Genomic DNA, 143,560 nt, shown 5'->3' with positions numbered 1-143,560 from the left:
CCGCGGGCGGGCGGCGTCCACGTGGCCTCCGTGCGTACCGCCCGCGAGGCATCAATGGATGCTGAACAGCGCGACAGCGCGCCGCAGCTTTGGCATTAATTCCCCCCACGGGAACCGAGGCGATGAGGACGACGAAGCGGCGAGAAGCGTCGTGTCACTGACTCGGCGGGCCCGCGGTTAGTCCGCGCCAAAACCGTTTCGCCCGGCGCCCCCGAGGGCCCCCCAGCGCGCCGGGTTCGACTTCCGCTGGCGCCAAATCCGGCCCGAACCGGCGAAAAATGTGCTTCTGGGGGCGCAGCTGGGCCGATTTTTGGGAGCCGGCGCGAAAAAAATCGCCTGAGAAGGGTGTGTTGTGGGCGCGGCTGGAGATGCTCTTAGTAACCTGGCCTTGAGGACTACATGTCTACCAAGCCGAGGCAAGAAACATAATAAGACTCAAAATACACTAAAGAAGTTTTCATGATGTCCAACACAACAGAGAGCAACTAATTAACGAGCACTTCTTGAGGAGGCGCCCAACGATTACTTGAGGGTGGGCTTTGGCGCGCTCTCAGTCACCGCCACGTGTCGTGTTCGGTGTGTTCCCTCCGGACTTTATTTTTTCTATTTTCCCGCCCACATTTTCGAATTTTTTGATGGTTTACTTCCGGTTTTTTCGGGTTTTCGGTTTTCTACGGGTTTTCCCTAGCTTTTCGACAAAAGAAAATTCAACAAAAGAAAGACGACGCAGCAAGCGGATACCATCTTTTTTGAACAGCTTTTTTTCTTTTTTGATAAAGCGCGATTCTATTATCTCAACATGTAGCATCAAGTGGACACAACGCATCACGAGTAACACCCGGGCTCTGCATAGCTAAGATGCACACAACCAAATCCACAGCCCATGTTCATAGCTGGCATCCCACTTTTATCAATGTTCTCTGATCAATTCATTTCTTCTGTACACTAATGAATGAACAAATAATTTTGGTTCTCGCCGAGTCAGACTAATAATCCACCTACGATTGCTTGCCTTCAATTTTGCAGACAAACTCTTCTTGTACCACCTCATCAAATGAGCTGATCCAGTTTGATCCACCCGAGCTAAGCTTCCCTTGCCCCCCGAACAAGGCTTCACTCTGCTCGGTTAATATAGTCAACATTACAGATTACTACATTGGTTTCAATATTTGCCGTTTGAAGGAGTTGTCTGGGTGCTACGAGACAGAGACACGTCGAGAGATTCTGGCACCACGGTCCACTCAAAGAATGCTTGTAAAATGGGTACCCAATGAAGAGGACATTAAGTGCAAAAAAAGCATACTTTTGTGGAACATGATTGTGGCTCAAGGTGTCGAATCCTGCAGCTTGAAGGGTCACTGCAGTGCTAAAGACAACAAGGAGTTGCCCTTCATTTTTAACAATAATAACGTGAGTGCCCTTTTTTTTTTTACTCGTGTATAAGTTTTGTCTCTCTGATCCCGCCTAATAAAAATAAAGGAGCTTAAGTAGTACTCCCTCCGTCCTTCAAATAGTATACTTCTAACTTTGTTGGAAGGTCAAACTATCTCAATGTTTGACCAAGTTTGTGCCAAAAAATATCAATGTATGTGAAACCAAATAAGTATATGATGAAAATATATTTATTACGAATCTAATGCTATTAGTTTGATGTCATAAATGTTGGTGCATTATTGTATAAATACAGTCAAACATAAAAAGTTTGACTTTTCAATAATGTTGGAAGTACACTCTTTAAAAGACGGAGGGAGTAACTGGAATCATGAGTTGTGTCCATTTTCTGCAGATAAGTAGCCCTGCAGGTACCTCAACCTCAGGAGACGAGGTGATCCGATTGGACCATCCTGCACGGCTCGTCTTTCCGCGAAACCACACAGGCTTGTCCACAATTAACATTGTCAACCTCACCGATTACTATGTTGGTTTTCATCTGTTTATTATGCCTGGAAGAGATGAGGCCGTGACCTACCATCTGGTTACTGAAGTAGGAATTTTAGCACCACGGTCTGATCAAAGACTCGTCGTAGCAAGGCTAATAAATGAAAAGGAAACACAAGATACACAGTACAACGACGACAAGCTCTTTATATGGAATGCCATTGTCAGTGAAGGCGTCAAAGTCAGCGACCTCGATTTCCAAGGAACGACGACAAGCTCTTTATATGGAATGCCATTGTCTCTGGAGATAGAGCTGAGCATGGAGTTGCCCTTAATTCTTACTAAGGTAAGTTAATTCCCTAACTACAGAAACACATTGCTCTTACTCTTTTTTTTTCTTTTCCTACTTGTACCACCATTGCTCGTAGATGGATTGGCGTTTCCGAGATGGATGTTAGAGAGTCTCGCCCGCTGCCTCATCCTTATTTTATATGCTGATGTACTTTACGCGACAAGATGACAACATGTCTCTCAAACACCTAAACTAGACACTCTCAACTGTTAAAACTAGACAAGATATGCGCCCGTCGAGACCACTCCAAATTGTTTTCCGCGCTGAGTGCGAGTGTTGGATGAACCAAATACTAAAAGTTCTCTGCCTGAATGTTTCTCAGGCACCAACTAATCCACTGCTATATGTGTTCCATTTTGCAGACAAGCTCAACCGAGTTGGTTCAGTTTGATCCTCCCGAGCTCAGCTTTCCCCTGTTGCCAAACCAGATAGTGTTGTCGTCAACTAACATAGTCAATATTACAGATCAGTACATCGGTTTCGGTGTATGCACCAAGGAAAGCAATTCAGCATGGTACAACGCAAATCCGTCGCAAGGAATTTTGCCACCACTGTCCACACAAGTAATCCTGGTAAAGAGGATAGCAAAGGGAAAGGAACCAGAAGACACTGAGTGCAAAGGCAAGTTTTTGGTGTGGAGCGGCATTGTAACTGAAGATCCGAAAGCCAGAGATATTGATAACATGTCCGAGACAAAGTGTACCAAGTTGCCCATTGTTCTTACACAGGTGAGTTCTCTACATGTAATGAATATGTCTTATTTTTTTTTCCTTTTTGTTTTTCTTCTCGGACACATTGAAAGACCTAAATATCCCCATCAATGTCCTCAGGTGCTGACCTTTGGAGCTCCCATACCTTTTACTTTTTCTATTGCTACTGAGCTTCATATGGCTCAACTAGAACACTTTTGAGCATACTTATTTTGATTAGCCTCCACTTCTAAAAATATGAATCGCGACAAACAGAAATAGAACACTAGTAGATTCATGAAGGATAAGAAGAGCCATATGTAGTTTTGAAGAATATTGAACCAAATGTGCTGCCAATGACAACAACTACTTGCTTACTACCACCTCCGTTTCTGAAACGAAGGCCTATAAGTTTTCTAAAATATCAAATAATGTAAAGTCTGACCAAGTTTTCAGAAAAAAAAAACAATCAGCAACTATATCCCACTAAAATATATGTCATGATGTATTGTACATATACCGAAAAAGGCTTTCGCCCCGCTTTATATATAAAGTACCGATCACAACAAGCACCTAGTACAAGCACACACCACCACAACACGCGCAAACACCCAGGGCAGGATACATAGGCGCTGAGCGCAGCAACACCACCCCTAGCACTACCACCACGAACAGATGAAGCTACATATGACAGACCATGTGCTCCAAGGCGGCACCTTTAGGAAGGGTACGACACTGGAGTGCCGCCACCGCTTGATCCAAGGATCCGAGTTTCCCCTGGAGCCGCATGATGGGCAATGAGAGCCGCGACGACGCCTTCAAAAAGGGAACGATCTCCGCCGCCGCCGGTCCGTCCGAAGATAGAGCAGGTTTTCACCTCGGCCAACACTTACTGCCACCAAACACCACACCCCGGCAACCATGCCGCCCACATGGCCATGATGATCGGGCAGCACCAAGGCACGGGCTTTCCCCAAGAGCACCGCGCAACCACCACCAGGGCCGCCGCCCCGACATCCAAGACCTAGACACCACCTCACCGGAGACCCGCCACAACCCCAACAAAAGAGACGAGCGGAAAGGTCCCACCTTTCGCACCCGTGGGCGACCCCAGCGTCGAGACCCGATAGGTCGGACAGAGCTGGCATCAACCGGCCCGTCCTGCGGTCCCGTGCGCGAGACGAGCTTGGTCCTGCAGCACCAAAAAGGGGACGAGGTCAGTCCTGCTGCACCGTGCGCGAGACAAGCTTAGTCCTGCTGCATCGTGTGCGAGACGAGCTTGGTCCTGCAACACTGGGCGCGAGACGAGCGGTAGACCGCAGCTAGGAGAGGACCAGCCCATTGATGGGAGCAACGCCCGGGCGACGAGGAGATGGGGCGAAGGCTGAGACGGTCCGAACACAGACAAGCAGACGCCGGAGAAGCCGGCCGCCACCGCGGGCAGATTCGTCGAACCACCGTGAAGCCGCCACGACACCGGGAGAGCACCACCGTCGGACCTCCCCACGGCACGGCCCATGGCCGGAGCAGTGGTCACACCCGACCGCTACCCTACCCGCGTCGCCTGGCGAGCTCCAAGCGCCGTAGCCGCCGGGCACGCACCACCGAATCCACGCGCAACCGGCCGGCCCCCAACGCTAGATCCGGACGGATCTAGCAAGAGACCGGCCGCGCGCACACACCCCCCGCGTCTCTATGCCCTGGCCAGGTCCAGCCGGTGTCCAGCCACCCCACTGGAGAGGATGAACCCCGGCTGCAGCACCACCACCTTGGAGGGGCCGCCGATCACCCCTGCAGCCGCCAACCGCCACCACCTGCCGGATCTAGGCAGGGGGCGCCAGATCCGCCGCCAGCACGCCTCCGGGCCTCCAAAACCCCACGAGCCGAGGTGGAGGGGGGAGGAGGAGAGGAGGCGACGCCGACAGGTCACCAGGGAGCGAGGCGGAGGAGGGAAGCCAGAGCAGAGGCAAGCCGGCGCCCGACGCCACCGAGCAGGGGATGCCGTCCCGCGATGTCCGCCACCCGCGCGAGGGAGAGAGCCACCCCGCCGCCGCCTGCGCCATGCGGCCTTTGGCCGGCGACGCCACCGGCGGCGGCGAGGGAGGGGGGATTGGGCAAAGGGACGGGGGCGGCAGCACTAGGTTTCCCTCCCAAGGGCGCCCGCGGGAGCGCCTCGGGAGTGGAGGGGAGGTATTGTACATATTAATGTGTTCTTTCTAAAAACAAAGTAAAACGTTAAATTGTTTGACTTTTAAAATTTTATCGGCCTTATTTCAGGAACATGGGTAGTAGTTTCTTGAATAGAATAGCATATGCTTAGTGTTTGACTGTATTTTCCGCAAACCTGGGTACATATATACAACTGTTATGCTATGTTTTGAAAAGGGGACCGAACGTGTTTTGAAAATGGGACCGAACGCTGTCCATTGCGCCAACTGATGCACAAGCCATTTTATTAAATTTTCCCCTTGTAATCAATCTCTCGCATTGTGTTCTCTAATTGCATATTTTACCCTTCCGAATTTATACATGCTATGTTGTGTTGAACAGACAAGTTCATCTATCTCAGAGGAGTTGATCCAGTTTGATCCACCAGAACTTCACTTTCCCACTTTGCCAAAAAAGAAGGTGTTGTCCTCAATTAAGATAGTGAACCTTACAGATTACAATGTTGGTTTCAAGACATACAGCAGGCCAACAAATAGGGCATGGTACCACACAGAGCCACCGGGAGGAATCCTGCCACCACGATCCACACAAAAACTTATGGTAACAAGAGAAGAAAAGAAAGATGCATTAAAATATAAGCAGTTCAATGAAAAGTACTTTGTGTGGACTGGCATTTTATCTGAAGGTGTCAAAGACAGCGAACCTAGTGATTACACGGATGAACAAGAGAGCAAAGAGGTGCCCATTGTTCTCGACAAGGTTAGTTAACTATTTTTCTTGAGGGGAAATTCATGATTATTTACTCTATTTATTATAAAAAAACTGATAGAGTGCATCTTTGCTTTCCCATGGTTTTTTATTTTGAAATGAAAGGGACCCACTAAAATTTGGTAAATTATCAAACATTTGTCAATTTTTTTGATCAAACATGATTAAATTTAGTTCAAACAAAAACTACAAGAGAAAAAAGGAGAAAGAATATGGAAACAACTCTACATATCCATCCCTAATACATCAACCAGACCCACCCCTATGAGGATGCTACTCTTGCAATCAATGTTTCGCAACCAGCTGCCAAAATATTTGCAACACAACGAAGGTGGATAAAGGCACCTGGTTGGCTGGCTATATAGAACACACAAACTTTTACTAGTAAAAGTAAATGTTGAATATTGTTGTCATGATTACATAACCAACACTTTGTAATATTTTGGCATAAAGAAACTAACATAGGTGCTTCTCGGATGTTAGATCATAACAGGTGTTGCGGATCTCATTAAATAAACAGCATATGGTTGCCAACATGACATTTCTCTATAATTTCAGTTTAAACTTGTAGAATTGCGACATCACGTAAATTCTTATAGTTACTTCATGCATATTTCTAATTAGCTGTATAGAAATTCTAAATTTCAAAAGGCAATGTTTTTTCTTGTCGATACCATCATGAACTAACAACGCTTATATCTTTTTCCAACTCTAGTGATCTACTTCAAAGCCTACAAATAAACTAGGCTACATGGCATCACAATCTGTTTTCTAACTCTGATGTAGACTAATGAGTTCTATTTAATAGCTATTGCACGATTTAGAACTGTATTTTGATTACACATTGCCTAATATTGCAATAGTAACTTTTCAATATTGTATTGACATAGATTTAGTTTTGAGGATATTTTAAACAAGGCAAAAGATTTTCCATTTCACTACTTAAGAAGAAGAGACTGGCTTGGTTAATTAGCGGAAGACTAGAAGAAAACCGATACAACGCCCATATGGCCTGGTTCCTGACCCGGCACGCACGCACGCACGCACGCCGTTGAGAACAAAACATCATAAACATAGCACATTGCCATCATTGTCATCATTTCTCCTCAAGCAAACATCTCTGACTCCACCACAAGCAATCATCGAGAAAGCAGACATGGCAAAGGTCGCGCGAAGTCATGGAGATCGAAGTCAAGCAATCAGCCACATGCAATTTAGGCAATGCAGCTCCGATTATGAGAAAAGCTACGGATGGAGATATGCAAGGCTGGTGCTGCGGTACATCACCGACCAGACCACCTGTCGCATGTCACCATCACTACACGGACTTTTCTGCAACAAAAACAACCCGAGACAATCTAGCAGACATGCTGAAGAGCCAACAACCATGGTCTTCTCGCGGCCATAACATCGCTCGAATTCCTGGTCTTCACCCGGATCTGACTCACTGATCCTCGAGCCCACACATCGGCCAAACCACTTGCAACCTACTTCAGATCCGGACAGATCATTCCATCGGACATGTCCACCTGCCAACCCCTTCACCAGATCTAAGATAGAAATTTACCCCCGTCAAGTTGGTTCAGTAGTAAAACCCAACACCAACCCCAACCTAACCCCCACAACACGTCATAAGTCAAAATCCATACCCTTAACTATTCAAACTAGACTATATTTCCAATGAATATTTAGTGACCGCGCCTGTATTTGGTAGACAGGAAGGAAACTCATAATGTGAGTATCATAAATCATGAATAGTAGTATATGTTACTCCCTCCATTTCATAATATAGTGCGCTCGTGCTTTTCAAGATTTAAGTTTGACCATAAAATTAACCAACGTGGGCGACTGCGGTGGGAGCAAAAATTATACCATTGAATTCGTATTCGAAAGAAGTTGCAATGGTATAGTTTTTGCTCCCGCAGCAGTCGTCCATGTTGGTTAAATTTTTGGTCAAATTTAAATCTCAGAAAGAGCGGATGCATTATATTATGGAATGGAGAGAGTACTATATTCATAATGAATGGCATCTAAACATGGTGACCCACTTGTGATTTCTGATTAAGCTTTAATTTCATACTACTACCGTCTCCCCCCCTCCCTCCCATAATTATGGGAGGAGGCGGGGCTAAGTAGTCAAATGATCACTGAATCCATCTCTCTGTGACGATTGATGCGCTACAAACCCACTGGTGATATTTTGTTGCTGATGGTGACAAACTTCTAGTCCATCTTTATATATTCGAGAGGTGAAGATTTTTTTCTCATTGCGTGAAAGTCGTGTTTATTTCGCAGATAAGCTCATTAACCTCAGATGAGCTGATCCAGTTGGATCCCGCGGAGCTCTGCATACCCCACTTGCCAAACAAGCAAATTAAGTTCATAGTAAATGTAGGCAACACTACATATTTCTACGTTGCTTTCAATGTATATGTCATCAGCAGGAATGCAACGCGGGACAAGGAATCAATATCGAAAGGAATCCTGGAACCACGATCCACTAATAGACAAATGCTACATTGGACAATTGATGAGACGGATGATATCTTTGTGTGGAGCCGTGTTGTGACTGAAGGTGTCGAAAGCATAGACATCACCGGTTACATGGTTGAGGAAGAGAGTAAGAAACTGCCCTTTATTATTGTTAATAAGGTGAGTTCCTAATTACACAAAATTTATTTTCTTGTTTGGTAAATGATGATCTATTTAAATGAGTAAAACCAAACTGATGATGATTTTGTTTCTTGGCATGGCAGGCAAGCCCGACATGTAGCTCAAAGGAGCTGATCCAGTTTGACCCGCTTGAGCTCAGCCTCCCCTTGATGCCAAACAAGCCCTTGGTTTTTTCAGTTAATGTAGTCAACAGTACAGACTACTATGTTGGTTTTCGTACACATAACCTAGAAACAAATGTGGCCCTGTACTACCCATATCGTTGCGGTGCAGTTATGCCACCAGGGTCCACTCAAAGGCTCGTTGTAAAAAGGGTACCAAAGAAAAAGGAAGACATGCAATGCCAAGACGATAAGTTCCTTGTATGGAGTTGCTTAGTGAGTGAAGGTACCAAAGCCATCGACCTTTATGACTGGCCCAAATACGAAGGGGGTAAGGAGTTGCCAATTGTTTATACTAACATGGTAAGTTCCATAATAATTATGCAATGAATGAATGTGTTCAAAGCTCAAAGAGCGTGCGTTGGTTAACTTCTTTTTTTCATTTGTTAGCTTTGCAACATTTTTTTGTCCTGCTACCTCCATTTTTTTGAAATATAAAACAAAACATTTGTCCTGCTACTCGCACACAATTCGGCTTGTCTTATATCTTTTTTGTCTTCATTAAAATCCTCAGACTTGTTGAATTGAAACAGCTGCATTGTTCCCCTTCTTTTTTGCAGACAAGCAGCTTATGCAACTCAGATGAGTTGATTCAGTTTGATCCTCCACATCTCCAGTTCACATTCCTTTCCAACATGAGGGCGTCCATGTTGCGCTTGCTTAAAATAGTCAATGTTACAGATCACACTGTCGGTTTCAATACATTGTCTCGTAAAGAAAATTCCGCGTCGTACAGAATAGAACCGCATGCAGGGATCCTGTCACCACAGTCCACCAAAGTAATCAAGGTAAGAAGGACCCTAAAGGAATATGAAACGGAAGACATGCAATGCACAGACAAGCTTTTTGTGTGGAATGGTTGTGACTCAAGGTGTCAACGTTAGCGATGTCCAATTTCTCGGGGGGGATGAAGATAAAGAGTTGCCCATTGTTCTAACAAAGGTGAGTTTCTAATTAACTTGTCAGCCTTAAGTGTCCACTTACCCCTGTCAGTTTCAATAACCCATCCCCTTGGGAATCGCCAATAGTAGTACGTATAATTGTTGGGATTTACTGTCTTGGCCCTAAACCTTGGTGCAGACAGATATAACTATTACGGTAATCCACACAACTAATAACTATGGGCTTCCTATATATGTTGACAGCATGGAGAAAGCAGTTCAAGGTAGAATCGGCAGCATGGTCGAATCTCTTGGACGTAAAGGCTTGACAAGGTAATTAATGCATGCTTCTTTCTAATTACTACTACTTTTTACTCGGCTTTAAGAACATTGCTTGTGGCTTTAGTTAGTCTGAGCATTTTGCTAAAACTCTTGAACTGTGTTGCCGGTCTTCATGCTGTATGGTTTTGGGTTGGTTTCCTTTTTGTTTTTATTTTCAAAACGGAGGCATAAGATTTGCCACCCTCGCAAAATGATTGGGCACCCGTGGTCACCCAATGTTTTGCCTTGGCATGCCTCGCTGCGTCGCGAGTAGCCTGGGACTGCCTTGGATCATCTCGCTTTGTCCATCGTGATTGGGGGAGCACCCTGGTGCAGGAGAGTAGTGGGGAGCAGGCGTGGAGAGGTTTTCTTGGGACTGACGGCGAGAAGAGCACAGACGGCCACATCCGCGATCTTTAGGGAGCGGCGGAGCCTGGATGAGTAGAAGCTCCAGGGGACGGTCCGCTGCATCACTCGAGGAGCCGGAGCCTACCATGATCGCCGGTGCAACAAAGGGAGGGACCTACACAGTATCATCAGCACGACGGCGGCCACCTCAGACACGGTCGTGGTCCCGAGCCTGCACCTGTCGTGGCGCGCGTGAGAGATGTGGTTAGCATCACGCCTTGCCTTTGCATGATGGCCAGATGGGAAACAACGTCGCCTGGGGTGGCGCAACTCCAAGTATCGGAAGCTAGCAGAGATTTTATAGCCAGGCCAGACCAGTGGAGGAGGAAGGAGCTCCCAGCGCGCCATCAGATGGGCCTCGAGTTGAATGCACAGGATTGTGAATAAAAATATGGAGTTGCTATTCTGGGAGAAGCTGGGGAGGGGGGCAATTCTGGGAGAATCGACCAAAAAAAATATGGATGGATTCCACGGGATGGGGGAGGACGACCGGTGACACCACAAGGCCGACGCCGTCTCCGCCGGGTGTCTGAGTTGTTGGATAATCATGGTGGTTGGCGTATGGACGGTATTCATGACACGTTCCTTCCGGTGGATGCAGAAGAGATTGCCAAAATTCGAACTTCACCTCGTATGCGTAAGGATCTTCTTGCGTGGGGACCGGAGTGGAATGGTTGCTTCACAGTACGGAGTGCTTACCGACTTGCTCTGGAGGACCATCTTCGATCCTCTTCAGTCACGGCGAGCAGGGCACCGGATGGGCGACGATCCATCTGGGCTTCTATATGGAGGTGCCCTGCTCCTCCTAAGGTTCGCACCTTCACTTGGCGTTTGATCACAAATTGTCTACCTACATGGGTTAATAAAAAACGACGCAGTTTGGAAGTATTTGACCACTGCCCCCTCTGCGCGATGGAGCCGGTGGACACGTTTCATGCATTTTGCAGATGTCCTAGAGCGGTGGCATTTTGGCAAGTGATGGCAGAACAGTGGCGGATTCCCCTGCCAGCGTCGTTTCAACGGACGAGCCCTGAGTGGCTTGCCCAAACGCTTTGCGACCTGCAGGACACGGAGAGATTGGAGCTCATGATGACATTATGGCATTGCTGGCACGTTCGCAATGAGATAAAACACCATAAGCAGCCGCCCCCGGTTGAAGCATCCAAGAGGTATCTTCTAAGCTACGTGGACTCACTAATTGGTGTGCAGAACAACCCAGGTGTTGATCCAGTTAAAGGAAAGCAAGTTGTGGATGTGGTGACTCCCAACAAGCCATTACCGCATGCTCATCCCATCAATGGTGCCCCACCCAGGTGGTATCCTCCGGCTCAAGGATGGGCAAAATTGAACGTTGACGGGTCGTTCTGTGCCACATCAGGAACTGCGGGGGCGGGCATGATTCTGCGCGGCTCCACCGGTGACATCATTTTCTCATCCTGTAGAGAGTTGCACACATGTACATAACCGTTGGAGGCTGAGCTCTCAGCTTGCATGGAGGGCATCAACCTCGCCCTGCAATGGACGGAGATGCCGATAGAAATAGAGACGGACTGCCTTGTCGCTCTTAACATGATTAATGGCCCGGACAAGGACCAGTCTCGCTATACCATGTTGGTTGATCAAATTCAAAGGCTTTTGAGGGAAGGGAGGATGTTCAAGCTATCTCATGTTCGTAGGGAACAGAATGGTGCAAGCCATTATCTGGCCTCCTTTGGACGGACAGAAGGTCACACTATGGTGTGGTTGGGTTCGGGACTAGGAGACGTCCTTGATTTTGTAAGAATGACTTATGTCCTAATTGATGAAATAAAATCTTCCTTTCACCCAAAAAAAAAAAGAACTGACCCTAACTCACTCACCTTTGTTTTTTTTAAAGCCTCCCATGATTTTTAAGGGTGAGGGAGTTAAATGTGAGATAATATCTCATATCTAGTTGTGACATAGACAGACCAATTTTAAGGATACTAGTCCATGCCAAAAAACTGTCGAAATTTTTGTATTGTTTTCTCTACTGGTCTTTCCTCCAATAGATGCTCGGGAGTCAATTTACTGGTTTTCGTTTGCTTGCTGTAGCACCACTGAAAAAATAGCGCGCCATAGCGTTGCTAATAGCACGCTATAATAGGACTGACAAATCTCCATTTTTTTGCTGTGATGCGCGAGTACAATGTTGTTTTAGGATTCTTTCTGGTGAGTTCCATTTTTCTAAAAGTGTGCTCTACATGGACCATGTATGTGCCTGTTGAAACTGACAATTCATAGTACAGTTTGCTTTATACTAATCACTTTTTTGTATTTGTGCAAACAGGGGTGCTCAACTTGATTTCAACGGGAACTGCACAAAATGTTCATGAATACATCGAATCATTCATTTCCACCACAAGAAAGGAGGTGCCCTTAAGTTCAAGGCGTTGCAACATATAAGGGCGAAATCATACAAACTGCGCGAATTTGGTTGATTTTGGTGGAACTGCACAAAAAGAACAGCTGGTTTATTTAGCACGAGGTGCCGTGTCAATGTCCGAACTCATGGCAAACCCTGCCCATTCCACAATCGTAGGCATTTGATATTTTGGAATGGGACAACCTTGTCAAATTTTGCTCATTGATTTTAGCAAGATATGAGTTTGATATTTTCGAATGGGACGCCCTTTGCTGTCAGCAGCGGCGAGCAATTTTTTCTTTATTCTTTAGTTGTGAAGTAAATATTGCCTCTGACATGTGAGTCGCTGAGATGCAAAATCATCGATTGTTTTGAATGTTCTCTATGAATTGCCAGGCCTGTGTGTTTGATTGCAATGTACAGAAACGCTAAAAAGCTGCTCAAACTCTTTGTACTCCTTCTGTTCCTTTTTACTTCGCACATTGTGAAAGTGCATACTTTTTTGTATAAGATTGGTCAAAGTAGAGGTACTTTGACTGCAGACAAAACTTGTATGCAGACTAGAAAGGACCGGAGGGAGTACATGTGAAACTGCTACAAACGTGGTGATCACCCTGGGAATAATGCTAGTACGTATTGTTTTGCATGTTCATCCAATGCCAGTGATACAGGAATTCGAACTAATCGAAATAAATTCATTCATACACGGTCGGATTTCATATAAACATGCCTGATTTCATTACATTTCATACATTCTTCAACTAAAAAGGGGTGTTTGTGGCCGCATGCATCTCCCAGATGCAGAGACCGGGGCCATCCTCCTTTTCTAAAAAAAACTAAAAAAGGGTGCGCTAGAGGTATAATTAATTAACCGAAGCTACCCACCTGTGTCCCGTTGAGCCGAACAGAAGCTTCAGTGACTTAACTGCAGGTGCAATTGCGTAACTGACATGTGGCCTGTTGGGCCCACGTGTCAGTCAGCCAACTGCACCAGCAGTTAAGTACAAGCAGCGTTCTTCTCCAGCGCAGCTCTCCGACTCCACGTCGCCGCCAAGAAGCTAACCGGCCATCAATGGTCAACCCGCCTAGCTTGGCTTCAACCGGAGGGTAGCAGCGGTGGCCTTACTTGGACCCGAGTAGCGGCGACCTACCGTGTTCTACTCTTCCTTGTTTTCTGTGTGGCGTGGCCTCGTTGGCAGCGGGGCGGGGCCTCGGCGAAGCCGGCGATGTCCTCTGTCTCGTTGCCGGCGGGCGGCGCCTCAGCGGAGCGGTGGAAATCCTCCCCCACGTTGCCGGCAGGGTGGGGCCTCGGCTGAGCCGGCAATGTCCTCTGCCTCGTTGTTGGCGGGGCGGGGCCTCGGCGGAGCCGGCGGTGTCCTATGCCTCGTTGTTGGCGCCGCGGGGCCTCGGCAGAGTAGGGCGTCGTCGACGCCAACGGAGCGGGGACTCTTCGGAGCCGGCATTGTCCTCTGCCTCGTCCCTGGTCTCGCCAAATAGCGCCTCACCCGCTTCATCGCCCTCTTTGCTAGCCTCTTTGTAGGCGGCCGCAGCCTCCGCCACCCGCATGCGGTACTGCCAGCGCTCGAGGCGGCCCTTGTGGGGAGAGCGGTACGAGTCGAGCAGCGCCTCCTGCTCCACCCGCTCCGCGGCGATCTGCTCCTCCGCCTGCAGGTGCTCCTGGAGGAGATGGTGGTTGTAGGCGGCGTCGGCCTGCGCCTCCCGAAACTGCTCCTCACGCATCTGCCTCACCCTGTCCATATGTTGGGTACGGGCCTCGCCGATGGTCATGGTGCAATGCACCGGCGAGCATGGCGCGAAGGAGGGGGTTGGCGCCGGATCGTCGACTACCATGTTCTCCATTGGGACGTCGTCGTCCTCTGGCTGCCTGCCGGCTTGTGGTCCGTCGTCCGCCTGTCCCAAAGAGCGCTGGAGCGCGAGGAAGCCATGGTGGGCAGTAGTGGTGTGGACAGGAGAAAGGGAACGGATGCGGATGACTGCAGCTATGGCCGGCGCAGCAGTTTATATAGCAATGGTGGGCGGGCGGAGGGACGGATGTGTGGCGCCGGAGTAGCCGCCTCGGCAACCGCGTATCATTAATGTGTGCGGCAGATGGACGGACGGAAGGCACTTGTGTCGTTTGATGGCGGAGCAATCGCCTGCACCGGTCGGAAAGCGCGTGCGGGCGAGGAGATGACTTTACTTGGATAGGATGACAATGGGGACCCACCAGGTCCATAGCCTCACGTACGCAAGTGCCTCCTTATTATATATATAACTATAATTTATTTTGTTTCCTCCTGGTTTCCTGACATCACGGTCCCACATCATTGTCAACCTATGTACTCCCTCCTTTCCGGTTTATAGGGCTTATCTAAAAAATTTAGTTTTTCCATTTTATAAGGCTCAATTTGGTTTGTTTCCATCACATGTTCAGATTCCAAGGTGCATTAAATCATTGCATGCAAGTATTAAAAGAAAATTGACCAATGCATGTACTTTATGCATGCATGCATTGCAATTAATGCATTGATAAACATAATTTTTTGAGGATAACAAGAGCATTAATTAGGTGCTTGTGCAAAACTACAAAAAGTATTCCACCACTCGCCATCTACCTTGATTGGTGAGATTTTTGAATTGAGCATTATAAACCGGAAAGGAGGGAGTAGTCAATAAACGAGGGAATTGCAAAAGAAGCGGCCGACAGCAGTATTTGTGTTTTTGAGGTGTGAGCACTGCAGAGTTTTTTGATGTTTACCCCAGATATTAATTTTTGTCCTTTGAACAATAACGAAAACATAGCTGCAGGTATTAACTGGGCGGGCTGTGGCCCGTCTAGCCCAGGCCAGATATCCAGCCTAGATATTAATTTTTTTCAAGCTAAAAATGGCTAGCCCAGCTATATTTTTTTTTGAGGAATACCCAGACAAGGTCAAGTTGTTATTCTCCGCCCCGCTGGGCTGCAAATCTTTCCTAGGAGGGATGCATTAGGCTTAACAAGAAAATGTGCTTTAAGAAACAATAAATGGGATGTAATTATAAAAACTGGGTAGTAACTATAAAAAATGCACCAAACAATGATTACTTTATAAAATATTATTTTTGGAATATTGAAAATTTTAATTTCATTAATGGTTGCGAGCGCAATGTTTTGTTGGATTTTTACGTAATATAAATTTATATTGAAATTGTATTTAATCTGACTAGAAATTTTGGGATAAAAATATTCGGATCCCATCAAAATGTGGAAAATTTTATTGAATTTTGTTTTGAATGGCTGGTTGAAATGGGCTGTACTTTTAACAAACTGTAAATGGGCTGTAGTAAATTCAATTAGAATTCAAAAATGGGCTACACATTCTTACAAATCTCAAATGGGCTATAAGTTCTCTGCCACACACTTCTGGCCTTACTAAGTTGACGCGTCCCCTAAAAAAACAGAGTTGACGCGTATGCAAGGCTTTGTCAACTTATAGTCAACACACGATTCTAGCAGCAGTAGCCGTTGGATGTCCATCCAACGGATGCCGTGCTTCTTCTTCAATCTCGGATATTCTAGCTTCACCCGCCCAAAAAATGATTCCTCCCCCTGACATCTGGGGTGCACCGTTTCAGAAGCTGACCTGTGGGGCTACTAAGTTGACGTACCAAGGCTTTGTCAACTTAGTCAATATAAACGATTCTAGCTGCAGTGACCGTCCAATGTCCATCCAACGGCCATCGTGCTTCTTCAACCTCTGGTCTTCTTGCTCCAGCCACCCAAAGCAACGCCGGTTGTGCCGCCTGCTCCTGCCTCCCGTGACCGGTTGTGCTGCCGCGGAGGGCTCACTGCCCCCTACTACTCCCACCGCTGGCCAGGCCATCCCTCCACTCACCCACACCCCCTGTTATTCTGCGGCGACGGCAGCGCAGCCGAACCAGTGAACCCTCGTACTTCTCTCCGCGTGTGCATCCACTGCCGCGTCTTCCCCGACAACGCGTCGTCCCCTTCCTAGGCCTCGCCGTCGTCCACCGCCGTGGTGCTCTCAGCGTGGCGTGGTCAACGTGGCCAAGGAACGACTTCCATCGGACATGGACTGTACGTGGAGAGGCTGACAGCTGGGTCCACGGCAGCCGCAACGAAGTGCCTCCTTATTATGCGCAAAATAATTATTCCTCCACCTGACAGCGGGGACCCATCGTACGGGCCACCGTATTTCGTGAAAAAATGATTTGCCCCTGACTGCTGGGACCCACGAGCTACATCTTCGCAAGCAAGGAAGTGCGTCTGAGAAAAAAAATGATTCGCCCCCCTGACTGCTGGGACCCACCAGCTACATCTTCGCACGCAAGGAAGTGCGTCCAGAAAAAAACGATTCGCCCCCCGACTGCTGGGACCCACCAGCTACACCTTCGCACGCAAGGAAGTGCTCCGGGCAAAAAACGATTCGCCTCCCTGACTGCTGGGACCCAGCAGCTACACCTTCGCACGCAAGGAAGTGCGTCCGGGCAAAAATAAACGATTCGCCCCCCTGACTGCTGGGACCCAGCACCTACACCTTCGCACGCAAGGAAGTGCGTTCGGGCAAAAAAACAAAACGATTCGCCCCCCTGACTGCTGGGATCCACCAGCTAGATCTTCGCAGGCAAGGAAAAGTGCCTGACAGTTGGGACCCACCTGGTCGAAGCGTACGTAGCGTTGTCATCCTGGTCACGAACGTGTACGTACATACTGGTTGATGTAGAGGCGCGCACGTGTCGTAGTAGAGGCGCGCACGTAGCATGTACACGTACGTACAGCGGCCAGGGTGCAAGAAAGAAAATACAGCCACGTATGTGTACATACGGGCGGGGTCTCGAACGCCTAGTCGCGCATACGTACGGCGAGGGCTGATCGGGAGGCAACGGAACGCGTGGGAGCCAACCCGCTTGGACGGAACAGGCGATGGAAACGAGGTCTGGCGTACCGCAGAACGGAGGAAACAACCTTGTGTTCGACCGGCCACGTTCGGAACGGGGTCCTGTTGATCGGGAGGGGTGTGGCGTACCGCAAAACGGAGGAAACGGACCTCCTACGGTCGAAACGGGGGTCCTGTTGATCGGGAGGGGTGTGGCGTACCGCAAAACGGAGGAAACGGACCTCCTACGGTCGAAACGGGGGTCCTGTTCATCGGGAGGGGTGTGGCGTACCACAAAACGGAGGAAACGGACCTCCTACGGTCGATACGGGGCTCCTGTTCATCGGGAGGGGTGTGGCCTACCGCAAAACGGGACTCCACGGGATACTGTTCATCTCCACCGTCGACCTCCTCCAGCCTCCACGGGCTCCTGTTCATCCAGCCTCCACCGCGTGCTACTCCACCGGCTACTGTTCAACCACACCTCCACCAGCTACTGTTCATCCAGCCCTCCAGCGTCTACTGTTCATCCAACCCTCCACACCACGGGGTCCTGTTCAACCACCCCTCCACGGCCACCCCTCCACCGTCTACTGTTCATCCAGCCCTCCACACCACGGGGTCCTGTTCATCCAGAGACAACGCCACCGCTCACTGCTCATCCAACCCCCCCCCCCCCCCCCCCCCCGCAACGCTCACTGTTCATCCAATCGATCGGCTTCAGTTAGTAGCGGTTGCGAAGGAATCGCTCCATCGGGTTCAGTTAACAGCCATCGATCGATCGCTCGGCTTCAGTAACGCGTAACCTGCAGTACAATCGCTCGGTTCAGTTAGAGCCCAACACCTCGCTCGGGTTCAGTTAGAGCCAACGCATCGCACACACGTGCGTACGTGTACGAGAGAAACGCGCATCGCTCGGCCCCTGACCTCCCACCGTAACCGGCAACTCCCTGAAATTTTCCTACCCCTCGCTTCTACCACGGCTTTTTCCGTCATGGACGGCCCAAAGAATGTCATGCAACTGCGTCTCCGGCCCGCCCAGGACGAAAACCCCATTTTCTGTCATGATTTTTCATCATAGAAGTAGGAGCCCACCACATCTATGATGATACCGGGTTCTGTCACAATTATCGTCATAGAAGTGTCATATGTATGACAGAAAAAAAATTCATTCGGTCCAAAATGTCACGGATGTGTCTTTTTTTTATAGTGGAGGCACCAAGCAAGCATAATGCCACACACGGCTTCCTACTCATCGCATCATTGGGCAGAGGACTTCTGCCAAATTCTTGTAATAGAACATACACTAAATTATCATTGACCATGAAGAGGTGACATTTTATGCCATCACATCACATTCATCAATAAGAACATTTATGCGTTGGTAGCACCTTCTAACAACTTTTGCCTCTATATCTCCTGTTCCCTTACCTTCACGTAGCTTTGCCTTAGGTGAACAACTCTCTTGCAATGAATATCGTTATTTGTCTTGAGACATAACAATTAGCCAAACATAAGGAAAATATTGATTTGTCACCTTGATCAGTAAGGTATTTCATGAAGCGTTATTGGATTCATATATACTGAATTGCACATACAAAAAAATAGCACAAGATGTACGCATCTCTTTTTAACATATTTTTAAGTGTCAAAGAAAAGAATCAAGGAAGATAAATGCAATGTCTGACCGAGAAAAACTATATAGTCCTACATAGCAAAACATGCGCGTGTGTTGCAACGGAAGAAAAAAAACACCCCTTATACATACACACCCGACAACATCAGCAAATCCCTAGAAATTCACGATGCCCCATGACAAACAACATGACAAGTTGTTTTGTGCAAAAAAAAGAGATGGGATGATTTTTAAAGTGTACTCAAAGTGTTCCTGCAAAAAATGTACTCAAAGTGTTTCCAATTTATTAGATGACAGAAATAATAGGCATTTCTAAAATACCCCATATGAAGAAGATATTTTTTATTTTTTGCACGGCATATGAAAAAGATATTAATTAAGATTGCATACTAAACAAAATTATAGAAATGATTAGCACGCAAGACATTTTTGAAATCTACATTTTTTGAAGATTTTTTATATAAAATATTAAATTTGGAGTTAAGGTTTGAAAGTTATGAAATTTTGAAAGGCATTACAACCTGCCCGAAAAAAATAAAAAAAGAGAGGTGAAAAGGAAAAGGGAGAGTTTAAATTTGAAGTTAGGGTTTGAAAGTTATGAAATTTTGAAAGGCATTGCAATCTGCCCGAAAAAAACAAAAAAATGAGAGGTGAGTTAGGGTTTGAAAGTTATGAATTTTTGAAAGGCATTGCAATCTGCCCCAAAGAAACGAGAGGTGTAAAGGAAAAGGGGAAGTAAGCCAGGTTCGAACCAGGGTCTCCAGTGTGGAAGCATGAAGCTACAACCACCATGCTGCCCATGCGTTTGTTAGTTAAAAGGGAGTCATTAGAGCATCTCTAGCAGACCCCGCAAAATCCCGACCCGCATAAGACTTTTGCAGTTCGTGGAAAAGGGTATATGCAGGCCGACGCGGGCGTGGACAGACTCAGACCCCGTACAATCAATCCGTAAAAAAAAATATTCTCCGAATATACTGAATATATGCAGGTCGTCCTCTTCCTCGCGTCAATCCAGCGGATAGGCGGACGAGAGAAAATGTGAGGCGAACGCGGCGAGGACGGAGACCAGGGTGGCCGGGGCGAGCGCGGCATGGGCGGAGGCCAGGGCGGCCGAGGCGAGCGCGGCGCGTGCAGAGGCCAGGGCTGCCGGGCAGGCGCAATCGGCGGCTGGACCGAAGGAGCTAGCTAGCTAGCTCCGTTCGAGAGCCGCGGAGCCACAGGCGAGCACGGCGGCCGGGACGGAGGGCCGGCCGGCTATCGGACGGCCGGCTGGCGAGCGCGGTGGCCGGGGCGGACGGCCGCGGTGGCCAGGAGGCGGACGGGCGCGGCGGCCGGGCGAGCTTCATGGCGTTGGCGGGAACAAAGATTCCTCAACCGCCAACGTTGACCGGTATGCAGGGCCCTGGGAAAGTTGCCCTCAAAATTGCATATATGAGGGTTTCGCGTTTGCGTTTGCAGGGGCCCTTAAAAATTTTGAAGGGTCGGACGATTTTAAGGGGTTTGTTCGGGCTTGTTTTTTTGACTGGAACTGCAAAAAACAGTTATTTTGCGGGTTTGACCACTTATACGGGGTCTGCTAGAGATGCTCTTATAGAACCAAAAGCGACGGCCACTTGTGAAGAAGAAGAAAACGAATCGTTTCTCGCAACAACAACGTGCGGGGTATCATCTAGTACATAAAAATATGGGAGATTTTCTCCCTGCTGATCTTGGACCAAAAATTTGTCCTTTTTTGCAGCGTATATCATAACGTATTTTTTAACGAACAACCACATATAGTTAGAGGACATGCATATGTACTCCCTCCGTTTTTAGTTTCTTCATGTATGAGCTTTGGTCAAAGTCAAGCTCGGCAAAATTTGACAAGTTTATAGTAAAAAATATTAACATATACAACAACAAATCAACATCATTAGATTCATTGTTGAATGTACTTTTCTAAGCATGTGCCTAGAATAGCGCAGTCGACTGAGACTTAACGAAGTGTCGATAGAGTGACATCGGCGTAGTAGTGGTGTTACGAGCGGCACGATTAGATGCTGCAGCTGGCTGGGAAAAATGTTGCAAGCATTGCTGCAAGCAAATACAATGGACGCTACAGGCATTGTGACTAAATGTTGCAAGCATCATCAACGTCCGATGTTGCGACCGGCGGGACGACGCGCTACAATCGTCAAGGGCACATGGTGTGTCCAATGAGGCAGCATGCTACAACCTAGCAAGACGGATGCTGCAACCGGCGGGAAGATATGCTGCAAATGGTATGGCAAAAATGATGCGTGGTCTGTGTGGATGGTGCACTGCTCAGCACGAATCTCCATGCAGAGATCTAACGGCTATGCCTTGAAAACGCAAAACATTTGGCAGATACTAATCATTGTGGCGGGTAAACATTGCTTGAGCCGTGTCGAGGTATATATATCGTCCGATTATCTTCAGCAGATCAGGTCAGATCAGACTATTGGAACAACTGGCGGGAGCATGATTTCAATATGACCCGATGGTCAGGCCTCCACGGACCCAAAATTTGGCCACGACTGACACGCCGATGTGATAGGAGTGGACGCACGTAGACTTCCACAGGAGAAACAAAAAGAAAGAAATGAATGGAACGTATCGTTGGTTTGCACTTGCATGCACTGTTGTCCGTTGAATCACTACACGGTACCTGTAGCGGTCAAATTCGACGCCGTCCGTCCGCTGGCACGCGAACGCTGGAGCGAGTGGTCGCTCAAATTTCGAAACATTCCGCGCGATGGACAACGAAACCTTGCAAAAGGATTTGTAAACTCACCTCGTCCCGGTCCCAACGCAAAGCATGGAAGCAAAGCAAAGCAAAGGAGCAAACGGCGCGACACGCCGCGCAGCGCCCAAAGATTCCGAACGGAGGAGCGAGCCTCGTATCCCCCACCCTCACTGTCTCACACTCACAACGAGAAAGGAAGAAAGGAAGAAAGAGCGTCCCTTTCGGTCTCCTCACTCGCACTGTCCTTTTCCTCTGCACGCTCCCTCCCGGCGCCAAAGCGGCCGGCCTCCATCAATCATCACCACCACCTCCCCGTGCCGCATTTAATGCCCGCGCCAACCTCTGCTGCCGCCATTGCTGCCCCCCCGCTCGTCTCAGCGTGAAGCAGTGTACTAGCTCAGAGCCTCAGACCTCAGACCCGTCCATTCCATTACTCCTGCCACCGAACTACCGGTCGTTGTAGTCGAGTGTAGTAGCTGTGACCTTGTGAGTGGGGCAGGGAGACAGTGGCTAGGAGGAGCAGAGAGCTAGCTAGCTAGGAGGAGAATGGCGCGCAATGGCGGCGTCCCCGCTCCCTCTCTCGCCCTCGCTGCCGCCGCCGTCTGCCTCCTCTGCTGCCTCGCCGCCGGCGCCTCCGCGGCCTACTCCGTGCCGGCCGACCCCAGGGTAATATAACTAGCTCTGCTTCCGTCTCTCTCCCGTCTTTCTCGCTCGCAGGAAGCAGCAATGGCTGAGCTGCTCCTCCGTAAACTTTTTTTTCTCGCAGCGGCAACCTTCGCCTGGCCCTGGAGGCGGAGGCTACTACCACGGCCCTGCACCTGCGGCGTCCCCGCGCCACCACCACCACCGTCAGCACGGCGTCTCGCCGGCACCGGCGCCGCACCACGCTCCGTCACCGACCGCGGGGTCAGACGGCCTGCCAACGTCTCGCCCGCCGGCCCCGGTCTACACGCGCGCCCCGGAGCCGCAGGCGACCACCACGCCGCACTTCGGGTTCCCGCTGGAGCCGACGGTGGGCGTCACCGCGGGCGGCCCGTCCGGAGCACTGCCGAAAAAGGGGGCCGGCAGCGAGGGGTACCCGTTCATCGGCAGCAACCCCACGGTGCCGCTGCCCACCGGCGTCACCGACACCGCCACCGTGCGCCCGCTCCCGGACACGACCCGCGCCGACGACAACGCCAAGGTACGTACGTACAAACCGCCGGCGGGCCGGCAACGGTCCTGCCCTTTTTCCGTGATGCGACGTGACATTTGTCACTGTGTAGGCGCTCATGGCCGCTTTTCGTGCAGGTGGCCGGGCGTGCCGCCGAGCCCGTGCGAGCCGGGGCCGCCATGATTGGCGTCCTGATGGCCGTCCTCTCCACTGTTGCCCTGTTGCTGTCCTCCTGGAGCTAGCTGAAATCATTGTCCTTCGCTTTGCCGCCGTGTCAACTCTTACATGTGTTGTACTACCGGTGGTAGTACCTGTCTTTTGAGTGACTGTAAATATGAGTGAGTGTGGATCATCATTTCATCCGCCTAGTGCAAAAACTTTGGGATCCATTCAGAAATGTGCACTCATTTGTCCTCTGCTTTTTTGTTTTGGAAATGTGTGAGCCATCCGTTCAGTTATAGACGAGAAAATGCTACTAGGGAGTTAGTCCATGTCTCTAAGAAATGGCAGTGGCAAGCAGCTTGAACGCAGCAGCAAACGCAACTCGCAACCTGACCAAACTTATGCATTATTTACAGAGAATCACACATGAGAACTAGTTGTTCAACACACTTTTTGGACACTGACGTGGTGTTTATGACAGTTACTACGTCTCAGGATCATAGCAGAGAAAATGGATGTAGACACGTGTGGTTCCGGTACTGGTGGTCGAGCTCGACGCCGCTACCCTAGGGAGCTGAGCTTGGTTATTACAGGATTGTGCAGCAGGAGTTGGTTTTCTTGGCCTGCTTGTAGAACATCTGCAGATGGGCAACTGGAAACAGTCAGCACGATATGCATCGTAAGTGAACCAATTGATCGACCCATGAGGCTATGAGCATAACTTTCTGAATCTACGTACAGTGCTACATAAATCTGGGGAGAAACTCTCCTGCCTGTTGTATTAGGGGCCTAACGTTACTAGGTTCGCTTGCTTGCATGGATCAATCAATTAGCATACCAGGATGACCCAATGAGAAAAAAAAAACATACATCCCTACCTGTGAAGCGACGCTTAGATCAGAACTCTTCTCTACCAGGCTATCCAATCGTTCGCCCCTTTGCAGCACGCTGTCGATGGTCTTGTGCTGCAATCACCCAAATTATGGATAAACAGATGGGTGGGAAACATAACATCCAACTACATAAATACTCCGTCCGTCCGAAAAAGCTTGTCCCTTAAATGAATGTATCTAGCATCAAGTTAGTGCTAGATACATCAATTTAAGAGACAAGTTTGGGAGAAGTTTTTTTGGACGGAAGGAGTAGCATACATCCTGAAATGTTCGGATTCTTGCACAAAAAGAGAAAACACCTGGACTCATTGTTCACAGCGACATTATCCAAACTGTCGTGCAATAAAAATGAATTCCTATGGGTTCAACTTTGGATTGTTTGTTTAAGCAAGTGCTGTGAGAATAGCTAGTAAATCTACATGGTACACATTTGATATGGTAAAAGTTGATTTAAACAGCCAGGACGAGCAGGGCTTCAAAATTTCTGCCCTGATAAAAAAAATTCCAACCTATGCGAGTACTTATGTCCAACTGTCCATGTAAATCGAATTCCATGAATACGCCTAGCTTGTTAATTATGTACCATGTATATGTGCACATGCTTACTCATGGTGCAATGGCACTGAGTCTGAACTGAACACAAAGCAGATATACATAATGCAGTCTTTGCTGAATAGTGAACACAACTGAACAATATAAGCATTCGCGCACATCCATAAACAATATATTCAGAACATAGGCAATAAGTTAAAGGAGGAATACAATTAGGTTCACAGGGATAGCATACTTACAAGAATAATCTTGGTTTCATCTAAGTCTCTCTGGATCTTCAGCAGCTTGTCGGCCTCTGCAGGATCCTACAGCAAAAAATAATCGGAAGGCAAACAGATCAATTTACTGACAAAACAAGGCTCGTCTAAGCAGTAAAACCATGCTTGAGGTAGGTATTTTAAATTTGCAGAAATACCCAGAAAACACGAGGCCAAAAAAGAGGCAAAAACTATGCATGGATCTTGTTTGAACCCACTCCATGGACAAAGCTACTGGCTACAGTTTAAAACAGATGTTGTTTTAGGCTTTTGGTAAGTTCATTTTGGTTGCATGAACATGATGATTGTTTATTGGTAGTGCTTATTGGCACTGATGTTAGAGAGATGATTGTATAATTATTAGGAACAACTCATGTCAATAATCGAAGCACAAACTCTTTATACTACATGTATGGACTACAGAGCCAAAATGACAAGTAATTTGTTGAGAACATGAGCCCCCAATGGACAACTACCCTACAGGAAAGACCAACCGGACGGGTGAGATTTGACTATTATATCTGGAAGAGATAATGCTCTATCGGACACACGCAATTCATTAATTGTAAGTGGATATGATGTTATCCCTTTTCTAGGGACAGACTTGACCAACCCATAAGAGACAATCTCGGAAGTTCAGGAAAACTTATCTCCAATACACAAAATATGTGCAGAAGTAAATAACCCAACTAGCAAGAAACTGATTATTATTATCTATAACTTTCAGCTACCACTGCACCGGGGCCAGGCTCCATACGAACAGCAAATGGGACACTATTAAGTCATAAGACAACAAATTTGGACAGGGGGAAATATAATGGCTATGAATGTCAGTCAAAGTGTTAAGTTCATAACAATGGGTTGCAGATAATTTATATGATTTGCTTGCTCTATAAGTTGCATTATGTTTAAGCATCACATTCACCTAGATGCAAGAAGCAACTATCGTCAAAATTGGAGATTATGAACTAAGAATTCCAAGAAACTCATTCAGCTGACAGAGATGTGCGTTTACAACTTTACATACTCAAAAGCAACAACCGAAAGAGCTACTTATTCAAGCAGTGATAGAGAAACATTTAGAGATGGTCAAATTGCATTCGAACAAATCTGGACTGGAAGTGTAATGATTCTGAATGTGAAATTCATAAGAATTGGCGTGCAAACAATGTATATGATTTTCTTGCTTCTGTCAGTTGCAATATATTTCAGGGTGCCTAGATGCAGAGCCTGCTATCGTCACTATCCACAGCCAAATAAGAAATTAATGGTTATGAACTCAGAATTCCAAGGCGCCTGCCCAGCTGACAGATGTGCATTTACATCTTCGAAAGCCACAACCCGACAGAGCGCTACGTACTTACTCAGGCAGCGACAGAAAAACATTGGAGATGATCAAATGAGTGGACCTGATATTTAGTCAAGGAGTCGTCGAGATATTGCCAATGCTGGGCGGCCTTGTCTTCCGCTGTCCTCCACGACTCTCCGAAACTCCTCAGGTACTCCTCAAGAACCTGCGAGACTCCGAAGGAATGACCTATGTGAGCGAGACCAACGTCGTGGACACGACAATGAGATTTAGTATTACTACAGGCAAACAATGGGAAAAGCAGTCATTTTGGGAACAGATGGGCAGGCGAGGAGCGCGTTGGAGATTTGCAGGTGGGGCGGCGGCACCTTGCTGAGGAGGGAGAAGGCGCTCCGGACGGGGTAGTGGTCGTCGGTGAAGGCGACGGCGCAGAGGCCGCCCTGGTTGTAGCAATGCACCTTGTACTCTGCAGGCGGCAGGGGCAGGGGAGGCGGAGGGCGTCAGACCAGATTCAGACCAGATTCGAGTGGCGGAGAGGGGGGTGGTCACCTTGGTGCTGGACGGTCTGGCGGGTGCCGGCGCGGGTGCGGAGCGCGACGGTGCGGGCGACGAAGACGATGAACTCGCGCGCGGCCGGCCGCTGGAAGAAGCCGAAGCGGGTCACGTCCGACGCGTTCGCCAGCACCGCTGCCTGCTGCAGCTCACCGCCGCCGCCCCCTCCCGCCGTCGAGGACGACGAGGAGGAGGCGTCCCCCGGGGACCGGAGCACCAGCAGCGCCGTGATCTTCATCGGGGCGGCGCGGGGCGAGATGGGATGCGAGGGTCCGGAGGCCGGCTAGTTGGCGAAGGAAGGGACGACAGATCAAACCGCCGTCGCCGGCACGCCGGTGCCGGTGCGTGCCGCGTCGGCGAATGCGATGCGATTTGGGGGGGAGGGACCGTCGACGTGGGCCGTCTCCCGTGTTTTGTTTCTTGTTTTTATTTTTATTCTCCTCTGGTTTGGTTTATGCGATGCATTGTTTATTTATTTATTTTTTGTTGTTGCCTTTGTTCTTCAGGAACTTGGATCCACCATACACATACCGAAATCCATGCCTTCGGGAGCAAACACAATCCTGATAAAGATTTGGAAAGAAAAGTTAATAGATTTATTCGTTACCAAAGCCGAAGTCGGTAGAAGTACTACTAGTATTATGGAAAGAATTCAGACGTCGGGGTGCTAGTGCTAGGCCCAGGACCAAACAAACCGAAATTTTGCCGTGCATATGGTGGGCAAAAGCATTTCCTATATAGCGCGACATGCCCGCGAACAAGGGTGGTGGGTCATATGTCCCCGTGTTCTCGCCCCAACGTTTGCACTGGAACTCTTTTGATGATTTAATCATGGCAGAAGTTATCAGGGTTGCAATGGCGGGCACCTGTTGATATATTTTTCTTCATGGTTTCTGTAGACAAAAAATCAATCAAAACATGTAGCACGCATATAGGGCTCAGTTAAGTAACTTTATATGGGTTATGCAAACTTGGAGCTTGGGCAATTGGGAGTGGAGAAACAACAAAACCACCACCACCACCATGCCATGGTTATCGCATGCCGCGTCGGCAAATATGATGCAAGCGATTTGGTTGGGGGGAGGGAGAGAGAGGAAGAAAGGATGAACAGTTGACATGGACCATCTCATAAGTCTCCCATCTTCCCCGAACAAAAAAGAGCCTCCCATCTTATTTTTCAAGCTTTATTTTGTTTTAAAGAGAGTTTTACATAGTACCGGATAGGGGTATTGTGCAATGCACTGCAGTACTCTGGCTGTTAATCAGCAAAGTGCCATTATTCGTAGGGTATGTACCAGATGTCGAGATGGAAATATATGATATTTGTGCCTGGAGCATCAAGATTTCTCTTTGATTTATTCTCTAATGTTTTTTGTTTATGTGGTGTGACGGGTGATTCATTGCCTTTGATGCCAAACCCCATTCCTTATCGTGTATCTTATTCCATCTTAATGAGAGTGACCTACATCATCTCTTCTAAGAAATAATCTATTATGTCAATATTTTTAATACTCCCTTCGTTTCTAAATATAAGTTTTTTTAGAGATTTCACTATGGACTACATACGGGGCAAAATGAGTGAATCTACACTCTAAAATATGTCTATATACATCCGTAGTTTGTAGTGGAATCTCTAAAAAGACTTACATTTAGGAACGGAGGGAGTACAAAACATGTCCACATTCTATTATTTTTATATAACCATTTATTACATTTTGGACTATTTTTCTAAGTTGTAGGTATACCTCGTAACTATTTTGTACTTACTTTTCAGAAATTTCATAGTTTTTTTAGGAATTTCGTAATTTGTAAATATTATATTTGTGAGTCGATCCGATGATCCCAACTAAAGGTTTCTATTCTAGTTTCTCTACATCTGATAGTTGGTTTCCTCGATAGAAGAAAATGCTACTCATTTTTTAGGGATTTTGAAGCCGACATCTAGAATACTATTGTGGAAAAGCCGAGACCTCTTGGCCAGGGTAAAATTAATCATGGTTAAAGTTATCAAGGCTACTTGACAGACATCCACGTGCAATAAAACCATAAATCACCTCTCTTTCTCTCTTACAAACCAATCAAACAAAGACTCATGTTGGGTAGAAAAAAAGCACAAATATAGGGCTTAGTTTATTCAATATCATTAGCATTGCATAACTACAAAGATGTCACGAATATAGATAGTACATCAACACAAATGGATAACAAGTGGCGACATGTACATTTTATTAAAGCTAGATCAATCATGTGTGCCCCTCAAATTAACTCCATATTGTAAGGTGCTGTTCCCGGTCCTTGTTGTGCAGACTACAAAGGCAATTTTCTTGCCCTATGTTCTTTGCAACACATACTATGTTAAACACTTTGCCTTCATGCCAGCAGCTCCGCTTGGTGGCAAGCTCTTCAATGAAGTCATCGAGCTTCTCCACACCGACGTTTGGCATCACTACCATATGTGCGATGATGCCCTCATAGCCGAGCTGCCACTTGTGCACAAAACTCTCGTCTTGTGGCCTCTCGAAGACCACCGCGCAACTCAACTCGTTTAAGGATGCACTGACTCCCATCTCCTTGAGAAGGTTGGCAAGGTAATGAGCATTTCTCAAGCACTTTTGAACTTCCTTGCGGATGCCTCTATAACCCTTCTTGTTCAACCTGTACCATAGGAACATTGGCGCACGCCCATTGCAGCTCCCCATGATTGTCGCGTCTCTGGATGATAGGTATTCAATATCAGTAAAGTACTTCTACGTGCTCAAGCCTGTTTAGTATCACGCCACATGGTACTGGGCATCCCATGAACTTGTGGTCAGAGACACTAACGCTTCCAACGGGCTTTGTGGATGTCACCTTTGGAGCCTAGATAAAAGTAGGGGCAAAGGTAATTAGTTAAACCGATGTTCAGTATTCACGAGATTTGTAGAAATTGTCGTGACAAGTTTATTGCTTGAAAGTTAACATGTCCTACTTGTTTTATAAATGGCATCATAAGACCAGCCAGAGCACCATCACAGTGGATATAAACCGGTCTCCAAACCCACATTCCTCAAGAATACTTATGATCCTGTCAAGATATCAATTGCTCCCTTCACAGTTGTCCCTACAAGGAAAGAAAAAGGTCAATATCAATCAGACGAGTCTTTACAAAGAGAATATGAACAATTCGGCGCATGTCTCTCTCTAGTTGGTGAAGTTAAGATGGTAACCAATATTCACATTGACAATGACGGGTCTCCCTGGTTTCTCCAGCAGCTTTGCTCTGAAATCCGTGCAATTCATCTCTCCGGTGACCCCGAGTGTCGATCTTGACGCTCTCAACCCTATACATCCGAGCTGACTTGAAGACAGAGTAATGTGATTCGCGAGACGCGTATATAATTCCATCAAGAAAAAGTTCTCTCCTGTGAGAATAGAGTATTTAACCAAAAATACCACTTTACGATTTTGTCCCGAAAACTATCACTTTTTTATTAATCCGTGGTAAAAAACTACCAAGTGTGAAAACTGCTCGCTTTGTCTGGGTTAAACCCGAATCTGACAGCCCGACCCCACACATAAGCGGGCTAAAAATGCAATCGGGTCCCTAGTTTTTCTTAAAAAAAGTCCAGGCCCTCGCCGCCGCCGCCGCCGCTCTCCGGCTCCCTCCGCCGCCTCGCCAAGCTCCTCCGCCAGGCCCCCTCCACTACTAGGAAAAGGCCTACTAATGGCGCACCTAATTTGGCCATTAATGGCGCATTAGTGGTGCGCCATTAGTATATCTTACTAATGGCGCACCACTGGTGCGCCATTAGTATCTGGTATACTAATGGCGCACCTCAGATGCGCCATTAGTATATACAACAGTGCGCCATTGGTATGCCTCCCAGGGGGCCATGTATACCCAGGTGCTTTGGCATACTAATGGTGCACAACAACAAGATGCGCCATTAGTAACTTCGGCATACTAATGGCGCACTGTTTAATGATGCGCCATTAGTATCCTTTGGCATACTAATGGCGCACTGTCATGTGATGCGCCATTAGTATGAATATTAGGTTTTTTTATTTTTTTATTTTCTGTTTTTTGCACAGGTTACAAAATGTATAATTGGACAAAATATAGACAACACACATCAACAACAGATTCATCGAATACAATAGAAGATTAGTCTCTGAATACAATTCATCATATTAGTCTCCGAATACAATTCATCATATTAGTCTCCGAATTAAAAAGACCGAACAAAGATAGAACATTATATTACAAGTCTCGAGACCGCGAGTAGCGAGTTTGTCTTCACATTACAAGTCGATATCGATCATCTAAACTACCATCACATAGAAGAGAGCTGCGGTCATCACGATGAGCATCATCACGATGAAACTCGTCTTCATCTGGTTCCTCCAACGCTCCCTCCCCTCTCCCGCTAGATAGCGGGCGTATCTAGATTCGGCCTCGGCCCTAGTGGTGTACCCTTTGTAACTGTTACCGCTGAATCAGTGAACCTGTCTCCGACACTCCTCCCAGTCGTCGTAGACTCCGGAAACCTTACCCTTGTACACGACATACCACGTCATCGCTATGCACTAGCCAAACGAAACGTTAGTACCAATTCACAGACAATACATAAGCAATATATAAGTATGCAACAGAACGATCGGAAGAGAAAAGCAAGACATTAATAGCATCGATTACATCTAAGTTGAACGACTCTCGAAACCAAAGAGACATACTACAAGTTCATTAAAGTTTAATTACAACATGAGCTAATCGATGTTTCAGAACTAGACACAGCATCACTGCTTTCGACTCGACTCAAGGGACCGGAGCGTGGATGAAGCCGCCGTCTATTGTGGGAGTCATGAAATAACGGGCGTTGTCAGCCTGCATTTGTAGCATTGTATCGATGTCACTGTTGGACGATTGATTTCTGAGGTAGAACTGCCCCGAGGTACGAAGGAGATCTTGATGGATGATTTCCGCAAACTCCGACTGGATGCGAAAGAATTCTTGTCTGATGTCCGCGTCCTAGATTGCCGACACGCTCGCGGCCCAATCTTTGAGTTTACTCGATAGCAGAAGTTGATGATGGTCCCGTACGATCGCCCGCATGTGATGGATGGCGTAGTAGGCACCCTTCTGACCGCCAGGCGGCTGCTTGACGCAGCAGAACGTCGTATTGTGGGAGAACACGTGCTTGCCGTACTTACGAATAGGCCTGGTGAAGGTGCCTCCATATTTGGCGTAGCCGGGGAGAACATCATCAAGAACCATCTTGACATTTGTGTAGTCTACGTTCGACTGACGGTCCGGATCGAAATACGTGGCCATGGAATATTTGGGGCTTAGGAGGATGAGCGTGCAATGTGTGTCACTGCAGAAAACACGGAATGTTAAAAGAAAAACGATCGAAATCTAAGAATTCATATGTTACGGGCCGGTTGAGGGGAGGACTTACTCGGGAAAGTAAGGCACGAGGAAGTTATCCTTATCTCGGTTTGCCAGAATGACGCCTTCGAGGTAAGAACTCGCGACTTGCCGGTCGCCAGCGCTGCCCAAGATCTTGGCACGCATGTAGAAGGGGTCGACTATCACGATGTCCGGGGTCTTGTCGCGAATGATCCGCATCTCCATACTCAGTGAAAATAGCCGAACGAAGGTGTAGTGCAGCGGATGAAGGTTAAACATAGCAAAGATGTCATCAAACCGCAGGACGATCTTACCCCCGATGTCGCCATCCACAAAGCCCTTGCCCTCTAGCATCTTGGCCACGAAAACCGGGTATGCCACATCCTTCTCTCTGAGATGCCGCTTCTCCAAAGAAAGAACACTGTCGTGCAGACTCCGCATAGCACCGGTTGCAGCATTGAGCATATTTGGCGGTAGCATCGCCCTACCCGCCACATGCACCCTCCTCGAGATATCCTTAGGTGAAGGTGGCCCGTCCTGAGCACGGATCGTACTCGGTGCCGGCTGGCTCGCACCCTTGTTAGTCTTTCTTTTGCGTGCCTTCTTCTTCTCCTGTAATGGGACCGAGTTCTGCTCACAGACCGCCTTCTTGAGTGTGTTGGGGCTGATAATATTTCGCACCATGCCTATCTGAGGCTCGATGAAGTCGGCAGCTGGAGGCGTCTCCTGAGAGCTGAACGCCAGACGACGCCTGTTGCAACTTGGCTTCTCCGCGGTACCAGCTAGATCACGCACGTCTTTTATTGGGTTGGGTTCTTGAGAAGGAGGCCCCATGAAGTCGCCATCGTACCCATGATCGGCAAAGTACTGATCGACATTGGCAAATGTATCGTCGTCGTCGTCGTTCTGATCATGTGCCATATGCATGTTTGGATCCAGTGGCATAGGGATGTCCGGCACCGTTGTGGCGGTCTTGCCATGGGGCCGACTTGGCGCCGGCACGACTGGCGGTGTTGTCTTTGGGGTGGTGTCCCCCGCCCCCAAACGAATCTGGCTCTTCGGCCAAAGCATGGGCCAGCTCAGCCAGGCGCTGAGGGTCATCACATCATCATCGTCGGCCCCGACGGGTCGATTCGGAGGTAACAACTCGTCACAGCCTGCCAGCACCCGAACCAGTTCAACCCTAAACAAGTTGGGTGGCATCTGGGTACCGTGGAACAAGGGGTTGCCCGGTTGAACGATTTTTCCCTTGGCGACATCGACCAACTCGTTGTTCACGAAGTGCAGGAGAGTGCACGGAACGTCGGCGGCGCCCTGTGAAAACATGTAGGGCGTCAGGGATGCCCAGTCAAAGGCAACGAGATGAAGTCCTCGGCCGAGAGAGGCTTAATTAGTTACCATGATGATGGCATCGAGCTCGGCTAATGTCGAGGCACCGCCAACGGCGGGTGTGCAGTTGACGAAGGGGCCACTTGCTGCAGAGGTGCCGGCCGGCGTACACCCCGGGTGCATTAAGCTCCCGTGCCGGCGTCCGAGACACCAATGCCGCCTCCGCCGGAGACACCAATGGCCCCGCCATCGCATTCTGCGAGTTGCTGGCCGTGAAGCTAGGAATCGGGGGCGGCCCCTGTGTGCCGCCCGCAATCCACGCACTCAACCCCTCGATCAAGGTAGGCACAATGGTGGTGATCATCGCTCCGAGTTGTTGTTGCACTTGCTCTTGGACAATCTCCGGAATCCGCGCCACCTGTGCCTTGAGTTCTTGAACCTCGCGCGCCTGGCTTTCCGAGCTGGTCTTTTTCTCCTTTCGCCCACCACTGTTATAGTATGACGACCATTTTGTCGACAAGCCTTTGCCGGCCACACGACCAGCTGACGTCGGCTTACTGAGCTTATCCTTGTTCTTCATTGCATTCAACGCCCTATTTAGATTGGTGTCCCAAGGGTTGCTCCTAGTCGACCCCGCGCTACTGCTTTCAGTCGCCTGCGGAAGGAATGTGAACCATTTAGAAATTTGGCTTCATTAATTAGAATGCAACCATATGGAGCTATTTACGCGGGGGTGTATTCCTTACCAGAACAAGCTCAAGCGCCCTGGTCTTCGGATCCGTGGTAAGCTCCTTTGTTTTCGGGTCCTTCTTGTACCGGGCCCTGACAAAGTTCCTGGTCTGCTTGTCACCGTATTTATCGAAGAGGGGCGGTAGGCCTTGCTCGGCACGGTCCGCCTCCTCCTTGTCCCATATAGGCTCCGCCACTCTGTAACCGCCGGGACCGAGTGTGTGTTCCCCTAAGTTCAGCTCCCGCATTTCTTTCCCCCACTGACTTGATTAGGAGTTTGCGGTGCTCGAGCAATTGATCTTGAAGTCGTTGTAGTCATCTTCGGTGATCGAAGGATTTTTCTCCTTGATCTTCTCATAACTCTCACCTTTCTCGATCATTCTCTTCACATTGCTTTTCCAAGTAGACAGGGCCTTGCTCATCTTCGTGAGGGAAGCATTGTTCACTTTATTCCCTTTGATGCTTGTGTTTTCAAATTCAGCGGGGAACTTGTATCGTTCGTGCAGCTTCGTGAAGAGGAGGTTGCGCAAATTCCCTCGGTCAGGATGCCTCAGGTTCTCGGTGTTGATCGAGACGGTGCTCCGGAGAATGCACCCGAGCTGAAGCGAGTACCCCTTGACTATTCGTTCGGGTGCTGTTGGATTCCCGTCGGAGTCCACTTCAGTAACTTCCTCCTTGAGGGTGCGGAGCACGGTCGGGCGCCGGTCCTTCCGTTGCCTCTTCTGTTGGCTGCCATCTGTGCGTGCGCCGCCATCATCAGTGGTGGCATCCTCGGCGGCACCATCAGTGGTGGCATCAGTGGGGTCATCCTCGGCGGTACCATCAGTGGTCTCAGGATCGGTGGGGAAGGCGGCATCCTCATACAAGTGAGGTTGTTCCTCCATCTCCTGGGACAGCTCCCAGAATGCCTTGCCGCCCGAACCCTCGGCCTCATTGTTGTTGGCCATGTTTCTCTCTAAATAGGAACAAAGTTTGGTCAAAAAGTTGGTTATTGTCAAGGAACTAGATCATGGTCTCATCATTTAGGGTTTGTCGACACCGAGGCATCCTAAAAGCTAAGCTTTTATCATTGAGGGTTTTTCGACGCCGAGGCACCCTAAAAGCCTAAGCTTTCATCATTAGTCACAAGTACCCCGGCCCATGCATTGGTCACAAGTACCCCATATGTCCTATTTTTAGCAAAGTCATGCTAAAATTCACGGAAAATTTCAGCATGACCTTTGCTGAAAATAGGACATATGGAGTACCCGAATTTGCTGGAACGGAAGTTAATCGACATTCCAGCAAACTCAAGGGCCTCTCGGGTGGACAAGGCAAAAAAGGCCTCCATCACAACATGGAAAATACATTGGCATGTGAAGAGGAGCACATCTCTAGGTGATGTGAAGAGGAGCACATCTCTAAGGCCTTCGAGTGATGGAGGCAAAAAAGGCCTCCATCACAACATGAAAAACTTATAGATAAATAGGTGCTTATGAATATACAAGTTATAAATAATTTATTCAAGCAATTCTCTAGGTGAGTAAGACACAAGGAAAACACTATGAACAAAGTAAAAGAACTCATCTCATAATCATACAGTAAAACTGCATCTACCTAACAGAGGCATTTTGAAAGCATAGAAGATGACTGCCCTTTTCTGCTGAGTGAAGATAATCAATAGGATTTATAAATACACTCAATACTTTTAAATGTACATCATATCGATGATTCATTCAAGTAATCCACTATACTGACAATTCACGCTACCATGAAGAACAACAGTCTTGACACTATTTCATCAAAGGAACAACACATTTAATTTCTTGAAATACTTATACTTGGTACAAAACAAATGGACTTAAATCAGAGCATCCTATGGGTAAATGCAGCTCTATATTTGTGGGTGTTTTGCTACAGACCATCACGAAACATAAAACAGTAGACAACTATTGTACCAGCGATATTACAACAATGGCCTATCCACAACCAATATAGAGATGGTACCGAATAAATCAGGGCATAACAAGGAATATTATAATTAACCATGGCAAAAAAACATTTACTGTAGTATCAAGATTGTGCATGAGTGCATGACCATATATGCTATATCAAGAAAGCAATCATATAAAGCTATCAGGGATATCATAGTACAGGGTGCAAGTAAACCATAGTGACCAATTAACGGCTGGTGCATGCGGCATGCCTATAGCCTTGTCATGCACGCGAACATCCTCTAGCTGCTAGGATATGTTGTTGAGTAATCTTGTATCTCTGGCCACATGGAATCGATCGGCTAGCTAACTTAGACTGCTGTGTATAACTTTGCTCAGTAACTTAGACTAGTTGAGTACTGTTGAAAAATGACAGGTTAAACTGACCTCAAAGTCTGCTGACAAAATCAATACCAACTGATTGATCGCGGCCGGCCAGTTTATAATCAACGGGAACTATAAGATTTAAAAGAAAACCAATTAAATAGGTAGTCGATAAGTCGAACTATAAGATTTATACCGTCTGAATGCACCAACAAACCTCCCTTTTACTCCCTCCGTGTATCAAAATATAAGACGCTTATGATAGTGTCTTATATTTTGATGCAGACCAGACGGAGTATTATCCATGGCCTATTTAATTTAGCTCACTGCTGCCATGTGCTAATTACTTAACTTTTTGGTTTTAATCATGTTGGTGTTCCTTCAATCACCATCCCCCCATTCTGACATGCTTTCAACTTCACCATATACTAACTGCACTATTGCTGTTGGCCTGTTGCTGCTCTATCTTATCTATGCAATTTTAACCTTTGTTTGTATTCCCCATCCACATCGTTATCTGACTTGTATGGCATTTGCACTGGACACACGCATCACTGTGAATTTGTAGTTTTCACTTTAAAGTTTTGGACCTTGGCCTTGATTCCTAGATAGGTGGTCACCGTCGATCCTAGCTCTTTCACCCTTTCTGTCATTTATTTATTTATTTCTACTTCATATCAAAGACTTGCTTCATTTTCAACTGTGTATATGTTGTAATCACATCTCTAGGCTACAGATACACCATCTGTATCATTTCATTTCACCTATCCATGAGTGGGGAACAAGTGTATGTTCAGGTTATAAACACCCTTTATCCAAAAAGATTCTTCCAAAACTGCCTACTGAATTAGCTCACACACTGCTGCCAATTAATCAACTCTCTGATTTTAATCATGTTTGTGTTCCTTCCATGACCCCAATCCTCGTTTCAACACCACCAAACTAACTGCACTATTGCTATCTATTGCTGCTAATTCAGAACAAATTCAGTGACAGAGGAGGAGTATTCAGACGGTACCTTGGGTGGGCAGAGAACGAGCTCCGGGGAGGTGGTCGGGGAGGAGCTCCGGGAGGGAGAGGTCGAGGGCGGCGTCGCGGAGGTCGGAGAGGTCGTTGAAGGCGCTGGCGGCGACGGCGCCGGTGAGCCCCGGCAGCGAGAGCGCGGCCGCGCGACGGGCCCACGCTGCGGCGCCCTCGTCCGACGGCGGAGGCGGAGGACGTGGAGGCAGAGCGGCCTTGGGCTTGGGCTGGGCGGAGAGGCGCCGGAGGAGGAGCGGGGCGGGCGTCGAGGCGTCGAGGCGGCGTCGGGGCGGCGGGGCAGCGGCGTCGAGGCGGCGGGGCAGCGGCGTCGGGGCGGCGTCGAGGCGACGGGGCAGCGGCGTCGGGAGAGGAGAGGGGAAGGGGATCGAGGGCGAGGGCGAGGGAGAGAGAGGGGATAGGTTTGGGCCGGGGAGGAAGTATGGATGGGCGGCACAATACTAATGGCGCACCACACCTCGGTGCGCCATAAGTACATCCATACTAATGGCGCACCTCGCCCTGGTGCGCCATTAGTATTTTTTTTGATTTCTGCTCGAGCCAACAGGTTATCTTCCACCTGACCTGATCCACATCAAGCTCCCTCTACTAGCTCGACTGGTCAGCAGCCAGTTCTCACACCAGGAGGTCCTGGGTTCGATTCCCAGGCTCCACAATTTTTTTATGCATTTAAAATGCTGTTTGATACTTATTTGTGTTTAAATATGTTCAAACTTGTTTAAATCATAACAGTAATATTTTTTATAAGACAGTAATAATTTTTTTAAAAATATCATCAAACAGTAATGCCGGTGGAGCGGGGGAGGGTGCGGGGGGTGCGGGGGGTCGGCGGCGGCGGTTGAGTAGGGGAGGGGTGCGGGGGGTCGGCGGCGGCGGTTGAGTAGGGGAATCGAGGGTGCGGGGGGTCGGCGGCGGCGGCCGGTGGACCGGGGGGTGCTCGGCGGCGAGGGGGACCGGATCTGGCGAGGTGGGATAGCGATCGAGATGGAGGGGGATCGAGATCGAGTGTCCATGAAATTTAAAAATATTCATGATAGTTCAAAAAGTGCCCATGAAATACAATCGAGAAATGAAGGCTACGATTTAAATACAATCGATCTTAGCTAGCTATCTGTTCACAATCTTCTTGCCCTTCTTTTTTGCAAATGGAGTTCTTCTGTGGAACGGACGTCCTTTAGGTAGGGTGGTCCTGCTTCTTCTTGTGGTGTATGCTGCTACTTCATCATCGTCGTCATGTTCGATCCTCGGGTCGCCGTACTTGTCGAAGTCTTGCTCATTGGCTACTCCATCCATTCCGATGATCTTCCTTTTGCCTCTCCTCACGACAACACGACTGGGCTTTGACGGGTCGGTAATGAAGAAGCATTGGTCAACTTGGGAAGCCAGTACCCATGGCTCATTTTTCGCGGTGACGTTTGCGCCCGCGGTCTTGGATTTGGCTTCGGGTATAACCATGGTGGTGAAATACCGGTCTTCTTTTAGGACGCTCTTCGCCCATCTGACACGGAACATCGGGACCTTCTCTCCAGCGTAGCTCAGCTCCCAGATCTCCTCGATCCTTCCGTAGTATCTGTCCTTGTCATTACCGGTGTAGGATTCCATCGTTACCCCGGAGTTCTGATAACCATCGCTCTTCATGTCCTTGGCCTCGGTGTAGAATGTGTAGCCGTTGATATCGTACGCCTCATAGGTCATCAGGTTGTGCTCGGCGCCCTGTGACAAGGCGAATATGAGTTGTTCTTCCGCGGAAGAATCCTCATGTAAAGGGTACGACAGAAGCTTCTGCTTGAACCAACGCGTGAAACATGAGTTGTGCTCTTTGATTATATCTCCGTCCGTCCTCTGTTGGCCTCGGTCATTGTACGTCTTCTTAATAAAGGTTTTGTGCTCTACCACCCAAGGATCGACCACGTCTATGTGTTGTAGCGCGACTAGGTTTGCTCTTTCAAAGTCGGCGAGTCGACCCTCTAAGTCGACATGCATTTCGCGGCGACCCTCACGGTGACCCCATCCAGCGAGCCTGCCGAGGTGCCTGTTGACGGGCAGACCAACGGGGTTCTCAATGCCTAGATAATTCGTGCAGTAGGAGATGCACTCTTCGGTCAGAAAGCCCCTGGCTATACTTCCCTCTGGACGTGACATGTTGCGAACGTATCCTTTGATGACACCATTCATCCTTTCGAACGGCATCATGCTGTGCAGGAACGTCGGCCCAAGTTGGATGATATCCTCCACTATATGGACCAGCAGATGCACCATAACGTCGAAGAATGCGGGCGGGAAGTACATCTCAAGCTCGCATAGTATCACCACGATCTCTTCCTGTAGCCTTCTGAGTTGCCTCACGCCAATCGACTTCCGAGAGATGACGTCGAAAAAGTTGCATAGGCCAAATAGCGTTTCACGGACGTGCGCGTCCATGATCCCATGGATTGCAACTGGAAGTATCTGCGTCATCAGCACGTGACAGTCGTGAGACTTCATCCCACTGAACTTCTGCTTCGCTGGGTCTAGGTATCTGCTTATCTTCCCCGCGTAACCGTAAGGAAGTTTTACTCCTAGGAGGCAGGTGAAAAACTGCTCGATCTCCTCCTGACTTAGAGTGAAGCACGCGGGAGGGTAGTCATTTCCGGTCTTCTTGGCCTTTTTGCCTTTGCGACGACTTACTGTGTCCTGCTTCGCCTCATCATCATCATCATCATCATCATCATCATCATCATCATCATCATCATCATCATTAGCGTGAAGCTCCTGCCTGATGCCCATTGATTTCAAGTTTGCCCTTGCTTTCGGCCCATCTTTGGTCCTCTCTGGCATGTTGAGCAGGGTACCAAGCAGACTCTCGCACACGTTCTTCGTGATATGCATGACATCAAGGCTGTGAGGCACACGGTGGATCTTCCAGTACGGCAAGTCCCAGAAAACAGACCTCGTTTTCCATACCTTCAGCAGCGGCTCTGGCGCCTTTCGCTTCTTTCCCGGCTCTGGCGCCTTTTGCTTCTTTCCCGGCAGTGGGCAGTCTTTCCAATTTTTCAACAGCTTGTCTATTTCCTCGCCGCTCCTCGTACACGGGCGTTTTCGGGGTTCGGTTTCACCATCGAACAGATCCTTGCGTTTCCTCCACGGGTCATCGTCGCGAAGCCACCTTCGATGTCCCATGAACACGGTTTTCGAAGACCCGGGATCTCTATCTAGCTGGCGATACGTTGTGTCATCCATGCACCTTACGCATCCAGAAAATCCGTGGACTACCTGCCCCGCGAGATATCCGTAACCGAGATAGTCGTGCACCGTCGTGAGCAGTGCGGCTCTCATAGGGAAATATTCTTTCTCTGCGGCGTCCCACGTATTGGCTGGCGTTTTCCACAGCGTGTCAAGCTCCTCTTTCAGCAGCCCCAGATACAGATTGATGTCGTTCCCTGGTTGTTTCGGCCCTTCAATTAGCATACTCATGTGAATGTACTTCCTCTTCATGCACAACCAGGGGGGAAGGTTGTACATCCACACAAACACAGGCCAGGTGCTATGTGTGCTTCTCTGGCTGCCAAACGGATTGACTCCATCGGTGCTCGCGCCCAGCACGATGTTCCTTGGATCCTTCCCAAATTCTGGGTCTTCGAAGTTCAACACTTGCCACTGGCTCGCATCCTTAGGGTGACTCAGCATCTTGTCTTTTTTATCTATCTCCGGATCATTTGCGTCATCTTCTCGCTTCTTCTCCTCCCTATCCGCGTGCCAACGCAGGAGCTTTGCTACCTTAGGGTCCGCGAAATACCGCTGCAGACGAGGAGTGATCGGAAAGTACCACACCACTTTTCGAGGAGCTTTCTTCCTCTTCTTGTATCGAGTGACGCCGCAAACCGGACATATGGTAGACTCCGCGTGCTCGTCCCGATAAATGATGCAATTGTTCATGCACACATGGTATTTCACGTGCGGTAAATCCAGAGGACACACGATTTTCTTAGCCTCCTCCAAACTGGTCGGGCACTTGTTCCCCTTGGGAAGACGTTCGTGCCAGAATGACATGTTCTCGTCGAAGCATGCGTCGGTCATTTTGTGTTTTACCTTCATCTCCAGAGCCATGAGCGTTACTTTCAGGCGGGTATCCTCGGGCCTGCATCCTTCATACAATGGAGTAACCGCGTCTAACTCAAGTTGATCCATCTTGGCTTTCTCTCGGGCGGCAGCTCTTGCGTTATCCGTCTGCTTGAGAAGCAGCTCTTGAATATGAGGGTCCTGCACCCAGCCCATCGATGGTCCAGCGTCGTCTGCTCCGCCGCCATCATCATCTTCATGATCATGCCCGTCGTCTGCTCCGGCATCTTCCTCATCATCATGTCCTGCATCTTCTACATGATGACTGTGTACAGCATCACCGTCGTGATCATCTCCTGGGGATTCTTCGTCTTCTCGCCCGCCCGAGCCGCGGTGGTTGTCTTGCTGCCCTTCCTCATTTCTTGCCCGGCCCCCATGGACGACTTCGTAGTCATCTTCATCACCTTGCCACCGATAGCCATCCATGAAACCACGCAAGAGCAGGTGGTCCCGCACCTGCCCGGAATCCGGGTCCGCAATAAGGCTCTTCAGCTTGCATCTTCGACACGGACATCTTATCTCCGTCTCGTTCTTTTGAAGCATCTCGGCCTTCGCGGACCTCAAAAACCTATTCACGATGCCTTCGGTCATCGTGCGGACCATGGTCGCCTGCGGGGTAGAGCAAAACGATATTTTAGAACCAAGAAAAAATTTGGCATGACTTTCCCTAAAAATAGGACCAAAAAGAATGCTTAATGCCAAAATTCTCGCCGAAATGGAAATGAATCAACATTCCGGCAAAATATTGGCAACTATCGCATTTCAAATACCGGTACAGCTCCAAACACAAACACATATGCAACACCACAAACATATGCAACACCACGAACATACATAGATCTAGCTAGGCCATAAAAAGTGCATGTGCACATTGTTGTAGGGAGAACAACATAAATATAGCTTCCCCCCTTACTTACCTATCAAAACAAGGTAATTTAACCAGTTAATTTGAATGAATCTATGGTGGCAATGAGGTGAAAAAGAGGAGGCACCCGAGACAAGGAGGAGGTAGAGAGAATGAAGTGGGGAGAAAGTGAGTGTGGGTAGGAGAGAGGCTGTCCAAAATATCTTATTATTGCCCACTTACTAATGGCGCACCAACTCTAAGTGCGCCATTAGTAATCCGCGTTACTAATGGCGCACCTTCTGGTGGTGCGCCATTAGTAGTTTTGCAAAAAAAAACATACTAATGGCGCACTGTTCCACAGTAAACTAGTAATGGCGCACGGCGGAACAGTGCGCCATTAGTAGTTTTGCAAGAAAAGGAATAAAAAATATAATAAAAAAAACAACATTAGTGACGCACTTTCCGACAGGTGCGCCATTACTAGTTACAACTAGTAATGGCACACTAAATCTGGATGCGCCATTAGTATGTTTGGACAGGCGCACTAGTTAAAAAAAATTGATACTAATGGCGCACCTTGGGCAGGGTGCGCCATTAGTAGTTTCAACTCTAATGGCGTATCAGAAGGTGGTGCGCCATTAGTATATACTAATGGCGCACCGCTTGTCTGGTGCGCCATTAGTGTCAATCCCATCTATAGCCCTTTTTCTAGTAGTGCTCGGTCCCGCACCGCCTCGCGCCCAAGCTCGAGCGGGAGGACCGCCAGGACGACGAGGAGACCAGCGGGTCTCCCCTGTACCGTGACTGGCCGCCGGTGCCCAAGCGGCGGAGGACGGCCGTCTCGCTGTCGCCGCTGAGCTCCTCTGCGGAGCATCACCCCGGCGCTCCACACGTCCACCTTCTCGCCGTACTCCCTCCCGGCCACCACCTCGGGCGCCACGTAGTACGGCGTGCCGACGAGCCCGGTCATCGGCCGCCCGTCCCCGGACCACTCCGCGGAACCGAAGTCGGCGAGCCTGAGCGCGCCGGTGGCGGCGTCGAAGAGGAGGTTGTCGGGCTTGACGTCGCGGTGCGCGATCCCGCGGCGGTGGCACGCGGCGAGCGCGGACGCTGCGCGGCCAGCCCCGCCGCCTCACGCTCGGGGAGGCGGCCGCCACGGGCGGAGAGGAGCGAGAGGAGGTCCCCGCCGGCGCAGAGGTCGACGACGAGATGCACGGCGTCCGCGTCGTCGAAGGCGGCGTGGAGCGCGACCGGGTGCAGGCTGCAGGGACTGGATTGCATTTTTGAGGAAAAACTAGGGACCCGATTGCATTTTTAGCTCGCTTATGTGTGGGGTCGGGCAGTCAGATTCGGTTTTAACCCAGGCAAAGCGAGGAATTTTCACACTTGGTAGTTTTTTGTCACGGATTAATAAAAAAGTGGTAGTTTTCAGGACAAAATCGTAAAATGGTAGTTTTCTGTCACGTTTCCACGAATTGTGGTAGTTTTTGGTTAAATACTCGTGAGAATACATACACCCCATCAATCAATTGATTCCCTAAAACCGAAAGGAAAACTTTTTCCTCGTTAAATTTATGTGTTCCAAATGAGTCTTATATAAATAGATACTCACCCTACTAGAAGGCCGTGCAGATTCCCCTCGGTTCCGCAATTGGTAATGTAGCCCCAATACTGATCTTGTTGGAGCTCCCAAAGGCTGGCAAACCAGTCGAGTACGGCGACCTCAAACTACCTTGAGTGCACACTGTAGTTGCTCTCATGAAAGGGTCGCCCAGGTTTTTGATGGAGAAGCTCTGGAACTGAGCCATCACGCTGAAGTCGAAATCCAGGTTTTAAGGGTACCCTGCGGAAGGAAAAAAAAACAGCAAATGTTTGCGTGAGAAAAATATAGTCATGGTTGCATTGTATATGGGTAACCTACAAATGCATAAGATCAAACACTGCATAAGTTATATAAGTTCTATTTTTGCTGAACTAGCTCCAGCACCTCGAACCCTTCCACACGCATGCGTGCCGGCGCCAGCACCACCCCAAGCTGCAAATTAGTCGGGCCAGTAACGACGCAACACCAACACCGTTCGGCCCTACCGCCGCCGCCGCCGCCTCTCCGCCTGCATCACCGCCGCTGCCCTTCTTCTCTACCATCCTTATTAGGCCTCTTTTGGTTCATAGGATAGGATTATCACAGGAATAGGAATCTTGTAGGAAATGAGATGACATATATCTCAAATCCTATGAGTAGGAATAGGAAACAAGATGTCATTTGGTTGACACCAAAGGAATTTTTCCATTGAGTCTAGACTCTTTTTTATTTTCCTATGAAATGTGGAGGATAGGAACCAATCCTATGTAGGAATAGGAATCCATTCCTATGAACCAAAGGGCTCTAAAGGAAAAAATCCTATAAAAATCCTATCCTCTAGAATTCCTATAAAATTTCTCTAAACCAATCTGTCGGGACTCGGGACCTGGAACCTACGTACACTACTGTGCTCGTTTGAGTGTGCGTGTGAAGGATTGGACAGGCGTAGGTGGGATTTTATAGGCGAATGAAGGAGCTCACGTGAAACGCGGGTGCCGATGCGAATGCGATCGATCGAGAATATGAATATATCTCATCGCAACGATCGCGCGGGCACGATGAGGTGCGCTGGCGCTGGCGCTGGCGCTGCCCCCTCGGGGGCGGATTGAGCCGCGCCGGCGTCTCTCGTGGCTCGTCGGTACAGTGATGCTTGCACATGCGCGCCAGCCCGGGGTGTCGCCGTCGCCGTCTCCCCGTCGATCGCTTCTATCCACACCCACCTGTCCTGTGCGCGGGCGCGCCGCGTGGTCCTGGAGCTGCCGGATGGAGGCTTGCATATATTGCTAGGGTAGGGTGACGATAACCGGTGAGCACACTACGTACCTGCAACGACGCAAGCTTTGCACCGTCATGCATGCACAATGGTTACATAATCTGAGTCTAAACAGCGAATCAATCTATGGTTGGATGGTTAGAGAGACTGTGGTATCCTCAGCCAATCAAGATTTAAATCCTGATGCTCACATTTATTTCTGGATTATTGAGCGCTTTGCTTCTGTAGATGCAGTGGATCTAGACTCTTCTGATTTTAGTGATAGATTGTTAAAACTCATGGTTCAGCAGGGCAGTTTGTATATTAAGGTCACTGGACTAATTGGGACTGATTTTTTGAATCATGGTTCAAGAAAGTGATTTTGTCTTCCCAAGACCTTGTTCCGTTTCATGGGATCTCAAGGGGTTTGAAGGGGATTGGAAGGGATCAAGTCTTCAACAAGTCAAATTCCACCTCAATCCCCTGAAATGCTCTTCAATCCCCTTGTGGTGGGGCTTAACCGAATAAGCCTTAAGTGGGTTTTGAGTAAATGACAATATAACCTAAGGACGACACATGTAAAGCGGGTTTTGAGTAAATAATAAATTAGTTAGTCCAAAAGGTTGTAAGCAAAGCCGATCGGCGACACCCCTCGCCTCCACCGTCTCAGGAGCTCAGGTTATTTCTAGAACCCACTCTAGAACATGTCCCGGAATCTCTGTCTCCCGCTGGCACCGTCACCGGTTTGCCTCGTCTCCAGTGGCCCTAGGGCCATGAAGGCGTGGTGGACCCATCCCTTGCCGGTGAGAAGGATCTTCCTCCGTTTTTAGGTATTTGTGTGAATTCATTAAACGATCACCGCAGAGACTTTTTTCAAGAAAGAAAAGGTTATTCGTTTTTTTAAACTAAAACTTGTACAAGAAAGAAAAGTTCATTCTTCTTTTGAAACTAAGAGTTGGCTCTATAAACTAAACACGGATGCTTCCTTTCATGAGAATAGAACGGGGGTTGTCGGTGCTGTACTTCGCAACCACCGAGGGGAAGGTGTGGCTGGTACTGCGAGCTACCTAAGAACTATTCTTAATGCTGCCTCGGCGGAGGCCATTGCAATGTTAAAAGGGATTGAGATGGTCGAGAGTTTAGGGTGCACGCAGGTCACTGTCAAATCTGATCCTTTGGAATTGATCAACGCATACAATGGTGAAGCCGACATCTTCAGCCCCTATACTGCAACGTTAGCGGATTGTTTTGCAAAGGTATCGCTGATTGACGGAATTTCATTTACACACCACCCGCGAGAAGCGAATAATGTTGCCCATCAATTGGCAAAAAATTCTTATGATCGTAAGTTAGATTTAATTTGGGATGGTGGTCCACCCTCGTTCTTGTTGCCCTTTGGACTACATGGTGTAATTCTTTTGATATGAGCAATAAACTTTGAGGGTTTAAAAAAAGACTTGTACAAGAAAGAAAATTCATTGAGAAATCACTTTTTTTTTGCAACAAAAGCAACGCCCGCGGTATGTATTGGCGATTTTCGAACACTCATAGGAAAGCTTGTATATAAACATATATGAACAACAAACCACAGCTACTAAAACAGAAAAGAAAAAAGAAGCAACTGAGCAACCGAGCAACCTTAAGGTGCCAACTCCGCTACATCAATCAGCCATTGCCAGAGCTCATCTAGCAGATAAGTCGCCAACGGAGGCTTTCAAATCGTTTTTTAGTTCTGAAACATTTTTAATTCAACAACATTCTTGAACATTTTTTAATGCATGAATACTTTCTCAAATGGGTGAATATTCCTTAAATTCAACAACATCATTGGAATTTTTGCGGTATTTAAAAAAAATACATGAACAATTTTTAAATTTGTGAATACTTTTAAATTCACATTTTCTTCAACTTGCGAATATTTTTTAAATCATGAGCTTTTTTCAAATTCACCAACATTTTTGAAACTTGAGAGTTTTCTTAAAGTTTATTAAAAGAAATTTAAATTCACAAGCATTCATTAAAATTCATGTATCGCGAACATTCTTTAATTTTGTAAACAGTCTTTGAAGTCACAAAATATTTTATGTATTAATGAAAAGAATTTGCCAACATTTTTTTATTTCGTGAACCTTTTCATATTCTTGGCAATTCTTCAAAATGTGTGAACATTTTTATATTAACTAAAAAATTAATTTACTTTTTTCGAATGAAAAAAAATGAAATTTTATATTCGTGATTTTTGGATAATCATGAGTTTTTCTCAAATTGTTGAACATTTTAAAAAATTTGAAAATTTCTAAAATTCATGATATTTCTAAGTTTCATAAAAATTAAATTGAAAGGAAAAATTAGAAAGAATAACAACAGAAAAACTAAAAAAATAAACCTAAAACGTGAGCGCGAGCAGTGTGTCATTAATGTTTGATCGCTTAGCCCAGTGCAGCGCTGTGAATAGGTGCTCCGTCCCAGATTATTATTCAACTATATACGGACGAGATAAAAAGATAACTTGTGCTCAGCTTCTTAAACGTCGTGTCTATTTATACTAAACTTTTTTATTTCGTTATAATGTACAACTTTTATTTTATTATTATTCCATTACACTAAGAGAACTGATAACTATTGTCGTTCCTAAATACGAGGATACAATATTATTTCTTATACTATTTTTTATTATCCCTAAACCAAACTTTTAGTAAAATTATACTATATTTCCAATAATATTTTTAATTTCGTATATAATGCATTGATTCTTCTAAATAATTCATTCACATACACATACACACGTGCACACGCATAAAGTTTATTTAATTCGGAGCTACGGCCTAGAAAATATGAGCAAAACAAGTTAAGCATGACATTGATGCAAAATGCACCCAAAACATCAAGTAAACACCTCAAAACATGGATGCAACATGATAATATAAAACTACATGCAAAATCAAGCAAGTTTCATATAGAGCACACTCAAAACGGAGCAACGGTTCAACACATACACTCCACACATGATATAACAACAATCTGTCCAAAACAGCAACTAGGCATCTTACAAGCATCAAAATAATATTCTACTGCACTCCAACATGAGAACAAAAGGCATGTACATGATGTACAGGTAAAACATAACAAAACATGAACACTGAGCTATCTCCAGAAATCACTAGAACATGCTCAAAAAGACATGGCAAGATTGCAAATAATAACAGTTTCAGACTTTGCAGAAATAACATCAGGTTGCAATGTTTAGAGCTATCAAACAACATGTTACAAGAACTTAACATGGCAAACAAAGGCATGGCATAATACTACTAAATGCATAGAACAAAAGTCCTTTACTGACCATGAGCCAAAAAGGATCAGAAGATATGATGGCACCCATGTAAACATGGCAAATGATATGACAGATTCAAACATGGCAGGAACAACGATAAATAGGCATGTTGGTGAGCCTGTACCACTCACCACAGAGTAATACATGGCATGACAAGGTGACTAACAGTAAGAAGACATGTTTATAAAGCTAAGCATGGCAAGAACAAGTTCATAGGGTGCATGGATCACTAGCAAAGCTCATGGCAAAATTGAAATTAATGTTAACAGGCTGACAAACATTATTTAGCAACTTGAGAGCAAGATTAAAACAAGCTACAGCAAGCTATAAATGCAACCAGGGGCATGGATGGATAGATCATGACATGTATAACAAAACATCCTTAATGTACATCTCCAAATTATGCATAGAATGACTTGTAGCAGCAGATTTACATAGCAACAAAATATAACAGAAACAGCCGAACAAAACAGCAACAGCAAGTTCCCTATTTAACAAGCTCTATTTACTCACTACAAGACTCACAAAAATACATGGATGACACCCCTGTAAAGATGACATGATGTAGTTTAAAATATATGTAGACATCAACCTCATAGGATGCACACATCAAATGCAATAAAAATGACAAATCACCAAGTTATAACAGTCTCAGCATATTAACATCATATAGCAGTATTGCAACGATGATCCAAGCATCAAGATGAACTCAAACAAGCATGGCACAATGGAATGAAATGTAGCATCTCATGATGAACATTTCAATATATTACACGCACAAAAACGGAGCAGTATGCAAAGAGATATGGCATGTCAAACCTAGCATCAGAATGTGAAAAACTACGGGGACTTGGTGGAATTTTACCCTCGCAGAAACTGGATCTCGGGGTTCCGGGACGGAGAGAAGCGGGACGGGGGTGCGACGTTTGGAAGGGCTCCTGGTGGATCTCATCCCGATCCAGGGGCGATGGATCCGGTGGCTCCGGCGAGAACTCCGGCGAGGGCGACGGCCGGAGTTGGGGGGCGCGGGACGCCGGCGAGGGGCGGTGCGACGGCGCGCTCGGCGAGGCGGCAGCAGCGGAGGGCGGAGGACTCCGATGGCGGGGCGGCGAAGGTCGGAGGCGGGGAGACGCACGGCGAGGCGGGGCTCTGCGGGCGCGGGGCGTGGCCGGGCGGCGCGGGGCGGCGCGCTCCGGCGAGCCCGAGGCCGGAGCTGGAGGCGAGACGGCGCGGGCTGGAGGAGAAGGCCGCGGGGCGGCGGAATTCCCCGGCGAGGGCGAGCGGCGACGGAGGAGGTGACGTGGCGCGACGCCATTGGATGGAGGGACGTGGCCGGCGGACATGTCCGGCGCGGACGGACGTGTCCGGCGGCGCGAGGAGGAAGACTGCTAGGGTTAGGGTGGAATTCATCCGCGAAAGATGGAGGGGAGGATCTATTTATATATTCTGGGAGCTAGGAGAGTCCAAATGGGGCACGGTTTTCGGCCACGCGATCGCGATCGAACGACCGAGAGCGTGGAGGGGGTTAGGATGGGTTTTGGGCCAGTTTGGAGGGGTATTGGGCTGCAACACAAAGAGGGCTTTATAGTTACCCGGTTAACCGTAGGAGTATCAAACGACCTCCAAATGACACGAAACTTGACAGACGGTCTACCAGTGGTGTACCAAGGCCACTTGGCAAGCCTCGGTCCATTCCGAGAACATTTAACACCCACTCACAACAAGAGACAAAAAGGGGAACGCCGGAGGACATAGGAGTGTCGGATCGCAAAACGGACAACGGGGAAAATGCTCGGATGCAAGAAACGAACACTTATGCAATGCAATGCACATGATGAACATGATAAAATGTAACACGCAAGCAAATGACATGGCAATAACAGCGAATAACTAGCAGACATCTGGCTCATCGAATCCGGGGCGTTACAATAGCCTGCTACTGTTCAAGGCGAGTACAGAAGGGGCAGAAGTGGAGTCAAACCTGTTGGACACATACTGCAATGCATCGGGGCAACGAGTAAATATTGAGAAGTCATCCATCTTCTTTAGCAAAGGCTGTCCGCAGTTGATACGGGATGGGATCAAAAATACTTTGCATGTTTATGATGAGCAACTAACTGATAGGTATCTTGGGATGCCAACGGATGTCGGACAGGCAAAGAATGGTACTTTCAAGTATCTAAAGGACAGGGTGTGGGAGAAAATTAAAGGTTGGATGGAAAAACTTTTGTCATATGCGGGGAAGGAGGTGTTGATCAAGGCAGTGGCTCAGGCAATACCCGTATATTCTATGTCTTGTTTCAGGCTCCCTAGAGGTATTTGTGAAAGTATCAAGTCGCTGATCAGGCAATTCTGGTGGGGGAGTAAAAGATGGAAAGGAAACCATGCTGAATATCTTGGGATGTTTGCACTAAACCGAAGTATTTGGGAGGACTCGGCTTTCGAGATATTGATCTCTTTAACCTCTCTTTACTGGCCAGACAAGCTTGGCGGATTATACACACTCCCTCTACTTTAAGTGCCAAGATTCTGAAAGCCAAGTATTACCCTGCCTCCTCTTTTCTTGAGACCGAACTAGGAAGTAGGCCATCACAAATATGGAGATCTATTGTAGAAGGGAGAGGAGCTCTGGAGCAAGGTTTGATTCGGAGGATCGGTACAGGAGAAGAGACCGGTATCTGGGACCAAAACGGGCTCCCCCGATCGGGCCTAATGAGACCTATTGCGTGTTTGGCGGTGGATAGACCAACACTTGTTGCTGAACTTATTGACTCAACCTCGGCCAAGTGGAAGGAGGATAAAGTTCGTGCGACTTTTCTGCCAGTTGATGCAAATGTGATACTCAAGATCCCATTGTGTACTAGAAGAGTTGATGACTTTTGGGCTTGGGGAGAGGACGAACGAGGCATTATTTCAGTAAGGTCAGTCTACAAATTCTTGTTGAAAATGAAACTACAAGGTGAAGCACTACTACAACCGGTTGGGGGACACTCAAATGAGGCAGATGAAGAGGCAGCTTGGACGTCCATGTGGCATATTAAAGTTCCATCTAAAATTAAGGTATTTCTATGGACACTTTGCCATGAAACAATTCCAACAGTCGGTGTGCTACACCACCGAAAAATGTCCACTACAAGTGTGTGCGCTTTTTGTTCTGCGCAATATGACTGGAAGCATGCACTAGTGGACTGTGTGATGGCCAGGAGTGTGTGGTTGCTCTGCTCAGAGGAGACTGTGGAGGCAATGTTGGGTTATCTTTCGTTGGATGCAAAAAAACTGGATTTTTACATTGCATGAATCTTTGCCTCAAGGGGAATTTATACGGATGGTGGTGACACTCTGGGCAGTTTGGCAAGCAAGAAGGAGAACAATACATGAAGAGATTTTTGATAGCCCTTTCACTACTAACTCTTTCATACTCTCCTTTTTGAGGGACTTGGAGATGATCGACAGAGGAGCTGGCAGTGCTACGAAGCGAGCTAGCTTGGGGCAACACTCATGGTTGCCTCCGCCGGAGGGGCATGCAAAGATGAATGTGGATGCAGCAGTGTCCGTGCAAGGGGAGTTTGGAGCAGCGGGAGCAGTGTGCCGAGACTAACAAGGATGTTTTTTGGGTGCTTCGATCTTAAAACTTGAGTTCATCACGGATGTAAGCACACTAGAAGCAATAGCAGTAAGGGAAGGCCAATCGTTGGCTGAGGATCTATATGAGAACTCCATTCAAATAGCAACAGATTGCAAGAGGGTGGTTGAAGATGTCCAGAAGAACTCGGCGGCTAGTTACGGCGCTATTGTGCATGAAATAATACTTCGTGCAAACGCTTTCTCTTCATGTAAAGTAGTTCATGAGTTCAGGAGCTCGAAATTCGAGGCTCACAATCTCGCTAGATATGCTTTGTCTTTAAATTTTGGTCGTTATGTATGGCTAGGCCAACCAGGAAACCTTGAGTTTATTCCTGTAAACATTGTGGGCTATGAATAAAAGCATGCGAGATTGTCTCAAATATAATGTTTCCTACAAGCAGTGGTAGTTACCACCACTTGCGTTTTGTATATTGTATGTAGTATCTATCGAAACCGAGAGTATGTACGTGTAGTATGTAGTATATAACAATGATTAGGTAGTATATATACTAATTTTTACGTAGTATGTACCATTTTTTGAGTATGCTCTTTTTTACGTACAAATATGTACGTATTTTACAAATATAACAAAAACTATGGACTCATATACAATTTTTTCATGTAACTTGCTTTAAAATATCTTAGATATAGTATATAAATATATTTAAAACAATAAAATTGTATATATAGTACCATATGGTAATATATGAGACATGTGGGGTAACTACCACCGGGTGGTAGGATGGATTTTCCCTATATATATATATATATATATATATATATATATATATATATATATATATATATATAATAATCTCTTCCTAATAATAAAGCACGGATTGGGTCTCCGGGTTCACCGTCGTGATGTTTTTCCGAAAACCTCCCTTTGATTTTTAATAATTGATCCCGTAGTCCACACGTGGAAAAAACGTTTTGGATTTCTGCCCCACGCGTGGACACGCTTGACAAAAAAAAACCCACCCCGAGTCAATCGACCACACCTCGCACCCCCATCTGGATCCGCCGCCTCCCCACCGCCGGCCCGCATCGTCCGTCGCGCCCTCCTCCCCGTGTCTCCGAGTCCTCCGCGTGCAGCTTGCCGACGCCGAGGCCCAGGCCGCCGCGCTCCGGGATCGCGCCGGCCGTCTCGAGCGCGTGCCGCCGACTGCGACGGGCTGCTCGGCACACTCCGCGCCGCCACGGGCAACAGGTGGTAGGACGAGGAGAGGGTGGTGGAGACAGCGGAGGAGCTGGTAGGAGGAGGAGGAGAGGAAGGTGGAGGCGGCAGAGGAGCCAGTAGGAGTACGAGAGGGAGGTGGAGGCGGCGGAGGAGGGGACGGGGATGACGGGGACAGATCGGACTACACACCGGAGGACGAGGGCTTCACACCGCCTACCGATTCCTTCTTCCTCGCGTCCCGGTTACATGGCCGTCGCTGCAGTCGCCCAACATCGACCACCTTGCCCCGATTAGCTCTTGGATACGCGGACGACCGGATGTGCTCCAGCGCGGCCGCCTATGGGCTTCTCCCACGGTTCGTGCTTTCCTTATGGTCATGGAGCTATCTCTTATTAAATCTGATTGTATCCCTGTTTGTGGTGATTGGGTTGGTGTAGATGAATCGACAACTAAGCTCGGGGACGTGATATGGTGCTCGGTGTAGGTGGCCATGGTGGTCCTGAAGCTGGCTTAGATAAGCGATGGGGTCAGTGTTGTGCTCCTCCCGTTCTCATTAACCAAATAGTGCAGACTGTGGCTGCATGACTGGTGTATATATCCACTTGGATGACCAAAATAAAACTGATGGCAAGAACTAGATATAGTGCTAAGTTATAGTTCGTCAACAGATCCATATTAGTTCACAGATTCTCACAACAAATCTGCACATTCAGAATGACCACCAAAATCCAGCAGTACAATTAACTAGATTGGAAGAATTTATTTGATCAATATGTGCACATGAAACAATAAATTAACCCGCGTGAACTATATTTGAGTTAAGAAAAAACTGTTCGATATTCTTTTTGTGCTGCAGATCGAGCGGCGGCGCTCCCTATCTGATCGGGAGCAGGACGACGACGGCGAGCACATGGCGGACGAGAGGAGCAGGAGGGGAGGCGCGGAGGCAGGGCCATATGCGTCGGACGCGCGCGTTCGTCCGCAGTCAACGCGGACACAGCGGCCGTCCATGGCGGCTTGGGTCGATGTAGGAGGACGAGGGGAGGAGCTCGCGAGGCCCGGCACCGGTAATGGAGCGGAGGCGGCTGGATCTGGCGATTCTAGAGGGGCTGGCGACGAGCGGCTCCATGGGCGGCGACCTGCGGGGTTCAAGCGGCGGCTGAAGGTTTGTCAGATATACTTCCATTTTATGCACGGGTTGATCCCTCCCCTGGATACTGTCAAGGTTTGCATTTCAATGGAGCATTGCATCATTTTGCTTTAATTATTTATACTGCCTAAATGGTACAAGTTGAGTGTAGGTATGAGCGATCTGGTTTCCCCTTTTGTTGTTCTATACGAGGATGATCCAGATGCCTTTTGGTGTTTTGAGATGCTACTGAGAAGGATGGTAATTTGTATCTATGTCAAACCATACTGGCATATGTTAGTTGGTATTTTTGCATGACTTAATGCATGATATAAATTCTGTTGCATCTCAGCGTGAAAATTTCCATCTCGAGGGACCGACAGGAGTTATGAAGCGGTTGGAAGCATTGTGGAAGATCATGAAATTGACAGATACGGAACTAATAAACTGGTAAGGATCAAACAGGCAAATGGAGTCCTAATTTTCTATTGGAAGTTCACATGACATGGTTCTATGTTTGAGGCTTCAACAGACTGCGTATGCCTCAAGATTTGAGGTGTGAGTGTGCGACTTGATTTTCTGTGTTGTTACAGTTAATCGGTAATGGATAAATCAAATTTTGTTATGTAGATTGGTAAAACTAATTAAGTTATTTTTTTCTTATTTATGGGTTATAATTTATTACTCCAAAAGCAGATTTGTGTATGTTAAATAGATTTTCATAGGGATATATGACTAGAAGTGTGGATTTTGTCAATTTTCAGAGGGAAATAAGCAACAGAATAGACATAAAAACATGGCTGCTTTGGGAAATTTTGGATGTTACCCATGCTCATGCATGATGGTAGTTGTTGCGAAGATCATCTTATCTATCCATCATGAATCATCTCAGCACAACAAATTATCTATTTAGTTCATCACAAACACCAGTATCACGGGGATAATGGAGGTAAATCAAAGCTCAATGCTGAACCCTTGGTACATCCTCCATGTTATGTTAGGACAAGAAAACAACCCAAGGGGCACCAAACCATTTATGCTCCGCTAGCTTCAGATTTTTTGTTTTTGCATAATTAAGATGACAAGTTTGCAGACATACGATACTAGCTAGCTAATTTTAATCCCATTACAATGTTATAGATAGCTTCATTACAAAATATATGGTCTGATTTTATATTATAGAGTGTGTGTATGAGAACTGATTCAGAGTATGTTGGTCATTTGCGTTCTCAAGCTTTTTGTTGTATGATTTCTATGGGAGAGAATGATACACGAGCCAGTAATAATAATAATACAACTAAAGTTTGTGAACATATCATTACAAAATGGTTGGCTAGATAATGTACACATTCTACTATATATGATCATTTTCTTTGTAGCTATACACTTATTTAGAATACTGTACAATTTTATCTATAGATCATTTTGTTAGGAATGATAGTAAAACAAGGAATGTTTTTCTACTTGTTGATCTTATATCCCCTATCCACCCCGTTTCACTCATGTTCCCACTTTCAAAGAACTGTGGGGTCTTGAACATGTTTTGATGTTTATTGGGGGCATTTGGATTTTTTTTCTCCCGTTGCAACGCACGGGCAATGTGTGCTAGTCTCTCCCTAATAATAAAGCACGGATTAGGTCTCCGGGTTCACCGTCACAATACGCTTTCTTCTCATGTCGTAATACGCTTTTACAATTCGTGTAGACAAAATCAAAATCCCAGGTGGTACTATTCCGAGAGGTCTAACAGTCGAGCTTTGGCTGAAACCTCGCGTACGTAATCGGGCCGGCCCATAACCAGGAAACGAGAACATGAAAATAGCACGAAAAACAAAACCACACTTGATGGGTTCGAGCTCGCGACCTCACGCTAGGTAGCAGGGACGCCAACCACATGAGCTAGCTGTTGATAATGCTCAAATTGCAGCGCCCGAATTAAAGTAGTTTAGCGACAGGTCTATTTATTTTTCTTAAATACTTTCAACAATTCTTGGAAATAAGTGTGGACGATTTTCCTTAAAATATTTGAATATGAATAGATTTTTAAAATCGTGGATAAATATCGAAAATTCAAACAAAATTTTGAAACTTGAACAAATTTTGCAATTCCAAACGTTTATTTATTTTTGATATACGTTGTATTTTTAGAAGAATATACATTGAACATTTTTACATAAATTTTACAATTTTACATACAAATTGAACATTTTTCTCCCGTTGCAACGCACGGGTCTTTTTGCTAGTAATAATAAAGCACGGATTGGGTCTCCGGGTTCACCGTCACAATGCGCTTCTTTCCGTGATTTTATGCTTTCAGTTTAAATTTTAAACATATTCGAGGTGATACTAAATTTTGATACTTGCGACTTCCGTAGCTTGGGCTGTGGCCCAACTAATCTAGCCAACATAAATAAAGGGCCTGGCAAAAATATTAGATGCTACCTGGAATTGAACTCACGACCTCATCTTCGCGTAGCTATTGCCGGAACCAACTGAGTTGGCTCAGTGCTTTGCTAAGAAGAAAAGTTTGTTTCATATATTATTATTCCCACCTCGCGTCCTTAAATTCAATCCTACTAATTTATATAGGCCTTTCAGTGCCCCTGTTATCAAGGAGCTGTCTCGGAATCAATAAGCAAAGGCTGAGAAAAGGAAGCAAAGAAAGCAAGTCATACATGCATGCACGTTGGGCCTTGAAGGAGATTAACAGAAATAAGGAAGTGTAAATCCAGTCTCCGGTAGGCTAGCTTGCAGATGTGCAGATGGAGGACATGAATGGAGATAGGACGGCTCCAAGCGAGCACAGGCGCGACGCAGGGACAGCGGCTTCTGCTCGATCCCGTCAAGCTGCTCGACCAGGACGGCGAGGAGTCAGCAGACAAAGGAGCGGAGGAAGGAGGAGAAGGTGGGGGTGACGCGTTGATCCGTAGCGCACCGATCTAAACGGCAGGGCGCTCGGGCGTGAGGGCCGGACAGGAGGTGCTCGGGCACTGGCTGCGCTGCTCGGTTGTAGAGAAAGCTAGAGCAAGGAAGAAGCTTGCAGGTTGTAACGTGGCTGCTCGGCTATGTTCATTTTTTTAGAGAATAGGGTAGAGCTTTGAAACGCGGCCTCACTACAATGACGAGGCGTATGGGGTCTCTGGCCAGCGGCGGTTTACTCGAGACAATAGAGAAAATAGTTCTTTTTCTGTTCAAAGTGAAGGGAGAGAGAAAACATAGAAAAATAAATCTGTTGCAGGGAGCTTGAAATTGATGAACAGAAGAGATGTATGCGTGCGGTTCTGGTCTCTCAACGTGTGTGTCTTTTTTAAAGAAAGAGCCTATCCGATGTCTACGTGAAATGCTTGTATTTGGATCAAGTCCAAATTATGCAAAAAAACAAGAAAGAGAATGGAATATAACCTTGCAAACCAAACAACCAATCTTCTCCAAAAAAATTAACATAGCAAAAAAGGCTTCATTCGAATATTTTAAAAAAATCTCTATAAAAAATTCACATTCAATGCACCACTACTCTTTCATATGATGATAGTGCGAAGCTGAAGGAAGTGCCATCGAAGTACATGAATGCGGCTTCACAATAAAAAATTAATTGTGGATGCCAAAAACCTTACCATCATCGATGAGAGAACGATGTTGCGAACATTAAAAGTGCCAACATGAATAAGTGACTCACTATAAAAGTGCGATGATTTTTTTTCTTAAAGCATGGTATGCATTTCTTTTATACCTCGACATGCGATGGGTATTTGGTGGAGACCTCAACTTTCTTCCCCGTTGCAACTCACGGGCATATGTGCTATCATGAATAAACGAAAATCTATATTTAAAACAGATCATAAAATTGGCGTTGATCCCTGGTGGCTAATGGTGTACAGATAAAGGGAGACCTGAATTGGGTCGAAGTTGGATTATATCCGTCATGCAGCGGTGGTGGGCTAGCAAAAGCAAAATTCATAACAACATAGAGGAGGTGATGCTTCTAAATTCATAACACTGCAGTTCCTAGACTTATTTTAGCAGTTTTTTTATCATTAGTGGTATCCAGAACGTCGAGGACGTGAATGTTTGGGCTACACCTTCCCAGGTTGCTATCATAGGATTGTGGCGATCTCACCATGGTTAAATTCTTACTCCAAGGAGTTGTCGACCATTATCCGAAGACATATGATGTATTTGTATATACTGTAAACCGATGAGGTAGGAGACGAGAAGCGGCTCACAGTTTCACAATCGACATGCCCGACTAGCTCGTCGTCACACTCATGAAACACATATGCATGGGTGATGGCATGCCAAGGTGTCCACCTAAGCCCATGCCTCTACGAAGAAGCCTGACTCGTTGCACCCACTTGCGTTATAGTCCGCAACGAACGAAACTGACTCCAGCTCTGGTGCTTGTTCTATGGTAAAGCATATGCGTTCCGCCAAAGAAAAAAATTCCAATTAATTTTGGTGATAAACACTATTTTTTTTCCCGTTGCAACGCACGGGCATTTTTGCATATATTTATACTACTATATAGTGTACGAGTTTTGAATAGGAGCGGACAATCAATCCTAACCGTTTATGTCCTAGATCCAACGGCTGAAAATAGTGGGATTCGCATTGAACAGTGCATGGTTGTTGCATCTATCATGTTCTAGAATGAACCGCCTGATACTTCTCAAGAGATGTGGCCCAAACTACTTCCTCTTTGGGCCAGACATGTTGTAGCTTGAGGTTGGCAGCGAGTTGAGCCTAAAAAATGGTTTTGAGGGAGAAACATAAAGTAAAGTTAAATTCATTTTTAATTCCTTTCTTTATTAACATTTTTTGCAGGATTCTTTATTATCAAATTGTGGGGATTGCATATATTAATTCATACTTTCTTTATAATATATTTAATTTAGCATCTATAAATCAAGAATTTTTTGCTTTGAATCAATCAGTAAGTCTATGTTTTTCCCTACCAAAACTCACCCCATAAAGTTAAAACGTGCATTGCACGTGCATACATACTAGTATATATATCTGTCGTCCGTCAAATAATTACCCTCCAATGCATGTGCAATCTTTCCCTATTAATAAAGCGCTTATCGCTTCTGGTCGTACGTCGTCAGTGATTTTGCAGAAAAGCCCCTTTATTTGTGAAAATTCAACCCGCAGTCCTATCTTAAGTGGATATCTGAGAAAACATTTTGTTTTTGCACAAAACACCCTGGCGTTCAGAGTATTCAACGCGCGGTCTGAGCAGATTTGTAAAGAAAAAAAAACACAACCACACACGCACGGGCTCACCTCCTCCCTCTCGCCCATGAAGTCGTCGCCGCCGCCGCCGCCCACGCCGGCCGCTTTCGGCGAGCTCCAGCGCCGCACAGCACGCCCCCGAGCCCCCCAAGCTCCGCGCCTCCCTCCCCTCCGTCCAGATTCTCCGCTCCCGGCCTCTACTGCCCGCTCGCAACCACACCCCCGTGGCTAGGGTTTCGGGCAGTGCTTCGCCGGCGCGTCTCCGGCGGCCCCAGGTTCATCCCTCCTTCCCTTTCTTGGCCGGGATCCTCCACCCCTACATCTCACCTTCTCTTCATATCCTCTGTTGCAGATGCAGATGGAGCACGCCATGGGATTTCCCCATCCACCACGCTCGCTGCCGTCAAGGGCAGGAAGGAACCCTAGCCAGCAGCACCTCCTCACCTCGGATGACGCCTCTGCTGCACCAAGATAGGGCAAGCAATCCCCATTTGCTCTCTATCTCTCCCATTAGCACAAGTCCATTTTTTTAACAAAATTCTGCTACTGCGCCAAATAGTCCATGAACAGATATATTTTTTATTTGTGAACTGATATCCTTCAAAACATAAATAGTGTATATATGTGCTATTTTCATTTTTGTTCCCTTCTCATTTTTGTGCTTTTATTTGCAAGCTCATAAAATAGTTACAGTAAAAATGCCAGTGTGTGCGAGGTCACTATTGACAAGTCATTGTAGTGCTACTACTGCATTAATCTTAGCTGTGAAGCTATGGTCTGTTCTTTGGTACAACAATGAAATGTTAATATGTTATTCTCCTTTTATGCTTTGTGTCAGTGCACTGTGGTATGACGCCAACACTTATTTGGCACCTACATTGCATCGACAATTTGTCAGCTTAAAGTTTGTACCATCGAGAATTTTCACGCTTTACACCTGCAGCTATATCGCTATACGATAAATATGTTTTGGTGTCTAAAATGGTCTTGGTACTGAACCTGACTGATAATGTATTTGGTGTATCTTTTCTGTAGAATTAGTACCAGAGTTCTATTTGTATTATTAATAGTGTAGAGCTGATAATTAGACCATAGAGTCGCTGTTGATTTGGTTTATTCCTTGGCAGATCATTTAAGTACTTTATCTTATTACAAAAACTGAACGAAAATATAGCAGCAATACATTTCATGACATAGTGTTATCCGTGCAAGAAAATTGCTTGATTGATTATTAATAAATGTAAGCAATCTATCATGTAGGTTTTGTTCGATCCTACACTTAAAGAAAATCATACTGAAGATCTGAGCTTAAGTGTTCCAACAGCTGAAGCACCAGCTCAAGATGAAAGAATCTCTTAATATGATTGTAGATCCATTCCCGTAAAGTGCAGTTAGAATATGGAATCCACCTCGAACTCGGTTTAAAAAACAGAAAGCATATGGAATTTTGCTCTATCAGGTAGCAATTTGGTTGTTCAATCCATCCATAGTTACATTTGAAGATATATTGTTGAATTTCCTTATTTTGTGAATACAAGTCTGAACTTTTAGGACATCTGGCACATGAGTTTGAACCATCCAATTATAGTGCTACTAATTTTGGGTCACTACATCATGCAATACTACGGATGCTGTTCAACATGGCAAAGTTGGATTTTTTTATTCTTTTTTCAGATTAGAATCACTTTAGCAATGCCATATAGATAATACAAGATGTGGCAAAGTGTTGCATTCAATAGAGATTACAGTGATAAATTGGTGAAATTAGTTTGCTCTCTGATCTCTGTTAGCTTTAACTCGCTAGGAAGCCATGTAGTCCTATTTTTAGTACTAGGAGGAGAAAGTATATTAAATCTATGCCATCCAGGGAATTGATCTCTGTTGTGCTGGGGCAAACTAAACCAGAGCAAGCACTTACTCAAGGCAAGGAGCAGTGCTCGTACTTGCTCATGGTTGAGGTAGATTCAGGTTAAATTTTATGTGTTGATTCCCTTCTCTTTCACATGTCTGGGTCTTTGTGCCTGATCAAGCTGTTCTTTGACAAGTATTATCTTTTGAGTGATGCCATGTTGGTAATAAAATACTATATAACTCACATTTCTTATATGTTCCTTTTTCATTTTTGTCCTTTCATTTGAAAGCTCATATGGTCAATTTTGGAGGCAACTACATGTATATACTGCTGATGTTACATGTAAACAAATTCGATGCTTTCATGCATATGACCATGCACATCACCGAACCCTTTCGATTCTATTGCAAGGTCAAATAGTTTTTCGTGTTCTAACTCTTTGGGATAGTCTGCAGTTATTTGGTTCATCGTCGCGCCTCAAGTTTCCAACAGCGCCGTGGCTGTACACCGTCGACTTCGCCGGAAATCCGTCTGCACATACTCTACTGTCCGCCGAAACTTTGTCTGACCTGAGGTACATACTACAGTGTCATCAATTTGTATCTGTCATCAACTACTTATTTCTTAAGTATGTATGTCGTCAACTATACTACTTATTAAAAGGGAGAAAGAGATGATATGTTAGAGATAGATGAAACAATAGCCCTGTGAAACAGAGGATTCTGCTTTCTATGTGAGTATCTTGGTGCATTCTTGTTTCTGTATAAAATGCAGAGGTCATGAGCAGAGAGAGATGTGCACATCGCCGAACCCTTTCTATTCTATTGCAAGGTCAAATAGTTTTTCGTGTTCTAACTCTCTGGGATAATCTGCAGTTATTTGGCTCATGGTCACGCCTCAAGTTTCCGACAGCGCCGTGGCTGTACACCGCCGACTTTGCCGGAAATCTGTCTGCACATACTCTACTATCCGCTGAAACTTCGTCTGACCTGAGGTACATACTACAGTGTCATCGATTTGTATCTGTCATTAACTACTTACTTCTTAAGTCTGTATAGCATCAACTATACTACTTACTAAAAGGGAGAAAGAGAGGATATGTTAGAGCTAGATGAAACAATAGTACTGTGAAAGAGAGGATTCTGCTCTCTATGTGAGTATCTTGGCGCCTGCTTGTTTCTAAATAAAATGCAGAGATCATGAATGAATTAAAACATGCTCTCTGATGTTTTCAGTTCAAGTAGTATCAGTTGTATACTTGTATACACCCCATTTGAAAAATAGTATGTATATGCTCCTTGCAAACTACTACGTGTTATTTAAACGTTTTACATAAGACTGTCCGTCCAGATACAATAACTAATTAGTATTTTAATAACTTGAATTGCATGGCTTGATCGCTCTGCTTGGGTCTTCTCTTATGTCTGAGTGCACCATGTACGGTTTAAATAAGTCTTCTAACTGTTTGGGCTAATTTGGGTTCTGTTTTGATTTGAGCTGATGGGGATGAGATGTGACCCCGCTGCTGGGCGTCGCAAATGCCACTGCTCCAATGTGTGCCCCAGCTTCGGTGATGCACGGGCGAGGCAACACGATTTGGAGCAGTGACCCTCCTTCCAAGAAATCAAGTTTTTTCGTTCAGATTTTAGAGCTCGAGTTTCAGCTTAGTTCAAGGATAGAAAAGCATAGTCCTTATGGATTCAACAAGGAAGACCATTAGCCGCCACCTTTTTAGAATTGGATGGTGTGGTGCACCTTCATCCTTCTGTCCAATTTCTTAGCTTATTTGCTTTAACTGTACTACAGTTATATAGCAGGATAAGGATCCAATCTTGTAATGCCTCTCCATTTGCACCATCGTCAAAAGTTGCACATGAGTTGATTCAGACTTTCAGAATTCATAGAACACCTAGAGTTAATCGGCCTGAAGGTATATCATATCCTAAGGGAAGGGGACCCGGTTCAGATTTGTCACTACTCTGTGCTGTTGGATAGCCATGGTATGTACTCCCTCCGTAAACTAATATAAGAGCATTTAGATTACTAATTTAGTGATCTAAACACTCTTATATTAGTTTACGGAGGGAGTATTAGTTTTGTTTTACCACAGTTTGATTCTTGGGAGTTGGGATATTAGGTGTATACATTACTTTTCTTATGAATTTGTTCTCTTTTAGTGCACTATCTATCTATCTAATCTATCTATCGAACTTTGCAAAGAAATAGATGGCGACGGCTCAGCTGCGTCGTGGTGAATGGCGAAGCTTCTCAAATGGACGGAAGAGAGGTGGTGACGCGCGGCTGGAAGACGTACATATTTAAGGAAATACGATTCATAAGGTTTCATATTAACAAAAAATGATGGTCTTTGTAGAGTAATATGAACATTTTGTTGATTCGGGGACAACTTTATTCTCCAATACGAATCTGTAAGAAAAGATATGACATACATTTGTGCAAATTGATAATGTAAGCTCATCTCGAAACTTTATTCTTTTTTCAAGTTTGATTTACTTGGTCGTGCTAACTTCCATTCTGTCAAAACAGGGCTTTTCTGAAGTTTGAAAAAACAGGATATGTAGGAAATGAAATGGTGTCTCATAATTCATTGGATGTAGACCAGTAGGGTCAATTACAAATTGTTGGCTGTAAATGACTTTCAGTTTCTAGCTTTCATAAAATTTAGACATGTACTCTTTAACAGTATGTTGTGGTTGATGGTGGTCCTATGTGCTGGTTCAAATGATCATGTTGGATAATATTACTTTTACTAGCAGTTGCAGTGCTCTTATTATTTTATTTCCACAAATATCACCATGTTTTGCTATTGATGTAATGCTATATTCCTTGACTGAAATCAAACCCTTTCGTTGCTACTGTGGTGCTTTTATTATTGTTATATTCCAGAAAGTTGCAGTTTATTTGCTCTAAAACTACTCTATGGATGATAGTTTATGCTGCTGATCACTGCATGATTCTAATCAAACGGTCTGTTGCAGTTTGATTCTATGCATGGATGGCTCGATCTCACTGTCGTCCAAAGATCTTCTTATGGGTGTTGTGTGCATATATTCAATAATGGTTTAAGTTTCAATTAAAATCGTTAACTGGACTTCCATGATTGCGGTGGCGTATTATTCAGCAAAACATAGTATTGTCGCCTTTTAATGTTTTCATTCACATCCATGGTCATATGTGCTGCTTGGACGAAACAATTGGTCAACTCTGACCGCAGCTAGTAGGCGGCACCAAACAGAGACTGCTCGCCCCGCCTCTCCCCCTCCCAGCCCCATGGGGAACTCTCCATTACGGCGCACCATGAGAGGAAGGGATAGGCCCATCTCGATATAGGAGGTAGACACGACGTGGCGGCGGCGCAGAGCACTTTGACAAGGGAGACTTAAGAATGGGTAACGATAAGGAAGATGAGTTCGTGCGTCCATATTTTAATAAAAGTTAACGTCAAGTGCTTTGTTTGGGCCAAGCCCAAATAGTTAAAAAAAAATCTTCCCAATTAAACAACCATACGTAAAAATTGCCTAACAAAGATGCTATAAAAATATCTGTAATTTTTTAACACAATAAAAATAGCTTTAAAATGTTCACGGTTTTACATATGTTCACACTATCTTTGTTTAAAAAAATATGTTCGCATTTTCTACAAAACTTAAAAATTCCCAAAAAAGTTCCATTTTTTACTAAAACAAAGTCCATCTAGAAATGTACAACCAAAAACAAAAGATTCTTTTCATAAAAAACATCTATTAAAAAAAATCTTTTTCCCGTAAAAAATATTCTTTTTTAGAGAAATGTTCAAATTTTCATAAAAGCGTTAACTATTCTTAAAAAGTGTTCCAATTTTTATGAAAATGTTAAATTTTATTAAAATAAGGATTTTTCACGGTTAACCTTATTATGAACATTTATTAAAATTAAATATAAAAAAGATGCACAATGGTGCATGAAGCTGGTGGTGCCTTTTTTTGCCCGGTGCAATGCACGGGTATTTGTACTAGTACTAATAAAGCAAATTGGGTTTCTGTCGTCCGTCATTATAATTACCCTCCAAATTGGTAAAAATTACCCACCAATGCCACCCGTAAGTGGGAAAACGATTCAGTTTTTCGGACAAAAATCGCCGCCCCCTTGGTTGTTTTATAGGGCCGCGACAGTTTGAATTCATGGAACTATGGGTGGCCGAGTGGTTGTGAGATCGCTCCTCCAGCGGTGAGACTAGGGTTTGATCCCCACCTTCCACATCTTTTTTATCTTTCTTTTCTCACGCATTTTTTTCATTTTACTTTTTTGTCTTTTCTTTTCGCATTCTGTTTTCTTTCTTCTTTCTTCTTTAAATTAATTCGGGATTTCAATATTCCAAAGTTGTGACTTTAAAAAAAATCTTTGAGAAACCATAAAAACTACAGATTCAAAAAATGTTGGTGGTTTTGCTAAAATGTTCACAAAATTATAAAAAAATCACAATTTGAAAAAAATGGTTGGAAAAGAAAATCATGTTCATCATTTTGAAAAAATGACTGTGTATTGAAAACATATTCAGGAATCTGAAAAAAATTCCATGACATTTTAGAAAATGTTCACAAAAAAATTGTTTTTTAAAATTTTCTCCAATTTAAAAAAAGTTCATCGACTCAAAAAATGTTTATTGAGTCAATTTAATGAATTCGAAACTGGTTCATGCATTTAGTTTTTTGTAAACAAAACTAATGTTCATGATTCTTTTGAGAAAATAAAAAATTTAAAAAGAAAATGTTTGTTGATTCCGAAAACTGTTCACTGATCAAAAGTATTTTATGTCTAGGATTTAATTAGTTTTTTGGAAGTCTTCATATGTCTTGGCGTTGGGAGTAGTTCGTGGTCAACGAGATTTGATTTTAAAATTTCAAACATTCCCTTGCGCAACATAATGACAAGTGTGGCATGCACTGACAAACTCATAGCCTTGGGATTTACCACGTCGAATGCATTGTGATCATGTGGACATCGCGACCATCATCGGCTAGGGTGAGAAAAAAATGGCAACATGGTGAGCCACTGTGTTAGAATAGAGTACGCTCATATATCAGGATACTGAGTCATACTCATTTGGTTAGCCATAATTTTTTGTCTTCCGTTGCAACGCATGGGCATATTTGCTAGTGAAACCTACGTGCCTATGTAGCTAGCACCATATATGCAACAACGTAGTACTTTCCTCGTGTTCCTCAATCAAAAAAATAAAAAAGACGTAGTACTCCCCTCGTGTCGATCCCATCTGCGTATCCGCTCCTTCCCTCTAAAAGGAAATCGATCTCGCCGCCATGGAGGGGTCCAGGTGGCCGGACCTCCCAACAGACCTGCTCCGCGACATCTCTGGCCGTCTTCCCGACGCCGCCGACTTTTTCCGTTTCCAAGCCGTCTGCAAGCCATGGCGTGACTCATCAACTCCCGGCCAGTCCTCCCCGCCATGGCTCCTCGCCGTGCCGCACAAAGACTTCGTCCCGCTCAAGTTCTGGTCTGCATTCTCCAACTTCTGCTACGACACCCCGCCGTCCGCAGCCAGGGCCGAGAAGAGGATCTGGTTATCCACCGCCGACCCCCGCACCATCCGGTACCTCACCATCGAACACCTCCGCCCTAGCATCCACGGCCCTCTCACCGGAACTGTCACCCATCTGCCTCTCTTGCCGCTTGCGTTCTATGTTGAAGCCCAGTGGGAGGACAAGAGCCTCCACGGTGGGGTTTATGGCGACGGTGCCATCTTTCTATATAGCGCAGTCTCAACCTTTGACGGAGACGGATTCAGTGCCAGGTTCATGGCGGCGCTCCTGCGCCTGGGCGATGCTGAGTGGACTTTCGTGAAGAGGACCCTTGAGAATTTGAGGAGACCCGGAGGGTTCTGTGCAGCGTACCACGGTGGCAGGATCTTGTTCACAGTTGAGGCTAGCATCTGGCATGATGCCACGCCAGACAGCAGCGATGATGTGGGCGACTTGCTCAGGCGAGTTCCAAAGCCGCAGATGTTGTTGCAGGACAGCTACATCCTGGAGTCCCGCAGGGAGCTTTTATTGGCCTCCATCCAAATCAAGATCATGCTCCATACGAATAACAATGGGAGCGGCGGGATGGCTCGATCTCACCCACACTGTATGACCGTGCACGCCCTAGAGAAGGTGGGCTCGGCGCCGGAGAAGACACGATGGGTGAGAAAGCATGGCCGTAGCTTGGCAGACCGCGTGCTGTTTTTGGGGTCACCCAACAGTTTTGCCGTAGACGCCTCTGTGCTAGGCGACCACAATGGCGGCTGCGCCTACTTTGTCTACCACTCTCATGATGCCTCCCCGCATGAGAAATACGGCGTGTTTAGGTACAACCTCATAATGAACAAGGTTGAGTTCATTAAACAGCTACCTCAAGGTTGGAGAGAGAAGAAGTGCACCTGGCTCGTGCCCTGGTATGCCATGGCCCCAACTAAGGTAAACACGTACGTAATATAACCCTCCATTCATTCTATTGTTACTTAAAGCCAATATAACAAGGAAGAGCTAAGCGTCCGGGCTATGTGTAAGCATCTCTAGTAGCGTTATGAAATGACAATAATTCAACATTGATCTTGCTCTATCAGGAACTCACTGAGATGTCACCGGAGACAGCAGGAGAATGCTAGTCCAACACGCATCATTCAGATGCATAGGGAGGCATTACGAGCCTTGTGTGATGCGATTCTTCTTCTACAACCGCTTCCCGGAAAGTGTATATTGCGATTCTGAACAGGCTATAGATGCTCTCAACAGCCTTGTTTTGGATGGTTGCAATCTCTATATATCTTCGTGAGAAGGACTGTTTGGCGACGATATATATAGAGCAGCAGAGCTACATACAGTTGGATCCTCATGGCTGTGGTTACAGTGAATTAGATTTTGTAGTCCTGATTTTGATCGCCTAGAGCACACCAACGCCTTTGTTATTTGATTAGGGCACACATACTAGACACCAAAGCTATGCTTATTATTGAAGTCGACTACCTGACTGAGGAGAGTGAAAAAAATACATAATTTCCATGTATGCAGATGGGAGGACATAGATATGCCACACAACAGGCGAAGGTTTGCAAAAAAAAAAGAGAGGACAAAATAGATCCACTTTGCTTATCTTTCCTTAATCTCTCCCTAATAATAAAGCATGGATTGGGTCTCCGGGTTCACCGTCGCGGATTTTTTTATAAAAAGGTCCCTGTGGTCTTTATGAATTAAACCCGCCGTCCCTGTTTTATCTGAAAAAACGTTTCGTCTTTTTTCTAAAAAAAACACTGTTTAGCACGCCTAAGCCTCAGCCCGCCGCCGTCGCCCACGCAACGTTGCTCCTCCGCTCGCTTCCTCCCCGCCGGTGACGACATGATGTCTTCCAAACCCGAGAAAGCGCCGCCCGCCCCCGAAGCGGGCGTCCCCGCAGACACCGTCAGCAATAAGCAACGGAAGAGGGACGCCAGGAAGGCCGAGAAGGCGGCCAAGTACGCGCAGGCGCAGCAGAAGCCCGCCGCCAAGGACCCCTCGCCGGAGCATGAGAAGAAGAAGCAGAAGCCCGACGCCGAGGACGACCCCTCGACGGCCAACTACGGCGACGTCCTCCCCGGGGAGATCCTCCCTACGGCAGTCCCCGATGAACCGTAGGCGGAGATCGGCCGCCTCGACAAGGCCGCCGCCGGCTGCTCCGTGCTGGTCCGCGTGACGCCCAGGCAGTCTACCGTGGGTCCAAGACCAAGAATGTGGCCTTCCTGGAGCGGCGGCAGGGGATGAGGAGCACCATGGCCGTGCAAAACGTGCTCGCCGGCAGCGCCCAGATGGAGCCCTTCGCCTTGTCCCTCCCCAAGGAGTCGATCGTCGTCGTGGAGGGCGCCGTCGCCCTCCTCGGCAAGCCCCTCAGATACACCACAGTGCGAGAGGTTTCTTTCTGCCGTAGCTGATCTTTGTCTGTCTGTTATTTTCTGATCCCCGTTTGATGGCTGGCAGGTGGAGAACTGGAGATTCAGGTGAGGAAGCTCTACTGCATCACCAGGGCCGACCCGAGGCTACCGATCAGCGCGCAGGATGCCGGCTGGAGTGCGGAGGAGTTTGCAAAAGCTGAAGCAGTATGTCAACCGCCTGTACAATCTGCATTTGCTTGCCTCCTCTTTGAATGCATGAAGGAGGAGGACACAGTTTTGTTGTTGCTCCAATTCTCCGATGATGATGATATCTGGGTTCAGCTGATGGGATCTTGTTGTTTTGCAGAAGGGAGTGCCACTTCCCTGCGTTGGTCAGGACACGCTTAGACTATCGAGTTATTGAGCCGGGAACACCGGCATGTCAAGCCGTTTTCCGTATACAACATCAAGTTGAAAACGTTGGTATTTGTTCTTGCTTTTAGGACTGCTGCTATCAGTGATATATTCATGAATTGAGTTTGCAGAACTAAACATACCATGTTATGTAGTAATATGTTGTGTAGCTTAGATAAAATATTCTACTTGGACACTGAATTAAACGTATCTGATCTGGTGACCCCTTTGAGTCGTTGGGCCAAAGCGTGGCATTGGCTGGGCTGCTGCGTGGGGATTTCAGTGATACTTTTGGGTGGTCGTTTAGGTGGAGTGTGCATGAGCAGGCACCATAGCAGCACTTAGTGCTGGACTGTCATTGCATTTGGTCGTAATGATGTGGATAGGCTCTTGCCTCTTCTTCTATAATATAGGAATAATATGATACACATCCTTGTGCGTGTTCTAGAGAAAAAACTTTAGCCTCAGCCTGTAATTATTTCGCACCCGCAAAAAAAGCCTTTATTCAGCACCGTGCTGGTCTTTTAAGTTGTTTCTAGACACTGATCGATCCAGTGATCTTAATGTTATGCCTGCAATCTGATTACACTAATGATTGGATTGAGTTTTAACTTTATCATTCGGTGTTGAATATGTATTTGTCAAGCCAATGCATATGCTTTTACAAAAGCTGTTTTATGAAGGCTGCACGGATTTATTTTTTATGCATTTCTGCAGCATTTGATGCTTTTTTTTTGTGCTGGTTAGTAAATATTTACCATTGTTGGATACTACAAAAATTCAGAGAATATTTGTCCTCAAAAGATATTGGGATCCACACTCCAAAGCTGATTTCAGGGTCAAGTGAAGGTGGAGCAGCAGTATTCAAACTTGAATATAAGAATGTCAAGTGTGCTTGTTTAGCACAATCCCCTCAGCTGCACAAGCAGCTGGCTATCTGTGGTGGGTTCCGTCGTGTCTTAGAGGTTGGGGATGTGTTTAGAGCTGAAGATTCCAACACACATAGGCATCTGTGTGAGTTTGTTGGTTTGGACGCTGAAATGGAGATTATGAGGCACTACTTTGAGGTGAGCAGGTTTGGTAGAGTGCTCTTCATTTACAAACACTTTTTTTTTGCGGAAATCTTCATTTACAAACACGACAATGGCTGAACTTGTTTCTTCAAACAGATTTGCGATATTGTGGATGGATTATTTGTAGAATTGTTGAGACACTTGAATGAAAATTGGAAGACGGAACTCGAGGCAATTAATATGCAGTATCCATTTGAACCAGTGAAGGTAAAATATTTGTTGCTTCTTATTGCTTGGTGGTTCCAGTAATGTTACAATATCTGAGTTTTGTAGCTGAAATGGCGACTCACATTGTGTTTATTCCTGCAGTACCTAGAGGGTATCTTGAGGCTCAGTTACGAGGAAGGAATACAATTGTTGAAGGTACAAACATGTAGCTATTTCATTACCACCCTGATGTTTTGCTCTCATCATTTGAATTTTATACTGTTCTCGTGCAGTATATAACTGCTATTTTAACTCTACTGTACACAGCCTGATGTATGACATCATAATAAGAAAAGAAAAAGAATTAAGCATTGGTGATTTATTTGCTTGGCAGGAAGTTGGAACAGAAATTGAGCCTATGGCTGACCTTAACAGTAATTGTACCTAATTTTGTGCGTACGTTGCCATGCTTGGGGGGGACACAGTGCAATCCATCGGACCCGTTGCAACGCACGGGCTCTTTTGCTAGTATATATATATATATATATATATATATATATATATATATATATAATAATAATAATAATAATAATAAAGCATGGATTGAGTCTCCGGGTTCACCGTCATGGTGTTTTTGCAGGGAAGTCCCTACTATTTTCTAGTAATTAATCCGCGGTACTAATTAAGTGGTCAAGGGTGAAAAAACGTTTCGTTCGTGGGCTCCCGAGCAGCGACCCCCGAGCTCCAGATCGGGAGGGGAGCTGAGCTCCCGATCGGGAGCCCCTCGCCGCCCCGCCGCCTTCGCCACCGGCCTCGCCACCGGCCGCCAGATACCATCGCCGGACCTCCACGCCTCGCGTCCCTCTCCCTGCTCTCCCTCTTCTCCGTTTCCTTCCCCTCTGTTTCTCCCTCTCACGCAAGGACTGCCTCTCCCCTTCTTCTACAGGAGCAGCCATGGCCAACGACTAACGCCGCCTCGCCCGTATCCGGCCGGAATCGACCTCCTGCAGCCAGATCCGCGCCATCCCGACCTCGCCGGCCTTCCTCCCCGTCTCATCGCGATCCATCACCGGGCTCGAAGACAATCCCATTATCTAGCAGGAACCGCTGCCGCCGTCAGCTGCAGCAGCAGCAGGCGCGGCCGGGCATCGGCGGAGACGGGGGAGCACGCGCTCCCTGACTTCTGCCTCTACCCCGTCTGCGTGCACTTTCGCCATCACAGGCGCCGGCAGCTACCGTGCCCCGGAGGTGCTGGACACATGGCGGCCCACGCTGAAGGCAGACGTCTACTCCCTGGGAGTGCTCCTGCTGGAGCTCCTCACCGGCAAGTCCCTGACGCACGCATCCATGCAGGACGGCGTCGGCGGCGCGCTCGACCTGCCGTCGTCGGTGCAGTCGGTGGTGCGCGAGGAGTGGATGGCTGAGGTGTTTGACGTGGAGCTCGTGCGGCTGGGCGCCATCACTGATGAGGAGATGGCCGCGCTGCTGCAGGCACCCACAGAGCTATGGGCATAAAGGCAGCAACTCGAAACTCCATGGTTTGCACACAGCAGCACAACACCACGGTCTGCATGCGGCATGACCAGCTCCACTCAGGATTCAAATTATGTAGCTGTATAGGATACTCCCTTTTGTTCAGGTTTCCATGATATTTTTTAGTTGAATTCAGTTGCAGATTCATTCAACTCATCTCCATTGCCACACACAGAAAGGCTTTTATTCTTATTTTTCTTTAGTTTAGTTAAGATTTTCATTATTCCAATTTTGATTTTGGTTCAGTTTTGGTCAGGTTTTCATTGTTTTTCAGTTGAATTCAGTTGCAGATTCATCCAAGTCATCTCCATTGCCATGCATAGAAAGGCTTAGATTTGATTTTGGGTCAGTTTAGTTCAGATTTTCATTATTTTCCAGCTGGGTTTAGTTTAACATTCATCCAACTCATCTGTGAACACAATGATCAAGTGTCTCTCTGGTTAATCAGGTAACCTGGGCAGTACTGTTTGAGATCGTTGGTGAGGGACTACTATGGCGAGCTCGGCAGGAAAGATGCCGGCAGGGTGAGATCAAGAACATGAATTGAATGGTACGCAGTACTATTATTGGGCTTGGCATTATTTTTCCAGCGAATTGTGTTTTTCTCTGAGATGAATTAAGTGCACCAAATATATGTATCTAAATTATTGTAATCTTTATTGTTATCCATTACGTCTAAAAATTGATGTTCAAAACTGTCTTCCGAGAGTAGTTTTAGTTGGTACAAGTTTCAGGCACCAAATACACAAGAATTATACTCCCTCTGTATCATAATAGATGTCGTTCTAGCAGTTCAACTCATTACGGTACAGAGGGAGTTTTTGCTAAATGAGAGGCATAAGCATGATCGGTTAAGCTGATTCAGTTTTATGCTTAGAAACCAAATCACCTTTCGCTCATTATTAGTGGTAATGGTTGTCTCTGTGTTTTTGTCTTATCAAATATGTGCCTAGGCCTCTATGTTAACCAGTTCCAAAAATATGCCTGAAAAAATCTTGCTTGGACTTTTGAAGTTGTTCCGAGTGGAATGCTGGTCATAGATGCGACGCGCCAAGCTCCCGCAATCGCAGCAGAGGAGCCGGAACTTGCAGCAACATCTACAACACCCTCCCAACGAGCTGCAGGTAGGCCATGCCGTAGACAATGGCCCGACGACAACCACCAGGTATGCCCTCTGCTCCTTGCCCTTCACGCTTGGAATCAACAAGTCCACATAATCTTCAGTGTTTCACAATTATGGTCTGCTTCATGTTCTCTGATCAGGTTGTAATATGATAATTATTTATATGTATAAATATTGAGTTTTTTAGGGAATGTTGATGATTTCTGTCGGAGATTATGTTTCTACTTAATCATCAAACAAGGTGTTCGCTGGACGCAAGGATAACCTATCAAGTAAGGTGTTCGTGCAGTAGGTTACATCTTACACATTTTTTATCTGGTGAACTATTATCTACTCGAGGATAAATTATGGCTAACATGCATTTAATTATACTGTTGTTCGAAGGTGTAGTCAAATGGCAATACAAGTTATGGCTACAATGCTGCCAACGGCTACTACTACGGCGTCTTTATTGCTTCTGGAATATCGAACGTCAGGTTAGTGAAACAACAGTGAAAGGTTTTCTAAGATAATCCTATATCTCTAGAACTAAAAACTAATTAATAATGTTGAATGGCATTACTAACTCTATATTTTGTTTGTCCTGCACAAATCTAGCACTTTCTGAGGTGTTGCCCAGAGCATGTTGTTGAACATGGAGAGTTTGAGCTAAGAAATACTTGCAGGCTGCCAATGTATTAATGGTTAGGCATTTTTGGATTTGTCATGTTTACATGTTTACCAAGGTAACCATAGCGGGCTTCATTGCATCATACCCGAAACTGAGATCTTTGGGACAGTCCGAGGTGCTACTAGACCAGTAGATACAATTAATGATTATCTGTCCAGGCGACTCTCACATCATCCTGGGCTAGCTCCTCGACTTGGACAACAACAATTGTTGATCAAGTCTACTCAGCCATCGCCATGCGATTGTTAGTAAATCAAGCATTTTTTTCAAGAATATTGTTCCAAGTACGTGAGAACCCGACCTTCCATGTGGCAGATTCAATTTGTTTACTGAAGAAATTAGTTTAAAAATATTCACAGGTTTACACATGTTCACACTATTTTTATTTCAAAGAAATAGGTTTGCACTTTTTTTAAATCATAAAAATTCCCCCAAAAAGTTCCATTTTTACTAAAAAAGTTCATTTAGAAATGTACAAAAATATCAAAACATTCTTTAAACAAAAAACACATGCTCCAATTTTTTTAAAAGAAATGTTCTAATTTTCATAAACATTTATTATTTTTAAAGAAGTTTTCCAATTTTTACGTAAACCTTAACTTCTATTAAAATGAGGAAATTTTCATGTTTTCCAGAAAAGCCAAAAAGATGACTAACAAACTATTCCATGCAAAACTACTCTTCCATCTTATGAAGAATGCTAAGTTGGCTTCTTCATGCCCAAAATTAATTCTACAAAAAGTAATAATCAGCTTTACCTTATTATCGATGTTTAATAAAATTGGATATATAAAATGATGCACAATGAAATATGAAGCAGGTTGTGCCTCTTTTTTTGCCCGGTGCAAAGCACGGGCATTTGTTTACTATACTACTAATAAACCGTTGACATCATTATGTAGATCTAGTTACATCAGACTCTAAGTTGGATCATCTTAAAAGAGTTCTACATATACAAGCCGGCCGGGCTGTGTTGGAACCGCCAGTCCCTCGCCGCAGCTCTCCTCTCTCTCTCTGTTGCCGTAGCTCGAACTCACGAAGAAGAAAGAGAAGGGAGAAGATGAGGGACACGGCAAGGTGATTGTTTTCCGGCGCAACAATGCCACTACCCACGAGCTCGTACTCGTAACCACACTCCACGGGCTACAACACACGGGGTACGAGGGGTTTATATCCGCGTCCATCGGCGCTCCACACCGCGCCCCCGACGCGCCCTCCTCGCGCACTCCCCCACGTCCCTGCGCTCCTAGCCCTCGCTCCCGCCGCACACGCGCACGATCCGCGTGACCAGGTCCAGCGCCTCGATATGGTCGACCCCGCGCCCGTTGCGCCAACGGACAGCACACACACACGCCACACCTGCACGGACACACCCATGCATCTCCTACACGCACGCACGCATGCCTACATCGCGGACCCGACGCGTCCAACGTGCCCGGCACGCGCCCATACACGCGCCCGGCTCGTTTGACACCTCGCCGCGACTTATTGCCTAACAGGCTGCTAGCTCAACCAAACAAGTTCTAGCGAATGAAGAATGGCACTACTACTCCACTTCTAATGAGCGTGGAATAAATTGGACGGCTGCTTCGATGGATACGGCTGGGCAAGCATGCATCGACTGTTAATCGCGGGTTTCAGTTGACATGGAAATCTTGCTTGCCAAACAGGCACATGCCTCTGTACGACGCGCTATTTACTAGTACTACTTCACTTTTTTTTTGGAACGTAGACGCTGGAGGCGTCCGGCTTTAAATTAATAAAGCCCAACACCAACTAAGCGAAAAGCGGGAAACAAAGATCAAGTTCTGACGAGCCCCGCACGGCTCAATGCGCAACATAAGGTTCGACTCATCACGAATTACATAATACCATGAGGATCAGAACGCTTCAACCAAACTATCATGCCCCCAAAAGACCCTCGGAAATCCTCGTCAGCTTGCTGGCTCCTGTCTTGCCTTCGCCTGGATCTCCTTGATGCTCGCCATAGCTGCTGACATGCGCTCAGCATCGCGCTCCTTCCCCAGGGGTGTCCACGTCTGCAAAAACAAGTGACATTTGAAGATGACATCCGCGGGGTGGTGAGGGAATTTTTTCTCAATCGTAAACTTGTTTCGTGTCATCCAGATAGACCAAAGCAGCGCCCCTAGGCAACGCCAAGCTATCCTACGTGAGGTCCCATGAGTGGTCTTAAGAAGGGAGGCAAGTTGATGTCCCGATGCTGGGTTCCAGTCCACGTGGAAGGCCTCCCGCACCGCACTCCAGGCAAACCTGGCCAAGTGACACCTAAAGAGCACGTGGTTGGCATCCTCATCCAGACCACACAGCGCGCATGTACCATCAGCTGGGCCATTGCGCTTGGCCACGTTGTACGACGTAGGCAGCCGGTTCCGGAGCATTTGCCACATGAAGATTTTGATCTTCAGAGGCAGACTTGCCTTCCAAAGCTCCTTAGCTATATCCAGAACAGGCCCTTCAGTGAGCTTGTAGTACAGGGACTTGCACGAAAATTTCTTCGAAGCTGTCAGGCTCCATTCTACCGTGTCTCTCGTTGTGCCTAGTCGGTTGACCCCAATCAACTGGTTTAGCTCGTTCCAGGACACGCGCTCCGCGATCAAAAGGGGCCGCATGAAGTGAATCGCCGGAGGGACGGTCCGGAGAGCCTCCCCTACTAGGATGTTAGTGTCAGTGGCTAACCTATACAAGGTGGGATGACTTTGCCACAAAGGAGAATCACCGAGCCAGTGGTCAAGCCAGAACCTGGTAGATTGACCATTGCTAACCAAAAATTTGGCCCCTAAGTCAAAGGCCGGGCGCACCGCTTGGAGCCCTCTCCAGAACGAGGAACCGTTGGCCGAGGCAGAAAAAGGGTTCCCGTTTGGGAAGTACTTAGCTTTTAACAGGCTTGCCCAAAGCCCCGACTCATCTTGGGCCAGCCTCCACCACCATTTGGCAAGGAGGGCCACATTCATCAGTTTGGAGTTGAGAATTCCCAATCCGCCCAATTCTTTAGGCCTGCAGACTGCTGCCCACTTAACTAGGTGATACTTCTTCTTAACTCCAGCTCCTTCCCAAAAGAATCGAGCTCTAGGTGTGTCTAGTTTGGCGTGCACACCGTTAGCTAGTAAGAACATCCCCATCGTGAAGAGAGGGAGGGAGGAGAGACTCGAGTTCATCAGGATGAGCCTAGCGGCAGACGACAGGAATCTCCCACGCCACGGACTTACTCTGTTGGCCACTTTCCCGTAAAGAGGCTCCCACTCTACGATAGAGAGTTTGCGGTGCGATATAGGGAGCCCAAGGTACTTAATTGGAAAGCTCCCCAACTTACAATTAAGCAGGTTGGCGACACGAGTGCTTTGCAGGCCGTCAAGCCCCATGGTGAAGACCTTGATTTTATGAAAGTTGATCTTGAGTCCGGAGAGGAGCTCAAAAGCTAGTAGCAGTAACTTAATCGAGGCAATGCTATGGTCATCCGGATTGAAGAGCAACAGAGTGTCGTCAGCGTATTGGAGGTGCGTCACCCCACCTGGGATGAGGTGTGGCACCAGCCCTGTAATGTGTCCAGCCTCCCTGGCTTTGGACAACATAGCTGCCAAGGCGTCCGCCACAAAATTAAAAACTAGGGGGGAAATGGGGTCGCCTTGTCGCAGTCCTTTCCGGTTGCGGAAGAATTTGCCCATGTCACCATTGACTATGACCGAAGTGTTGCCACTCGAGATCAGGTGCATGATCCGGTGAACAAACCCTGCCTCAAAACCCTTTTTGAGGAGGACCTCCCGAATAAACTCCCAGTTTACTCGGTCGTACGCTTTCTCAAAATCGAGTTTGAGAATGACACCCTGTCCATGCGTACGCTTCACCTCATGAATTACCTCTGTGAGTGCTATTGGCCCCTCCAGAATGTTCCTGTTTTTCAGGAAAGCGGTCTGGCTTTTGCTAATAACACGTTGAGCGACCGGTGCTAACCTGGAAGCGTAGGCTTTCGCGCATATCTTGAAAGGGACGTTAATGAGCGTGATCGGCCGGAACTGCTTAATAGTATCAGCCCCTTTAAACTTGGGGATCAAGCAGATAGCACCGTAGTTGAGCCTTGCCAGGTCCACCGTACCTAGGGCAAACCCATTGAGGATCGCAAGGAACAAGTCCTTGAGCGACGGCCAAAACCGTTTGAAGAACTCTACCGGCCAACCATCTGGCCCAGGGGCCGTGTCGTTCTTCATCCCTGCTAACGCGCGGTCGAGTTCTTGGGGTGAAAAGGACACCATCAAGGCGTCGTTTTCCTGTTGCGAGACCCGCTCGTGCCAACCCCACAAGTCCTCCCTGAGGCTTAAATTCTTTGTTTCAGCCGTACCCAGCAGCTCCACAAAGAAGGCAAAAATGTGTGCAACTATCTCGTTTTGGGTGACCAGAGTACCGCCCTCGGACTGCAGCCTAAGAATCGTGCTTTTGCGTTTCTGCCCATTAGCGTACGCGTGGAAGTATCACGTGTTGGCGTCGCCTTTGACGACCCACTTGACGCCGCCCCTACGGCGCCAATATTCCTCCTCCTCTCTGAGAATAGCCAAGACTTGATTCTCCAAGTGGTATCTAAACTCCCACTCGTCCCCTGAGAAGGGTCTAACGTCCGCCTGGGCGTCAAGGAGGGCAATTTCGCCAACTATGTGCTCCCTGGCCCGTTTAGACTCACTGCCATGATTGGCTCCCCATCCCCTGAGGAAAGCCCGCAAGGCAGCGGCCGCCGAGGACCAAAACTCGACTGGTCCTCGCTGACGACCGACCTGATTACCTATCAGGGACCAACGGTTCAAGACAAGTTGGCCGAAACCTTCGTGTTCGAACCACGCTGTCTCGAAAAAGAACCTACGGCTTCGGCGTTTACTCTCCTCCCCTGAGGAGAGAACCAGCGGGACGTGGTCTGATCCAATGCGTGTCTCAGCCACGAGGGTACACAGGGGAAAAGAGCCTCCCAGTCGCAAGAACAGAAGACACGATCAAGGACACAGCGCACTGGATCCCGTTGCTTGTTCGTCCACGTGTATCTAGCCCCAGTACGCGCAATTTCTCTAAGGGCCGCTGCCGCGATGGCATTATTGAACAGGGACACCCTAGCCCAATCAATGTTGTCATTGTTCTTGTCCGCCCCCGAGCGGATCAAGTTAAAATCACCACCCACCAAAACTGGTAAGTTAGACACTTGTATGGCCCCCACCAGCGCTGTGAGTTCTCCCAAGAACTCAGCAGAACGCACATGATTAGCCGGCCCATATACACTAACGATGACCCACGATGCCAGAGAAACCCGGTGTCTCACAGTGGCAGCGATATAAAACACACCAGATTCCCACGAAACGACATCGAAAGCATCCTTATTACAACCCATCAGTTGGCCGCCAGAGAGGCCCACCGAAGGAGACCAGAACCAATCAAAACGCAGCAGAGGGTCATACGCAACTAGGTCTCTATACGAAAAATCAACTTTAATCGTCTCTTGGAGTGCAACGCAGTCGATGCGTTCTTTAGACATGTACTCACGCAGCTGCGTACGCCGACCCGAATGCCCACACCCACGAATGTTTCAGAAAAGGTACCTCATCAGATTATTCGATTGCGCAGGCGAACTCCACGTGAGCTCACCGCCTTGGCCACTCGTTTCCGAGCCGGAGCTCGGCTGGAAGAGGGCAGGTCCGAGGCCATCCAGGCCTCGTCTCCCTCAGTGGGCACCGTGACAACACCAGCCCCTACTGGTGCCGCAGACCCGCCATCCACGGGCTGGATCTGTGCTTCCCTGGCAGCCGCAGCCGCGAGGGCAGCCTGAGCTTCTTCACGCGCTCTCACAAGCGAAATAATGTCTAACTGCGTATCATCTACCGCAACTCCGCTATCATGGAGGATCTAGCAAGATGATCATCGAAAAAAGCATTCAGGATCTTGAAAGAGGGTGCCGGGTTACCTGCAACATCCATGTTTTTATCTGCCGCACGGAGCTTGGCGCTTTCCAGAGACGTCATGTCCCCTAGCTTGGCCTTGGCACGCACGCTAGGAGCCCGAGACGCCACCGGAGTTACCCTTGTATGCTTGGCCTTGGACGCCGGCCCCGACGCTGCCAGCTCCGCCCCCAGTTCACCACCCAAAGCTGACCCTGATCCCGCTGCAGCCGCCTCCGCATGCTTGCTCACAGTCTTCCTCCCAGCTGTCTTCTTGTTCTGGCGCCCGGAGCCGCTTGACAGACGCCGCTCGGAGGCCGGAGTGGGTTCCGCATCCAAGGGGACACACTCCAACCCCGTACCCCCAGCAGGCTGCGGGGAGGCAGGCGCGGCCGCGGTCTCCATGGCCACCAGAGGCAGGTTCACTTGCTCACCCAGCACCTCAAAGGACGAGTCCAGGGAGCGAGCGAGGGGGTGAAGGCTCACCGCCGTATCTTGAGTCACGAGCACGCCCAGCTTCTCCCATGTCTCCGTATCAATGGACGTGTCTTGCATACTGTCTTCCTGTTCATCTGCCACCTCGCACATCACCGTGTCTTGGCCGGCTTTTGCATCAGAGCCAGCCACACCCTTCGATGGCACCACCACCGCAGCCTTGGGCAGACCCGCACCATTGGCAACAGCCTTGGAGGGATTGTCCGCAGTGGGGCCAGCCTTGTGATGCCCGCTGTTGCCGTTGTGGTTGTCAGGCGGCGGAGCGGAGGGACCCGCCCCTGGAGCCCCTCCGCCAGGCCCCAACCTGCGGGAGGGCTGCTCCAGCTCAACTCTGATCTGATAACCTTCGTGGTTGAACCACACCTCCACCGTGCCGTTCAGCTTGGCCGGAGACTTGCAGGCCAATTTCATCCTCACCGGGCCCACTTTGATGATGGAGAGCTCATCCACCACGATTGGCCGACCCAGCATCTTGAACGCCTCCTTGATACGCTCGGTCTTGCGATGTTTCTCCGGGATCCCGTGAAGCCGCACCCAAGCTTCTGGCATTACCAACGGGGGAACCACCTCATGGGAACCACCTCATGGTACTACTTCACTTGGATCTCACGTCACCGTCCATCTAAAATTAACAACATCACAGAGATGAGCTTGCCAGAGTCGATCCATACATCCTTCAACACAAACATCGCTCAAGATATATAGAGCCATGGACCCGTGGTCGGTGGGCTGTTGTGACAGTAGTCATGCCGGTGTTGCTGCTGACCGTTGTACCGACGAAGGTACGGCGTCACCCCCTGGCACTTCCAACTGAGCCCTTCCTAGTGCCATACCCCGGCACTCCTTTGTCGGTGGCAGCGACGAAGAAGGTAGTGGGAGTGTCTCTCCTCCTCTCCATCACCTCCGCAGGGACCTGCTGCGTCAGATATATCCAGCTAGCTACAATAGTGGGAGCAAGTGCAAACTCCTAAGCTTATTGTTAGAAGGGATAGATGAAGATTGATGGAATCGTTGATTTATTGCTCGAGCCTCGTGGGCATATATGTAGGAGTACATGATCTACTTGGAGTACAACACAAACCAGAATACTTCCTACTCTATCATATGTTTTCAATACAATCATGATACTGAACATCCCCTGCAATCACAACGGTAGCGATGTAGACGTGAGACTAGAGAAGAATCCTAAGGTAAGCCGACAGACCCCCCCCCCCTTCCCCACAGAGTCACAACGGTAGCAATGCAGACGGTGAGACTGGAGAAGAATCCGAGGGTAAGCCGACGGACCCCCCCCCCCTCCCCCACAGAGTCACAATGGTAGCAATGCAGACGGTGAGACTGGAGAAGAATTCGAAGGTAAGCCGACGGAACCCCCCCCCCCCTTCCACACAGTCACAACGGTAGCGATGCAGACAATGAGACTGGAGAAGAATCCGTAGGTAAGCCGATGGACACCCCCCCCCCCCAAGAAGACGTGGCTGGAGTGGAAACCGACGAGGTTGCTCAAGCAAGGTAGTAGCCGTTTGTGCCGCTGTCGAAGTAGCTGAGAGCGTAGAGTGGTGTAGCCGTGGTCGAGGTAGCCGTGCGAAGAATGTCGTGGTCGATGTCGAGTCGGGGTAGCCGGAGTCGAGGTAATCGCCATGGAGCCGTGGGCGCAAGGAGGCGCCAAATTAGTCATAGGCGCAGTGGTGTTGAAGTAGTGGTGCGCCGGAAAGAAGACGTTGTTGACGACGCGTCGCACCGGGTTTGCAAAGCCCGGGGACACATTGTGAACGAAGGCACAGATCAGTGTTGCCATTACCGAGCATGCGTATACGGACGAAGACAAAGTTGATGAAGCGCCGCTCCAGGCTTGCCAGGCCCGGGGACAAATCATGGGTGAAGACACGCATTGATGTTGCCAGCACTGGACATGTGTAGACGAGAGACCAGCACAAGCTGGATGCCATGTTGAGGAGTCGGAGGGCCAGTAGAGAAGAAGACTCGATGACGGTTGTGGCACCAATCGGCATGGGGGCTGATGTCAGCAACAGTGTTCGGAGTAGACGAAGTGGTTGGGCAAGATGACGGCGACGTTGGCGATGGGCTGGTGCTGGACGAAAACAAAGGGGGTGGACTGGCGGCAGCGGCGGCCGAAGAAGAGCGGCTTGAATCGTTGATTTATTGCTTGAGCCCCGTGGGCATTTTTATAGGAATACATGATCTACTTGGAGCACCAGATAAGTCAGAATACTAATACTTCCTAGTCTATCCTATGTTTCCAATACAATCACAGTACTCAACACTTACATATGCGCACAAGAATCTGCATGCTGCATGCATATATTCCGCTTGATTTATTACTGCTCCATTACTTGCTGCCTGTATTGACATTTGTACTTATAAGACTAATAGTAAGAAATTAACCGAGAAAGAGCCAAAGACGTGTAAGATGCATTTTGCATGGCGTACGTCGACAAGCTTGTCTCTCCAAACTTTGTAAACTAGACGTTTCATCAGGCCCAACTGTAGCAGCCCATCCATTTGTTTGGGTCGCACATGTTATACTCATGACAGCTCTTGCATGATTTCGGCATGGAGCTTCCATATATATAGTCCCCCAAAGCAAAGCGATAGTGTCATTCCTTCATCCCCTAACAGTTGTAGCTTTAGACGGAAGCTTGTACATAGTCGTCGACCAGTTAGAGTATGCATTTTCCCATAGTAATTAGTTCTTACTTCTATCAAAATCGACTGCTATGAAATATTGGCGTGAAACAAATAAGCGATGTGTTTTCCTATACGAGCAGTGTGAAAGACTCAACCTGGCTACGGAGAGAGACCCAAGCCCTATTATCGAATCCATCAAACCCTGAAGGTGCAAGGGAGGAAGCAGTCGCGGTGGTTTACAATTACAACACGTAAAATTGTCCATGCATCCATCTTAGGCCAGCACGCTGGCCGCCGGCACCCTAAGTCAAATTGCAGTTAGATGTTCGCTCATTTTTTTTATCAAATTAATTGAGTTTGTGTTGTGGGACTGTGCTAACGACCACTCGACTGGTCGTTAGCGACAGATCCGCACGACTAGTTCCTAGGTGATCGCTATCTTTCATGCTCGCTTTCCACTGATTTTTTTCCTTCTCTCAAAAACCGTGGTACATCGCTAGCGGTTTTTTCTGGTTTTTCATCGCATAATATGAAAATAAAATAAAAGTGCTTGAAAGAGGATTCGAACCTAGGTCTATGCAATACGTATTGAGCCTAATAACCAACTAAGCCACCTTTTGTTGTTGTTTATTGTAGATAAACAATGTTATTTGAACCTTTCTTATTTCTGCCATATCAAAAAAATAAATAAGTTTGGCTTGGTAACTTTGGCATGACCAACGTGATAACTACGATATGAGCAACATGATAACTATACCATGATAAGGCTGATAACTATAGTACGAGAAGGTTAAGGCATGAGGAAGTATGGTAGTTTAACACATAAATTACCGATGGAAATGTTTAAAAAACTTTTTCCCCTTGGATGAAGATACCATGGTGTTTAAAACGTAAGATATTAGTTATCAAATCTATGATGTATACATTATCATGCTTTTTACATAGAAATTACCGGGTGTATATTTTTCAGCAAAAAAAAATTCAGGTAAAAAATTATAATGGCTTTTGTATGTGAGTTATCAACTTAGTATGTGTCTATTAACAAGCTATTTACATATAAATTACCGGGGTTGCCCCCCCCCCCCCACCCCTAGCCTCAGTCGCCACATTTACCAGGGTCAAGTACATAAATTATCAAGTCTGCGATGTGTGAGTTATCATATTATTTGCATAAGAGTTATCGTGGTATGATTCAACAACTCCTCCCATCCTACCCCGCCTATAAAGTTATTAGGATTGGGTACATAATTTATCATTTCTACGATGTGTGACTTATCATGTTATTTGCATAGAAGTTACCGTGGTATGTTTCAATGACTCCCCCCCCCCCCAACCCCAACCCCACCGACAAAGTTACCAGGACTGGGTACATAACTTAATGTCTATGATGTGTGAGTTATCATATTATTTGCATAGAAGTTATCGTGGTATGTTTCAACGACTCCCCCACTCCGGCCCCTTCGACAAAGTTACCAGGACAATCTATCATGTTTACGATGTGTGAGTTATCATGTTATTTTCATAGAAATTATCAGACTATGTTTGCAACATCTTTTTCTTCATGGGTGAAGATGCAGCACAATCATACAGGCAACAACCCTGGGTGCCATTTGCTAACAGAGACCACGAGCATGGCAGCACACATACGTCTCGAGCAACCTGAAGCACTGGATGGCCGTGTGTTGTGGTCGTAGGGGTCAGAGCACCAGCCAACTGCATCAGGGAAGGCCAAGTAGTGGTTCTCGTCCTCCTACTTAACGAACTAACGACAATATATGAGTAGTAGCCGCCGCTAGACGAAGGTATCAGGGTGCTGCCAATGGCCGACACGAGTGAACTTGCGAGAGATGCATCTCTCTTCCATCGAGGACACGGGCGGACGGGACGAGGTGTTGTTCCTCTGTGACAACGCCGGAGGCAAGCGAAGCGACATACGGGGCTCGCAACAACGGGGATGGATTGATCCGAAGAAGGGCGGCGCAGATCCGATGGCGGGCAGCTGCGGCAGCGGTGGCGGTTTTGGTCGAGCTCGGCTCCATGGCCGACGACGACTGAACTGGATCTTCCTCTCATGCTGTCATTGCTGCGAGAGGTGAGAGAGACGTGTGGGATGTGGGAAGAGGAAGGGGAGGACAAGCGGTGGAGGCGCTGTTCACCGGCGGGCTCCGGCGACTGAGGCGGGGTTCAGATGGGGCTCAGGACAGGAGGAGCGAGCGAGGCAGAGGCCGGCGTGGATGAAGAATCGCTGCAGGAGGAGAAAAAATCGGGCGGCAGAGCATGGGCGTGACGTGGATCGAGCGGATATCGAGTCGTGCGGATATGTTACAAACCACCAGTCGGCAGGATTTTAGCTTTGTCGTTGTGTATTTCTAGTAGTTTTTTAAGAGGCATCATGCATCACGCTGGTTGAGTAAAATACGCAGAATAACTCGGGTGGTTGCACTGGACCAAGAAGTGTCCCATCAGACGCGTGTTAGCTAGCATCACTAGCAGGAGTATTAATTCAACTACCAGCAACGCTATTCCATCCGCCCGATCGCTCCCCATATACGACACGACGTTGACACAGGTCGCTGGAGTGTCATGCCTCAAGTTCAGACCTTTGCTTTCTCACCCTCTTTGCTCCAGAGGTAAGCATTCCAGTGAACAGTAGTACAATTTCTCATATAGTTCGCGTCAATGCCTATAAATCAGCCCTCCCCACCCTCAATCCCAGTATCCCACCACATCAATCAACAAGCCCCCAAGACCAATAAGCCCTCCTGCATCTCCCGAGCGTCGAGTTGAGCCAGAGTTAGCTTTGAGAGATTAAATTTATTCCATCGAGATGGCGTCGCAGGCGATCGAGGTGAACAGGGAGGGGGCGGAGGTGTACCACGGCGCAGCGCTGTGTGCTGAGAAGGCGGTGGAGCTGCTGGCCGAGACCAACATGCCACTGGGCCTGCTGCCACTGGCGGACATCGAGGAGGTCGGCTACATCCGCTCCACGGGCTTCGTGTGGCTGCGCCAGAAGAAGGCGCTCACGCACACCTTCAAGCAGATCGGGAGGTTAGTCTCGTATGCCACCGAGGTGACGGCCTTCGTCCAGGACCGCAAGATGAAGCGCATCACGGGGGTCAAGAGCAAGGAGCTCCTCATCTGGGTCACCGTCTGTGACATGTACATCGACAAGAACGACCACTCAAAGATCACGTTCAAGACGCCCACCGGACTGGGAAGGACCTTCCCCGTCTCCGCCTACGGAAAGGAGGACGACAACAAGCGCAATATGGCCAAATAAGCGACCACGGCCGGCATAAAGAGTTTTTTTTATTGCGGGCATACAGAGTTTGACACCACGATGAATACCACATGTACTTATTTTCTATATATATATGAACTGTTTTAATAAAGTGATATTACGAACTTGTAATACTCTACTTTGGTATTTTGCCGGATATTAAATCGCAGCCGATCAAAAATGTCTGCTGGCTTGGCATGGCTCCTTAAATCATAGTAAGTCGACCCATTCATGCCAAAGGCCAACTCCAACGTGCCGATCTAAACGGACATAGATTTAGTCCGCTATTTGTCCGTTTCGGATGGTTGGAGACGCGTCGTCAAGCCGCATCTGCCTAAATCTAGCCAGTGCGCCCAACTGGCCAACCCATTTAGATTGTCATGTCTTATAGCGTGCTCACTTTACCTTATTATACTTGCTCTTGTGCAAGATCCAACTTGGACGTGTGCTCCTTGTTAAAAGCACAATGACAGGAAAACATAATTAGTTGTGCTAGATTTTTCGAGTGACGGGTGTATCTAACACTAAAACGTGTCTAGATACATCCAGGCCCGTCTAAGGGCATGTGCGGGCTGTGCGACCGCACAGGGCCCCCAAATCCTAGGGGCCCCCTGTTTTGGGCCAATGTTTGTATATTATTTGTTTTGGGTCCTTTTTTCGCTGCTAGTCTCGGGCTCCCTCAAACTGGGCCTGCTCCAATATGTCCTGAACCGAGCCCTAGTCCCGATCTACTACACAGCCCACGATCCATTGATCAATCTATGATCTTTCCCGAGACGAACTGACAGATGTGCGCCGTCGCCACCGATCCATTGATCAATCTATGATCTTTCCCGAGAAGGGCTAGTGGTGTTGTCTCGTTTTTGATTGCTTTGTTTCCTTTGTTTTTTGCTTTAGTGATTGCTTCATTTCCTGCCCGGAGACACAGCTCAATTCATAGCCCTTCTCGTATCAAGAACTAATTCCATGATTACGCTAGCCACCGGTCGCTCGGAAAGTCACATCAAATCAAAACACACAAGTTGAAGCAGCGGGTGGCCAAGACCAAAGGTGAGGGCATCTCCGATATATCTAACAGGTGCGCTCAAATTGAATCCATTAAATTTAGACTATATTGTGTTCTGTTGAATAATTATATTAGTCAATATATTGTGCGCATATGCATCAGTTCATCAATCAACTTTTTTAGGGGATATATTAACTAGGTTAATTAATCGAGTTGACACACACCAAGATTTCCAAGATAGTTGCTTGTTTAACATTCAGGTCGTTTATTTTTGTCATATTATCTTGACTAGCCTATAATTTATACTGTGTTTGAATTTATTCAAATTTCTTTCCTTAAAAACCGAGTATTCTAGAAATTTTAGGACCACAATTTGCATTTCGCACAGGGGCCTCAAATTTCTGGAGACGGCCCTTGATACATCCTAGAAAAATCTAAGACATGTAATTTGGGACAAAGATAATAGTAGTTTCCTTGATCCCTCATTCGAACATTTGGCACTATGTGAGCTCACCCGAATTATCTATGGGATTAAATCAAAGATTTAAATCGCGCTATTGCGGCGCAATCGCTGGCTTGAAGCCTCCCCGCGATGCAATCCCTATAAAAACGCGATCTGCCGCTACTCACGCGATTGCGGCGCGAAAGGACGCGATTTGCCTTAGCAGTCGAGGCAGTTTCGCTGGGACGGGCCGAAAGTCTGAAATAGAGGCCCAAATAGAGCTTGGCCCAAATTTACTCCCAGGAAACCTAGAATCCTATCCATTTCCTTCTCTCCCTCCCACCCTCGGCGGCTGTGGCGGCTGCTCGACTCTTTCCCAGCTGCGGTCAGTAGATCGGGCGCTGCATCGCCTGAAGCCAGATGCAGTGACCAGGAGGCAAGGCAGCAAGGCCTCCGCGACCACAATGACATCCCAATCCCAGTCTAACACCCGGTTCCAGCACATCTCCAGGAGGTACAGGTTCCTCTGATCCTATCCATCATTTATTCGTTTGTTGATTCAATATAAGCACCATGGCATGCTCTTGGGATTGGAGACCTGTAGTTCAGGTCGTAGCTTGTTGCTTGTAGCTAAGATTTTCAACATAGCTCTCCAATGCACTACAGATCTGCCAGGTGCTTGTCGCTATAGGGGCCACATGGGCTTGTTGCTCCTGTTAATATTTTCTTTCTATTGATTTTTTTTGAACAAGAAGAGGCGCCATATATATTCCATTCAAGCACAGATTACATTGATGATAACAAAGCCCTCTGGGATAAAATCTGCAATACAATGTAACATAGGGCATTGCATTCTAATATGGGCAGGACTATTTATTGATTTTCTTTTCGTTGTACAGATTACAGGGGATATCTTGACACGTGCATATACACGTGCACGGAACGGACATGGACAAGCTGCCGTGTTTAATTCTAATAGATATGACATCTCTTGTGAACTGGGATTGCTGAACTTTATCCCTTGCTTTTGCCCTTTGACCGTTTGAGCGTAACTTTCAGCACTTCATAAAATATTTATATGAACTTGGAAAAATGCAAATAAGATATTAAAATGTTCAGAAAAATATCACATACATGTTCATGTTATTTGCATTCATGACAAAAATTTGGAAAGTCCCCACATAGATTGAGCACCTCTAACCTCAACAAGAATAGTAAAATCTGAAACTACCGCGCTATATGGTGAACCATCCGGAACATTCATGCGAAGCTGTGGAGATCTGCAGCACGTGCTCACGCAACATGTGTGTTCACATGATGTCATAGTCAGTTTCCCGGTTTCTTTTCTTTTCTTTTCTCTAATAGTACAAGCCTGCCATCTACGTGATTAAATCATGACTGTTGCACTTACATACATGGCAGGACACGGTGTTCAATCTCCAAGTGACTAATATTGTGGTACCTAAAAGAACACACGCGGTTCATGTTTAAACTAAAGTAGTCGCAGCCCTCATAGCGCTAATTAGTTACATTGCACATACATTTCGACCCTCAAAAATGAACATTCTTTCCTGGTATATTTACAACAAGCGATTTTCATAATCTCACATATTATTATGGACTATCCAAATGTTAATTTACTACTTTTTAGGGCATGTAAATTGTTTGGTGAGACATTCTTATCTTAAGACCGGCACGTAATCTAGAGAAGACAGCAAAACATGTTGTACAATGGGTTATTCTATTGTCTTATCATTCATAACTAGATATCCTTTAATATTCAGTGAGAAATATTGTTGCTAAGAGACCATCTCTTAATAGCCATTCATTTTCTTATGGTCTTGACCCTCCATCTCATCGTTACCATACATGACACTCCTACGATAGCACCATTGTACATATTCTTTATAAACTTTATTAAGGCCATGTAAACACGTAAAACCAGTTACCATGATTTTTGTAAATTCGTTGTAAAGTTACCTGCATTTAAGTAATAATAAAACATGTATCAAGGTGTAACGAAATCACCATATCTTTGAAAAGAAAACATCTCCATATGTTTAGTTTCCGTATATATGTTTATGTATGATAGTTGATGTGCAAAGCACGTGCAATTTACTAGTTTTTAACAACAAGACAATGTTATCAAGTTTAGATGACACGAGTCAATTCTTTGATTATACATTTTGTTCTATAATTGGTCTAGCTAATTCATTTTGATGAAAGTTAAAACAATGGATCCGAGCAGGTATCCTTTGTAGATGAAGAAGAAGAGGTAGTACGCACATGTTGCATATACTGCCCTATCTTCTCGTGACCCCAATATCATAGATCGTTCAAACATTAATTCCTCCATAGGATTATATTGCTCTATCTTTCTGTTTGCTAGTTTTGTTCTCTTCTATAAACCCTTAAGGTGAGGATGATGATGCACCGATACTTGGTGAGCTAAAGCCATGAGCGAGAGTGGCGCTAGTCACACTTATTGAAGGTAATGGTAGCAACTACGAGGGCAAAACACATGTGGTGATTATGCTTATCAAACTATCAAGGTTCAATGTTCAGACGACCATGTATGATCTTAAAAAATAATCTAGCTATACAAATGTGCAACTATCGTTCGCATCGGACATCTGATCAGTTGATCGACGTCCGTGCTAATCTTGGCCGACCGCATGTCGTACGAATTCAGGTGTGTAACCTTGACGTTTCACTCACCGTGATCGAACACGTCGATATGCGCCTTGTTGCCAATGGTTTGGTCGGGTACACTTTAGACAGGATGCCCATTCGATAAGATCCTGGGCAGGTCGTGCGCCATCCATGGTTGCTGGATGATCAAGCAAGCCAGCAACATAGCAGTCGAGCACTAAAGTAGGGGCCGAGGTCTTAATGACAACGGAGGCTAGCCCGAGCCAAGCAATGTCGGCCAAAAGCAATTACTTCCGGGCTTAAAGATATTAATGTGCCATACCCCACTCACATTCAAAGCGCCCCCCCCCCCCCCCCCCCCCCCGCGGTCACGCATCTGAATCACCTTGTTACAATGAGCGGTCAGATTTTTCGATCAGATGTGACCTGCCAAAAAGGTCAGAGGAATTCCATTACGAAGAAGGAGTTGTGTTGATACTATCCCATCATGGACAGTTCTCATTTAACCCGTGTCCCGACGGACTGCAGTAGCGGCTCTAACCTACTCCATACAGATGCCGTTAGGGAAATGCATATCAACCTGGCAAGGATAAGGCTGAGCAACGTCCTGATCAAAGGCTTCACACCAGGGGGTGAACCCGAAGCATCAAAAGTATTACGCTAGACGTAGTATCCGGCACACCCAAGAAATTTTGAAGGAAAGCCCTAATCTTCGAGATAGCACCATTTCACAGCTGTTATAAAGCTTGTAAAATAGTAAACGTAAAACAACATAATGATTTATTTAGGACTACTCTAAGAAATTCAAGGGCCCGGAGTGTGCTTAAACTAACCATAGTCATTTATTTATAATGAACTTTTTTATTTCTATATAATTTATATAAGTACAAGTTTAAATATAATTGTATTCCATTGCATTTAGGGAAACTTACAACATATAATTGTTGCTAACTATGAGGATACAATTTTACTTGTTATGGTTCTAGTGCTTTGCAGTATTATTTATTATTTGGTATTCTATCACTCTTCTAAACTTTTAGTTCAATCGAGTATCCAAGCTCCAAGAAAGGAAAAATTGCAAGCCTGCACAAAATTATCCTGTGCACTCAGATCAAAATCGTAGTGTATATGTATGTTTTATATTACTTTTGAGCATTACATGTAGGTACTTTGGCTAAGAGCTCTAAAGATTGTTATATAACATATATCTAGACATTGATTTCTAGAATGTATGATTGTCTACTGATACCCCCTTTTTGCATCACAATTTAAGCAGAAAAATGTCAACTTATTTTATTATTGGAGCATATTTTATCAAAAATATATTAGAATATGCAAATTTGGTTTTGAATGTACATAGATGATTTTCCGAATGCAGCAAAGCAGCATAGAGAGGACGTCATAATCACGTCCAGATGATTTCCGGATAGTCATACTTAGCTAAGGCTGCCATGTAATTCTATATTCGAAAATATAGTACCACTGACGCTTCAAATGAGACCCGCCATATGATCAGCCCCATGGCCATGACACATGCGCCGCTGGTGATCTTGTGCTCACGCGTCTGATGTCCAACCCATAGCGCAGGCGTGTTATGGTTAAGACTAATGGTTGTCAAACCTTTCTGCTTTTGGCAATTATCAATATATTAAGATCAAGTTCATATCAAATATTACTTGACCTCTGTATCAATCCAATTTCAAGAATAAATCAAGACATCAAGAATGCAGACGACAAAATTATTGTAACGAAATGCAAGTACATAATCCCAGAGGCTGTAATGCTTGAGTGATCAACAGCGTGATTCAAAGCAACAAAACCCCAACATAAACCACCTTCATTGGCAAAGCCCAAACCACGAGAAAGGTACTCCATCAGCCATGTCTCCAGAAGCTAGGAAGACACGGATGGGCGGACGGTTGTCGCCTTGACCCAATCATCAAGCCTCATCGCTAAAGGCAACCAAATCGTTGATGAACAAATCGCAAGGTTTCATTCATAGTGAGAACCAAACTACTGTACGTCTATGCGTGCATGCACGGATCGCCCTAAGCTGCAACATGCGGGAGGTCGTCTTGCCGTCTTCCCTCAACGTTCCTTCTGATACACGCGGTGAAGACTAGGGTGCTGCAGCACAAGGTTCCGAAGACGAGACCCAGCACCGCCACGATGAGCCGGGCAGCGGCTAGGACCCGGTTACGCATCGTTCGTCCAGCATTTTTCGATAATACACAGGAGATCTGTGTGCCCATATATTAAGATAGAAAGCAAAGCACAATTACAAGAGTTGAGGGTCACCGCCACAAGCCGGCAGCAAGACCGTCGAAGCCACCTATGGCAGGAGCTACGGCAGAATAAATTCCTTTAGACTACGGTTCCTCACCTTCCGCCATTCCTGGCACAGGTTATGAATGATAGATTCCGTCAATGTTGTGTGACAGTAGGGCCATGTTTTTGAAGACGCGGTGATTCTGTTGGAGCCAAATGCATCGCAGAGTGCAGAGAGACATAAGTTGAGGCCTTTCCGCAATTTGGGTGCCCATGGTTGTGAGGGAAAATATCTGGTGCACCGGAGCTTGTGGTGCTACGGGAATGTATCTGGTGCACCCGCACTTGTGGTGCTACCTGTGCACCGAACTCACATTGTGCTTTTAAAATGTTAAAAAATTCTGAAAATATTTAGCACACTCAAACAACACCAATGTAGGTTGTCACAAAATTTCAAGTCAAAGTCAAAACATAACTCAACAAAGAAAAATGACAAATTCAACACTAAATAGTACATAACATAACTTGGGCTTTAGATGGCCCATTATCACACTGATGGCAAATTTTTCATTTTTGTATCTCAAAAAATATTTCAAATTTTTATAGGAAATTTTGTGACATTATACATTGATGTTGTGTTGACATGCTAGAGTCTTTTCAGTTTTTTAAACATATTTTATGGCAACCGGTGCACCGGTAGCACCACAAGTGCGGATGCACTAAATACATTCCCTTGTAAATGAGGGTCTCCCAACCGCAACGCGTGCGAGCCATGAAGGCAGTAGCATAGGGGAGAATATCTGGTTCATTATTTTGAAAAAATTAAGCACATTCACACAACATCAATGTAGATTGTCACATAATTTGAAGTCAAAATTCAAAACATAGCTCAAAAAACAAAAATGTCAAATTCAACACTAAATAGTATGTAACATAAGTTGGGCTTTCGATTTGGCCCATTATGACGCTGATGTCAAATTTGCCATTTTTGTATCTCAAGAAATATTTCAAATTTTGATACGAAATTTTGTGACAACATACATTAATATTGAGTCAATGTGCTAGATTTTTTTTCGGATTTAAAAAAAATATATTTATGGCATCCGGTGCACCAGTTGCACCACAACTCCACAAGTGTGGGTGCACCGGATACATTCCAATAGGGTAGGCTGACTTGGTGCAGTGATTGCCCGAAAGAGTCCACTTCCAAATCCCGCGATCATGGTGAGAGGTGAGGCGCTGATTGGAGAGTCTGGCCCATAGATCAAAGAATTGGCAGATGGCGTTGACGGACAATCTTCCCCGCAGGTCATGGACGGCTTCAGGATTTTGCAACCGGGTATTCATGTGTATTCATTTTGCCAAAATCATTGATGTTTTTCAAAAATTGTTGTAAAAATCATGGGTATTCACATGAAGACTTAAAAATACCCCTAGCGCCGCCCCTGGACCCAGTGCATGTCACGAAGGCCCTCCTGCACCGTGCTTGACTAGTAGCGGCACCAGGTCGATCAGGCGCGATTTGGGGTATGATGTAGCCCTCAATCCAATGATCTTGCCAGAAGAACAGTGTTGGCGCCGCTACCAATGTGATATCGTGATTATGCGTGTGACATATCCAACATATCGCGCATATGTGTGACTGTTAAAACTAACGGTTGTCAAATCTCTATGCCTTTGGCAGCTATCAATATATTAACATCAAGTTGATGTCAAATAGAGTCGACCTCTGTATTGACACATTTGAAAAGTAAATCAAGACAATCATAGATCATACGACGCCGTGCAGCAACAGGTTCCCCAGATGAAGCACAGGGCGGCCACGACGAGCCCGGTGGCGGCCTGGACTCGGACGACGATCACCGTGTGCGCGTGGAAGGTGTAGGGGCATAGGAGCTCGAACAGGCCGGTGGAGGCGGCGACGAGCATGAACCCCATGATGGCGAGGCACCACGCCCGACCAAACTTGTTGCTATGCGCCGGCGTCGAGGCGACCATGCCTCCGCAGAACTGCCGGAGAACTGCTCTTTGTACTCGTCTGATGCCATCGAAAGAGTGGAGAAAATGGTTTTAAGGAGGAGATGAGGAGCGGTGGAGTGGTGCTATTCTTGCCTGGCATCTGGCCTCGTTTAAATAGAGGGCGGATGGGAGGAGCTTGCCCGATGTTGCGTTTAATGCTTGCCCGCTCCTGAACGGACGTGCTGCCGGAGTAGGCTTCTCGGCTTCCACGCGGGGTTTAATGGAGGCGTCTGAATGCGGCGAGGAGGCGTGTTTAGTCAGGTGTGCAGCGGGCGGCGCCCTCGGCCGGCACTTCGCTTCAATGATGGAGGCAGTGAGAGGTCACGTCCGTCCTGAGCCGCCTTCGATGTAGAACGGCATGCTCTATAGTGGCATGAATGCGGGCAGCTAGTGTTGGGCAGGAAGCGCCCGTGCGAGGGGGTAGGGTTTTTTTGTGGGTCAGGACGGTCAGAAGCGGACGTGAAGCGGTCCGGACTCCAGCAAACCTTCACCATGTTTGTCTCCAGTTTGCGCGAAAACGCGTTTGGACCACGCCGCAGACCGATATAGGACCGCGTTGGACGGCTTCCGCGGCCCGGACAGCACAGTTCGAATGAATGCGGGAGGTTTGTGTGTCGGCATTGGAGATGCCCTCAGAAATCACTTTTTTTCAACAAAAGGAACATTAGCGGGACGGATTGTCGATTGTCAAAGACTTGTATACAAAACAGATATGAGCAGCAAACAGAAAAGAACAGAGCAACCCTAGTGTTACCCTGGGATGTGTGCCAACATCGCTCAATCAATCGTGGTTATGCGTGTGACATCCAACCACACCGGGCATATGTGTTACTGTTAATTCCTAACGGTTGTCCAATCTTTATGCTTTGGCAGCTATCAATATTTTAACATCAAGTTGATGTCAAATATAGTCGACCTCTGTATCAAGTATCAACAGAATTTAAAAGAAAATCAAGACACGCATAAAACATACGACACGGTGCAGCAGGAGCTTCCGCAGATGAAAAACAGGACGGCCACGACGAGCCCGGCGGCGGCCAGGACCCGGACGACGACCGCCGTGTGCGCGTGGAAGGTGTAGGGCCAGAGGACCCCGAACAGGCCGGCGGAGGCGGCGAGGAGCATGAACCCATGATGGCGAGGCACCACGCCCGGCCGAACTTGTTGCTATGCACGTCTAGCTCCGGCGTCGCGGCGACCATGTCTCCGCCGCCCGCGCCAGGGTTAGGATTAGGGCTCTCGACGTCGGCGGCGTGCATCTCGACCGATCTGTCTCACGATCGAATCTCGACGTCGGTATGAGGCCAAGGGCCGCGCGTTTTGTGTACACGTCTCCGTCTCCCGTTCATGGTATGTTTTCTTTCTTTCCTTTTTTGGTTCCGATGTTCATGCATAGGACACGGCCGTATGTGAAGACTGACTACCATATACCTGGGTGCGCCATCAAAGATTTCCTTACGAACCAAACGCAGAGACTTCCTCTCGAGATAAGAAAAGTTCAGTGATTGTTTGGAATAGAAGAACGAAAACACTAACGCCCACACGTGTGGGCGTTTGTAACTCGCCCACACGCGTGGATCCGCGTCCGTTTGTAACTGCGCGAATCTTGGCATGTTTCTAGTGCCACGTAGGACTGGGCTGGTCTGTGGGCATTCATCTGGTCGCCCACACGGCCGTTTCATCACACGGGAGGAATTGGTGTGTGGTCGTTCAGCAGTTCGCCCACACGCCATTTTCCATGCATGCACAAGGGCTGGTGTGTGGGCATTTGCCATCTCGCCCACACACCCGTCTCATCTCCCACATCCAAGTTGCCACTTGCCATGTGTTTTGCAATGTACATGACAACTGCACTAGTGTGCTTTATAAGCAGCTGGCAACTCTTTTTTTTTTACCCGAACATGTCAGTTGCCATGTATTTTGCATGGTACACGGCAACTGCCCTAGTATACTTTGTAAGTAGACGGCAACTCTTTTTTTTACCCGAACATGTTGTTTTGCCATGTATTTTCGTAGCGCTACACGACAACTGCCTAGTGTTAGTAGGTGGCAACTCCTAAGGTTTTCAAATTATGGCAACTGTAGTAAATCAGATCATACATGGCAACTCCTAAGGTTTTCACATCTGGAACTTTTTACATGAGATGGCAACTGCAGTTGAGCAACCATGGCAACTGTAGTTGTCCGACATGGCAACCGTAGTTCAGCGACATGGCAACTGCAGTTAAACGAACATGGACGAGGGTCTGGACCATGGCAACTGCGGGCGTGCACATGTGTATTGGTGTCCGTTAAAGAAAAACTTATACTCCCTCCATTCCTAAATACTTGTTGCCCGTTTCAATGTATGTCGTGGTTTTAGTTCAAAACACGAAACAATGCAAGTATTTTGGAACGGAGAAAGTACAAAAGAGCGAAGAAGAACAATGAGAAACGTTTCTCCTCAGCCGGCAGATCCATGAAAAACATCAACCACTCACGATGTTGTTCGATCGGCGCACGCTGCAGCAAACAACGCACACGGTCTCACCGCTCTGTCAGAGCACCCGGCACGCATAAAATATCTTATCCACACGAGTTAATTGCATAAACCCACCACATTTCGGGCTTCTTCCGCAGAAAACCATCTGGTCCTTAATCATTTGCAAAGATCACTGCGCATTCAGTAAACTTTTTGCAAAAATCACTGATCAGGTGATTTAGCCCGTTTAATCATTTTCTGACAAGTGGGGCTGAAATGTAAGGAGCTGATTTGGCAACAAATTGACATATACCTCACTGGATCTTAAAAAAAGCAATCAAGCCCCCCCCCCCCCCCCCCCCCCCCCCCCCACGGACAACATCTCCTTCTTCGCGGACAGCAACAGGTGGACACACCAGCCGGCGAGCCGCGTGACGGCGCAGGAGATGTCCTGGCATGCACCGGCCGTCTTTGTGACTGCAAGGGCCAGTGGCGCACTGTCGCCACGCGCCTCCGCATGCTCTTGAGTCACGCCACCTGGTCCTCTAGCGCACACCACAACGCCGATCCAGGGTGTTGCGGTCATCAGAGCTCCAGGGTGTGCAGCAACGTAGTTGCATTAGTTTGTATGAGTTTGTATGAGTTTGAGATATAGTAATTGAGGTGTCCGGATAAAGAGTACATTTTGTGAGAAGTGCCCGGTGAGTGCCTGCGGACGCGCCCGGGCGCGTCCGGGGCGTTTGAGGAGCCGGATTTGTCAAGTTCGGCTGTAGATGCTCTTACAATGTGGTTTGCAATGTGGGTCTTTGTGTCATGTTGACATGAGAGATGGGTAGGGGAATGGGACGATCGCATGGTAGGCATCACACACATCACACAGCTCACGACCCGGGTGAACTTTGACAACGATCAGCCCACAGACAGGCAGCACATGCTAACGACAATTAATCAAACCGCTTGTACTAAAAACAGAGCATAACATAGCAACGGAGCAACCCTAGGGTGCCAACGTTCTAAAAAAAAGAGCCTAGGGCGCCAACTTCACGGCATCAAACACCGTTCGCTGGAGCCCATCTTCATTTCTTGATGTTGTCATAGAAGATAGAACGCGGTCGGAGGCTTAAAAAATGCTGCAATATGAGCCTCTCACGAGAGATATAATGAAAGCGACATTATAATGACTTCAAATTGCACCGGCAAGTCCCGTGATGAAACAGGCTTAGATCTAGCATTAACACAAGTACACACCATCATTGGCAATACCACGGATAGTGTCTAGGGCTTCCTACAGTAATTTATGTACAATAATGGGCACTACTCCCTTGGTTCTATAATGTAGTGTGTATAGATTTTTTGAAAGCCAAACTTTGCAAACTTTGACCAAGTTTCTAGAGTTTCCTAAGACGAGATTTGACTTTTCAAAAAATCTATATGCACTACATTATTTAACGGAGGGAGTATTACTTTACCTATAGGAAAAATCCTTTTCTAAGCCGAGGCTCATTTGACCTCGCGCTGAAGACGAAAATCAGAACAAATACTAGGAAAATTGAAAAGTATTTTTTTGCATGATAGATAATTTGATGCGTGAGGTCTGCTCCAATTTCAAATCATTCGGACATCTGAGTAGGTTGCGATTAAAAAGACAAATTCGGGGTCTATAAAAGAGTTTAATGTATTGTTCTGACCCGATTTGTCATTGAGCTACTCATATGTTCAAATGATCTGGAAATTTAAGCGGGCCTTAATTTTTCTAATTTTTTTTTTTGACTAGGTGCAAATGAGTCTGGGCACCGAATCGTTGCACTCTACCTGCACTCTACCTTTAATGCATACTTTACTTTGTGACGTGCATCAATGCTTTTACACAAGGAAGCACTGTAGCTTCCCTGCCTTTGCTCCCGCAAGTCATAGGTGTCGAATCCCTTGAAAACCACATGCCAATACGTGGCCGCAGCATACACGCGTGCGCCAGGAAGGTGTAGCGGCAGAAGAGAAGTACCAGGCCGGCAGAGGAGGCGAGGACCGTGCACCCCATGCAGGTGAGACCGCACGCCATGTCCAACTCGCTCCACACGTCTGACTCCGTCGTCGCGGTGAACAAGTCGCCGCAGCCCTCGCCGGGGTTGGAGTTCTCGACGTCAGCCACATTCATCCGGACCGATCATGTATCTCCGATCGAATCGTTGTGAGAAGTCAGCTACTAGGGCCGCGCGTTTAGTCACGTGACAGCTACACATATACGTACGTGCACATCAAAGATTTCCTTACGAAACAAACGGTCACGGAAGAGACTTTCTTTCTTTTTTGAAAGAAAAAGTCCTTCAGGGATCTAATATCCAATTCTGAGCCCAGACTCATGTACACGCGATGAATAATAAATTCAAAAATAATACTAGAAAAATAAAAAAAACCTGATTTTTTTTGCTGATAAAGACGACAAAGTGTGTGAGGTGTGTACCAAATTTCAAAAATGCACAAACAGTAAACTTTTTCACATACCTCAAATTTGTCCTTCTTGCTGAGAGCTACTCAGACATTCAAATGCTCTGAAATTTGGCACGGACATCACACACTTAGTCATTTTTCTCCACAAAAAAATTGGACATTTTCAAAAAACAATGTCCACTCCCGGGCACATTTGAGCCTGGGAGCCAAAATGCTTCACTCGAGATCACTTATTTTCTTTCAGGAAAATAAACGCCCGCCGGAAATTCGGGAATTTTTTGCGATGAAATTCGGTGTATTGATGATCAAATGAAACAACAATGTACAAAACAGAGATAAACAGGAAACCATAGGGTAGCAACTCTGCTGAATCAATCCCTGTTCGCCGGAGATCTATGTTGCGGCTGGTGAAGTGGTCATGGGCTCGTGGCAGATAGAATGCCATCGAATTCTTTCAAAATGACGCAGTATTGGCCTTTCATGAGAGACGGGATGGAAACAACGCTGAAATAGCATCGCCTGGGATATAGATTGGGGGATATTAAACAAAATATCTTGTGAAGGTGCATCATGTCCTGATGAGAACCTTACGGTTCAACATGGAGCCACCAGGGATTTTTGCTGGTTTCCCTCACGCCCGCCGTGCTGAGAGGTGAGGGGAACCTTGAATCTTTGTAGGTGTATCCAAAGGTTTTACTATAGTGATCTCTTCGATCTTTACAGACAACGTCTTGGGGGGAGGGTGTGATACCAAACCTCATGTTGTGGTGAAGCCCTATCGGGCGGTGCCGCAGAGTCAGAGAGTTTGTGTTTCTACCGGTCTGGTGTGTCCGACCTTACGAATTTTAGGTTTTTGTCCTTCCATATTCGTTCATGTAGATATGATGAGTTCTTGTTAGTAGTTTCCACCGCTTTTGTTGGTGCGACCCGTTATGACTTTGGAGTCATGCTTTGGGGTTCTATTAAAGATCTTGTTGTTTGATGACATGTATTGGTACGGGATTATCCCGTCCCAAGTACGTTCAATGCGCACGGCTTTCCATCCTTTATAATGAGAGACACATGAGTGTTTCTGAAACTATGAAGTTAGTCAAGTTCATGCAGGTGTGCTAAAGGCGGTGTCGCTATCCCGATCTGATTGCAGTATTTTTATTGAAGCCTTAGCTGTATTTTATGTTACAAAGATGATTATGAGAAGTTATCATGCGCTTTGTGGGAGCCTCTTCCTCTTGACTACACTAAAATAAATTTCTCTACTAGATTTGTTGCTTCTTGTGGATCGACCAGCCTGGGGGTTGTGGCGAGGGGTTTTGTTGGTGCCACTATACTATCTTTCTGGGATGTTTTTTCTATTTTCTCAAATTTAGAATAGGCCGAGATTCGAGCATGTTTGGCAGCTCTCTATATCGTTTTTAGTCTTCACGATCTCATTATCCTACGGATTGATTGTCTTTTCGTGCATTCCATTTTTCTAATCATTCTACATATTACGTATAAATGCATAGTTCACCTTTCCCAATGAACTTTAGCTTTTGGATGAACTAACTGATGCGTGCAGTTCTACAAGGTACCAGAGCCGAGAGGTCTTGAGTTAAAGATCAGGCTAGTGCAATTAAATTGCAGCCCACTTTTGGTTCATGTCCTGGCGCAATTAAATTGCAGCCCACTTTCGGTCCATGTTTAGACCTGAGGGGGCCACACGTGAGGGGACTGTTGACGTATAAATACATGGCTTACCTTTCCTCATCAACTTGAGATTTTGGCTGAACTTGTTGGTGCATGCAGATCTACACTAGAGACAAGTATGCCCTTGTCGACATGAAGAAGGAAGCACTTGGTGCTATCCAGCTGTTACGGAGATTTAGCTCGATAAAGATTAGTAAAGAGGATAACAAAGTGGAGTTTTTTTTACGTTTGTTTATGATAGTGTGTTAGTGAATGTTGTTCTTTGTTGCATGACGACCTTTATAACAGGTTAAACTTCAATATTGATAATTAATACCTTTTCTTTAAAGAAAGGTCAAAGTAGAATGTTCACAACATATGCCTAAGCAAAAATACATCATTTATCCGTACAAATATTCTTGGTAAAATTAACATAAATGAGTCAGACATAAACATGCATAGCCTCAGTCCCAGCCGGGGTCATGCTATGCCAGGCACATCTCCTTTTCCAAATTTATAAAGCTTTGGTTTACCATGCTTGATTCACATCTGTGTTTTCGATTTACTTACTTAGTACTCACCCATACATATGAACAAACATTTAGGTCTGAGGGAGCACACATGAGGGGGAGTATTTTGAGTTTATTTTGCTTAACATGAGCATGCACATCTTCGCCCATGGCATTTTGTCTCCAGGGGCATATGCTCGTGAATGATAAATAAAACGATAATTTATTTTAAAAATTGAAAAAAAAATCTTGACAACATGCATGTTTTTGTCTTTAATTTGCGTACAAATTTTCGTAGAGCAAGAGAGTATGTTTTGATTTGGTAAAATAAAGTTTTGGTCCAAAAGGCTATTCCTGAAGTATTAAACTTGTTTATAGCATGAGACGTAATGTTTTTTAATGAAAATTTCTATGCACAAAAGAAATGAACACATACATGTCTAATTTTTTTTAGCATTACTGGAATTATCCTTTTCATTTGGAAACATACGCTTCCAGGACCTACTTTGGATTTTATTTTCTTTCTCACTCTTGTTCATCCTTATAATATCATCCACGAATGAATGCACTGCATCCTCCTCTATTTACTGGTCACCTCTGGTTAGACGAAACAATTTAAAATAGACATGAAGGAGACTCCTTCATCCCGACCCTAGTTACTAAGCATGTCCACATAATCAGCATACACCACAATTATCTTTGAATTAACTAACATGTTTGCCATCGCTCTAGAATGTGTGTCAAAATGTACAACAACCGAATTAATACCTAATGATTCCCCTCTTTTCAATCAAGTTGTACGCTAACTCTGCCAGCCAATTATCAATGTACTGACAAAACCAATTCTCCTATTGTAGTGACAGAAAATGTCAATCATGTCATCCAAAGAGGTACAATTTCATCCCAATCGGCAAAAAAATATAGCCATCGTGCATATCGCAACCAAATTGGGTGACATATGAACAAACATTGCACAAATAAATCTCTAGAACACGAAAGTAGTGCCGACAATTATCAAATTTTAGCCCAACTATACCAATACACGTCACACAAATCTCTCTACAAAATCACGGAATTTATGTCTTATGCCAGTTCTTAACGACAATCCCCAATCAAAAACCCTAGGTTCCCATTGATCCTCCCGTTATCAACAAGTAAGCGATAGGGTGGTGTTCATCCCATTGCTTTACCGTCAACCGACGTCGACGATACTCCGTCAGAACCACCTACATGGCATTATCATCACTGTCTTATTTTTTCCGTCATTCACATGCATACTATTGGGATTAGGATTAAATAGATAGGTTCGAGAGTCCGGGACCAAAAATCATCTGAATTGTTTTGCAATATCAAAGATCCATTGCAAAACTTAGCGTGCCACATTGGTAAGAGAACTGAACAAGGCAAAGTTTGTTAGAAAAATCATGTAAGAATTTCATTGACTTATTTCATCATGTGCAACAAATTCGTAGACCCAAGAAAATATGGTGACTTCCTTTGGGCCTATCTAAGAATTTTTTGAGCCCGAAGAATGTTATAACTAATGATTGCTATTTATTTATATTAAGCATTTTTACTTCTTTATAAGTCTTTATGTCAATGCGCAATTTTAATTAGTATTGTTTTTCGTGGCAGTCAGTAAATTAGCAATATAGTATTGTGTCTAAATATAAGGCTACAATGTTATTAGGTATACTCTTTTAGTACTTGTAATCTCTAATGTACTTTTAGTAAATTTGCGCATTATTTTGCTACATATACATCCAATCGAGTACCCTAAGAGTCCATGGTTTAGCACTCGGCTTACGTTATCGTACTGGGCAACACGTGTTTTTCCTTGTAGTGCAAGAATGCATGCGACCAAAGTATTGTATTTAAAAAACGAAAAACATGTAGATAATCCCAAAAATGTTGTCACGTCCGGGTGATCAACGATAAGCAACAAAAATCTAACATAAGCCACTGGCAGCATCCAAACCGCGAGAAAGGTACTCCATCAGCGATGTACCCAGAAGCTAGATGGCCGCCTAAATTAGCTGCAACCGAATTGTTCATGAACAATAACGCCAACGGCCAACCATTCGTGGCATACTGAACTAGAAGCGCCAAAACCTGTATGCAACAGTACAAGCAGGCGCGTGGCGCCCTACGCTGCGGCGCGCGGGAGCTCGTCTTGCCGTTGCTGTCTCCCCTCGACGTTCCCGCTGATACACGTGGCGACGACAATGGTGCAGAACAAAGTTCCGAAGCCGAGGCCCAGGGCCCCAACGACGAGCCCGGCGGCGGCCAGGACCCGGAAGACGACGGCCGTGTCCACGCTGAGGGTGTAGAAGAAGAGCAGCACCAGGGCGGCGGAGATGGGGAGGACCGCGCACCCCATGGAGGCGAGGCAGCAAGCCGGGCAGAACTGGCTGTTCACGTCCGGCTCCGGCGTCACGGCGAACATGTCACCGCCGCCCGGGCCGGGGTTAGGATTAGGGTTCTCGACGTCTGCGCCGTGCATCTTCACCGATGATATTGTATCTCCGATCGAATCGACGTACTACAAGGCCAAGGGCGAGAGCCGCGCGTTTTGTTCGCACCTCTCCGTCTCGCGTTCATGGCATGTTTTCTTTCTTTCCTTTTCTGTTTCCGATGTTCATGTATACAACACGGCCGTACCTGAAGACTACCATATACATGCACGTCATCAAAGATTTACCTTCCGCGCATCAGACGATCATTGCAAAAATAATAATCAGGTCTACTAAAACACATCTAAATATGCCATAAGTATTGCACCTCTAAGTCCTAAGTCATTGATGTTATGTGAAGATTCGGGTGAGTATCTTTTTTTATATATATATAGAAGTAAAAAATCAAACGATCACTGCAGAGACTTCCCTTTTTCTTGCAAGGGTCGCAGAAACTTTCCTTCAATCAAGAAAGAAAAAGTCATTCTTTTTTTGCAACTAAAACTTGTACAATAAAGAAAAGGTCATTCAGAAATCACATTTTGTCAAAAAAAATGAACGTGTGTGGGATGTATTGTTGATTGTCAAAGATTTTTGTACAAAACAGATATGAACAGCAAACAGAAAAGAACAGAGCAACAGAGAAACCCTAGTGTCACCCTGGGATGTGTGCCAACTTCGCTCAATCAACCGCCATTCGCCGGTCCTCATGTTCGCTGCTGTGATGTTGTCCTAGCGGATAGATCGCCACCAGAGGCTTTCAAAATGCTGCAGCTTGTGCCCGTCGCAAGAGGCATGATGAAAATGACGTTCAAATGTCTTTAAATTACACCGGCATCTCTCGTGATGAGACGGCAGTAGATCTAGCAGTAGCACAAGTACACAACAAGATTGCCAATACCAAGGCCAGTTTCTAGGGTTTCCTAGAGAGGAGGCGGCTAGCCTTTCCCTGGACTAGCCGAAGCCCTCTGCTGGCCTCTGTGATGATGGGAGGATGTGGGACCTGGATCTGAGTGTCCTGGTCTATGTTTCGGGTTTTTGAGTTCTTCATGTTCTTCATCGCTGGTGAAATTTGGGCAGTGGCGCTAATGAGAACATTGGTTGCTCACTCTTTTCTATTTCTATGTACTTCCTTGAAGTGGCGTTGATGAGACAGAGGGTGGTGTCGAACGTCGTACACTCGGTCTGGCTTGATAAGCTTTTGTTCATGTCTGGGGCACCCTGCGGAGGGAATGGCGTTGCGGCTTGGTTTTCCTCCAGTTCCATCTTCGGCCGATGAAGATCATGCAAACACGGCTCCGTCGAGAAACTTGTGAGGTTTGTGTCCCATTACTTTTCATGGCTAGACTGAGATTATCTTCAGTCCCTTCTCGGTGATGCATTCTCCGGACGGTGATATATCACACTTGTTCTACATTGAGTGATATGCACGCCTGAACTTTATTTAGTTATTGTTGAATAAGACATATCGCATAAGCCAAAACAAGGCAAATAAATGAGCCTCAATGTTGTTGCAACCTCAATGCCCGCGGCGGTGCGCAAGCTCATAATTTGCACGGGAGGATTTATGATACTCACATTTCTTTCTGGGTGTTGTTTGGATGATAAAATGTCAATTGGTGGGTACCTGATATCTCTTTTGCAGTTAATAAAATTTATCAATTTCTTCATGCACACACACCAATGTTCATTGGACTGTAGACAAGCACATACCGAGGTATGCCAAGAATACTTTGACCACCGGTCTCATGGTTGTTTGGATGTCAACTGGTGGGTTTGCAATTTTCTTTGGGCCAAATTTAATATGGTATGCAAAAAAAAAAAAAGCTATTGTTGCCAGGCCAACTACTAAAGTGGAATATACTCCCTTCATTCCTTTATATATAGTGGGCTGGGGATACCACTGTCCACCTAACCATTCAACCACAGGTTGGTTCGCATAGCACAAGCGTGCTATGGTTAAGACTAACGGTTATCAAACCTCTGTGTTCTTGGCAATTATAAATATATTAAGATCAAGTCGTTATCAAATATTACTTGACCATTATATCAATTTAATTTCAAGAATAAATCAAGACATCAAGAATGCATACGGCCAAATTATTGTAACAAAAAACAAGTACATAATCCCAGATGCTGTCATGCTCGGCGTGATTCAACACAACAAAACCCTAAAATAAATCACCTTCACTGGCAAAGTCCAAACCACGAGAAAGGTACTCCATCAGCCATGTCTCGAGAAGCTAGGAAGACACGGACGGGCGGATGGCCGTCGCCTTGACCTAATCACCAGGCCTCATCGCTAGATGCGCCGAATTGCTGGTGAACAAAAACGCCAAGGTTTCATGTCATAGTGAGAACCAGAACTATTGTGCGTCTGTGCGTGCATGCGGGAGGCGCCCAAAGCCGCAACGCGCGGAGGCTCGTCTTGCCGTCTCCCCTCGACGTTCTTGCTGATACGCGCGGTGACGACTAGGGGGCAGAAGCACAAGGTTCTGAAAGACGAGACCTAGGACCCCCACGACGAGCCCGGCAGCGGCCAGGACCCGGTTACGCATCGTCCGTCCAGCCCTGGCACATTTTTTCAAGAACACGCAGTAGATCTATGTGCCGATATGTTAAGATAGAAACCAAAGCACAATTACAAGAGTTGAGGGTCGGCGCCACAAGCCGGCAGATAGACCCTCGAAGCCAGAATTTTTGTGAAGCCTGGGCAACCTTGAGCCTAAATCTCTAATTTGAAAATCATAATGTACACAATATATAAAATAGCCCCAACTTCAGAAGCACAAATCCCCAACAATGATGAAGTAAAACATAAAATGGTAGTCATGCAACGGTAATTTTAAGTGAACTAGTATTTTTTTTTGCGGAAAAACTTTCAATCTATTCATCTTCAATCATGGCAGTACAACGAATACCAGAAATAAAAATTACATCCAGATTCGTAGACCACCTAGCGACGACTACAAGCACCGAAGCGAGCCGAAGGCGTGCCGCCGTCATCGCCCCTCCATCGCCGGAGCCGGGCATAACTTGTTGTAGTAGACAGTCGGGAAGTCGTCGTGCTAAGGCCCCATAGGACCAGCACCCCAGAACAGCAACCGCCGCCGATGAAAAATAACATAGATCGGAAGGATCCAAACCGAAGACACATGAACGTAGATGAACAACGACGAGATCCGAGGAAATCCACCAAAGATAGATCTGCCGGAGACACACCTCCACATGCCCACCAACGATGCTAGACGCACTGCCGGAACGGGGGCTAGGCGGGGAGACCTTTATTCCATCTTCAGGGAGCCGCCGCCGTCTCGCCTTCCTGAGTAGGACACAAACCCTAACAAGATTGAAAAAAAAAAGATTAAAAACGGAGCCCTCCCGTTGGCCCTTGCCAGGATCCACCGCGCCTCCATGGCCCTAGGGCCACCGGAGACGAGGCGGATCTACGCCGGCGCCGGCGAGAGGCACGAACCTAACTTTCTTTCTTAGAGGAGGAGGAGGAGGAGGAGGAGGAGGCGGTATATGATGTATCAATATTCAACTTTATACACTACTGGAATCCGGTTCTTAGCCAAGTACCAATAGTACTAGACGACGGCTGATATCCGCTTGTCAACTAGTTTGCCGAGTGAGCAGCACAAGAACAACTGAGAGCGACCTGACCCCTCCCGCGACCCCCGCGTCGCCTCCCCCGGAGGCGGTGGCGGGGGAACCCTAGTCGCGTCACCGCGGCCCCTTCCCCACCTTGCCCCACCTCCTCGCCGCCGCCTGAGGCAGCTGTCGGGCAAGCCCGGGGCACCAAGGATGGTGGCGGCGGGGCCTCGGTTGCCCTGCCTGCGTGGGGACACTAGTAAAAAAGGATCTTACGTGAGACACATTAGTCCCGGTTTGATTTTGGCTCGGTACTAATGGTACCACTAGTCCCGGTTCGAACGGCTATGCATTAGTCCCAGTTCGTGTTGAAACTTTAGTATCGGTTCGTGCCACGAACCGGTACTAAAGGGGTGGTGGCAGGCTGGCGTCGGGCCAAGGCCCCACGAGCCCCTTTAGTCCCGGTTTGTGTGTCACAAACCGGGACTAAAGGGATCTAACCTTTAGTTCCCGTTGGAGACACAAACCGGGACTAAAGGGCAATTTTCAAACTCTACATCCCCCACCCCCGTATCGCCTTTTTAGTTTTGAAAAAAAAGAAAATGATAATACTTCAAAAATTAAAATCCTTTGAGATGTAGTTAGGGAAATTTAAAAATATAAATTTCGACATGTTTTGCAAAAAAGTGTTATGAAAAAGTAAAAACGACTATATCTTTTGCATACGATGTCAAAAAAACGTATAATATATTGAAATATTCAGCACGAAAATCCGCATCCAATTTTGATGGCCATAGGCCGTTTTGCAATTTATTAGAATCCTCAAATTCTAAAAGGAAAAAAATTATGCTCAAATTTCAGTTTTTCTGAATTTTGTTAAATCTGGTCAAACTACTTATTCAAAAAATATTAGTGTTCCTAAATAATTATTCAAGAATATTAGTGTTACTATATAATTATTTTATTTTTTTGAATTTTGGTCAAATCTAGTAAAATTATGGTCAAACTACTTGTTCAAGAAATATTAGTGTTACTAAATAATTATTGTATTTTAGAATAATGGTTTCAAACTCAAACAGTGAAACGTGTGACTTCATACTCAATCTAAAATCCTGAGGATTAATAGGATTGACAGCTTACTATTGTCAGGAAAACAACAAGTACTGACTTGAAAATTAGGAGGAATAAAACTCAGAAATTAAGCGTGCTCAGGCTCGAATAGTGTGAGGATAGGTAACCGGCCGGGAAGTTAGGCGCGGCGGGGCACGTCCCCTGATTTGGTGGCCCTGAAGAGCGTGAGGCGGCGGCGCACCCCTTCCTCGAGCCGGAGGTGGTGGGGGAGAATGGCAGCAGAGACGCGTCGCGGCGGCTGCGGGGCGATAGCGTTTGGAACCCTAGAGGCGAAGCCAGCGCAACAACGTAGAGGCGGTCTGTCCGTTTTTCCCTGTTACCCCAATCAACATGCAACATGTGGCCCACTCAAAACGGAAGGAGGAGACCTTCCTAGCCAACCCACGCGATCGACGTGGCATATGCGAGCGGCCGCGCTGTGTTTAACGTGGCATACGCGAGCGGCCGCGCTTTGCGCGACTGTTAATGTGTTTAATTTTGCCAACCTTGTGTGGCAGTAGGACTTTGTGTTTTAAGACGCGGCGATCTGTTCGAGCCAAATGCATACCAGAGTCTAGAGAGAAAAATAGAGCTGAGGCCTTTCCGCAGTTTGGGCGGGATGGAGGGTTGGATCCCAAGCAACCAAGGTATAGGAGTTCGCTGGTGCTGGATGGCGCATCATTGAAAGCATCTCCAACAGCCGCCTATATAAGCGCCGCGCTGGAAAATTTATGTTTTTTGCGCGCGCGCTGCTGCTCCGGGCGCTCCAGCGAACGCGCAAAAACCGCGCGCGCGGCATATAAGTAGTTCAGCGCGCGGGGTGAAACGGCTTCGCGCGCTGCTTATTTCATGCGCCTGCTCTCGCACGCTGCACACTCGGGCGCTCGCGGCCGCACCCTCTCTGCCGCGTCGATTTCACCTTAGCCGGTGCTCCTCCAAGGACCGGTCTCACACGCGGCCTTTTCATGGCGCCACGACCGACCTCGGCGGGGGCCGCTTCACGCCACTGGCCGCCATAAAGCCCTGTGCTCCCCTTTCGAAGCTTCCAAATGCGGCGGCGCTGAAGGTGGCCAAGGTGTCCGGGAAGAAGAACAAGGCGGTGGACGGCTCCTCTAGGCGTCCAAAGAAGAGACTTGCAGGGCATGCGAGGGATGCGGCGGCGACCATAGTGCTGGCGAGCTCGCTTGTTGTGCCGGCGACCGATGCGCACAAGGTGTTTGAAGAAATGCCCACAAGGTAAATTTTCGCCCACTTAATTCGTTGTTGTTTTTTTAATGGATACATATGGATAGCTTATTTGTTTTGTTGTATATACTTTGTAGTTGCAATGATGACACATATATGTCAACTATGGGTGTTGGCTCCAACAATTCTCGTTGGTCTCTAACCAATGAAGTGCATGAAGATCATCATGAGTTTGAGGTGGATGACGATGGTGAGGGTATCGTCGATGCACCCAAAGGAAGAGCGGGCAACTACACCATGGAAGAAGATATCTTGCTATGCATACATGGTTGAAAGTGTCTAGGGATGCAACCGTTGGAGGGGACCAAAGTAGAGATGCATATTGAATTCGGATGAAGGAGCACTTTGATTTACACAAGAAAAGTGGAATTGACCACACGGAAAGATCTCTTCACTCCCGGTGGTCGACAATCAACAAAGATTGTCAAAGTTGGTCGGCCTCACTTAAGGCGGTTGACAAGTTAAACCCAAGTGGCACTAATGATAGAGATAGGGTAAGTGCCAATTCTTTCATGATTCTTCCATGTTCATGATTCTTCTTGGTGTTTGAAGTGCTAACTTGTTCTTTTGTTTGTAGCTCACTATTTCCCAAAACTTATTTCAAGAAGAGGAGAAGAAGACCAAGAAAGGGAAGATCAAGAAAGGGAGACCATTTACCTTGTCTCATTGCTATGATGTGTTGAAGGATGATGAGAAATGTAAGCCCCGTGAAGGTGTCGATGAGGAGAGCAACAAATGCAAGCAAACTATTGATTTGGATGATGATGATGAGGAGGCATCAAGTGATGACGGCAAGAGAACCCCTACACCAAACTCGGTTGCGTACTCCAAGTCAAAAAGACCAATTAGAGGCAAGAAAGAAGCAAAAAAGAAGAAGAAGAAGAAGAAGAAGAAGAAGAAGAAGAAGAAGAAGAAAGGAGATGACGAGCTAAAAAATGCTATGGAAGCCATTGTGAATGCAAGAAAGGAAGAGAATGAGGTGGGGAAGATGGCAAGGAACCAAGATGCGGCGGCCGAGGAGAGGAGGGTGGCGGCCGAGGAGAGGAAGGTGGCATAGGAGGAGAAGAAATTGGCCATGGAGGAGCGAACTACATTGTTGGAATGGGAGAAGTACTTGTTCTTAATGGACACACTTACCCTCGATGAGAAGCAAAAGGAGTACGTCAATCTTGCCCGTGAAGAAGTCTTGGTGCAAAAAAGAGCCATGGCCATGGGAGACGCGCGATATTAGCGTCGCATTGGAAAAATCATTTTTTTTTGCACGCGCAGGCGTTCCGGGCGCTCCAGCGGAGGCGCAAAAACCGCGCGCGGCACATTATTGATTCAGCGCACAGAGAGAAATGGCATCACACACCGATTGTTTCGTGCGCCCGCTTCCGCGCGTTGCACACTCGAGCGCCCGGGCCGTGACTTCCACCTACCGCCGTACGCACCTCCCCATTTGCTCCGGGGACCCGACGGTGCTTCCCATGTCCATCCCCGCGCCGCCGCTGCTTCCTCCACCTCCCTCTTGTCATCACCGCCCCTCGAGCGCGCCATTCCTTTGACGAACAACGACCGGCCGCCCACTGCCGCTCGGCGCCCGCAAGGTGTTCGACAAAACGCTTGCAAGGTATGTATTGCTTCAAGTTCACATTTTGTACATGAATTTCGTGCATGTTGTTTGTAGTTTTTATAGACTAGTTTTAAATTCAATATTGTAAACGAGTTCGTCATACGATTCTTCCGACGAAGAATTTGATATTAAAGAGGAGGAGGACCTTGCAATGAACCTAGCTATGCACAACTATTAAAAGCCGAAGCACGGTGGTCCGGTTATGGGTCGGCAGAAAATTTGGAGGGATAAGATCGATGCCGACAACAGATTGATGAGGCACTATTTTATGGATAACCCCTTATACCCCGAGTCGTACTTCCGGCGCCATTTTAGGATGAGCACCGAGTTGTTCAGGCGCATTGCAGAGAAACTGGCGAGCCATGATCGGTTATTTCAACAAAGGAGGAATGTCGCCGGAGAACTCGGGCATAACACCTTTCAAAGGTGACAGGCGCTTTGCATATCTTGGCATACGGTATTCCGGCTGATCTAGTTGATGACCACTTGGCCATGGGTGAGAGTCAAGCCATCATGTGTGTCAAGCGCTTTGCAGTCGGAATTGTGCAAGTTTTTGGTCTGGAGTATTCTAGAGCTCCCAATGTTGAAGACGTCACAAGGCTTTTGGAGATGAACAAAGCTCGCGAGTTCCCAGGTATGCTTAGCTCAATAGATTGCATGCATTGGAGTTGCAAGAACTGTCCTAAGGCATGGCATGGACAATTTCACGACCAGAAAAAGGGTTCTCTATAATCCTTGAAGCGGTGGCCGATCAAGAGACTTGGATTTGGCATGCTTTTTTTGGAATTCCTGGATCTTTGAATGACATCAACGTTGTTAAACGGTCACCACTCATGAATAAGATTGCAAATGGTGAACTGCCACCGGTGCAGTTGTAGCAAATGGCCATACATACAACTATGGCTACTATTTCGCGGATGGCATCTACCCAAAGTGGCAAACATTTGTGAAGCTGTTGAAAAAACCTGAAGGTAAGAAAAATCTTGATTTCAGGCAGCGGCTAGGAAAGATGTGGAGAGAGCTTTTGAGATTTTGCAAGCCCAATTTGCTATTGTGAGAGACCGGCTTGATTTTGTGATCAAAAGATCCTTTGATACATCATGCACGCTTGTGTGATTATGCATAACATGGTCATCAAGAATGAGCGTGGCCAAGATTTAGGCTACTCTTAGTACAAGCTCTTGGGATGTCCCGTGCGAGTGCGGCGGAGGGCTCCGAGGGTAGCCCGATTTTTTGCCTCCTATCATGCCATTCGACGTGCCGAAAAGCATGATGATCTTCAAAAGGATTTAATCGATGAGTGGTGGGCATGGAATGGCCGACAAAACTAGTGATTTGTATGTTTGATGTTGTATTGTTGAACTATTTGTTGTATTGGAAGATAAACTATTTGTTTGAGTGGTAATAAAATTAAACTATTTATTGTTGATTTATTTTTTATGTGTTTGCTTTTTTTGGTTTTATTTGAGTGTCAAATGCTGTTTGTGCTGGGCGTGCGCTGTTTTTCTGCAGCACACGCTGGAGCAGCTCGCGCGAGCTATATTTTGCAGCGGTCGCTGGAGGCAGCACTTTGCAGCACGTAAAAACTTGCTATTTTCGATGCCGTAAAGGTTATTTTAGCACGTTGCGGGTTGCGCATCAGTTGAAGATGCTCTTAAAAACTAACGGTTATCCAATCTTTATGCCTTTGGCAGCTATCATCAATACATTAACATCAAGTTGATGCCAAAAGTAGTTGACCTCTGTATCAAGTATCAACACAATTTAAAAGTAAATCAAGACAAGCATAAATCATACGACACGGTGCAGCAGGAGATTCCACAGATGAAAAACAGGACGCCCACGACGAGCCCGGCGGCGGCCAGGACCCGGACGAGGACCGCCGTGTGCGCGCGGAAGGTGTAGGGCCAGAGGACCTCGAACAGGCCGGTGCAGGCGGCGACGAGCATGAACCCCATGATGGCGAGGCACCACGCCAGGCCGAACTTGTTGCTATCCACGTCTGGCTCCGGCGTCGCAGCGACCATGTCTCCGCCGCCCGCGCCGGGGTTAGGATTAGGGTTCTCGACTTCAGCGGCGTGCATCTTGACCGATATCTATCTATCTATCTATCTATCTATCTATCTATACCTCTATATATACCTATACTAATTGTAGACTCTCAAAAAATTCCCACGTTAATTAGATTTTATGAGCCGTTAATCTGGTGGGACCGAGTTATTATGGTGGAGATCGACCCATGTAAGGTTTTTCTCTCTTTCGGTGGTCTTTTAGTTGTCCATCTAAAATCTATATTTGGTAATTAGAACCGTTGGATCAGGTACATAAAAGAGTCCTCTGCTACTGTCCCACGTGCATGCCTATTCAAGAGTCCATTGCACGAACGAGGATTCAAGGCAAGGCCATTTAAAAAAAATGAGGCTTCAAGGCGGCGTCTATAATCCCTTAGAATCGCTCATTATCCCTTCACCTCTTCCACGCATGAATCCAGGAGATGACGCAACCAACCTCTGCCCGTTTCCTTCCTCTTCAACCTTTGGATCCATGATTATCTCACGCCTAGAATTCATGTTTGTTGATGCTGAGAAACTCTCCCATGTCCCAGTTTTCAACCCAGATTGTCCAACCACCAGGCGGGTAGGCAGGTGTTTCTCTTGGGGGTTGGATTTTTTTCTCCACACGTGCAGCTTGATAGTCACCCCCACCTGGCTGTAACATTCTCGGTACGTCCTAAAACCATCAGCATAGACGCAGAGTTTTGCTGTCTTTTTTATTTTTTCCAAAAATTATTGATCTAGGTCGAGTTTCATCCACTATTTACAATATATAGGTCGTACTAGCAAACATATTTTATTTTTTTGGCAATTTTTTTGTCTTACTTGGTTGTTCACCAACAACGTTCTGCAGATATCCTTCAAACAAAATCCATGTACGTGTGTTGTTGGCCTGCAACTGGATGGGGCGTGGTTCTAGGTAAGCTTATACTGAAAATTAAAGGATTTCACTACAGCGTGGCCAACTTACGGCGCGAGGCTCGCGGCATCGTTCATGTACACTTGACGATAGTGCATGCAAGCATCACTCCTTGGTGGCAGGCTGATCGTGCAGGACTCCATGTACGTGTGTTGTTAGCCTGGAGGTGAAGCATATATATAGATATATGCCTGAATGGCCGTGGTTCTATGGATGCTTATACTACAAATTTTACGGTTCCAGTACAGCACGGACAGCTTATGGCGCGACGCTCGCGGCATCGTTCATGTACACCTGACTTCAGCGCATGCAAATATCACTACTGGGTAGCATGCGAATTGTGCGGCATCGACAGCGTTGCACCGCAGCACCAGGCCGTGCACGATAGCTCACGACATTAATCTGAAGAACCTAACTGCTGGCTCACCCCTATCAGTCGTGCTTTATCGTTCAACGAATCAAGCCATCAGGAATACACTCTTAGGTTTATGCACTAAAGTTACTTTCAGATTTTTTGAAACAAAGGTACGTCAGATTTAGCAAGACTGCATTTTACATTGTTTTTTATAAGCGCCGTTGATCATAATAGATAAATGTGATAACCATATTACAATTTTTCCTATTTTACAATACCTTATAAAATAACACTCTAGATATTATTTTTTTTGATTTTCTAGGGCAGTCAACAAAGATAGGAGTTTATGTTATAGCTAGGTACCAAGCATCATATGTGTCATGTTGACAGTAACTTTTTCTTCATTGTAAAATATTTAAACTTAGTTATGGGAGTGCTTAAATATGGAATATTATGTCTTGCTACTGTAGAGTACATCTTATACCTTGCACTATTGGCTCCCTTCTCTGGAGATAACTACTCCCTGTCTTACATGGTCGCATAAATTTCAAACATGCGCATCTTTTAACTATGCAAGGTATTTGATGGATTGCTTCTATCAAAAATCCTTTTCCCTGTTCTATTAAAGGATCTGTAGAGAAATTATAATGTACTTATTGTTGGCATACTTTTCTTGCCTTGAGAATTGATACAGCTTCTAAGCAAATAACATGTTGTGTCTTTTTGTTACTCGGAATGATGCATCGAGTTAAGAATCTTAGTTTTCAGTGCGACTTCTATATCTCTATCTTTATGGATTTTCTTTGCAACCATATGATTGTGTAAACAATGTTTTGGCATTCCACCCTTCTTTTAGGTGTTTTTTCTGCATTCAATTGGTGAAAGACATGAATGCTCTTTGTTGACACCATGATTCCATGGAGTATAATTTCAACTTGCCATATTAAATCAAGACAATTTTCTCTCATATATGTGATGGTTATACCAAAGTTATGATAAGTGTAGTTCGCAATAGTATAGCACAACATTGATTTTCTGCACAGTGATATAACCTGCATATATCCACATCTTCATTCCAGATGCCAAGTGTATCTCCTTTGGTGTAAACTAATGTACTCAATTGGATAGCCAACACTTCGATTTGTAGCAGATCACGAGCACGAACATATATGTCCTGTTCGAGAGCACAATTGTTTTTGGGTGGAAAATATAAGATGTTGGCAGAGACTTCATGTAGATTGTTGCATAAAGACCCACTGTGTTCCAATGGATACACTAATTATTGTACATTCTAAAATGCCATTTCATCCTACTGTTAACCATTCCACACAGAGTAGTCATTCGATGCTATTCTATTTACCTAGGCATCATATTTTTCATGTCAAACAAATGATCCATGCCATTGTCTTACGCTCCACTCCTTTTTTAGGAAACAATCAATAGACAACGACTTGGATTTATACAGTTCCCGTAGTTCGCTTGAAGGTTTGTAAGGATTTACATAAGGGTTTCTTAGATTTAAGAAGATGGTGTAGATGTATATAGGATTTTTTTACTTTGCAGAGTTTTTTTAAAATTATTAAGATAATATTCATTAATAGTTTTGATTCTGTTTTTAGATCACAAATTACTTTCTGTTATGAAGTCTAAATTAAAGAAATATTTTGTAACTGATTATCGGTTGTAAGTCAAAATGGCATGTCAACTAAGGAAGCACCATCAACTAACTAACGGAAATCTCATTTCCCATGCAAGACCAGTACTTTGTTGTTTTCAGTTAGATGGTTGCTCTAAAAAATTAGAACGCGATTGAATTTATAGGTCTCCTTTAAAAAGATATTGGTACTATACACGTCCAAGGGAGATCTGTGGTACTACATCCCACTTGATCGACATTCAGGATTTACGGAGAATATTCCCATGGTCAACAAATTATTTTCCAGAAGGTTGTTAAATACTCAGAGATCACATGCCAATTTTTTATGTTTTGATAGGTTCTATTTAATATGTATAAAATATCTTTAACGGTTCCTAAGTTTTGTATAAACCATAAAAATGCATGCTTACTTGCAATAATATTTTTGTAGTTGGTTGCTTCATTTGATACTATATTCAAATTAAGACAATTTGTCAATGAAAACTTGATAGCTCCAACAACATTATGTTATCTTATTAATATGAAAAGTTGATACAGACGATAATTTTATCAACTAACCCGTGCAAATGCACGGGTAGGCGACTAGTAATATCAGTTTTGCTAGAACTCATTTAGATGAGATATAATTTGGTCTCATTCACCTTTTATAGCCATTGGATGTGATGCTATAAGATGCGTGTCTGCTGACGTGGGTTGTGTCTGTTCTTATTTTCAAAGTGAATGAGACCAAATTATATCTCATCTAGATGAGTTCTAGGTACTCCCATATAATATCTCCGATCGAATCGACGTACTACAAGGCCAAGGGCCGCGCGTTTTGTTCACACGTTTGATGTCTCCGTCTCGCATTCATGGCATGTTTTTTTACTCTTTCCTTTATTGTTTCCGATGTTCATGTATATGACACAGCCGTACAGGAAGCCTACCATATACGAAATATTTCCTTCTGAAACAAACGATCACCCCAGAGATTTCCTCCCAAGAAAAATAAAAGACATTCAGAAATCACTTTATTTTTGGAAGAAAAGAGCGTCCGCAGGCTGTATTGGTGATTATTTGTGAACGGAAAACTTGTACGAAAGAGAGATGAACAACAATTCAGCAAACTGCTGCTAAGCTAAACAGAAAATAACAGAGCAACAGAGCAACCCTAGCTAGGGTGCCAACTCCACTGCATTAATCGCCGTTCGCCGGAGCACATCTTGGGCTGCCGTGATGTAATTGTAGTAGATAGAACGCCACCGAAGGCTTTCAAAATGCTGCAATATTCACTAGAGATTGGATGAAAACAATATTGAAATGGGTTTAAACTGCACCGGCAACTCCCGTGATGAGATGGGAGTACATCTAGTAACACAAGTACATAACATCGTAGCCAATAGACACTAGTTTCTAGGGTTTCTTAGAGAGGATGTGGCTAGATTTTCCCCTCTACCTGCTGGTGTCGGCCTCTGTGATGACAGAAGGATGAGGAAACCCTGAATCATAGAGATGAGAAGCAATCAGGAAACCCCTGCTACCAAAACAGAGATGAACAACAATTCAGCAAACTGTGCCTACAATAAATCAGAAGAAAAAAAGAGCAACTAAGCAACCCTAGCTAGGTTGCCAACTTTCATGCATCAATCAAGATTCGCCAGAGTGGTTGCACTGGTGTGACCATAGCAGATAGAAAGTTGTTGAACTCAAAGATCTCTCCTGGTCTAGGAATATTGGACGAGGTTGAAAGGACATGATGAGATGTCCAACAATACGTCCATGACAACAAGGTGCAATACAAGGCTCTGTTCATGGTTGACAAAATATTTGTCAAGGCAAACATGCTAGACCAAGTAAACGATCTATCTAGAAGTGGTAACTAACTCGAAGAGATTTAGGTGGTCTAAAAGTGGTGGTGAAGAGATTTTGGTGGTTTAAAAGTGTGTGTGTGTGTGTGTGTGTGTGTGTGTGTGTGTGTGTGTGTGTGTGTGTGTGTGTGTGTGTGTGTGTAATGCACTAGTTGCTATATCAAATCTGGTTGCAAAGATTTTACCAAATTTGAGTGAAAGCTTATACCCCGATCTTCACATCTAGAGGATCTGTGGACTTTTTTATTCTTTAATACTTCTAATTACAAATGAATGGCTCGCTTCGATCAATTTCATAAAATAATTATTTTGTCAGATATCTCTAATTTATTAGATGTAGATATGAAAAATCGGAATCCAGAAATTTATACCAATTTTAAACATGACATCAACAATGTAATACATAATTTTAATGTTATTTTATCATATTATTTATGTATATTTAAAAATTATTTTCTCATATTAATATAATTTTAATGTTATGTTAATTATTAATTTCTTGAGACACTGCCACATATACAATAGTGACAAGCCCCATAACAAAATAAATATAAAACAATATAATGACTACTCCGAAATATTTAAAGGCCTAGAGTATGCTAAAACTAACCACAATAACTTACTTATACTTAATTTTTATATTTTTCTATAAGTTATAAACTCAATATATTATTTTAATTATAATTGAATTCTATTACACATAGAAATATTGTCAACATATTTGTATATAGTTGTAGCATGTATCACCTAAACAATAATTTTTGTACATCTACACAATATTTCGCAATGTTTTTTAATTACTTTGGTACTTGATGTGTTTGTGTCTTCTACATATTTCAATCAATCCTCTATTTTTTATTTTTGTTTCAGTCAATCGGGTAGCCCAAGGTCCAAGAAAGGAAAAATTGCAAATCTGCATAGATTGATTTGGGGAACTCATATCAAAATCATAGTCTCTATATATGTATTATGTTCTCTTTGAGCCTTATATATATCTTGGCTAAGAGCTAAAAAGCATGTTACCTAACACACACACACACATACACACACACACACACACACACACACCGAGATATATATATATATATATATATATATATATATATATATATATATATATATATATATATATATATATATATATATATATATATAGACACACACACACACACACAAATTTCTAGAATGTATGATTGTCTATTGACACCGTGTTTTGCATCAGAATAGGAGCATCAAATTTGTCAATTTTGTTTCTAATTTGGTTTATTTCGAGCATATTTTATCATTGTTTTTTTGTAGAATCACACCAATCGAGTTTTTAATGTACATTTGCTGTCTTCGACATCCCACCTTTATTTAATTATTGTTTTGTACTATTCTAAGTCATGTTACACACCATAAAGCAATGGAGATAATGGGTATGCCTCTTTGCATAAAAGCTCTGATTGCTAACGGCCATTCCAATTGACGGATGAGTAAAAACAACTAGAGGTCAGCCAAGGAGGAGAGTTCTGATAGCAAGTTATTAGGAGCTGCATAATCACTGCACCGAGGCTCGGTCTCGACCGAGTCTACACCAACTATGTTGTCGAACAACATGCATTAATGTGCCTTTGGAATGCAGCAAAGGAGCGGAGATGACATATTGACATCCGCTTTGTTTTTTGATAATCATACTTTAAGTTTGGCAAACAATTATATATTGTAAATCCAATTTGGCTCCCGGGAGCACGTGCTCTTGCGCACATTTTTTCTTTAAAATGTCAAAAAAATCCCAACAATTTTTTTATGTATTCATAGTCACATTTAAGCGCTACCTGCAAAATTTTAGGCAAAAAAGTTAAACATTTTGGCCTGTGCAAAAAAAGTTTTTACCCGAAATTAATTTTTTCACCGACGAAACACTACTGCTCCATTTCACATGAAAATTGTCAAGCATGCTTGCGACATAACAAGAACATCTACAAAAGAACTCAGAATTTTTTGAAACATTTTACCCCTTTTTTTAGGTATTATTCATCCAAATGCTCCCGGGAGCCAAAACGCCTAATAATAGCACATATGTTTCAAATGACACCCGGTTACGCACCATTTGATCGGCCACACTACTGTAAAACATGCACCGCTGGTGATCTGGTGCTGACATGTGTGATGCCAATGATGACAAGCAACGCATCGCCGTTCAGAAAACACTTTTTTGCAAGAGAAGGAACGTCGGCGTGATGTATTGTTGATTGTCAAAGACTTGTATACAAAACATATATGAGCAGCAAACAGAAAAGACCAGAGAAACCCTAGTGTCACCCTGGGATGTGTGCCAACATCGCTCAATCAATCGTCGTTCGCCGGTCCTCAGGTTCGCTGCCGTGATGTTGTCCTAGCGGATAGATCGCCACAAGAGGCTTACAAAATACTGCAATATGTGCCCGTCGCAACAGACGTGATGAAGATGACATTCAAATGTCTTTAAATTACACCGGCAACTCTTGTGATGAGACGGCAGTAGATCTAGCAGTAGCACATGTACAGAACAAAATTGCCAATACCAAACACAGTTTCTAGGGTTTCCTAGAGAGGATACGGCTAGCCTTTCCCTGGACTAACTGAAGCCCTCCGCTGGCCTCTGTGGTGATGGGAGGATGTGGGACCCTGGATCTGAGTGCCCTAGTCTATGTTTCGGCTTTTCGAGAACAATGGTTCCTCACCTTTTCCCATGTCTATGTAATTCCTCGAAGTGGCGTTGATGAGACAGTGGGTGGTGTCGATCGTCGGACACTCGGTCTGGCTTGATAAGCGTCTGTTCATGTCTGCAGCGTCCTGCGAAGGGAATGGAGTTGCGGCATGCTTTTCCTCTTGTTGCATCTTCGGCCGATGAAGCTCATCCAAATACTGCTTCGTTGAGAAACTTGTGAGGTTTGTGCCCCATTACTCTGAGTGGCTAGATTGAGATTATCTTCCGTCTCCTCTAGGTGATGCATTCTCTGGACGGTGATATATTACATTTGTTCTACATTGAGTGATATGCAAGTCTGAATTTTATTTAGTTATTGTTGTTTAAGACATATCGCATACGCCAAAACAAGACAAATAAATGAGCCTCCACAGTTCTTTTGAAAATAAGCCTAAAATCACTGTACAGTACTGTTCATCATGAAGAAAAGGAACAGCTACCATTGCCAGGTCAAGTACAAAAATGGAATACAAAGAACTAGCAAATGCAAGACAACCTTGGTGCAACCTACTTGCCTACTAACCTAGTTTTTCATCCAATGACTAAACATATGGAAATACACTTCCATTTTGTCAGAGAACATGTTTTTTTTGCGGGATTTGTCAGAGAACATGTTGCAAACAAAGAGTTGGATACTAGTTTGATTCAGATGGATTCACAAAGGCATTACCCATAAAGTCTCATAGAATCAATATAAACCAATGCGGCCCTCATCCAAAGGGTTGAGATGCTTCATACTTTTCTACATGGAGTATAAACAATCATACTTTTCTTCATAGAGTAGAAACAACAAGTGTTGGAGGTCGGTCGAGGAGGAGAGCTTGTTGGGGAACGTAGTAATTTCAAAAAATTTCCTATGAACACGCAAGATCATGGTGATGCATAGCAACAAGAGGGGAGAGTGTTTTCCACGTACCCTCGTAGACCGAAAGCAGAAGCGTTAGAACAACGCGGTTGATGTAGTCGTACGTCTTCACGGCCCGACCGATCAAGCACCGAAACTACGACACCTCCGAGTTCTAGCACACGTTCAGCTCGATGACGTTCCCCGTACTCCGATCCAGCAGAATGTCGGGGAAGAGTTTCGTCAGCACAACGGCGTGGTGACGATCTTGATGTTCTACCGTCGCAGGGCTTCGCCTAAGCACCGCTACAATATTATCGAGGAGTATGGTGGAGGGGGGCGCCGCACACGGCTAAGAGATCAAGAGATCAATTGTTGTGTCTATGGGGTGCCCCCCTCCCCCGTATATAAAGGAGTGGAGGAGGGGGCCGGCCAAGGTGGGTGGCGCGCCCTAGGGGGGTAGTCCAACCCCAACCGGGAGTAGGACTCCCCCCTTTCCTATTAGGAGAGGGAGAGGGAAGGAAGAGGGGGGAGGGAAGAAGGAAAGGGGGGCCCGGCGCCCTTCCCAATTCGGATTGGGCTTGGGGGGGCGCCCCCTCCTTTGCTTCTTCTCCCTCCTTTCCACTAAGGCCCAATAAGGCCCATATACCTCCCGGGGGGTTCCGATAACCTCCGGAGCTCCGGTATTGTCCCAATCTCACCCGGAACCTTTCCGGTGTCCAAATATAGTCGTCCAATATATCGATCTTTATGTCTCGACTATTTCGAGACTCCTCGTCAAGTCCGTGATCACATCCGGGACTCCGAACAACCTTTGGTACATCAAAACTCATAAACTCATAATAAAACTGTCAATGAACCTTAAGCGTGCGGACCCTACGGGTTCGAGAACTATGTAGACATGACCGAGACTTGTTTCCGGTCAATAACCAATAGCGGAACCTGGATGCTCATATTGGCTCCTACATATTCTACGAAGATCTTTATCGGTCAAACCGCATAACAACATCCGTTGTTCCCTTTGTCATCGGTATGTTACTTGCCCGATATTCGATCGTCGGTATCCAATACCTAGTTCAATCTCGTTACCGGCAAGTCTCTTTACTCGTTACGTAATGCATCATTCCATAACTAACTCATTAGCTACATTGCTTGCAAGGCTTGTAGTGATGTGCATTACCGAGAGGGCCCAGAGATACCTCTCCGACAATCGGAGTGACAAAAACTAATCTCAAAATACGCCAACTCAACATGTACCTTTGGAGACACCTGTAGAGCTCATTTATAATCACCCAGTTACGTTGTGACGTTTGGTAGCACACAAAGTGTTCCTCCGGTAAACGGGAGTTGCATAATCTCATAGTTGTAGGAAAATGTATAAGTCATGAAGAAAGCAATAGCAACATACTAAACGATCAAGTGCTAAGCTAAGGGAATGGGTCATGTCAACCACATCATTCTCCTAATGATGTGATCCCATTAATCAAATGACAACTCATGTCTATGGTTAGGAAAGATAACCATCTTTGATTAATGAGCTAGTCAAGTAGAGGCATACTAGTGACTATAAGTTTGTCTATGTATTCACACACGTATCATGTTTCCGGATAATACAATTCTAGCATGAATAATAAACATTTATCATGATATGAGGAAATAAATAATAACTTTATTATTGCCTCTAGGGCATATTTCCTTCAGTCTCCCACTTGCACTAGAGTCAATAATCTAGATTACACAGTAATGATTCTAACATCCATGGAGTCTTGGTGCTGATCATGTTTTGCTCGTGGAAGAGGCTTAGTCAATGGGTCTGCAACATTCAGATCCGTATGTATCTTGCATATCTCTATGTCTCCCACCTGGACTTGGTCCCAGATGGAATTGAAGCGTCTCTTGATGTGTTTGGTCCTCTTGTGAAATCTAGATTCCTTTGCCAAGGCAATTGCACCAGTATTGTCACAGAAGATCTTCATTGGCCCCGATGCACTAGGTATGACACCTAGATCGGAAATGAACTCCTTCATCCAGACTCCTTCATTTGCTGCTTCCGAAGCAGCTATGTACTCCGCTTCGCATGTAGATCCCGCCATGATGCTTTGTTCAGAACTGCACCAACTGACAACTCCACCGTTTAATATAAATACGTATCCGGTTTGCGATTTAGAATTGTCCGGATCAGTGCCAAATCTTGCATCGACGTAACCATTTAAGACTAGCTCTTTGTCACCTCCATAAATAAGAAACATATCCTTAGTCCTTTTCAGGTATTTCAGGATATTCTTGACCGCTGTCCAGTGATCCACTCCTGGATTACTTTGGTACCTCCCTGCTAAACTTATTGCTAAGCATACATCAGGTCTGGTACACAGCATTGCATACATGATAGAGCCTATGGCTGAAGCATAGGGAACATCTTTCATTTCTCTCTATCTTCTGCTGTAGTCGGACATTGAGTCTGACTCAACTTCACACCTTGTAATACAGGCAAGAACCCTTTCTTTGCCTGATCCATTTTGAACTTTTTTAAAACTTTATCAAGGTATGTGCTTTGTGAAAGTCCAATTAAGCGTCTTGATCTATCTCTATAGATCTTGATGCCCAATATGTAATCAGCTTCACTTAGGTCTTTCATTGAAAAACATTTATTCAAGTATCCCTTTATGCTATCCAGAAATTCTATATCATTTCCAATCAATAATATGTCGTCTACATATAATATCAGAAATGCTAGAGAGCTCCCACTCACTTTCTTGTAAATACAGGCTTCTCCAAATGTCTGTATAAAACCACATGCCATGATCACACTATCAAAGCGTTTATTCCAACTCCGAGAGGGTTGCACCAGTCCATAAATGGATCGCTGGAGCTTGCACACTTTGTTAGCACCTTTTGGATCGACAAAACCTTCCGGTTGCATCATATACAACTCTTCTTCCAGAAATCCATTCAGGAATGCTGTTTTGACATCCATTTGCCATATTTCATAATCATAAAATGCAGCAATTGCTAACTGTTGGAAATATGCCCTAGAGGCAATAATAAATTAGTTATTATTATATTTCCTTGTTCATGATAATCGTTTATTATCCATGCTATAATTGTATTGATAGGAAACTCAGATACATGTGTGGGTACATAGACAACACCATGTCCCTAGTAAGCCTCTAGTTGACTAGCTCGTTAATCAATAGATGGTTACGGTTTCCTGACCATGGACATTGGATGTCATTGATAACGGGATCACATCATTAGGAGAATGATGTGATGGACAAGACCCAATCCTAAGCCTAGCACAGATCGTGTAGTTCGTATGCTAAAACTTTTCTAAATGTCAAGTATCATTTCCTTAGACCATGAGATTGTGCAACTCCCGGATACCGTAGGAATGCTTTGGGTGTACCAAACGTCACAACATAACTGGGTGGCTATAAAGGTGCATTACAGGTATCTCAGAAAGTGTCTGTTGGGTTGGCACGAATCGAGACTGGGATTTGTCACTCCGTGTGACGGAGAGGTATCTCTGGGCCCACTCGGTAGGACATCATCATAATGTGCACAATGTGACCAAGGGGTTGATCACGGGATGATGTGTTACGGGACGAGTAAAGAGACTTGCCCGTAACGAGATTGAACAAGGTATCGGGATACCGACGATCGAATCTCGGGCAAGTACAATGCCGCTAGACAAAGGGAATTGTATACGGGATCGATTGAGTCCTTGACATCGTGGTTCATCCGATGAGATCATCGTGGAACATGTGGGAGTCAACATGGGTATCCAGATCCCGCTGTTGGTTATTGACCGGAGAACGTCTCGGTCATGTCTGCATGGTTCCCGAACCCGTAGGGTCTACACACTTAAGGTTCGATGACGCTAGGGTTATAAAGGAACTTTGTATGTGGTTACCGAATGTTGTTCGGAGTCCCGGATGAGATCCCGGACGTCACGAGAAGTTCCGGAATGGTCCGGAGGTAAAGATTTATATATAGGAAGTCTTATTTTGGTCGCCGGAAAAGTTTCGCGCATTATCGGTATTGTACCGGGAGTGCCGAAAGGGGTCCGGGGGTCCACCGGGGGGGTCCACCTGCCCCGGGGGGCCACATGGGCTGTAGGGGGTGCGCCTTGGCCCATATGGGCCAAGGGCACCAGCCCCAAGAGGCCCATGCGCCAAGGAGACTTGGGGAGGGAAGAGTCCAGAGGGGGGAAGGCACCTCCGAGGTGCCTTGGGGAGGATGGACTCCTCCCCCCCTCTTGGCCGCAGCCCTTCCTTGGAGGAAAGGGAAAGGCTGCGCCCTCCCCCCCTCTCTTGCACCTATATAAAGGGAGGGGAGGGAGGGGAAGACACACCTGAGTCCCTGGCACCTCCCTCCCTCCCGTGACACCTCCTCCTCTCCCACAGGTGCTTGGCGAAGCCCTGCAGAATTGCCACTCTCCTCCACCACCACCACGCCGTTGTGCTGCTGCTGGATGGAGTCTTCCTCAACCTCTCCCTCTCTCCTTGCTGGATCAAGGCATGGGAGACGTCACCGGGCTGAACGTGTGTTGAACGCGGAGGTGCCGTCCGTTCGGCACTAGGATCATCGGTGATTTGAATCACGACGAGTACGACTCCATCAACCCCGTTCACTTGAACGCTTCCGCTTAGCGATCTACAAGGGTATGTAGATGCACTCTCCTTCCCCTCGTTGCTGGTTTCTCCATAGATAGATCTTGGTGACACGTAGGAAAATTTTGAATTTCTGCTACGTTCCCCATCAGTGGCATCATGAGCTAGGTCTATTGCATAGATTCTTTGCACGAGTAGAACACAAAGTAGTTGTGGGCGTTGATTTTGTTCAATATGCTTGCCGTTACTAGTCCAATCTTGTTTCGACGGTATTGTGGGATGAAGCGGCCCGGACCGACCTTACACGTACTCTTACGTGAGACAGGTTCCACCGACTGACATGCACTTGGTGCATAAGGTGGCTAGCGGGTGCCAGTCTCTCCCACTTTAGTTGGATCGGATGCGATGAAAAGGGTCCTTATGAAGGGTAAATAGCAATTGACATATCACGTTGTGGTTTTGCGTAGGTAAGAAACGTTCTTGCTAGAAACCCATAGCAGCCAAGTAAAACTTGCAAACAACAATTAGAGGACGTCTAACTTGTTTTTGCAGGGTATGCTATGTGATGTGATATGGCCAAGAAGAATGTGATGAATGATATGTGATGTATGAGATTGATCATGTTCTTGTAATAGGAATCACGACTTGCATGTCGATGAGTTTGACAACCGGCAGGAGCCATAGGAGTTGTCTTTATTTATTGTATGAGCTGCGTGTCATTATACAACGCCATGTAATTACTTTACTTTATTGCTAACCGGTAGCCATAGTAGTAGAAGTAATAGTTGGCGAGACAACTTCATGAAGACACGATGATGGAGATCATGGTGTCATGCCGGTGACGATGATGATCATGGAGCCCCGAAGATGGAGATCAAAAGGATCAAAATGATATTGGCCATATCATGTCACTATTTGATTGCATGTGATGTTTATCATGTTTATGCATCTTATTTGCTTAGAACGACGGTAGTAAATAAGATAATCCCTCATTAAAATTTCAAGAAGGTGTTCCCCCTAACTGTGCACCGTTGCGAAAGTTCGTCGTTTTGAAGCACCACGTGATGATCGGGTGTGATAGATTCTTACGTTCACATACAACGGGTGTAAGCCAGATTTACACACGCAGAACACTTAGGTTAACTTGACGAGCCTAGCATGTACAGACATGGCCTCGGAACACAAGAGACCGAAAGGTCGAGCATGAGTCGTATAGTAGATACGATCAACATGAAGGTGTTCACCGATGATGACTAGTCCGTCTCACGTGATGATCGGACACGGCCTAGTTGACTCGGATCATGTAATCACTTAGATGACTAGAGGGATGTCTATCTGAGTGGGAGTTCATGAGATGAACTTAATTATCCTGAACATAGTCAAAAGATCTTTGAAAATTATGTCGTAAGCTCGTGCTTTAGTTCCACTGTTTAGATATGTTCCTAGAAAAATATAGTTGAAAGTTGACAGTAGCGATTATGCGGACAGTAGAAAGCTTATGTCCTTAATGCACCGCTCAGTGTGCTGAACCCCAAACGTTGTTTGTGGATGTTACGAACATCGGACATACACGTTTTGATAACTACGTGATAGTTCAGTTAAACGGTTTAGAGTTGAGGCACCAAAGACGTTTTTCGAAACGTCACGGAACATATGAGATGTTTCGAGGGTTGAAATTGGGATTTCAGGCTCGTGCCCACGTCAAGAGGTATAAGACCTCCGACGATTTTCTTAGCCTGCAAACTAAGGGAGAAAAGCTCAATCGTTGAGCTTGTGCTCAGATTGTCTGAGTGCAACAATCACTTGAATCGAGTGGGAGTTGATCTTCCAGATGAGATAGTGATGTTTCTCCAAAGTCATTGCCACCAAGCTGCTAGAGCTTCGTGATGAACTATAACATGTCAGGGATAGATATGATGATCCTTGAGGTATTCACGATGTTTGACACCGCGAAAGTAGAAATCAAGAAGGAGCATCAATTGTTGATGGTTGGTGAAACCACTAGTTTCAAGAAGGGCAAGGGCAAGAAGGGACACTTCATGAAACGGCAAATCAGTTGCTGCTCCAGTGAAGAAACCCAAGGTTGAACCCAAACCCGAGACTAAGTGCTTCTGTAATAAGGGGAACAGCCACTGGAGCAGAATTACCCTAGATACTTGGTAGATAAGAAGGCTGGCAAGGTCGATAGAAGTATATCGGATATACATTATGTTAATGTGTACTTTCCTAGTAGCACCAGGGTATTAGATACCGGTTCAGTTGCTAAGTGTTAGTAACTCGAAACAAAAGCTACGGAATAAACGGAGACTAACTAAAGGTGAGCTGACGATACGTGTTGGAAGTGTTTCCAAGGTTGATATGATCAAGCATCGCACGCTCCCTCTACCATCGAGATTGGTGTTAAACCTAAATAATTGTTATTTGGTGTTTGCGTTGAGCATAGACATGATTGGATTATGTCTGTCGCAATACGGTTATTCATTTAAGGAGAATAATGGTTACTCTGTTAATTTGAATAATACCTTCAATGGTCTAGCACCTAAAAGGAATGGTTTATTGAATCTCGATCGTAGTGATACACATTTTCATGCCAAAAGATATAAGATAGTAATGATAGTACCACGTACTTGTGGCACTGCCATGTAAGTCATATTGGTATAAAACGCATGAAGAAGCTCCATGTTGATGGATCTTTGGACTCACTCGTTTTTGAAAAGTTTGAGACATGCAAACCATGTCTATTGGTGTATACGCATGAAGAAACTCCATGCAGATGGATCGTTTGGACTCACTTGATTTTGAATCACTTGAGATATGCAAATCATACCACATGGGCAAGATGACTGAAAAGCCTCGGTTTCAGTAAGATGGAACAAGGTAGCAACCTGTTGGAAGTAACACATTTTGATGTGTGCAGTCCAATGAGTGCTGAGGCATGCAGTGAATATCGTTATGTTCTGACTTCACAGATGATTCGAGTAGATGTTGAGTATATTTACTTGATGAAACACAAAGTCTGAATTATTGAATGGTTCAAGTAATTTCAGAGTGAAGTTAAAGATCATTGTGACAAGAGGATAAAATGTCTATGGTATGATCATAGAGATGAGTATCTGAGTTACGAGCTTTGGCACGCAATTAAGACACCGTGGAAATTGTTTCACAATCAATACCGCCTGGAACACCATAGTGTGATGGTGTGTCCGAACATCATAGTTGCACCCTATTGGATATGGTGCGTACCATGATGTCTCTTATCGAATTACCACTATCGTTCATGGGTTAGGAATTAGAGACAACCGCACTCACTTTAATAGGGCACCACGTAATTCCGTTGAGACGACACCGTTTGAACTATGGTTTGGAGAAACCTAAGTTGTCGTTTCTTAAAGGTTTGGGGCTGCGATGCTTATGTGAAAAGGTTTCAGGTTGATAAGCTCGAACCCAAAGCGGATAAAATGCATATTCATAGGACACCCAAAACGGTTGGGTATACCTCCTAATTCAGATCTGAAAGCAATAGGGATTGTTTCTAGAAACGGGTCCTTTCTCGAGGAAAAGTTTCTCTCGAAAGAATTGAGTGGGAGGATGGTGGAGACTTGATGAGGTTATTGAACCATCACTTCAACCAGTGTGTAGCAGGGCACAGGAAGTTCCTGTGGCACCTACATCAATTGAAGTAGAAGCTTATGATAGTGATCATGAAGCTTTAGATCAAGTCACTACCGAACCTCGTAGGACGACAAGGACGCGTACTGCTTCGGAGTGGTACGGTGATCCTGTCTTGAATGTCATGTTGCTAGACAACAATGAACCTACGAGCTATGGAGAAGTAATGGTGGGCCCATACTCCAACAAATGGTTAGAAGCCATGAAATCCGAGATAGGATCCATGTATCAGAACAAAGCATGGACTTTGGTGGACTTGCCCGTTGATCGGCAAGCCATTGAGATAAATGGATCTTTAAGAAGAGGACGGACGTGGACGGTAATGTCACCGTCTATGAAGCTTGACTTGTGGCGAAGAGTTTTTCACAAGTTCAAGGAGTTGACTACGATGAGATTTTCTCATCCGTAGCGATGCTTAAGTCCGTCGGAATCATGTTAGCATTAGCTGCATTTATGAAATCTGGCAGATGGATGTCAAAATGAGTTTCCTTACCAGTTTTCGTAAGGAAAGGTTGTATGTGATACAATCAGAAAGTTTTTGTCGATCCTAAGGATGCTAAAAGGTATGCTGGCTCCAGCGATCCTTCTAAGGACTGGAGTAAGCATCTCGGAGTTGGAATATACGCTTTGATGAAATGATCAAAGATTTTGGGTTTATACAAAGTTTGTGAGAAACTTGTATTTCCAAAGAAGTGAGTGGGAGCACTATAGAATTTCTGATGAGTATATGTCGTTGACATATTGATGATCAGAAATGATGTAGAATTTTCTGTAAAGCATATAGGGTTATTTGAAAAGTGTTTTTCAAGTGAAAACCTGGATTAAGCTGCTTAAACATTGAGCATCAAGATCTATGAGAACAGATCGAAAACGCTAAATGATACTTTCAAATGAGCACATACCTTGACATGATCTTGAAGGTGTTCAAGATGGATCAGTCAAAGAAGGAGTTCTTGCCTAAGATGTAAGGTATGAAGTTAAGACTTAAAGCTCGACCACGGCAGAAAAGAGAGAAAGGACGAAGGTCGTCCGCTATGCTTTAGACGTAGGCTCTATAGTATGCTATGATGTGTACCGCACCGGAAGTGTGCCTTGCCATGAGTCAGTCAAGGGGTACAAGAATGATCCAGGAATGGGGATCATTGGACAGCGGTCAAAATTGTCCTTGGAGTAAATAAGGACATGTTTCTCGATTATGGAGGTGATAAAGAGTTCGGCGTAAAGGGTTATGTCGATGCAAGCTTTGACACCTATCCGAATGACTCTGAATAGCAAACCGGATACGTATAGTGGAGCAACCATTTGGAATAGTTTCAAATGGAGCATGGAAGCATCATTTATAATATGACCTAGAAATTTGCAAAGCACACACGGATCTGAAAGGTTCAGATCCGTTGACTAAAACCTCTCTCACAAGAAAAACATGATCAAACCCCAGAACTCATTGATTCTTAATCACATGATGATGTGAACTAGTAAACTCTTTGGATGTTGGTCACATGGCGATGTGACCTGTGAGTGTTAATCACATGGCGATGTGAACTAGATTATTGACTCTAGTGCAAGTGGGAGACTGTTGGAAATATGCCCTAGAGGCAATAATAAATTAGTTATTATTATATTTCCTTGTTCATGATAATCGTTTTTTATCCATGCTATAATTGTATTGATAGGAAACTCAGATACATGTGTGGGTACATAGACAACACCATGTCCCTAGTAAGCCTCTAGTTGACTAGCTCGTTAATCAATAGATGGTTACGGTTTCCTGACCATGGACATTGGATGTCATTGATAACGGGATCACATCATTACGAGAATGATGTGATGGAAAAGACCCAATCCTAAGCCTAGCACAGATCGTGTAGCTCGTATGCTAAAGCTTTTCTAAATGTCAAGTATCATTTCCTTAGACCATGAGATTGTGCAACTCCCGGATACCGTAGGAATGCTTTGGGTGTACCAAATGTCACGACGTAACTGGGTGGCTATAAAGGTGCATTACAGGTATCTCCGAAAGTGTCTGTTGGGTTGGCACGAATCGAGACTGGGATTTGTCACTCCGTGTGACGGAGAGGTATCTCTGGGCCCACTCGGTAGGACATCATCATAATGTGCACAATGTGACCAAGGGGTTGATCACGGGATGATGTGTTACGGGACGAGTAAAGAGACTTGCCGGTAACGAGATTGAACAAGGTATCGGGATACCGACGATCGAATCTCGGGCAAGTACAATGCCGCTAGACAAAGGGAATTGTATACGGGATCGATTGAGTCCTTGACATCGTGGTTCATCCGATGAGATCATCGTGGAACATGTGGGAGTCAACATGGGTATCCAGATCCTGCTGTTGGTTATTGACCGGAGAACGTCTCGGTCATGTCTGCATGGTTCCCGAACCCGTAGGGTCTACACACTTAAGGTTCGATGACGCTAGGGTTATAAAGGAAGTTTGTATGTGGTTACTGAATGTTGTTCGGAGTCCCGGATGAGATCCCGGACGTCATGAGAAGTTCCGGAATGGTCCGGAGGTAAAGATTTATATATAGGAAGTCTTATTTTGGTCGCCGGAAAAGTTTCGCGCATTATCGGTATTGTACCGGGAGTGCCGAAAGGGGTCCGGGGGTCCACCGGGGGGGTCCACCTGCCCCGGGGGGCCACATGGGCTGTAGGGGGTGCGCCTTGGCCCATATGGGCCAAGGGCACCAGCTCCAAGAGGCCCATGCGCCAAGGAGACTTGGGGAGGGAAGAGTCCAAAGGGGGGAAGGCACCTCCAAGGTGCCTTGGGGAGGATGGACTCCTCCCCCCCCCCCTCTTGGCCGCACCCCTTCCTTGGAGGAAGGGGCAAGGCTGCGCCCTCCCCCCCTCTCTTGCACCTATATAAAGGGAGGGGAGGGAGGGGAAGACACACCTGAGTCCCTGGCACCTCCCTCCCTCCCGTGACACCTCCTCCTCTCCCGCAGGTGCTTGGCGAAGCCCTGCAGGATTGCCACGCTCCTCCACCACCACCACGCCGTTGTGCTGCTGCTGGATGGAGTCTTCCTCAACCTCTCCCTCTCTCCTTGCTGGATCAAGGCATGGGAGACGTCACCGGGCTGAACGTGTGTTGAACGCGGAGGTGTCGTCCGTTCGGCACTAGGATCATCGGTGATTTGAATCACGACGAGTACGACTCCATCAACCCCGTTCACTTGAACGCTTCCGCTTAGCGATCTACAAGGGTATGTAGATGCACTCTCCTTCCCCTCGTTGTTGGTTTCTCCATAGATAGATCTTGGTGACACGTAGGAAAATTTTGAATTTCTGCTACGTTCCCCATCAGTGTTAAGCATCGCTACGGGTGAGAAAGTCTCATCGTAGTCAACCCCTTGAACTTGTCGAAAACCTTTCGCAATAAGTCGAGCTTTGTAGATAGTTACATTACCATCAGTGTCAGTCTTCTTCTTGAAGATCCATTTATTCTCGATGGCTTGCCGATCATCGGGCAAGTCTACCAAAGTCCATACTTTGTTCTCATACATGGATCCCATCTCAGATTTCATGGCCTCAAGCCATTTTGCGGAATCTGGGCTCATCATCGCTTCCTCATAGTTCGTAGGTTCATCATGGTCAAGTAACATGACTTCCAGAATAGGATTACCGTACCACTCTGGTGCGGATCTTACTCTGGTTGACCTATGAGGTTCGGTAGTAACTTGATCTGAAGTTTCATGATCAATATCAGTAGCTTCCTCACTGATTGGTGTAGTTGTCACAGGAACCGGTTCTTGTGATGAACTACTTTCCAATAAGGGAGTAGGTACAGTTACCTCATCAAGTTCTACTTTCCTCCCACTCACTTCTTTCGAGAGAAACTCCTTCTCTAGAAAGGATCCGAATTTAGCAACAAAAATCTTGCCCTCAGATCTGTGATAGAAGGTGTACCCAATAGTTTCTTTTGGGTATCCTATCAAGACACATTTCTCCGATTTGGGTTCGAGCTTATTTGGTTGAAGTTTCTTCACATAAGCATCGCAGCCCCAATCTTTAAGAAACGACAACTTTGGTTTCTTGCCAAACCACAGTTCATAAGGCGTCGTCTCAACAGATTTTGATGGTGCCCTATTTAACGTGAATGCGGCCGTCTCTAAAGCATAACCCCAAAAGGATAGCGGTAAATAAGTAAGAGACATCATAGATCGCACCATATCTAGTAAAGTACGATTACGACGTTCGGACACACCGTTTCTTTGTGGTGCAAAACTATTCCGCATTGCTTCAAATGTAAACCAAACTCGTAACTCAAATATTCTCCTCCACGATCAGATCGTAGAAACGTTATTTTCTTGTTACGATGATTTTCCACTTCACTCTGAAATTCTTTGAACTTTTCAAATGTTTCAGACTTGTGTTTCATCAAGTAGATATACCCATATCTGCTCAAATCATCTGTGAAGGTGAGAAAATAATGATACCCGCCGTGAGCCTCAATATTCATTGGACCACATACATCAGTATGTATGATTTCCAACAAATCAGTTGCTCGCTCCATAGTTCCAGAGAACGGCGTTTTAGTCATCTTGCCCATGAGACACGGTTCGCAAGTACCAAGTGTAGGGGAACGCAGCAGAAAACAAAAATTTTGCGACCTACGCACCAGCCCAGGACCACTATGGAGACTGCATACATGGTTAGATCTTTTTCGTTACCGACTCGTAGCGCAGCGGGAAGTAGAGTCGATGACGAACGGCGGTGCAGATCCCCGCAGCTAGGATTTACAACCTCCCAACCGCGAGGATGTATACCCTCATCTGCTCCTCAGACAGCCCTCCGAGAGACGGTCAAACACCCCCCCCCCCGGACGGTGTCGCGGACAGCCCTTCGGGAGGACCTTCGAAACTCGAACGGTCACTCGGACAGCCCTTCGGGAGGACCTTCGAAACTCGGACGGTCACACGGACAGCCCTTCGGGAGGCACTCACGAACTAAGACCGAAACTACGATCTCTCTACAGAGTTGCACACATACGGTGTCATCTATCCAGCAGGGCTTTGCCGTCCAGAACTAGTTCCTGCCGGAACCCAGACAGCCTTACGGCTCTACGAAACTCCTTTCATGGGAGGGAGAGAAGAAGCCAGATCATTGCATGGCACTTGTATGTGAGAAGGGGTGTGTCTTTAGGCGGCCCCCTCCACCCCTATTTATAGGCCAAGCCCAAGGGTGGCTTCTCCAAGAAGCCAAGGGGATAATACCAAAAGGCCCTCAAGGTGGCTTCTCCAAGAAGCCAAGCAAAAAGCACTTACACTATTCATGACGACATTTTTCAGCGTCCGTTCGAACTGAAAATATTTATGTGGGCTAAGAACATTTCCATTACCCACTAAAAATAATTTTCAACACGTTCTGAAACAGATTCGGTTTAATGATTTTCATCTGCGCAAAGCAAACAAGAAAGCATTTTTACTATTCATGAAGACAATTTTTCGCGTCCATTAAATCCGAAAATATTTCTGTGGGTCTTAGAATAATTCCAGTACCCACTAAAATGATTTTGGATTTGTTCTGAAACAATTTCAGATCAGTGAATTTCATCTGCGAAAAACATCTGAAGTGGTTCCGGCAGCCCCGGAGCATATTTGGTTATTATCCCGGAAAATTCCAGAAAGCTTCCAGAATGATTCTGGCACCCTCCAAGAATTATCAGGCATGTGCTGAAACCAATTTGACTTAACGGTATCCCCTGAAACAACTTTTCTGTTTCACCAAAACTCATCCGATGACCTCTCTCTGCGGAACCTTTTCCACTGTCCGAAACTTTTCCGGTGTCCGAAACTTTTTCAGTGATTTTCTCTCAGACTCTCTGTCTAGTATTCAACAGAAAGATGACCCTTAAGCATGTGACCCTATAGGTTCGGTGAAGTATAGACATGACCCGGAACCCCTTCCGATCAATGATCAACATCGGAGCCGTGGACACCCATATTGACCCATATACCCACACGAATGAATATTCGAGTGAACCTCCAGTTGCCGTGTGCTATTCCTGTTGCTTCGCGATATGTTACAAAGACCCGAGGTGAGATTTACTTGCATCCCCGTGGATCAACAACTTGTCCACTATGCTAGTTACCTCGTTACTGGTTTTGTTCTCTTTTCTCGTTTCTGTGTTCCGGCATCCCTGTGATCAAATCACACTGTGTCTGGCCAGACGATGATGGATACCGTAACACCGAGAGGGACCGAGAATATCTCTCCATCGTCGGAGGAGCAAATTCCAATCTTGAGCTATTAAGTTACTTGACATACTTTTCCATGAACCCGTAAGCCGCCGTAATAGCCACCCATTTACGGATGATGTTTAACAAACCCCAAAGTTCATGAAGCAAGCATGAAGAAACTCGATACTCTCATGGTCTAAGGAATCATGCAAATGTTAACCATCTCTGTGTTATTTACCATTAACTTGTGACGAAAGAATCTCATAGCATAACATCAAACCGGGTCGATTCAACACAAATGTTCTCTTAACATTGTGCCCTCAAAGTTGCTGGCATAGACATGCCCATGATTGGGAAAACATAATCATCATGCAACACTTGAGCTAGTCTTAGAGGCATGACTAAGAATACATTTTACCGTTTATTATTCCACACGTGCACATGGGTTTTCCCCAGAGCCTTTATGGATATACGGGCTCGGGAACCACAGCAGTTATAGCATGGAACATAAACATAATTATGAACATGGAGATAAATAATAGCATTTATTATTGCCTCTAGGGCATATCTCCTACAGACTCCCACTTGCACTAGAGTCAATAATCTAGTTAATGCTAATGCACTTTACACCTATGGCATGCCGGTGTAAAAAAAACTTCGCATGTGGTATAACCTGATGTCCAACAGATCTGACAACTTCAGCTCCGTGTCTATCTATGCATATCCTCGCGTTTTCACGCTTTCACAAAATTCATATTTTGTGCGGAATTGGCTTTGTATAAATGTGAATCACAGGTTGAACCTGGATTCCTCAGACTGAGTTATGGAGAAACTACCTGCAATAGTGTCCCATTGACAAAAGCCATCTTGGAACCATACTAAGTTCATGAATGAACTATATGATTCAACATCTTGTTTTTCGCTTCTAAAGCGTCAACATACTTAGTCATTTGTTATAGAATTCGCCACAGTATCCTGTTGGGAACAATTTCCAACTACAGTGCCACCATATTGTGTATTACACAAAACCGTTAACTTAAATCGAAAATCGCATGGAGAAAAGATGAAGATTGTATCGATGTAACATTTTACAACGAACTCTTCATGATATCCGCTTGCGAGAAAACATATCATCAGTACTTACTCTAGTACTCAATGACATCTTTCACTGTTGTCCCACGATCAGTACTTTGATCACTTTAGTATCCATACTCGCAACACCTTGGGAGTATCGGACATATCTGGTTGTTTTACATACCATGGAATACATGATTAATCCAAACACAAAAGTGTGTGGAATCTGCATCATGTATTTTTCTCATCAGTGTTTTGGGATACCGAGTCTTGCAAAAAACTCTTCCATGTGACTCCGGCAAGAATCACTCCTTGGCGGTTTTAAATGCTAAAAGGTTCTAGCACCTTGTCAATATGTATTCATTGCTTAGCCCTATTAGGTAAATCTATCTCCATAGATCATTATGCCTAATATTGAGGCTATTTAGCCTAAGCACTTCATCAAAAAACTATTTTCAAATGAAGTCCTAATTTGTGTCAAGAAATTTATTTCCAATTAACAATGTGTCAAGCACACAAGGTTTTTAGAAATATTATTACGCTCCCACTTACTTTCTTGAATTACAAGCATCTTCGTTACCCATTGATGAAGTCAAACCCCTTTGACCATTTCATCAAAGCACGAAGATTCCAACTCCATTTTGCTCTCTTCTGTCCATCGCTGGAACTCTGAAGTTTGCACCTTACTAGCATCCTCTGGATAGACAAAATGCCTTGGACTGTAACACATGCAAGTCCTTGGTTTCATTTCCATCAGATGGAAATCCTATTGTCATCCATGTTTCATATCTCATGATTGAAATATGTATTAATTGCTAGTTCAACCCGAACCGACTTTAAGCATCGCTACGATGAAAACAACCTCATCGTAGTCAACTCTTGAACTTGTTATTTCAACAAGTCGAGCTTTATGGATAAAACATTTTTATCCGTATCAGTTTTAAGTTCCATAAATATTCGTTAGACTCTAAGTCTTCCGAAAGGTGTATCAAGGTTTTAATCTTGAATCACTTATATGGAAACTAACTCGAGTTGTATTGGCATTTAGCCAATTCTGGAGTCAGGGCCCATCAACGCTTCCTTGTGTATCGTAGGTATAATGTTGTCTAACAACAATATCTCGTTTGCGCACCTGAGAGGTTTGCACGAGCCTTGCCTACGTGGTTCAGCTGCAAGTTCGACCGAAGTTCATACATTTTATTGTAGAGACTTCCGTATCAGTAGCAGTAGGAAACTCTGGAATTACTTCCAAGGTCTCTTTCCTTTGATCTGATGACGAAGATACTGTTTATCTCGTCGAGTTGCACTATTCTCCCACTCACCTTTTTGAAAGAACCATTCTCTTTAAAAGCATACCGTTTCATGGCAAAACTATTTGCCTCGGTATAGTGAGGGAGGAATACCCAATGATTTGGTATAACCTACAAAGTAGCACTTGTCTGATTTGGAATAGGTTTGTAACCTTTTACACAAGCCCCATATTCCAAATGTTAAGAAAAGATATAACATGGTTGGGAGTACCATACCATGGCTTCATTTCAACAGACCCGATGGAGCTCTTTTCAGTGTAAAAGCCGCAGTCTCTAAAGCATCACTCTTTAGAAGGGATAATGGCAAATTTATTTATGTCATCTTTGATCTTACCATGTCATAAATGGTTAGATTACATCTCCACGGACTTTTCACTTGTAGTGGTGTTCCGAGAGGTGCAAGTTATGAAACCCCTTTCACAACTCATCAGACATTCGGTAAACATGTAACTCAAATATTCCTTTGTGCAATCAAATTGCAGAAACATAATTTTCTTGTTACAATAACTTCTACTTCATTTTTGAAAACCTTTCGAATGATTTCAAAAGGTCCAGACTTACGCCTCATCAAGTAAATATCCATATATCTACTTGAGTCATTTCTGAAGATAAATAAATCCACCACTTGCAACACTTATCGGACTACACACATCAAATGTATGATCACTAATAAGTTTGTTGTTCGTTCCTTATGGCCTGTGAACGGTATTTTAGTCACTTCACTTTTCGGAGGAAAGTTGCAAGTGTCAGATGATTCAAAATCAAAAAGACTTCAAAATCCATCATAATGGAATTTTCCATGCGGGTTTCTCCAATGTGACCAAATGTAGTGCCACACTTTTGTGGTATTCTTTTAGTCTTGCGACATTTAGCGTCAGTGTTATGGATGTATCATATTACCATCAATATTCATAACATACATCCCATCTTGGATGGAAGCATGGCCCTTCATGTTATTCATAATATTTAACAAGAATTGTTGTTTTTATGAACAATTCTTTTGCAACAAACATTGTGCAATGGGCTAGAGTGTATGAAGCTCTAAAATGAATTATGAAAGTAAACCTAGAGGTATTGTATTATTATCAATATTCAGAACATACATCTCATTCATAATGAAAGTATGGCCCTTGTGTTATTCATAACATCAAACATAAAAAGTTCTCTTATGAACAACCTTCTTGCAAGATACATTATGCAATGGGCTAGAGTTTTAAAAAACTCTAAATGAATTATGAAAATAAATACAGACGGCAATACACCGATGGAAGGTATAGTAACATTTACTATGTTCCCTGTGTATACCTTAACCTCATTTCTGGCTAGCCTTTTAGGCCATAGTAGCTCTTACATTGATTCGTAACAGAATGCAATCGAGCGGGTATCTTTGTGATTAACTCACAATACCCAAGAATTAGTGATTAACATGTTTAACCATAATTCCCAAGAACTATATCTTTGACCAGCCTACTATACATCAAAAACTTGTATGACATTCATACATGAGCTGGATATTCCAGTCATCTTTCTTTCTGCCTTTATACTTCTAACAGTTTAACTTTTAGTATTTCTCCTACTCGCAAAAGAAGCACCCAACTTAAGAGTGGCGTTAGCCCCGGACTTCCTAGGCATGAAAGTCTCACTAACACCCTTCGGACACTTCCTTTCTCTTTAAGTTGTTGTTTTATTCACCTTTCATCACATGACAGGCGTTCTTCTGGATCCCTCTCTTATCAGTCTAATGCATAGTAAACACCTTTACTAATAGTTTGCAAACAAACACTGCTTTGGATATCTCATATATTTTAGCCTTTGTCTGTCTCTGAAAATGATTATCAGATTCCATGAATATCACATAACTATCCAAACTTTCGAAGTTCGGGTCTCATGGAAGCAAACATGTTGCACTTGACTGAAACGGAATTATAGCTTTTGGATCGAAGGACGAGAGTCACATGATCCATAGCTTTAGCAGGAGAATACCGAAAGCATGCGATAGGACAAAGTCCTTCTCGGCACTCTTGAGGACAATCCTCACATTACGTTACCAACCGTAAAGTTTTAACCAGATATTTAACAGCTATTCAATTTTAATAGGGAAGGTGGAAACGCGAGCCATTATTCTATAACTATTATGCAAAAAACACTTAGACAGTGTTCGCAATTAATTGCACTGTGAATTAAACAACTTAATTCAACAGTGCGCTCCCACTCAAATCAATATATCTCATAATTGATTGTGAGTGATTCAAGACCCGCATTTCAATTGTTCGCCATTGGTGTAACACCACTGATGACGAAAATCCCAACCGGTAGGCCAACTTGCCAATCACATCTCTATATGACTCTTGTTCATCTTTCGATGTGTGTGTTCCGAGCTCATGACGGTCATGCCTGAACATCAAGGCAACCAAGTGATCTCGCTGCAAGGTCTTAACTCACCCGCCTCACACTTCTCTAATCGTTCGTACCCGTGTGACACGGCGCACCCCGAAAAGATAGGTGTCGTGACGGTGCTACACTTGGGAGAACACTAACTACTTGATATTTTTGTGGGAGATCACCCTAATAAAAACGACTACCGCGCAATCAAGAAGGGTGCATCATAAGGGATAAACATCTCAGGCAATTCGTAATAGCATGATATGGTATAGACCTTTCTGACGGAGAAGTCTTGTATTTCTTCGTCTTCGGCATCCGCGTCGGTGTTCACCTTCGTGAAGATTGCCACCACCTTGTCGATGCACCAGATAATATTGCTATCTCTATAGCTAATAAAATAAGTGCATTACACAAGGTTGACACGCAGGTCATTAAAGTGCAATCATATGGCTCCAGCCATCATACCAAATCATGGCACGTAGGTCATGTTAATAAATTTACATCATATAGTCATCTCATACATAATCAAATTATTATGAGCACTGCTATACCACATCACATGCACATGCAAACCTTCCTGCAAAACCAAGTTAGATGTTTCTGATCGGTTCATGCAAAAACTTGTTTTTCGTGGCTTCTAAGGTTTTGACTTAAACCGCAGCTACCAACGTTTTATCATCAAGTATGATTATTCAAGTCGCTAGATTAACATCTCAGGATGTATGAAGCACGAGATAATAAAATCTCGAACCCCATACTAAACTTCGTCATACGCATGACCCCCGTGCAGATCATATCTGCAATGGCCTTTCATCTGTGAATTTCATCTTTCTTTTGACTACGGCAGAACCCAAAGAACTGATAGCACTTCCATGATCAATCAGGATCATGGATTGCCAAAACTTTGTCAAATTCCACCATGCTGTCTCGAGATTGAGCAAACGCAAATTCTAGGGAAGCAACAAGAACGTCGGGTAACAGATTTCATCTGTCACCCGCATAAATAATTTTCAGCAATAGATCTCATCTACTCCAAAATTATATTATGCAATACCCATACATCTCCATGTATTCTAGATCGCAACCTGCATCTACGCATAGCACGGCTCATGATGCCACTGTAGGGGAACGCAACAGAAAACAAAAAATTTCCGACCTACGCACCAGCCCAGGACCACTATGGAGACTGCATACATGGTTAGATCTTTTTCGTTACCGACTCGTAGCGCAGCGGGAAGTAGAGTCGATGACGAACGGCGGTGCAGATCCCCGCAGCTAGGATTTACAACCTCCCAACCGCGAGGATGTATACCCTCATCTGCTCCTCAGACAGCCCTCCGGGAGACGGTCAAACAGCCCCCCCGGACGGTGTCGCGGACAGCCCTTCGGGAGGACCTTCGAAACTCGAACGGTCACTCGGACAGCCCTTCGGGAGGACCTTCGAAACTCAGACAGTCACACGGACAGCCCTTCGGGAGGCACT

At 45.6% G+C, this 143,560-nt stretch overlaps 4 protein-coding genes, 2 long non-coding RNA genes and 3 pseudogenes across 10 annotated transcripts in view; 7 read left to right on the top strand and 2 right to left on the bottom strand.

The window, feature by feature from the left end:
* Positions 1-12,708, top strand: part of LOC123072711 (uncharacterized) — a 33,180-nt gene extending 20,472 nt beyond the window's left edge. For 3 of the 5 annotated variants that reach the window (XM_044496320.1, XM_044496322.1, XM_044496321.1), the window contains exons 9-17: positions 1,027-1,410; positions 1,787-2,224; positions 2,593-2,958; positions 5,470-5,847; positions 8,152-8,508; positions 8,613-8,993; positions 9,251-9,632; positions 9,836-9,904; positions 12,609-12,708. In XM_044496320.1, coding sequence (XP_044352255.1) covers positions 1,027-1,410; positions 1,787-2,224; positions 2,593-2,958; positions 5,470-5,847; positions 8,152-8,508; positions 8,613-8,993; positions 9,251-9,574 — 2,628 coding nt within the window. In that variant the 3' untranslated portion in view covers positions 9,575-9,632; positions 9,836-9,904; positions 12,609-12,708. Of the gene's footprint in view, positions 1-1,026; positions 1,411-1,786; positions 2,225-2,592; positions 2,959-5,469; positions 5,848-8,151; positions 8,509-8,612; positions 8,994-9,250; positions 9,633-9,835; positions 9,905-12,608 lie in introns of those variants that run through there. The other 2 variants (XM_044496323.1, XM_044496324.1) reach the window with 2 other exon arrangements.
* Positions 12,709-22,103: 9,395 nt separating this feature from the next.
* LOC123072710 (LIM domain-binding protein 3) lies at positions 22,104-23,492 on the top strand. The gene is made up of 3 exons (XM_044496319.1): positions 22,104-22,608; positions 22,709-23,125; positions 23,233-23,492. Exons 1-3 carry the CDS (start codon positions 22,489-22,491, stop codon positions 23,335-23,337), a joined length of 642 nt encoding a protein of 213 aa, XP_044352254.1. The 5' UTR covers positions 22,104-22,488; the 3' UTR covers positions 23,338-23,492.
* Positions 23,493-23,647: 155 nt separating this feature from the next.
* On the bottom strand, positions 23,648-27,255 carry LOC123072709 (VAMP-like protein YKT61). The gene is made up of 6 exons (XM_044496318.1): positions 26,818-27,255; positions 26,637-26,734; positions 26,369-26,473; positions 24,942-25,007; positions 24,136-24,222; positions 23,648-23,895 (listed from the first exon to the last, which is right to left on the bottom strand). Exons 1-6 carry the CDS (start codon positions 27,056-27,058, stop codon positions 23,845-23,847), a joined length of 648 nt encoding a protein of 215 aa, XP_044352253.1. The 5' UTR covers positions 27,059-27,255; the 3' UTR covers positions 23,648-23,844.
* Positions 27,256-29,081: 1,826 nt separating this feature from the next.
* On the bottom strand, positions 29,082-44,692 carry LOC123068053 (serine decarboxylase 1-like; annotated as a pseudogene).
* An 8,626-nt stretch (positions 44,693-53,318) lies between these two features.
* Positions 53,319-55,270, top strand: LOC123072708 (uncharacterized). The gene is made up of 5 exons (XR_006435327.1): positions 53,319-53,871; positions 53,954-54,042; positions 54,373-54,681; positions 54,818-54,906; positions 54,998-55,270. It is a non-coding gene; the product is annotated as an uncharacterized lncRNA (long non-coding RNA).
* A 5,671-nt stretch (positions 55,271-60,941) lies between these two features.
* LOC123066896 (uncharacterized) lies at positions 60,942-62,739 on the top strand. Its single transcript, XR_006431469.1, has 3 exons — positions 60,942-61,333; positions 62,175-62,300; positions 62,602-62,739. It is a non-coding gene; the product is annotated as an uncharacterized lncRNA (long non-coding RNA).
* Positions 62,740-67,044: 4,305 nt separating this feature from the next.
* On the top strand, positions 67,045-71,708 carry LOC123068052 (uncharacterized; annotated as a pseudogene).
* Positions 71,709-71,885: 177 nt separating this feature from the next.
* LOC123068050 (probable inactive receptor kinase At3g02880) lies at positions 71,886-74,411 on the top strand (annotated as a pseudogene).
* Positions 74,412-86,355: 11,944 nt separating this feature from the next.
* LOC123066895 (uncharacterized) lies at positions 86,356-87,076 on the top strand. Its single transcript, XM_044489880.1, has one exon. The coding sequence runs from the start codon at positions 86,485-86,487 to the stop codon at positions 86,935-86,937; it is 453 nt and encodes a 150-aa protein (XP_044345815.1). The 5' UTR covers positions 86,356-86,484; the 3' UTR covers positions 86,938-87,076.
* The last annotated feature ends 56,484 nt before the right edge of the window (positions 87,077-143,560 follow it).

Source organism: Triticum aestivum, chromosome 3B (genome assembly GCF_018294505.1).
Source record: "Triticum aestivum cultivar Chinese Spring chromosome 3B, IWGSC CS RefSeq v2.1, whole genome shotgun sequence".
NCBI classification, from domain to species: Eukaryota; Viridiplantae; Streptophyta; class Magnoliopsida; order Poales; family Poaceae; genus Triticum; species Triticum aestivum.
Note: the sequence above shows the minus strand (reverse complement) of the source record. Positions and strands in the feature narration are given on the sequence as shown.

What these genes read in the sequence shown, in the direction of transcription:
- LOC123072710 (XM_044496319.1), top strand. Translation starts at nt 22,489, where the DNA reads ATGGCGCGCAATGGCGGCGTCCCCGCTCCCTCTCTCGCCCTCGCTGCC. An exon ending in CCGTGCCGGCCGACCCCAGG is followed by an intron (nt 22,609 to 22,708) that starts GTAATATAACTA and finishes TTTTTCTCGCAG; the next exon opens with CGGCAACCTTCGCCTGGCCC. An exon ending in GCGCCGACGACAACGCCAAG is followed by an intron (nt 23,126 to 23,232) that starts GTACGTACGTAC and finishes CTTTTCGTGCAG; the next exon opens with GTGGCCGGGCGTGCCGCCGA.
- LOC123072709 (XM_044496318.1), bottom strand. Translation starts at nt 27,058, where the DNA reads ATGAAGATCACGGCGCTGCTGGTGCTCCGGTCCCCGGGGGACGCCTCC. An exon ending in ATGAAACCAAGATTATTCTT is followed by an intron (nt 24,223 to 24,941) that starts GTAAGTATGCTA and finishes GGGTGATTGCAG; the next exon opens with CACAAGACCATCGACAGCGT. An exon ending in ATCTAAGCGTCGCTTCACAG is followed by an intron (nt 23,896 to 24,135) that starts GTAGGGATGTAT and finishes GCCCATCTGCAG; the next exon opens with ATGTTCTACAAGCAGGCCAA.
- LOC123066895 (XM_044489880.1), top strand. Translation starts at nt 86,485, where the DNA reads ATGGCGTCGCAGGCGATCGAGGTGAACAGGGAGGGGGCGGAGGTGTAC.